Source organism: Sabethes cyaneus, chromosome 2, assembly GCF_943734655.1.
Source record: "Sabethes cyaneus chromosome 2, idSabCyanKW18_F2, whole genome shotgun sequence".
Taxonomy (NCBI): Eukaryota; Metazoa; Arthropoda; class Insecta; order Diptera; family Culicidae; genus Sabethes; species Sabethes cyaneus.
The window spans coordinates 1,067,797-1,172,248 of record NC_071354.1 but is presented as its reverse complement, the minus strand read 5'-3'; the positions used below and the strand labels follow the sequence as shown (position 1 = coordinate 1,172,248).

The following is a 104,452-nucleotide window of genomic DNA, read 5'->3' as shown; positions in this document are numbered from 1 at the left end:
GACGTCATGACGGGATCGACACACAAATGTATTACTTGAGCAGCACCTCAATAGCCGACCGCTCACCTGCAATTGTCAAGAACACACCGCTTTCGCGTCCACCCAGTCATTGATGGTTTAAAGTTCACCACTGCGTGAAATTTCTATTTATCCTTCCTTTATCCTAGTCTAGTATCAGTGAACCTATAGGAACGCTTCTTTCAACCATACTAAAAAATCCAAGGGAACCTTCAGCGGTGCTATTGCTGCTGCACGGTAGCATTTTGCCACCGACCAGAGCGCATGCAACCCGTTGGCAGCGTGCCTTGGAACAATAAAAACGGCAATAGGAAAGCACTTATTGCGCTATTATCCTGTTGGGTTTATTGCACTGCTCTTACTCCGCCGTAAAAACTGACGGTCGCGGCGATGGTCGCAATAGAATACCAGGAGCGGTTATAATAGAAAGTCAGCCTTTTTTCATGGCCAGATAACTGTTACAATCAAAACCTGAATCCCAACCTGCTTTAACGGAACTACAGAGATAGTTTCTAGACGGATGCTTAACTTGTCGCCTTAATAGTTCGACACAAAAGCTTTACCTGTTTGCACAAAGAACAAAGAGTATCTACTCGCCACATTGCTGCAATACACTTCATTTAGCCTGCTGCACTTCTTCAAGACGGGCCAAGTGGTTCCGCAGAAACTCGGAAATAAAGAGCAAATTTAAACTTAATTGTAAAAACAGTCTAGACGGAATTTATAACCACCGAAAGGAGGAACTTGCTTCCTGCATAGCTTCCTTGCTAGCAGCATAGCATTTCACAACTAGTAGACCAATTTGTTTTAACGATTTCATTCACAGGAAACTGAAGCGTAAAAGTGTTGCTTACAGGTCGGACTAGAGTTTTATGCTTGAACTAGCAAAAATTCTATAGCATCAGGGTACCTAATTTGATTTAATCAAAGGCCATGCCATGCATAAGCTACTCTTCACAGAACACTCAAAAGATAAGGCTTGATAGAATCTATCCACTATCATCTGCACCGGGTAGCTGTGGGCCCATCTAGATAAATAAATAAAGAACAACACGTTTCTAAAATATTAATTTCACATTGCTTGTCAATGTATCATATTTTATCTTAGCTCCCTTGTCTGCCTAGATATAATTTGCCATTTATAAAACACGCAACAAATACCTATTTCCGCTTATTTCAGAAATAATTCATAGCACATAAATAGAAACTGAATATTGAATTAATATTGAATATTGAATTAAACCTGAATTAATCCACCTAGCGGTGAGACCTGACCCTTGTTACTGCAATAATAGCAAAGCAAAGCCTAGGTACTAAATTCAGTTTTTGAAACTTGACTTTCTGTTTTTATACAATACACGGGTAGAAATCTTTTCTCCAAAATGAGCAAATGATTTCAGGTTTCTAGCTTATGTTTTATGAAAATACACCATGAATAATAATCATGATATCATGAACTTCTTGCAGTACAACACAACGCAAGATCTTGAACTATTTTTCATGATTTTGAGCTGCCCGATACGGTAGTTTAGTCATGATTTGACAGCAATTCAAACTTCATGATTTCATGATTTTATTCATGGTATCGGAAACGGATTTCTTTCTGTGTAGACTATTGCGGGGCTAGTGCTACACAGCATGATTTATAGTACGAAAACGAACGTTTCCTAACAAACATTTTTATTTAAGAGTAGCTTTTTCAACCCCTGTATAGCTAAGACCAATGGAACAAGCGCTTGATAAGCTGCTATACAACAAAAATGTTTCTAGGGTTGTTTTACGAATTCTGTTGTTGTTTTCTACCACGAAGTAAATTCATAAAATCAATACTGAATCCGTGTCTGAATCCGTGCGTATCCGTACGAATAATTGTATTTAAAAAAAATGCTTCGTGCATTATACGAGTGTTACAACAGTTCATGATAAAAATAGTATAATACCGACACCTACCGGATAATAGTGAAATCTTGTTTTTCTCCGAAAAAACTGACATGAACGGGAATCGAGTTGATCATTTGTCATATTACCGTAAGAACAACCGACGACGTCGCAAACTACAGAACCATAACAACTGCCATATAAATAGTTGCGCTAGTATATTTTCGCTTACATACAATCATCGCAGCTCGATCTTGCCGATAACGATGCCAGACAATAACCGTGCGTCAATATATTTGAATAATTAAAAATAAAGTTTACTCAATTATAGGATAAAGAACCGGTTTTAAGCAGTCTAAGCGGATCACTGATTATTTTACCTTATTACAAGCGATGGGTTGACTAAGTGGGGGATATTAGCATACCAATCTTTTTGCTACCTTTAGTTCTTCAAGCTGTTACCGCTGGAAGACACTATTGTTGAGCTAAACTTTTGATTTTTTTGCTTTAAAAATTGGAGCGATGGAACTAATTTTGATCAGACCGGATCAGAGATGAAAAAAATCGCTTCTAGCGATCAAGATTATAGGAACGAACAGATTCAGATTCATTGACATCACTACTTGTAAGCGACAAATACTCTGTCGCGATTCGTACAGATTATGACAAACCTCATGTCAGATCATGTTCATTGCATAATTGCGTTGAGAAATGTAACAGATACAGACGATTGGTTGTGTGCACCGTATGAATCGCAATACAAACAAAATATGTGACATTTTCTCTCGCAGCTACTAATCGGCATCTGCGTTAATAGATTTGAAATTTTTTGTCGGTAGATGCGTAAAATGCCATCTGTCTAAATTGTTAATCGGGGCATACACTCACCGCAACGTTCGGCAAACGTTATTCGTCGTCTCTTTTATTCTCTAGAGTTCTTATGGGAAACTGATAGTTTGACGTCTCACTCGCTGCGCATAAGGATGGTGGGAGAACAAAAGAGGCAAACATAGTAGCGCACACGGTCCGACTACAAAACAATGTTGTCAAAGCAAATAACTTTGAAACACATCGTTGCTTCATTAAATCACTGAAAAAATCGTCGAAAATTATTGAAAAAGCTGTCTTTTCTGTTGTTTTTAATAAAGAAAAATTATTAAGTACATACATTTCTCTTGAAAGTATTGAACCACGTTTTCACCATTAGAGGTTTCAGCAGTGGCGACTCGTGGTGGTTTAGCTTACCTGTTCAACCAGCGAAAAATACAAATTAATACGCAGCTTTTTTATTATCGAAATTCTATATTTTATTCATAAAACAAACATTAGGGGTATTCACGTACCGCTTGCTATGGTGCGTAAACGGTGTATTTCATGTATATGCTGCCGCAATTCGCATAGCAGTTCCGGTTTCTATGGAAGCGGCAGAGTAGCGGCAGTATAAATACGCAATACTCCGCATACGCAACATAACAAGCGCTACGTGAATACCCCTATTATTTAAATAACAACGGAAAACGGCGGTTTACTTTACCAGCAAACTCGTCTCTGAATTTTAACTACGAACCTAAGACTTTCCGTTCAATTTACCTATTGAACCAAATTCAAGAATAACCACTACACGCACCACAAGCAATATGCGTAAGTTGTTCAATGCTAAAGATGAACGAGTTAATGAGAAAATTTTGCGAATAATGCATGCCATCCCCTTCGTACCAATAGATTGTTCCTGGTGCTAATAAAGCAACGTTCAAGCGCCGTATTGAACGTTTTGCTCATTAGCTTCGTGACTAGATAAAATGGAATCAAAGCGCAGGCCATAGGGATATGTGGTAGTAAGTTGTTCAATGCTGAAGATGAACGAGTAATGAGACAATAATGCGCCCGCGCTTTCGAGTAAAAGCTGTTTCACATTCTCTTTTTATCTCCTTCGTACCCAGAATCAACACCAGGAATAATGTGTTGGTATATGCTTGTGCATTGAGATCAAAGCAACGTTCAAACGTCGTGTTGAACGGTTTGCTCAGCAGCTTCGTAAACTAATTTACCGAATTATTCGTATTGCATATGCGTCGGTTCAAACGAAATCATGAACTAGTGATGAAAAAATTTTTTGTCGGGTTGAATTTTGTTGCCTGTCCTATGAACAGGTTGAACATGCGGACGAGTCGCCACTGGGTTTCAGTTAATTTCAAACCTATAATTCTTATTTCCAGAATCGAATCAGTCTTTTGGCAACACGATAGTTTACAAATTTCACTGCCGTTGCTGCTCCTGCTGAACAGGTCCCATCGATTCAGAATATATTTTCAGTTTTGTTATAAAATAACAAGATTTTCGGCTAGTAACAACACTTTAGATTACAGAAAATCTGTATTGAATAATTTGGTATGTAAATGTTAAGTGCTTGACTTTTAGAATCACTGAAATTAGTGTTGAAAAATGTGATGAATTGCTTAGTAGCGTGGCGGTGATTGTTTTCAGCAGCTGAAAAATGTACGTTTTTGGACAACAATTTTTAATTCATCATATTTCCTGTCGGAAAGACAGTAAATTGTGTTTGTGAAAATTAAAACTATGGTTAAGTGATTCATGATGATGTCCTTATCAAAAGATTGTGTAAATAGGAATAAAAAAGTACATTGTTGGCTCATTTATTTTCAACTGATTAAAACAGGTGACACTGCTTAACTCGTTCCTTACCTTAGATATCCAAGCTGACCATTCAAAATAAACATAAAATGCGGTACCATTATTGGCGCTAAGCGGTTAATCCCAAATAAAAATTTCTAAAACATTTTGTTTTAAAAACATCCTCTTTTTTAGCAGGCTGACTGTGAAGTCTATAAAAACAGAAGGTCAAGTTCCGAATACGTATTGTAGCATCAAGGCTTTCCTTTGCTTTGCTATAGATTAAGAATAAATTGATATAACGATGATCAATTTGCGAGGATAATGTCAATTGAATAATATTTGCAATTGCAAGTCCTGAAAATTATAAAATACTATTTGTGAAGTACACATTTATCTTGTTTTTGTTCCAAAGAAAATCATACGGCTGCCGATGAAACTGCATAAATCTAGATATCAACTGTAAGCTTTTAATTCAGACATTCACAAAGAAAATCAAAATGAGAACTGTTCCATTTACATTTGTCACTTTACTTGAAAGTAAAAGGAGAAAAAGCAAAAACCAATCATAAAAGCGTTTCAAGTTCATCTATTCAAAACGAACCCATATCCCACTCCTATGCATACATGCCAACTACAAAGCAACAAAGAAGGAAGGATGCCGAAGATGGCATAAAGTAGAAATGCTAGTTCAGAATGGAGAAAATGCTTTCTCGCTTGCGTTTTAGGGAAAACTCTACATCACGTTACGCTGTTGAGGCTCGAATTGTATCAGGCGTTCAAAGAAAAAAGCAAAAATGTGGTGTCAATCTCAACATTTGCCTTACTCACTGACAGTTTGGTGAAACTTAATTCATTGTGAAAAATCGCTCTACTGACTCTACTTGGTAAAAGCGCATTGCACCCCTTCCCACCAAGTGACAGTATTTTCATAGATACGATCCAATTTCCTTTCTGAGCTTAAAACTAGGTTGAACGACAACCAAACACAATTATTTGGAAAACTTCATTCTGATCATCTGTATGAATGCGACAAATGGGAAATGGATTCTGAAAAGGATACGAACTCGGGAAATTTAAAAAGATTTATTGCCTCACATTTATCGTCAATCCACACAAGGGTTATAGAATTTGACTACGGTTGTCTCTGACTTGAATAACACGGCACATTGCTCGAAGAAACTGTAGATTTGCATTTTGTTTTGCAGATTGTTTGTGGCTTGATGATATATGTTGCGGTGTTAACGGATTTATTTACGACTGGAAAAGGTTAGGTAAACTTTTAAATCACTCGTGAGAATTCCCTGAAGGATCAATAGCTTCCGGAAAAAAATCCTGCAGTATCAGGTCAATCACATCCATATGCATGAATGGAGGCGGAACATCGTCAAAACACCCCAGTAAGTAGAAACATATTAGCAAGGAAAACTGAAAAATATGTACAAGTGGCAAGTAGAAAAATATTTGGCTTGTAAAGCATTAGCTTGAAAGGTTCTATAAATTTCATCTTTTTCCATTATAATTATTTCTTCGGTCGTATAATCGATTTGACGATATGAACTCTTGACTAGACATCACCCAAAGGCAATTAAGTATGACCAAAAGTATTAAGTAAAACCAGTATATCACGGTTAACGTTCAAAAAGAGCAAATTGATCTCCTCAGATCAGATAACTCCATCAGGTCCCGTTTGACACCACTTACCAGACACACAAAGAAAATTCAAAATTAAACTTTTTCCTACGAAAAGAATACGAACAGTGGAAAAGTTTTTGTTTCGTCTCTAACACATTTTAAGAGCAGAATGTTCTCGGAAGGGCAGCTGCGCTTTTGCTATAGCTTTTGTTTTCCTCCGCAATAGATTTCACAGAATATGCTGATATATACAATATTAGATACGTTGAACTGTGTGTGACTAAAAAAACAATTTTCTTTCTTGCTTTTCCCACTCATGAAAGTGATGATGGCCTTAAAACGAAATTTCCAATCGTTTCGGTTTTCAGACTGATCCTATTCGTGGGCAAACAATAATTCCACAATACTGATTGCTTTTTTATTGAATAGGTACGTTTTTGTTATACTTAGTTCAGTGAATCCCTCAAGGGTTTAGGAGTATGGTTTTAGAAATGATCTTCTTGAAACTTGTACAACACACACCCCATGTCTGAATATAAACCCTCCTGTAAGTTTGGCCTTCGCTATTGCCTTCAATCAAATATGTCTAAAGGTATTCAATTTTATATTTGATGAAGACATTTTCGAAAGTAGAAAATTTAAGTGGAAATGTAACTAGTTATCATGGCATATAAGACCACTGCTAAAATCTTATTTTCCAAGCCATTAAGAACGACAATCAATAAACGAAAGCCACTAAACTACCTTTAATTATACAGTTGCCGCCTCTCGGGAATTCGAATCATTCATATTGACATTTATAATCTTCTCCGAGGTATGACATTGTAGAAAACAAAACCCCACTGCATCATGCACCGACCGACAAGAGCGGCAATCATGTTTATCGGGTGTGAAATGAGAACTGATGATTTCTATCCTGTGCTTCCTGTGCTGTATAGCAAAGGAAAAGCCATTTCGCCGTCAGTGCAAGTTGCATAGTACTGCACAAACTCGCACACATATACGATTCCTAACAGTTGAAGATGTATTGAATGACATACAAATAGAAGGCAAGCGCATAAACGCACGCTACACGGCTTCCGATTCCCCGGTGCTTGTTTTATAGGACTCAACCATCTCTGAATGTCGTTGTAATGCTGCACTTCCCCCATGCTGAAGAATCACTAAACTAAACTTATTTTTCAGTTTATAGTTCCTTCCGGAACAAAGCGTGAACAATCTGGCTATACGACTTGGACTACAAGCTGTGAATAGTAGATTTTATTACGTCGATTTTGTTTTACGCTGCATTGCTTTCAGCATACAAATGTACACCAGAATATCATCTTGCAATATCTACGATGCAGTTACACAAACTTGAACATTTTATGCGTTTTGCGTAACCGTACAACCGGAGATGTATCGCGTCTAGAAAAGATTCTCAACGAATGGCATACTACTGACTGCAAAACTCACTTCATTAGGAGAAGTAATTGAGTCATTCTACTCAAATAAAAATCGGTTGTAGTGTTGTCAAGTTTTCAATTGATCTGTTGTTTTTGTGATTTGTCTCTTATGTTAGTCCATATTTTAGAGATAATTGAAGCCATAATCGAATTATTATTTCCGACTATTTGTATGTGGCAATATGCGATCATACCACAGTATAGAATCTGCCGGCCGCTAGTTGTCCATCCCACAGACGATAAAGAGCAGTTACCGATTCAGCTGGAAAGGATAACTCCTACGAAAGCATGAGTTGACATTTTCTGCAGACGATTTTGCGACAATCTTTCCATACAGCCAGCAGAAAAAGTGCTGATATTTTGCGCATCGATTCAACTGATGAGAAACAAATGTGTTTGCAAAGAATATTGTAATGCTGGGGTAATACATATATATTTACTAGTACAGAACAGAAAACATTGTACATGATTTTATTTCTGAATTGCTACTTAAAAATATTATCAATCAAAACTCTCGAAACAATCTAGATAACAGCTAAAATACCAGCGATTGTTGTGTTGTGATTGCGAATCGGAAAGTAAAAAAATGTTGAAGCTAAAACAACTGTGTAACTTTCACGAAAACGTGACCTAACAAATGTCTTGAAACGACACATCACGTGTTGAACGCTATCGAATGTGAAACTGCTGGAAGCACAAAAGAGCATTACTGTCGTACTTTCTTGTTCGCCGATGCTTGTATCGGGTGTGTACAAATAGAAGGGAAAATTATCCATTACACAAAAGTTTGACAGGACAATTGATCGATTTTTTCTTCGAGGCCTGCATAACGGAAACCTGTGACTACAATGACCATGAGGAAAATTAAAAGAATAAAGAAAATATTGTCACTTATCAATTACAACATCCATCAACATTGCTCCTTTGTACTTATGAAGATAAAACAAGAATTATGGCGAATGAAAAACTGTTGCTCTACTGTAAAGACAATTGTGTAAGCTTACAAGCAAAATGCAACCTTTCACCAACATGCGCAGCTGAAACTGATGAATTTCTTAAATTACTTATAGGGAACGATGCCTTTTCAGTCCCTTTGTTTTGTATCAAAATTCTTCAAAAGTCCAATACCTGCTCATTTTATGCATAAATGCTTAATTTACATTCACAAGTGAACTAAAAGTGACACTCAATTCTTCAATATGTTTGCAATTCTGGGATCATTTTTCGAACTGCAAATTATTTTTTAAAATAAATTTTTGATCATTCTTAAATACATCTTTCAAAAGCACAGTATGTGTAGAATATGCATGTACGTCATCTTTAGCAAAGTCATCATTGTCGTCTAAATCTAAAGAGAGTTCTCACATCTCTTAAGCTTTACCATTTAGGGAAATAATGTCTTCGGCAAAAATGTGTAGAAAAATTGTCTGCATAATCACTTTGCCACAGGTACTACAACGCAAACATAAAAAGTTTGATTTTCAGCGTGACCAGCATTTAAGCATCATCAGTCATTGCACTATTTAGTATACAAACATTCTTTCAGAGATTTTATATTATTATTAATTTACTATTTCATTACTCCATCTGGCTATGGTTTCTAAAAAGCATTGGTGCTTCTTAAACTCTGTACAAACTTCAAGGATGGCACGTCGAAATTAAACAACGCTTTTACTTTCGACAGTGTTCTAACACATGCGGTTACGGGTTCATTACATCTCAAGATGATGATGATAATGATGATGATGATGATGATGATGATGATGATGATGATGATGATGATGATGATGATGATGATGATGATGATGATGATGATGATGATGATGATGATGATGATGATGATGATGATGATGGTCCCGCCACATACCCCCACAAAGGTTTGAGCAAGACGATTTATCTATAAGATAATTAATATTATGACAATTGAACCAGTTATGTAAACATAAAAGACGAACTGATTCCATATTCAGATATAAATTTCTCCAAAATTATTTAATTATTATATCTGTAACGCGTGGCTCAAACTTTTGTAGACTACTCTTTTTTTTAATTTTGGTATGATGGAAAGGTATTTGCAGTAAATCAAACCCAATAGAGACAAAAGTCTGAGGGAATCGATTACACCTATGATGACTTTAGCCTCGAATACTGCCTGGCGAGTTTGTCGTCGGTAATCTAGCGAGTCAAGATCAAGTAGACAGCACCGATCCGAATATGGTGGGAGGCTCTCGGGATTACGCCATGGTTGATGTTGCAGTGCAAGTCGAATGAATTCTTTGTAGGTACTCGTGCAATGCGCAGGTTGCACGTTAAATGCTGGGGACACCATACAATGTGACAATTTTTAAGCAGCGGTCGAACCAAAGCACCATATAACGATTTCAGGCAATAGAGATTATTAAAGTTTCGCCAATTTAAAAAAAAATCGTGTTGGCGCATTGTTCTCGAGATTATCAACTCTCGACGTCGATCGATGTTAGTTTGGTGTCGACTAAAACACCAAGGTCACTAACTAGTCTACCCTACGCAGCTCAGTCCCATCGATCTGGTAGTTAAAAAGAATCGGACTCTTCATGCGGTAAAAACTTATAACCTCATATTTTACCACACTTAACCTTAACCAGTTTCGTTTACGCCAGTCGACAAATTTATCGAGTAAAGCTTTCAGGTGGCGACAGTCGTGCAGTTTTTCAACAACTTGAAACAATTTCAGATCATCAGCGTACAGAAGTCTGCAAGCGAAATCCAATATCTGAGTTACGTCGTTGAAGAATAGTGAAAACTGAGATAGTCCCATATGGCTTCTTTGAGGGACACCCGAGGTATTGAATAATTGTGACGAAATATAGGAACCAAGTTTCCCGCATAGTACCCTGCCTCGCCTTTAAATACGTGTAAATTACGTCAACTTGCTTTTTATTTTCTATTTGCAAAATACTGGTTGAAGCAAATTCTAATAAATTCGTATAAACGGAACAGCCATGCATGTTGAACTCAGCATTAGTATACTATGTATAAAGCTGTTGGTAGCAAACGAGCGCTCTTTTTGTTACTAACAGGGAAACAGCCTTGTTAAACCTTTGTTATAGTATAACAAAGATAAAATGCAATAAAATTATAATTTCATTTAGGTAGATACAGTTTTTAATTGAAAATGAACATCATGACTGAAGTGAAATAACCTAAACGTAGCAAACTGTACAAAAAAGAAAATTGTCCCATACCAACCATCCTAAGCAAACAATAACACAAAAATATCCTTGTTACGTTCATTTTCACTCAGACGGGATGGGACTAAATGAGGCAAAGACGAAATATTGACAAAAAAAAGTTTACTAACGTTGATTGTTCTTTAAATCGTTTCGATATTTGATTTTTTTCCAGCAGATCGATTTGGTACCTATTTTCAAAGTGTGCAGCTCTTGTGATAGACACAACATTTTTGGGACGGATAACTCCCTGTTCAGAAACTCAATTCGTTCCAACGGACTTTATTATTGTTATCCCTTTCATCAAACCACACTGTTTCTGCTTCATTAACTTTGTTCATTACGCACAGCATTTCACCGAAGCACCGAGAGCCCAGAACATTGACTTTTTTCGCCCTTCACCAATAAAACCAGTTCGCACCATAAAAATCTCATTGCAAGTATACTAGTATGCAAATGTTTAATAGTTTTCTTACATCATTGCAATGATGATGCATTGTGCGTTTTAGTGTTATTTTTGTTCTGCGTAGTTAACAAAAATTTGATGTGGAGAACTCGACTGCCGTTTAACACTTACTTATTTGAAAAAATAATGACAACTCAGAATCAACAGAAAAAACCATTGTTGGTTAGCTTAAGATGATAATGACTATATGACTATCTCACTAGCACATTGTCAAACTAAATGATCCGGCGGTTTCTAAATAATACTACACGAACCAAGCCTGTTTCTTTTCACATTATGTACATTAGTCTGATAGCAAGATTACTGTAGGTTATATATCGCAGAGCCAAGCAGAAAGATATTACAAGATTATGGCCTAACTTTCTCATTTATTTAACAGCAAATTTACGATTTAACGGTCTTTCGCAGGCGAAGTAGGATTTCCGAAAATACAATAAAAACGCTTTGACAATAAATTTCTATTAACATACGCTTTTCATCGTGGCCCGTCATAAACGGCCTTTTTGTGCGATTCTTTGTTGTCTGCCATTGTGGAACCATCTTTGGAAGAAAAATTTCGGAGACTTGTTTACACCGTAATGATTGCAAGTAACCTAGGTGCTTCGCATCTGTTGCTGTAACTGAGACAACGAATACCGCTTCACTCGACCGCCTTTGGAATGTAGGTATGTATAAAGAATGCTACACACTCTTCGTCGCAAAAAAGAGGGTCATTTCTAGGCATGATGAGCAATCCAGGCAGAAATTCCACGTGTACAATCTGGGTTCGTCTCAGTTGTGGTGCGATCCTGCACGTATAAGGCATCTGTTCCTCGACGATATGAAGTGTTTTTTGATTGCTCTCCGACCTGGCAGAAATAACACCAGACTCCCAATTCAATCTGACAGGCGCCAGCACACAAGAAAGTGCTTTCGCTCATATTTTCCAATTTCGTATCTTCGTTTGATTATCGCCCACGCGTGCAGATCGTGTCCTTGCCAGTCGTTGCACTTTGATGTTGTAAATAAACACGGTCCGTCGGCGATGGCTGAACGTTGAGAAGAAAACAATCGTAAGAAAAGTTGCACTTGAACGACTTTATCTTTGGTTGCATTTATCCCGTATTTCTTGAATTGCTATTGGATGGAATTGCTTGGTAGGAACTTTATTATCCGTACATCTGGCAAAGTGCGACACCCACAAGAAAATAATGTGCTGAATTTTATTTTTCCCTCGATACATATTTATGTTTCCGCTCGGAACAGAGCGCTTCGCTTTGGTCGCATTGGCTCTATTTGTTACATCCCTTTCTTCTCGTTTGCTTTCAATTACCCCAGAAAATGGGAGTCCATCATCGTCTCATGGTTCGAAGATGTTGAGGGTCGGTCGGGTAGGTGTGCCACATCTACTATACACGCCCAGTTATGGTACCTAGACGGCTACTCAGCGAAGCATCATCTTTATCGTTGTCGTTCATCACTTCCAATCTAGCACAATTTGATTTAATAGATCTGTTGTCGTTACGCTATGGACCTCCATCAGGAATTCAATATTAATGTTTATCGCTGCTAGTTCGAAAAGCTTAGCGATGGGTGCGAAAATTATGTCTTAGAGTGTTTATAACAACAGTTGCTCATTTTCCACCGTTCGAAATCGTTTTAAGTCGTGGTTCAAAAGTTGTACTATGCTAACGTTTATAACAATTATTTTAAAAAGATTTTAATTTTTGAGATGATGAACTCAAGAGGGCTTTGATTTCTTAACAAGTAAATCAACATTTTAATGCAAACAAAGAAAAAGATGTTTATTTTAAACTTCAACGTGCCAACAGTTTGACGTCCAATGACGTTAAACGGTTAAGTGAATTCATAATTCAGTACTATACTTCATTCCATGAATCAACCACTGCACCTTGATCGTCAGTAACCGTTGAAGGGATCTGAAATTTTTAGTAAATTTAAATAAAAAAGCGGAGCATAACAGTATTTCATTTTACCTTTAAGCAATTATTTGCTTTGAAAACTGGATTATAATAGATGTCAACTATATCCATTATGGCCAAAGAACTACAAGCATCAACTTTATCCCGCAAGCAATCTCTGGCTTTAACAAGTTCTCTGTAAAAAATTAAATAAACCGATGATTCTCTGATGAGATGCTTAGTCGTAGCGTTGAAGATAACTTACAAGCATTCTTCCTGACCATATTCAGTCCACAGTGTTGTGCTTGCAATTTTGGTTGATTTGCATTCCTTGATATGTTGCCGCACATCCTTAATACAGCTACGGAATTCCGGTTTTCGAGCTTCTACAAAAATCACATCTTTTTAGAATATACCTTATTCATCGAATCAATAAACGTCGCTTACCAAAAAATATTTCGCCATCATCCTTGCATATTAAATCGACTGCTCCGGAAACCATTTCATTTAGAATTGCTCTTGACGATTTCGTATTTTGAGCCAAGCAAGTGGCCACTGCTTGCATCATATCATCGAAACATACTTTCGATTCCGCAAACTTGGGACAATAACTGAAATAAAAATGCAATTGAAATTCCTCCACTCTTACTTTCCTCTGAGACATACGTTTCGAAAACCTCCTTCCGGTTACTCTGCGTCATCGTTTTCAAGTCGATCATCATTTGCGGCAAATCTATATGACTCTTCAAACATCTCATAGCTGGTGGCAGTGACGTTAAGAACTGCTGGAAACCTTCTTCGGATCTACTTCTATTCATGCACGCTTCACGCAGAGTGAGAAGGAATTGTTTCGCGTGGGATGCTGGATATCCGGCCACATCGTTGGAGTCAGCTGCCCCATCGAATGGTTTGGCAAATACCACTTTAAAAATAATCGATATATAATAAAAATAACCACCACCTCAATAGCGTGCGCTGAACTTACTTCCCAGAAATGCAACAGCAAATAGTGCTTGACAAAAAGGTACGGCCATACTTGCAATAATCTATTTTTACGACTAAATGCGCGACTATTCTAGTACAAAACTGATTGATCAATAGCTCTCTGATAGTTCACCGTAGGGAATTATATACGGTTCTGGGAGAGAGACTGATAATACCTATTGAGAAAAAATACTACTTTAAAATCAAAGAGTTGCGGCTGCTGACACAGGAAAAACCACGGCAAAAAAGTAATTTGTAGTCGATCAGACTTTGCTCATGATTTACGGCAAACCAATGTATAAATACAACAAATCAGAGCTAGAGGTAAAACGGTAAAATAATATTGTGAACTTTTTTTGAGACAAAGTATTATGGAGGTATTGTTTCTATTTTTGCAATGCAGCCTAAAAGTATATTCAAAATTTTTACTATACCATGTTTTATAATTATAGAATTTACGTCCCTGTTTGATGCACGAATTTTGCATAAAATAACTTTGCGAGCTTTTTATGAATAATTCGTATGGTAATTTCGAACGAGTCAAAATCGATCGAGTTAGTCACACAGTTTATTTGTGATGTAACTTTAATAATCAATTCCAGTCAGGGTCACAATAGGGTAAAAATGGATACGTCGTCCGCATTAATGATGCTTCAGTACTAAGCAGGTTATTCTTTTACTAACTGAATCTTTAGAATAACCGACAACAGCACGTGAATTAGAATTCTCTAAACTAACCGGTTTATAACTGTTTCAAAAGGGGATTTCCCGTATGACAGTCTCTCAACGTTTAAAATAATCCATCTAAACAACAGCAACCTTAAAACCGATCGCGATCGTTATCAACAGCTCTACAAAGCACAGCATTCATAATTTGCACATCTATGGAATCACAAATTCATTCATCGGTAGACTGCGCGGTTAGAATGTTGCACTTTTGTTTGTTCAGTATAATAAAAACACAAATATGAGTCAAAGGCTAAATCAATTATCTATCATCGTGATTCTCTTGGTTGGTAAGTACCGTGTTGTTTTTCATTTCACTTCAGTTTTAAACGATACTATAGCTGATATTTTTTATACAATAGTCACATCCACAGAATCATCCAAAACCACCAACTCTAGTAATATCGGCCGATATCCAGGGTCACCTGCCAAACAAATCATGCTTACGTTTCGTGAAACCTGCCTCGAATATAGTGGATCTGACGAAGGTTTTCAACAGTTTGTGCTGTCCATGCGACCGACCCATCGGTGCTTGAAGAAATACGTCGATCTTGCCCGGTTTGAGGAGGATGTTTCCAAGATGACTGAGGAGAATCGCCGAGAAATTTTTGAAAAGTATGAGCTTAATCATTTACTTAATCAAATATTCTGAAATAACTGTCTTTGTCAGTAACTGCCCTAAATTCAATGAATCTCAAGTATGCTTCGAAGGCATGATTGCAGCCGTCGCAGCCTGTATTGATCAAAACACCACCGAAACCAAGGCGTTATTGGCGCAAATGGTAGGCAATGCCATTGAGCTGATGTGCAAGGATAATGGTGAAATTTTCTTTGGTAAAATTCTAACATTATTGTTTGAAGAGTGTTGTTTACAAATTTCTATCCCCAAAGAGTCCCGTAAACCGGAATTTCGCAGCTGTCTTAAGAATATCAAGCAATACGTCAAAGAGTGCAAATCGTCGAACATTGCCGAAAGCACACCATTGACCGAGTACGGCTTGTATGAGTGCATGTAAGTGTTATCAAATCGGCCAATCAAAACATTATAATTTGCTAATGAATCAATTTTAGTGAGCTGAACAATTCGAGAAGTTGCATGAAAGATAAGGTAACTGACTGTAATGCTGAAGCATTGATGGATGTAGTGGACATTTACTATAATCCTATTTTGAAAGCAAACCATTGCGAGGATGCAATAGAATAATATTTGATAAATTTAATGCATTCCTTTTTGATTGCCTATGATGTGAATCATAAACTTGAATAAAGCGTCATAACGAGTACAATGCGATTTTTTTTCCAAATTACAAAAAAAAATCAAGTGAATCTTAGTCAGAATTTGGTATTATAGAAGTGTAATCATATTTTACTGTCAGATATTTGCCGTTGCCATAATTCTTACATGTGAACTCTTACATCGTTGCACGATATTTATGCTTATTTAACGAAAAAATTACAAATAATGGAAATAGGTATTAAATCAAAATACAGAGCGCCTCCATTCAATTTCAAATTATGGATTAGCATTATTGAACGGATTCTCGTGAATTCAGGTTGCTGAATGTTGATAAAAAAAACTCATGAGGTAAATTCTCGAGATTATAACGAATTTTTTTAGATATTTTCGAAAAAGACTTGTACTGCAATAGACATCTACAGTTGAGTTTTTTTCTAACTGAACCTATTGTTTGAAAATAATTTGATATAACAATATTTGTTAGCAGTCAAATCCAAAAATTTTAAGTCTAAGGAAGCATGTCAGCCTGTTCATATTATAACTTCCAATTGCCATCTAATTGTTACTGCTCCATAATTCCATCACAAAAATATCAAGAGCGGCTGAATTTAATTGCACCTTTCATTGATGTGATACAGATCAAAACTGGCACAAAGCTGTTCTGGATGGCAGTCGCTGCTACGCTTCTTTTATGGGCTGCTATGGTGGAATCAAAGCTAATAACTTTCACATGTCACCAACGTTCGGGGTTCGATAGTCGATAATGACTACCAACTGTTTGGTCGCATATTAACACATATTTGTTTACACATAAATACGTATACAGAAAAACACGCAATGAAGTGCAGAAGCTCCAGCGGAAACTGATTAAAGAAGTCAAATTTAAATTTTCGAACTTGTATATATTTTCTAGATACTTTTTGTTTCACTATTTTAAACGCTAAACTAAAAACAAACCATTGGTACAGATTTGAACTAGTAGATTGAAACCTTGCACAAGCGCATCGATTCGAATGGCGTAACAGCTGGCGCAAGAACCGGTTCAGTGCAATCAAGTCGTAAATAAGAACTGTAAATCGTTACTATCATCAGCTATTATCTGCATCATGGGCAACACCCTGAAGGTAGGTACCAATTTCCGATTAACGTAGCAACGTTTGTAGCACCATGGGGATATCCCGAGGTAGGACTAATCACTATACCGTAATTTTCTGAATGTATATTTTGTGCATCTGAATACTAGGTATTCATATAGAATACTCTTTACCCATAAAAGCTTTACAATAATTTTGAACGACAAGTATTTAATTAGAACAAAACAATTGATTATGAGCAGACTTGATTTGCTCTTTTAACTTTATTTTTGCTCTTTTGACTACAGCGTCCCAGTCTGACAAAATTCGAAACAGTGATGTGTAGGCCAATTGTAGAGTTGATTATTATCTACAATTTTGTTCAAGAAAGCATAGTTTTATCTTTTACATTTATGGCGCTATGGGGCTGATACCCCGCTGGTAGCCAAAAGAGCACTCTTTTTGCTACCAATGGCCTAGCAGGTCTGTAACGCTATAAATACAAAATATTAAACTATACTTTCTTCAATAATATTGTAGATAATAAGTAACTCTACACTTGTCCTAGAAATCACTTTTTCGAATTCTGTTTGGCTGAGGCGCTGTAGTCAAAAGAGCAAAAACGAAGTAAAAAGAGCAAATCAACCCTGATTACGAGCATAACTGAACACACATTATTGAGACAGCCAATTGCTATTGTGTCTAATTTGTATAAATAAAAACGAAAAGAGTTTTTAACCGTTCAGTGGCAGTTCCTAGCAAATTTATGCGTGATTTTGCGAAAAAATAAACAGTCGGAATTTGCAATCCCCTTTGGGCAGTACCTCATTAATCTATAAATAACAATTTTTTTCATTTTTCAGTCATTCTCATGCTTTCTCTCAAAATTTCTATTTTTCAGATATTGCTATTACAAATTTTGTGCTTAATTTATTGTATAGACAGTTATAATTGAAATTGTCATGTTATGTTATATTTATTATATTTTGACATTAAAAAAAGTTAAATGAAAGAAAAGCTGAAACTTTGGTCCCAATTAAATTCCACTGTTAATTTTATACCGACAAATACCGTGAACACAGATAATTCTGTTCAGCTCCTAATTCTGATCACGCCACTAAAGTAGTCGATTTTTAGTTCAGTCAATCAACTCAACGTAAACATCAACTCAACAACAATCAATTCAAGTCAATAGCTTCCTACGTGCGATTGATGCCTGCTATTTTCTGAATAACATGCATCATAAGCTAGCTGATTAGACAGATTTATTTGCAATTAATCGGCAGGTCAACAGTAGTGGTACAATGAACTAAATCAGTGCAACAAAATATAATGGAAATTCAATCATTCTAGCGCCATAATGTAATGAATAAATTGAGCTTATTTTTTTGACACTAACGCACGATAACACAGTGGTCCCATTGGTATCAGAACACGCGTTTTTTTAATTGCGCCGAAATGGTTGCTTATACTGGTTAAGTATGTTCAGAGAAATTTCTCAGCGTTAAAAGCTCTTTCATATGACTTGAACGATTATTTGATTAATCCCCCTAAAAGTAAGATACAAAATTTATTTTTTTAACAGTAAGAGATACAGCAAAAGAAAGTTCTACAAAATTTTTGAAAATTTTTGAAATTATTCTAAAAAACTTTGCCAAAGAAAGTAACCTTCTAGCTATTATAGTTTTAGAGATAAAGAACAATTTTTGTGGAGACTTTACGAAAATCAATTTTTTGACCACAGTTCTTTCTACAGTATTTAGGCGCATTTGATATGTTCGGCAAAGATTTTCTAACAGTTAAATTACATACTTTTCTAGAATATAGTAACTTGCTATCGTCAATATTTGCGGAGAAAATTAAAGTTTTCGTTTAAAAATTATACAATTTTCAACAGCAATAACTCCCAAACATGCAAATATATTCAAGCTATATTACCCATGTGAAAGTACAAGAAAAATACTACAAAATGCAAAACAAATTAGCTTGACCCTGGGTATCCCTCTACCAAAACACTCGCATTAAAAATTGTTACTCGGTTGAATTTAATATGGCGTAGTGTAAAAACCGTGTTAATCCGATCAAGTAAGTGTGCAAAATAAATAATGAAAATATGTAATCCAAGTAGCATGGATTATTTATAGAGATTCAGAAAACGATTTTCAAAATTCGTTTTCGGATGAAATTTAATTACTGCAGTTCAAGGTGTATTTGAAGATTCTTCATCTTCCTTATCGCTATTATTGTGCATATCATATGTACTGACCAACAGTTGCAGTACATCTTTGGAGTACATGGCGTTTTTGTTATTTGGTAGTCCCTCATGCTAGCAATTACCGGATCAGAAGATTCTAACAGACGGCAGAAGATCCGTATTTGTAGCCATTCTGGAGATCTTCCTTGTGTGATGAGTTCGGAACTGTTGTATGTCCTTGTCCACAATTGTCATCATCAGCTCGTAACCACTACCGTTCTACCTTCACATTCAATGGATGTAGGATGAATTTTTGCGATTTGCTGGTCTATGTAAATTTTTTCTTGCAACGTTAGTGCAGTCGTTTCCTTTGCAAACTGGAGATGCAACGGCCGGCAATACCTGGTCAAAGACGATCTAATTAGGCTAATTCAAAGAAACATATGTGATCGAAGATGGATGTGGATTTAGGAATATATTCTTTCCATTTGTTACTGCTTTCATGGGAACAATTGATGTGACACAAAGGCTTGAGTTGGACTTCGTGCCATCATCATCAATGAATGTTTGGTTATACTCGCTAAGATCTGCGGTTCCATCTCCCATCGCAACCGTACTTTACGAAAAAAGTTACTGTCTTCAGTCTTCATCAGAAAACGTGTTTAGTGATGCAGCTTTCGAGCTGATAATACTTGACGAGGTCTGATATGCACAGTAACAGCGATAGTGAGGGTGAAGTATCTTCAAATACACTTCAAAATTTGTACACCTAGAACTGCAGTAATTAAATTTCATGCAAAAACAAATTTTGAAAATCTTTTTCTGAATCTCTAGAAATAATCCGTGCTGCTTGGATTACACATTTTTATTATTTATTTTGCACACTTACTTGATCGGGATAACACGGTTTTTACACTACACCATATTAAATTCAACCGAGTAACAATTTTCAATGCGAGTGTTTTGGTAGAGGGATACCCAGGATCAAGCTAATTTGTTTTGCATTTTGTAGTATTTTTCTTGTACTTTCACATGGGTAATAAATGGCTTGAATATATTTGCATGTTTGGGAGTTATTGCAAATTGTATAATTTTTAAACGAAAACTTTAATTTTCTCAGCAAATATTGACGATAGCAAGTTACTATATTCTAGAAAAGTTTGTAATTTGACTGTTACCAAATCTTTGCCGAACATGTCAAATGCGTATAAATACTGTAGAAAGAACTGTGGTCAAAAAATTGATTTTCGTAAAGTCTCCACAAAAATTGTTCTTTATCTCTAAAACTATAATAGCTAGAAGGTTACTTTCTTTGGCAAAGTTTTTTAGAATAATCTTTTCAAAAATTTTGTAGAACTTTGTTTTGCTGTATCTCTTACTGTTAAAAAAATAAATTTTGTATCTTACTTTTAGGGGGATTAATCAAATAATCGTTCATGCCATATGAAAGAGCTTTTAACGCTAAGAAATTTCTCTGAACATACTTAACCAGTATAATCAACCATTTCGGCGCAATTTAAAAAACGCGTGTTCTGATACCAATGGGACCACTGTGGATAGGGGGAAGTCCCCCAGTACCGGACACCTAAGGAGTTTGACATATAGAAACTCAACACTTACCATTACTTCAGTTTTTATTAACCGGAAGAGTCATTTAGAAGACTGTTTTCCAATAAAAATAGGTTACACGTCACTAATCGCTAATGAACCATTTTAGAAGCCAAACGAGAAATCGATAAAAATCATTACTTAAAAATTGTGTCTCCCAGTACCGGACACTTAATAGAAATCATAAAATAAACCAATTCAGGGCTTTTAGTTCTGAAAAATACATGTCACAATGTTTAATCTCTTATTGCTTGCATACTTGTTGACAAATTTGTTTGAAAAATTACTTTGCTTAAAAATCAATAGCTTTTTACGTCCTTCGTCGAAGCCCTTCTGTTTTCTTCGAAAAATTGATCATCAACTGGTTTTCTTGTTTCTTTTTTTCATATTCGAGATAACCGGTTCAGTATAAGTGTTGTTTTCATTCTTCTCAGTCTCTTTTTTTGCAAAATCTTGACTTCATTCAAGAATTTTACTAAACCAAGCAAAGCATTTTGCTGTCCGGTATTGGGGGACGGCTCGGTGTCCGGTACTGGGTGACGGGAATCACTGAATACAACTTATATTTTTTAACAATTTATATAACTTTGTGGAACAATGAGCTATGGAGCTTGGGAAATATTTAATGAAAGATATTTTATACATGAAATTTTATGCGACCGAATAATGCTGTAATGCTGATCCGAAAATTAACCGAAACATAACAATTCGATCGGCGGTAGGTAAAAACAAACAAATCACTGTTTTCATGAATGATTCTGACCTATAAAATCACACATGCTAATTTTTTATTTTCTTTGATGATTTTATCATATCAGCTACTAAGGTGCACCATTTGAACTATGAAAGATAAAAGTGTCCGGTATTGGGAGCTGACCGGCGCTGGGGGACTTCCCCCTATAGATACAATATAGATACAATATGCACTTTTTGTTACTGTTATTCAGACACGGTTAAAGCACTCAAAAGCAACATATCTTTTTATTTATTTACTTCATCTACTATATACATTTCAACTGCCTGTGACATGCTACCCTTTTCTGTTGAAATGCATTTCAGTAATACATATGTCAGTCACAGCGAGCAGCAATAAATTCGCCTGTCTGACGTTGTAGTGAAAGTATAATGTTTTGCCATTAGGAAGCACAAAATCCACTGAGTAGATTCTCTCGGTTTGCAATCATCTAATCAGCTCAAACTCATTTGACATCGCATTATAACAGCAATCAAAATCAGCAAAAAATAAAGAAATACCTTATTTTCGCAACAACAACCATACGCCTGCATCAAAAAAATGAATGATCATCAGTTAAATGCCAATGTCTTTTTCGACCCCAGTACTCAGGCATAGAAGATGGCTTTAATTGAGATAAACACTTTGAGCAATTCTACCTATTCAACAGAGGTTCAATAAAATTAGTTTCCATATATCAAACTGATAATTTCTTTTATCGTCCAGATCAAGGAGTAAGAAAAACTTTCTTATTGTCCGCGCACTTTGTAATTTGTAAGTTTTATTTATAATTTTGCCTCTCAGTTGGCTTCGAGGTATGACGCTGGTCTAATAAGCCAGTCGTCGTATGTTCGAATCTCGACTGGGTGAGGCTGTTAGAGTCAATGGGATCATAGCAACTGGCCCTGCAAAATTGTCCTGCACTCTAACAGCTGGCTGCGAAGTCTGTCGTATAAAACAGAAGGTCAAGTTTCGATAACGGAATGTAGCACCTAGGCTTTGTTATTCATAATTCTAATGGAAACCTGTCAGTTAGCTACATAAAGCTTTTATTCAAGCACTCATCAGACCGTAACTGATTTCACATGAACTGCAAAAAATATTTTTCGGGTGGTTATTAATAATACTCCTTCGATACGATTGAGTAGTTTTCCGCTAGTGCAAATGAAATAGACGAAACGAATAAATGCATCCATCAACACTTTCGGACTCTGGGGTGCAATCACTTCTTACTTCATACTATCGTCTGACGACGCTGCCAAACACGTTACAAAAAAAAACCTTTTTGTGCTATTTTCATTCTCCTAAGCACTCTTTCGGGTACACTTATCTTTCGGTTGTACATGAAAATTCTATTTGAGATAGGGTACATGGACAAATCATTTCATGACATAACTCCCATAAATGTGTAATAAGTCTTGAAAAAGAAATTATATGATAACATACAAACTTTTGATGAAATAGAGAAAACAATGAATGAAATACTCAATCTATTCATTTTTTCTTGCTCTGTAGCACTCTTTGAGCAATACACATGAATTGGTACCACCCAACAGTGACACACAACAAAGCAATGAAGTCAGACGGGTCCTTTGCGACAGAAGCTTTATGACAATTACTTGACCTGTTACATCTAAAGTCAATGCTGGTCTTCCATGACAAACATCGCCCCAAACAGCTAAAAATCATCATATGATAAAAACCCTTCGCTACAATCCTACGTGAATATACGCAGATTACGCTGTGATAATATATTAGCACAGTAAGATCCACACAAAATGACGCATAGCAGAAAAGAAGAGCTTACACAGTAGAAAAGCTATTTATCATATCATTTACGCCATCGCACAACTTGCGTTTTTTACACCCAGTTTCAAGCAGTCCTCTATTTGACGTGAAACATTTGATAAATTTCCACGCTCCTTAACAAACAATGCACGCATTTGAGGCGTAACTTATTTTTCATTACGAGATTCCGTAAACAGATATTTACCATGCACACGCTGAAGGGCTGAAACAAGTTGTCCCTTACGAAAGCAGCGCTAAAAAAGGGTTACTAAATTGGACGTATTAAATCGTGGATGCAATGATACTTCAAATAAGAACAACACATACCCTTTTATACATAGGCTGAGTTAACTTATAATAAGGAAAATATAACTAACTTCTGGGTCATAGAGCAATTACTGCTTCTGCAATGAATTATTAAATTTAAAAATTTGGCACCAGTTCGTTGTGATTCTGAATGATAACATTTCAAGTCTTTGAAATACGGTATGTACCTATTTTTAAAATATATAATTATTTGATCTTTTGACTTGTAAGGCGCATCAATTTCTCTGCACTCATTTGAATAATATCATTCGTCGCATGTTTTCCTGACGGTGGCAGATGGCTAACAGAAGATAATTTAATGAGTTATAGAGCCCTAAGGACAGAGCTGAGAATGAAATAGCTGTAGTCCGTGAAGTGTGATTTAGTAATAGAAGCCTAATTACAGCGAGACGAAGAGGTTTATAATTCTCAGTTAAAGTAGTCAAATAAACGCCAAACATTATATTCCTGAAATTAAAGGAAAGAAGAAAACTTTTTCCAAATCAAATTCTAACTATTGTTATTTATTTTACGAACTATGTTCGAACTGAGTTCGAAAACAGACACTGAAGAAACCTGCAAGTCGTATGCGAAATACGTATCTGTTTGATAGTAGAATTTAAAATGGAAGAAGGTTTCTTCCTTGCCTTAATTCCAAAAACTACAGTCAAACATTTTTTTGGCGTTTTTTTACGTTTACGATAATATAACAAACATTATTCATTTCTTCAGTGCAATGTCCAGTTACAATTCAAAGGATATAATAAATCAGATAAGACTAAATCTTTCATGGATTCCAATAATAAAAAGCAATGAAAAAGCATATACGCAATAAGCAATAAGCATTTCAATAACTGTAAAAAACACAAAAGCTCCAACTGAACTTGAAGCTTAAAGACCGCGAACAGTAGAATCAAGCTATTAAGGTAAACATTTCAAGTTTTTTCCGATCAATCTTTTGCGATTTAGATAATAATATACAAGCTTATTCAACATTCACAAACAATTCTATGTAGCTGTTAACGAGAGCTTATCGAAAGCCAAAAAGGAGTGAAACAATAAATTCAAAAGACTGTGTTGTCGGATCAAATTGTTCTCTATATCAAGGTTGTAATCAATGTTGATGGAAATATCCAGTTGAAATTATTTTATACTTTTATGAATATTTATAGTTCAAATTTTATGAAATGGTCTTTTAATTCATTTTCTCAAGATTCGACATATTCCATCTATTTAGTCAATTTCCAACACTTTCATAACTCAAATAATGTAAGTATAATTAATTTTCAAAAACGACCATAATTATAAAAGTGGCTTAAGAGCAAGTCATATTTCTTTTTTCCATTTTGAGATATCAAGCCTAGCCTTTTAAGCGGAATTTTAAAATTGTTTGGTTGCCGTTTCATGTTACAATCGTTTAAATTGAGATACAAATTGTTGTTCAATTTGTTCAAATCTCTTTTTATATAAAATAATTTTTAATGATAAATTCATCAAAAATATATAAGTAATTTGACCGGTACGTGTTCGTTAATATTTCATAAATTATTTGTTAAACTCCGATGCCCGAAAGAATCCGTAAGGTACGTAAGGATAAATAAAGATAAAGACCAACACAAAACAGATTTTATTCTACCCAAGAAGCATGCACCCGGTCAGAGACGCAGAGTTACTAATGCCTGTAGCCACTCAGTCCTAAACCAAACACTGAATGCTCCCTTCGATGTGATGTAGTAGTAGAGCAAGAATCGTTTCAAATTTCAAGCACATGCGCATATTGAATCTCATCGCACAATCAACCGGCGAATAAACGCTGTTAAAGGCAACCGTAAACAACAGAAGCGAACTTACTTCGCCGTAAAACCCGGAGAGGTCCTACTGGCGGTCATGTACGGACGGAAACACGTTTCGTCCTATCGTCCTGCGCGACCTTCCACCAGAACATGTCTACCAGTTCATGCAGCGTCTTGGCAGGTGCGATTCTAGTCATGCTTTCTCCAGACAGACGACAACGAAAGCGGAATAAAAAAATATCATGTTTCCTGATGTTTTCTTTTTCCCGAGTCTGACGAAAATTCGTGACCACACCTAACACATTGAGGAAAGTATCCCTTTTGATTGCCCGGATGCTTTGTTTGCTTCACAGAATATTAGGTACGGTTTTCATTTCTGTTCTTCTGTTTATTGAATTAGCTTGGTTCTATGGAAATGCGCATTTTCCACAAATACTTGAATAGAATTCAATGGGCTTCTTTTTGTATGTTTTCCATAAAATACTGTTGCATTGAGTCAGCTAGGAAATAAACAATATGAGCTAGAAACCAAACCAAAATAAGCATTACTGAAATTTATTAATAAAGCAGACATTGTTTACTTGAAAGTACTATAGGGTAGATGTATCAGTAATAGTGGGTGTACCAGTTCAAGACAATTTCAATTTTCTATTGTTAAATATATATTGGTTAATAGTTTTATCTAAGGTACATGTAGTTAAAATTTGGGATGCTGGTACAGAAACTACAAATTCCTTTTGAACAGACCAATAAGGTGCAATTGGCTAAGAAATGCGTAACAATTCATAGCATTTTAACAAACCTATACGCTGTTATCCACCTGCTGCCATGCTCACTGCAAGCGTTACTAAGGGCGGTAAACAAAATTCCACTATTATAGGCAAATTTTCCACTATTAAAGGAGCCTTACCACTACTTTAGGAGCACAGACTAATGTCTGGAAAAGCAATATTTTAGATATATTAACCAACAGAATGGTATAATTTTAGTATGTATTTAAATTTAAATACTATCTCCTGACATAATCCCTCCATCACTGGAGCATCTACCCTATTTATAATATATTTTACAAATTCCTATCAACCCTTCTGTTTCAAATCGAAGCCGACATAAAATTTTTTAATATACCTACTATATTAATATTCGTACTCTTTCGCTTTCACTCGGATAATTTAGAAATTTATTATTTCTATAAATGCGTAAAATGTTGGTGAATGGTTTCATTTTTAATGTTAAACATTAAAAACATTAAAAATAAAAATAAAAAAAATGTGTAAAATGTCAAACAAAAAATGATGAATGTTCGATACTTTCAAAACTCTTTAAATCGATTAAATTCTTTACTTCAAATAACACAGCTCATTTCATATCTATCAATATCGGAGTAACTCTTTGTATGCTCATGACCCAATTCTTTTCAGTAATTAGTATTCTAATCCCGTCTTTGGTAGCAAACAGCAAAATGAAACGAAAAGATACTTCCTTCTTTGTCCGCTAACCAATGCAACAAAAACCACAACTGCATTTTGTATCGGACTGAATACCTTTCTTTCTTCTACTGACCAGGACAGTAGTCCTACTTGCCGCATCACGCCATTGCATCGAAAACTTGATGAGGACACTCTGTGTACACACCGTTGTCATTGATTATTGCAACCGAATGGTCCATCTCGGAATTATTGTTTTTTTCCATGTGGTACCCATATTTATTTCAACAAACGCAAGGGCTTTCCAGCAGGAGGCAAACTTTGAAAAGCTTCTTTCAGTCACCAACCGATGGGGACGCATGGTAAACGTGAGCATTGGGAGCCGGATATCAGTTGTCATGTTCTAATGCCCAGGCAGAAACAGTATTTCTCACTCAACTACGCTGAACCGTGTAGCCTGGTAAAACTCAGTAGGTGAACCGATTAGACAACACGGTACATGTCAGGAAAGCCAGCGGTGGTTCAGGGCAGGAGCAAAGGAATGTTGTAACGCTTTGCTTCAGTCGTGTCGACCGGTCCGGTAGTCCAGTGATAAAAAACAGGACACCGTCCCAGTTGTAACAAGCAGTTTCAATGGTGTGAAGGATGGTGTCGTACGGCAACTCTCTGTGATGGGCAAACAAAGGAAAAGAGCTCGGAAATTTGGGACGGCACGTGATTAAAACTTAATTTTCCATGCTGTCGAGTTATTGTCGTTGGTGACGGTTTCCAGAATTTCGGATCAAGGCGGCTGGAAGTAATTGGTACCTACGTTGGAACATAAATTTAAATTTTATTTTGAACAGCTGCACTATTACATTATTCAAGATATAACAAACAGTGAATTTGCTATTCGTTGATTCGAAATTCATATAATAAAATTTACTCTCTGTCCTCAAAATGAACAAAAAAGGACTTGAACGGTGTTCGCCACATTGCATGAATTAGTTAATTGAATCCTGCTTTTTCATAATCTGCTCTGCTGCATCCCTCATCGTGTTAAGCACAAGGGACAGATTAGCACATGGTATCTACAATTTATAGAATTAATTTAGCATAACATTCTAAGCTAATCGGCATATCGGACAGCACGGCCTCGAGTTAGATAGCTGTATGAAGTGAATTGGTGATAAATTCTGATCTAAATGTACCTGGAGTAATGATACGTACTTTTTCTTCTCATGACTCAAAATACAGAATTCACTAAACTACACTCGTGGATACAATCAGTTTCGTAATATCAATTTCTTCAAAAAATTATCTATGTCGATCTCACTTTTTTGGGCAAAACTCTTCTCTCTGCCATATTACTGCTAATTAATGATTGTCAAAAGACACTCTTCATGGGTAAAGAAGATCTAAAGATAAACAATTAGCCATTAGAATAGAATAGATAAAATTGATTAAATAATCATGAAGTAATATTTACATTTGTTTTACAATTATGACTTATTTGAATTGGTTCACTAAAAATAGTAAGAACCTCTATTTCAACTACTTGAAGTGTGCCATTGTAATACAGTAATACATACCTCGATATAAAGCAACTTTGTTTTTATATTCGCGTTATATCGAAGCAAAAATGAAATTTATTCCTATTCAAACGAAATTAATCGCATATGAATGGGGAACCTTTCAAACCGGTAACTTTTAAATTTTATGATCATTGGCCTTGCAGTTTAAAAGATACATTAATGATTTTGTTAATTGAAATTTGAAAACCTAAACAACGGAATTGTATCATAACCGTGATCATAACTCATAACATATAGAAAATAGAAATTATTTTCGCACAGTAACAATGCGAGGTCACGTCACAATAAAGGTTAATTCAGTTGTTTTAATAATTTTAAGAAATTACGTCACATCGAGGTAAAAGTTATGTTATATCGAGTTACGTTATATCGAAGTTACTTTGAGTCGAGGTTACTTTATATCCAGGTATTACTATATAACAATTTAAATAAACTTTAAATAAATAGGTATATAGAAAGTACGCATAAAAAATTGTTACAAAAAGAAGGGGTAGTAAAATGAACATGTGCTTAAATCTTACTGTGATTCTGTACACATTCTCTTCATTATGTAATTTCTGCTAGCGGTAAATTAGGTTTTTTGTGGAAAAGTTCGAATATCAATTGTTGACAATAGAATGCATTTTGTCTATTCAATTATTTCCTTCAGATCTGTCGATAAACGTATAGTTTTAAATAAGCAATTGAAAACAAGTCCTACTTTGGAATAAAATGGTAATTTGGTAAAATGAACTAGTTAACTATAAAGGCCGAACGATTACAGTAATATCTCGATATAAAGCAACCTCCTTTAAAAGTACTTTGATACAACGTAACTCAATATAAAGCAATATTTACCTCGATATAACGTAATTTTTTAGAAAGTCTAGAAATTAATAAAAAAAACTGATCTGCGCTGTGCCATGCCTATTAGTACTGTTTAAATTTTAAAGTATATGATATGATGGTATATAATTCTGTTATATGGATTTTCAAATTTCAACTACGAAAATCTTTACAAACTCTTCGTTTTCTCACATTCCTTAATGTATCTTCCAAACTACCAGCTCAATCATCGTAAAATTTGGAAGTTAACGGTTTGATAGGCTTCGCTTTCATTTGCAATTAATTTCAATCAAATATAATCAAATACAATATAATTTCAATCAAATATAATTATAACTACATTAAATTTCCTACAACTTATCCGAATCGATTCAACGTTTTTTTTTTGAGTTGCGGGCAGGCATGGGTAAAACACCGAACCGAGCTTACACGGTGGGCACCATTGCCTAAAACCACTCAACAAACTTAATTTCGTTTTGCACGCCGATCCCGTACATGCAAACAAACACGAAGTGTAAGAAGCATTACACCGGTGGCGTTAGGTTGAAAAAAATTTCAGCCTAAGTTTTCAATGGCCTCGGTTAGCACATTTCCGAGTGTTAACCGATATCGGAATCCACCGTAGGCGAGTATTTTCAAGCTTGCAAAAACACGCATGGAGGCGCTTCATACTTATTCCAATTGGCCGTGTGAGTGAAAGAAATAAAAAAGCAAAAAGACGCGAGTTCACGCTGATCGTCCAGCATATATCCGAGAAACTTTTACGAAGAAGAAATACACGCCATCCATCCCGAGTGTTTCCGAAGTGTTAAAACCCGGGTTGCAAAAAAACAACACTCAAAAGGCACGCGGTTGCTTTTTCACAGCGTACGGGTTGTTTTATCAGGCACGGTAACAGCGTACCGTCTCAAACAAACTTCGTGGCAGTTTTCAAATGCGGCACACAGTTTGGTTCAGTTTTTAGACATGCCTGGTTGCGGGAACATTTCGAAAAAACTGCAACTTTGCACTACGTGAGTAAAAATAACTAAAATTCTGAAACTAGTGGAGAGCAAAAAATGTAGGCACTCTCTTCGAAAATCCAAATGCTTCTCATCGATGGAGCGGTAAACAGCTCGAAATCGTACGTTGAAACGTATCCCAAGTGATCTCAACGTTCAAGAAACAGACTACCATGCAAATGGAAAGTAGTGACAGGAAACGCGGCACCACAGACCCGAAGAATGCCAGCACGATAGTTACCACTCAAGCCCAACCCACCATTTCTATTCGGGATGTGTCATGTTAAATTTTGAATTTATTTTGAACAAAAAAAAACAATGACACGTTCTGGACTACACGTGTACAAAGGTCGGAAGACCCCGAATCGAAGTGACAAACAAGACACTGCGAATTGAAAAACAAAACAAGAGAGAAATATTTTCAAAATTTTATACTTTTCGAAACATTGCTACATGTTGTACCATATGAATGAGATTCTCAATATATGCAATGCATTTTACGTTTTATTATGTTCAGAGAAATAAAATATGAAATTATCGTAGGGTATTCATTTTACCAAAAGTTGCTCTAATAACAAGAATAAATAAATTCGCATACACCCCATTGGTAGTAAACATTTAATCGAAGTATTTATCAAATGAACGAATAGTCTAACTTATAGTTACAGTTAAGGTAAAAGTTAAGTGAAAGTACAGCACTGATCTTGCAAACATGCCGTCGCATATTTGAACCTGGATTGAAAACATCTGTTACAGTCAACAAGATTGTAGAACTAGCATCACAGCCTTCCTGTACTTTAACAGCTGGCTGTGAAGTTTGTTGAATTAAAACAGAAGATCAAGTTTCGAATACGGAATGTCTGCCAGACGATTGACGGACATTCTTGCTAAGCACCTTATAAAAATTAAACATTACCTGTCCAATGCCTGTTTAGGGTAATTTACCACTTTGCCGTGATGTTGGTTGAGGAATAACGCAAACTATTGTGCAGTATGGGGCATACTACAGAACATAGGATAAGTATACCCACCATGATTTATAACCGCTTTTAGGAAAGTAAGGTATTAAATCAAGAGACTCAAACAACCTTTTTTTTGCTAAATAAATAGAATCGTTTCTTAGTATCAAAATGGAATTAGATTTAACCAGAAGTCAGTCGCGTCTCTTTTCAGTATTATCTCAACTTCAGTATAAGGAACAATACAAAGAACACAAACATCACAAACAAGAACATGTAACACATATAGTTCCGATGCCCTCCTTTCCCAAGGCGAACCACTCGCGAAATCGTATTTGACATAAATCCTCCCGTTCGGTCCATATCCTCATCGATTCCTCTCAACAGCTTGTCTTGGTATCGTACTTCATTGCCAATATCGATGGTTAGCGATTTCAGTGCTCCAATTTTACCCCGGAGCTCATCTGCCATTCGTTCATTTTCCTCTTCCAATGCATCATGACTGCCGTTTCCCAAACCACTCGGTCCAGGGTCCTGAGCTAGTGGCTGGTAAGCATAGCCCTGGGATCTTCGCATCCTATCACTGCTAAACTGCGCCACTTTGGAGAGTAGTTATCTCCGGAATGCACGGTATCTAAAACAATTCAGGAGATATTAGACGCGGAGCAAAATTGCTAGAGAAATATTATATGTACCTTGAAAATTATTGATATTATTTAACACGTAGGTGCCAGGAAAACCTAGTAAATATAAAAAAAATTTAATATTTTCGATTTTTCGAATCACTTTCCAGACTAATGTTTACAACTTGAAACGAAAAAGAGAAAACGTCATCATCTTATACGCGAATTGTTCTGCCCGTGCTGCCAGATTCGTGTTTCAAAATCAATCATGACGCAGACGTCAACAGCAAGGGGCTTCTGACACCCTCTGATTACAACGACAGCAGCAAAAAACTTCAATGATTCCCGAGTAACCATTTCTTTAAACTTCTCACAGTAAGAATCGATAGCGATCGTTACCATTTCGAAAACAAATATTCATAATTTCGAAAAGAATCTTTCATAACAATTTTTTCACCAAAATATGGTCATGAACCAATATCGGAAATCTTCGGACAAATAACACATTCTGTCGCAAAATCGTTTATTAATTTTTCTAGTTTTGGTTTTTTGCTGGGGCAAGTTTCAAACCCATCAAATATTTAAACTGTACACTAATAGTAGCGATGGCAGCGAAATCTAGAGTGATTATGTACACTAGCGACATCAAGATTTTAAGCAAAAACACTCCATCAAAAAGACGGGAAACTCTGTCAAAAGTCGAGAGATAGTAACAGCAATGCTATCTGCCGAGTTAAAGTTGAACCAATACATACTATTGTGTGTAAATTAGAATATGGATGTACACAAACACGTAAGCCATGTATTGCCATGCTCGCACACATTTTTTTTTACCAATACATATAAACACAGCTTCAACTTTTGTCGGGAGGAGGGCGTTGTTGCTTTTGTTACTCATAATTTTGTATGGACACGAGGAAGAGGAGCCAGTCTTCTTAATAGAATGTTTTTGGTTTTAACAGATTTAAGTTTGCTATCTTTTTGCTCAAAGGGTGTTTCATCGAAGGATAACTCAATGATTCATGAATATCTTTTCCATCATACTTCTTAACGATAAGGATTGCTGATGTGCGACTGTATTAATGGTATCTGGTATCTATTAAAAGTATCTGCCAGATGACGTCACCTTGATTTGGTTACACTCAAAAATCGATTACTTTCTTCGAGCCTGTTAATCTGTTCTCTGTGGTAATATCTTTAAAGATTTTTATCAAACAATATTGACAACGAAATCGGTGCGAGTCTCGATCTATTACGGTGTTCAAATATTCGAATCGATATTATTAAAAATTAAACGCAAAGATTTATTGTCACAAGGCTTTAGATGTTTTTGCACATAAAACTACAAGGGAATTACACGAATGGTTAACCCTTGGGTTGACTGGAATATTTTCTCTTCACCTTGGAATCAAGTCTCATTGGTTATGTCCGTAAAGGCAGAGGTAAACGAGGTAAACCAACCGTAGTTGCAGCTGTACCTGTACCTACATACCTGTACTGTCTGTAGTTGTACACAACAATAAAAAATAGAAAGTTGATCCGATGTGCACCTTTTACTGTGTTTTCTTAAATGTTCGGAAATAGTACTGTAGGCTTAAAATTTTTGTATAGTAGTATGTAAGTTAAGAGTAGCCCTACCGAAAATTATAGAATATTAAATTCTTACTTCCAAGATTATTACATTTTAACAAAAAATGAACGATAACACACTTTATAAATTTCTACCGGTTCTACTGTGTTGTCTTTCCCTTCCGTTGTCCATGTTTATGTGGATTGGAAATTTAGCCTATTCTAAACTAGCCAGCGATAACGAAGGTAGGTAACAAAAACAATAATTAAATAAACGCGTAATATGACCATATGATCTTTTTAGAAAGCGTAATCCCTCCAACGCGATGGCTTTTTTCGATTCTTATACCGATAATTCTGATGATGTACGGCTTAAAGCGGAAAGGCGTTAATAAATCCGGTGCTGCTTTGGGCCTGTTTTGTGCCATCATTCTATCTATTTCATCGCACGCCTTTCTCGCTTCCTTGGCGACTTTTTTCTTCACATCCAGTCGTGCCACCAGATTTCGTGCAAATCAAAAACGAAAATTTGAAGCTGACTTTAAGGATGGTGAAGGTAGACGAAATTGGGCGCAAGTCATCTGTAATGCCGGAATGCCCACTCAGCTGGCTTTATTGTATCTTTTGGACTGTGGGTATGGAGAACGTCCAATCGATTTTACGAACCTTTACCGTTCTAGCTGGCTCGGAGTAGGGATTATGGGTGCGTTTGCGTGCTGCAATGGAGATACTTGGGCTAGCGAGCTTGGAACAGTTATCGGACGAGGAGATCCATTTCTGATCACCACCTGGAAACGTGTGCCGCGTGGCACAAATGGAGCCATTTCGTTTGTTGGTTTATTAGTCAGTTTTCTAGGCGGTGCAGTTATAGGTCTTTCCTATTACCTCACCATTCGTTACACCATTGACGTCAAAATCCTGGCGCATAGTCCAAACCAATGGCCTGTTATTATCTTTGGCGGAATTGCTGGTTTATTGGGATCCATTGTCGATTCCTTACTAGGTGCAACATTACAATATTCGGGGCTCGATACAAGTGGAAAAATTGTAGAACGACCTGGAAAAAACGTGCAGCACATTTCTGGAACACGGATTCTTGACAACCATAGTGTCAATTTAATAAGCAGCATTATAACTGGTCTTCTGATGCCAAGCATAGCAATGCAATTTTGGAAGGTGTTTTAGTAGAAATAGATTTATACTCGGGGCATTATTTGGATACTAACTAGCAGTGACGAAATCTCTTTTTTTAAATTTCTTAAACAACTTAATTTTAGAAAGTTAGGGCCATGACTTCTTCAGTTTGTTCTATGGAAAAGGTAGAGCTCTAGATTGCGACTTATAATGATCAAGGATATTCTCTCAATAAAAATGCAATAAATATTATTATGAATTTTACTGAAATATTAACCGCTACTTAACACACAACATTTGTTATGTCAATATAAAGATTAGAAACAGTTTCACGCCGTACTTGTATCTATAGTAAGGTAGTCAGTTTCAATATATATATTTGATCATTCTATTGAGAAATAAGTGGTCATTTACTTACAATTTAAGCATTTAAATTAGCAAAGAAAATAAATCTCTGTCGAAAATTCTAAGTAAATCAATGGAAAACGCTTATATGATAAAACAAATTTATACACACCCGCTCTTATCCCCTAATAATTCATCTTTTTATGACACCATTATTCTACTATTTCGATCGACTAAATTGGTACAGCGTGAAAATATGTTCCTAGTTTCTTCTAGTTCAAGCACAAAATAATTACGCAGCATGAAAGCACTGAGTGAAGCTAAACCTACTGGTTGAATTTTCGATTCAATTTGTAACACCAAAGTTGACTGCTGATTTTCTTCGTTTCCCGCCGCATTTGAGTTAGTTATTGCACTTATGAATTAGTACAAATATGTAATGCTACTATTGAGAATCGAAAATTACCACGAATGGTTGCTACTCTCACATCATGACAAGTGTGTACATTTTTATATCTCAATTTGAATAATTCTGTATTGCTTACAGTTGTGTTAAACATTAAATCGTAAAACATTAAAATTATACGTTCGTCTAAAATTTCATACTTGATGCACGGATCATAAATGACTACTACTATCTGTACAAAAGCGCTTTCACCTAAACGAAACACAATCGGAAGAATTAGTACGCTTTACTGTGTGTAGTTTTATACAAATCTGCTTACATCATTGCCACATCTGATGCAGCTGCTATTATACTACAATATCTTAGATCTATACCTACATACCGACTCTAGGTTAGGTTAAAAATGAACTTACAATCTATCTCAACAATGGCGGCGTTCAGGTTTTTTCTCGCTTTTTAAAATTTCGTTTTGATGCACACCGCTGAATAATATCCGACACATGCGTTTTGTGATCAAAAATTTTCATAATTTGTGTTCGTGCTTCATTGATGCCATCGATTATAATTTTACTGCGTTGCATGTTGCCCTAAAAACCAATAAAAAAATATTAATATTTCAATGTTTTCAGCACTAGCATTGGAGTATCAAAGCTTACCTTCAACAATTCATTTATGCGTTCGATTTCGGCAGAAGGTTTTGGCGTTGCCTCCATGGTTTTTAGCATCTGATCCAACTTGTCATACGCTTGAGATTCTAGCTCACACTAAAAGAATAAACGAGTATTAGTATTACCAAACGCCTAAAGAATCATTTTCAGTCATCAGTAACTAGAAAGCACAAAACTATTACTAACCAAATCCTCAATCTGTGCACTAAGGTGATAAATTTTCCAACCATTGACCTTCTGCAGCACATGTGACTGGTTAGATATGTCGACTATGGTAGGCCTTCGTTCTTCTCGCTGTTTTACATCCGTGTAGCGTTGGAAATGATTGTTTGCCGCCTTCCAACTTTGTTTGTATGACTGAAATAAAAGCACAAAAGAAAATCACTCTCCGATCCGCAACGCTGAAGGAAAATATTGCATACCTCTAGCAGACTAACGTTACGAGGTTTTCGATTCGAGGAACCATCTTTTCCGGTTGAAGTACTTTCTTTGCCAGCCGGAGCCGAGTCCTGCGCCGCATCAAGTTTAGTGTTGTTACCACAGATGGCATTATTCGCAACAACAGCAGGGTTTTTAACATTTATTTTACCACTTTTCGATAGTGTGGACGTTTGTTGCAATTGGGTTTGTTGAAGTGGTATCGCTTGGCTGAAGCTGCTCTCACCAGAAGCTGTATTTGACGGTCCTGAAATGTCCATACGATAGCTAGTTTCAACGTCGTTGTTTGCAAAGAACTGTAAACTGTTGGCCACCGACTTAAGACCTTCGGCAACATTTTGCTTGCGAGGTTTTTTACGAGGTGACTGCTCATAGTTTCCGTTACTACCACTAGCAACAATGGGAACTACTGCATTTTGATGTTGAACAGAAGCATGAAGTGGAAAAGCATTGCAATTTCCTTGTTGCTTAGAAGACTCCAAAACAGATAAATGAGATTGGCCTGACTGTTGTTGGCCATCGTGAGAAAAAATCTCCTCATGAACCGATTTGAAAGACAAGTCACTACTAGCATTTCGGTTTGCAAATGCCAATGCTTTGATTTCTTCCTGTTCTTGCTGATCTGCACCGGGACTGGAAGTTGCGCTTACAGTAGTTGATCCATCAGTCGATGCTGGTCGAGACGGTGGTGACAGCTCGCGTTCACGTTCTCTTTCCCTTTGCTGTTCAATCTCCCTGGCACGCTCTTTTCCCATTGCGATCAAAGTTTGAGTCAAATCTTTCCCAGGTTTAATTGGAGAACCTTCTAAACCCCGTTTACGCAGAATACTCGATTGAGGTGATTCCAGTTTACCAGCGGCATTCACTGGAATCAGCATATGCTGCTGGTTTTGCCCACTAACACCGGCACTAGCCGAAGCACCTGTCACAATAATTTGTTGCGTTTGTCCGCCATCTACCAGTAACTGTGGATGGAAGCGAACCGGGACCGCTTGAATCGATGAGTTGGACGACTGCTGAGTTTGAGAAGGTTGAGCCGATATGGACTGATTGGATACCGCACCGGTTGATGATGTTACCAAACCATGAATAGGCCCGCTAGTACCACTACGTCCACTACCAGTTTGCACAATAGCGAACGACCCGGCAGTGGGTGCATATGGTGGCAACGAAGAAACGGTAGTCGTGAGAACACTGGATGAGTTCATCTGGCCACCAGTCACAATCGTTCCCGATATGCTGCTGCCAGCTCCTACTGAACTTGCGTTACTGCTCAATGAGCTGGATGAGATCGAGAAAACTGGACCGCTAATGGCGCTTGTAGTAGTAATAGTAGTCGATGTTAATGCTGAAATGCTTTGCGACAATCCGGGAGCAGAAGTTACGGTTTGCTGTGATGAAGAAGCTGGTGAGGCAGTTACTCGTTCGTAGTAAAATGTCGATGTCGGTAAGAACGTTGTTGCCGAACTACCGATTGAAGCCGATGAGCTCCCGGAAACAACATTCAGTGTACTAGATTTGCCAGCATTTGAACCGGTTGAGACAACCGCACTCGGTTGCTGAGGCCTCGTTTGAATGTATAGAGATGCACCCGTTCCGGATACCGAGTACGGCGAAGAACTGCTGACGGCTTCTATAGTGCTCAAGCTACTTAGTTGTGGAGTTACTTTCGCAATCGGCAGAATCGATGGCATAGTAGATGTGGATGTCCCTGAAACACTGCCAGCCCCTATTGTGGTTGTCCGAACAATTCCGGTAATAGTACTTCCGCCGGATCCAATGCTAATAAGATTTTGCCCACCTCCAGTTGACAAAGTAGCAACAGAAACTGGAATGCTAGCACTTCTACCCCCAGTTATTCCCGATGGAATTGGAATAACAGTTGTAGATCCTCCGCCACCCGCAGAATTTGACACTGAAATAGTTTGCGGTGTACCTATAACTTGTCCCTGACTGACAGTCACTATCTGCGGACCTTGACCGGATGCACCAATCGCACCAGGTGCTACGTTGACTATTTGTGTGATTTGTCCTTGGCCTTGCGTCTGTCCCACGCTGCCAGTTGACTGATTAGATTGGATCAAATTTCCAGTTATGATCGTTGCGGCGCCTGCACCCGCGTTTGAACCAACCTGGCTGGAGCTGACTACAATTTGTTGTCCTGAGGCAGTCTGGAGTGTCGTTGTACCTGACCCACCTCCACTACTCAGTGCTTCTTGACTACTCGTTCCAGTTCCAGCATTTCCAGACAGCTGAGCGGCCGCAACAGGAGTAAGTTTTCCAACTTGCGCGATTGTCAAACTAGGCTGAATGCTACTATGCGGAATGCGGTTATTAACAATCAACGGCTGAATGTTTAGCAGATTAGTTGGTAATCTACCGCTACTGATAACTTGTCCGCTCTGTGGATTCTGTACCTGAATTATTCGAGCCGGTATAGTATTGGAAATGTTCGCCGTAGAAACAGTCGCAGTTCGATTTTGAGCACCGCCAGAAGCTATCGTAGTAAGAACTGTTGTTGGAGCAAGTACAGATACGCTGGGTGGACGTATGCTAATACTGCCGGCGGACACGCGCACTCCAATATTGGTCGTTGGGAGACGTTGAATGGGACGAACACCAGTAGGTCGCTGCTGTGGAAGGGTAGTCGCCAGTGTTAGGCGCTGAGGATTCGTTCCACTATTGTACGGTTGTTGAGCGCTATTGTTCGTATAAACAAGTGTTGAAGTAATTTGGCGTTGCGGCGGAAGAACCGCTGTTGCCAAAGTGGCCACAAATGCCTGTGACTGATTCCCACCTCCACTGATGGATACGTTTTGCTGATTCGATTGCGTTGTTGCCTGGTGCGCCACGACGTTTGCCGTAATAGTGGCATTGTTGATTCCTCCCGATGATTGATTTGCAGGGATGGTTTGCGCAACAACCCTCGCACGTGGTGCTTGAGTAATGCTGTTGGCCCGAATCAGCTGAGTCGGAACTTGAACCTGCACATTTGGCATCCAGGTGGTCGTACCTTGCGATATTATTGTAGCCGACGGTGACGACGTTCGAGAAGGGACCGGTTGACGCACGTAAGTGTGAAGGTTAGCACTGATGGGGGGTGTTGGGATACGAATCGGTGTCGTAATAGTTGCCCGTGGTCCTTGAATGTTGGCAACTGTTTGTGGCACTCGCGCAGGCACGTGATAGGTGCTCGGCGTTTGAGCTCGCGACACTGTGATTGATGTTTGCGTAACTGTTCGTGCCGGAAGAGCCGTAATTTGTGTTCGATTGGTACCACCGTCTGTAAAATGTAAATGCATATCAGGATCAAGCAACATTTCTATCTTATCAATACAACGACTAGAATAAATTTTTATCAGCAAAACAAACTTATTCTTGAAACCTAATCGAATGACAACTAAAAAATATAACAGTTTGTTCTACTATTTGTATTATATAAAGAGCAGCTGACTGTCTTTGCAGACTCACCTTGCTTCAAATTAATCGCCTGGCGATAGAAAGCCTGTGGAGTAGCACTGCTCGGAATGACAACACGCATCTGATTGCCGGCCGAGTTATTGATTCTGTGACAGAAAAACACAATCTATTAGCAAAACAGGTAAAAGCAATACTCAGCAGCATACACAGAAAACATACATCGATAACGATAAGCACGACACACGCGACAACAGCGCTTTCTTTTTCTTGTCCTTTTTCTTCTTGGACGTGACCAAAACCATACATTCTGACGTATCATATTCACTATTTTTTACACCTTGTCGCTTCAACAGAAAAGTGAAGAATACTAATAAAAAGCAGTTTGCTAATTCATTCCACAGAAATGCATGGTTTGATCGGTGTAACATTTTTACTTTTCTTGTACATCACTCATACACATACTGACAAAGTATTTACAGTGTCGTCAATAATATTAATTTACGATGTATCACTTGTTTCAAATAAATATCTAGCAGAATACGCTATTTTTTTATAAAAAAAATATTTCACTTTTTGTACTGGTGTATCCTCTTGTTTGCGTCGTTTTCAACTTAGAAGTACGTTTTTCTTTCTATACTTTAGAAATACGAGAAATGAATATGTAACGAAAAGTGGTTAAGTTTGGACGCTTACAACGCAACCATTTTTCAATAGGTTTTAGAGATATTTGCATCACTCGATAAGAAATTTTTCTATGCATAAATGATGCAGATAATTTAAGTGGAATTTGTCAACTCACTATTGAAATAAGCATAAATATCAAGCACTGTCAATAATTAACAAATCAACGAATCACATGTATGTACGCTTTTGTTTTCCACGCCCGTAACGACAAGTTCATAAACTTGCGAGTTCAACTACCTCGTTTTTAGACAAGAGTAACAGCTTCCCCGTCCAATGAATTAGAGATTATTTGTTTGTTTGAACTTACAACTTAGCCCAAATTGATGTCCTGTACGTAACTAATTTGTAAAAGGATTAAAACCACCCTTTTTTTTCGATCGTTCATATTTAAATATAGTGTTTAAACATTGACCCGACGATTGTGATGTCCGGAACATAAAATGTGTTCGTGGTATAAAGCATCTTCCCCTCCCTCACCACCAATCATTTCGTGATATTGAACTTATTCGAAACTGAAGTCTTGTACGAAAACACGGTAAACGGAATTTTCGTGCGTATGACGTGACGCAGCAATTCTCAGAGTGAATGTCGCACTCAAAGATTAGCGATGGTGTTATCCAAAAATAGGTTACGGACGTTTGATTTGCTGCTTTGCATTAGTTGGTGAAAAGCAGAGAGCTAAGAAAACTTGCAAGGTATACTACAGAACTTTTACCGGCTATTATTATGGACTGGGTAGACACATTGTATATAAAGATAAATACACTTCAAGTCAATCACAATGCATGGTGCTCTCAACTATTTTCGAAAGCGAATCAATTTTGTAAAAGATAACCCAAATTAATTCTTTATTATTTTCTGTTTAACCGAAAGTTGTGCGTCCAAAGACAAATTTTTTATGTTTTGATTTTGAGCAGCTTTCTTAAGCACGTTAACGTATGTCGCTCATCACCTGGTAATTTAATCAGTTTTATCAGGTTTATACAAAGGTGCTACAAATCACGCAAAAATCTTCAAAATGCGATATAACCGCCAATCTCTAGAGGATGTGCAACTGTGATCTGGTGACTTAAATCTTAGTAGATCTATAATATTCTAAAAAAATATTTACAAATTGATAAAAATGATATTTCTGGCTATAGTTTTCAAAAGGTCATGCATTATGCATGTAAAAGGGTTGATTATGCGACCTTCTGAAAACTAAAGCCAGATTTCAAGGTATTCACTACAATGCTGTGAATCATAAAGTTGGGTAACGAACAGTTGAACGTTAGAAAAATGTCAAGCATAGCCGAACTGTATCTTTATTTGTAGTTCTATGTCAACCACCCGTTCGTGCCCTTAAGGGTCAAACAGAATGCTGTGTCAACGCGTCCGTCAGTGCTATTCTGACAAATTTCCCATGGGTTTACTGTCAAATGGACGGTGACGGATGCGTTGACGCAGCATTCTGTTTGGGTCTTTAGACACAGACTTTCATACTTTTTTTAGTTTGAAATAAAGCCTAACTTATGGCAGTTTGTAGACCCAAAACAGGGGTTCTGTTCTTGCCACACTGAATAATTCTTGTTTCAAACAAAAACTGCTTTTGAAATTTACAGAATCGTTGATGACTCATTTCTCCTTAGCGACTGCATTTATTTTTTCGGCCTAGGCCTAGTTTCGGCACCTGGTTTTGATGCTCTTTTAAAAACAATAGAATAGTTACATTTTTAAGAATTCATGCAATATTCGGTTTTATTCTAGTTATGTGTCGAAAGCGTCACACGCAATGAGGTATAAAGAGGTGTGAAAGAAAAAGGCCCCTGATAGTATTAGTAACAAAAAAAAAGGCGAGGAAGAAGAAGACGTTTGATGGGATTAGTAGCGAAAAATCAGAAAACGACATCAAACTACAAAAACAAACCGCGCCGAACAATGGGGCTTGTTTTTGGAGTTTGACGTCACGCTTGATCGTGATTGGTCGTATGACGATTTCACCCACACCATGATGAAATTTCTTCTTGGCACTAACATCGCCACACCTGTATATACCACATTGCACCTGTATGCAAAGCTGCTAACAAATTTTAAGGTGAAAGGCGTAGGGCTACAAGCCCAACATTCTCACAAGTGTATCACAAGAAAAAAAATATTAGACAGGTACTAAAAACTGCCATATTGTTATAGGTGATGCATGGAAATTCTATTTATCTAAGAAAACTACAATTTTCAGATCACGATGAGTACCATTAACTCGAGTATATAGTTTCTTTGCGTTTACCACGTGTATGGCAGGTTTTAAACAGAAACTGAATGATTTTATGCAAAAAATATATTTTGAAAACCAAATTCGATAATGGAAATTTATCATGCTGAAAAGATTATTGCCAACACTGTCCAATTTTAGGCGCATATTGACTTATGGTATATACTTCGCTTGCACAACTACATTCTCCAAATAAATCGCAATATTCTCCTCTTTGCAAAGAAGAAAACGAAGAAACTCACCTATAGGTTGTTGGCATATTTGTTTTTTCGGTCGGTCGGACCAAAACCTTTGAAGCTGATGCTAGGTCAATCGGATATGTGGTCGCGGCAGCCGTTGACGCAGAGACGGCCCCAGTTCCTGATCCTCCAACTCCGGCAGCACCAATCGACGAACCGGATACAGCAAAGCCTTCCGCACCTTGCATTTTAGGTCCACCTCCGGTGACTGATTTGTCCCCGTCAGAAGTACTCATTATGACTTTTTCGCTCTAAATGTTTGTATTTAACAATAATATTTAACGGCTTGTAATTTTTAATGGCAATGCCAATATAGCACTTCTTTCCACGCAATCACTTCAGGGAACCTCTAACCCTCAATACATATGCACAAGCGGGATTCTTTGATCTGATGGCCGCCTAAACCCGAACAGTTTTTCGAATTCTCATCCTTTGCAAGCCAATGACTCGACGTAACAAAACGGTGAAGCGGGCCATGGTCAGCTAAATCCAGCTGACAATGCTCTTTTATTGCTTGCGTCCTGTTTCAAGCTAATTTAATCTCTTTCGCCTAACCTCTTGTGATCAAAAAAATTAACCCAGCTTGTAGAAAACCTTAAAAAACAGGAAAATTCTCGACCACCAGCTGCTCTCAAGGCAATCTGGAAGCCAACGCGATGCCAGCAATTTGAGAAAAACGAGTTTTTCTTCCAAAAGTGGGTTGTAATGATTCCGGCGGAAATTTCACTTTTTCCACTGGGCTTTACAAAGGAACATCCTGTTTATAGCAAACTTGTAGAATATATCGATATATCTCAACTTTCGCACCACTTTTTCAATTTAACAACGAGCAAAATAGAACGATTTTTATCAGTTAATAAACAGTGCACAAAATCACCATGCAAATGTACGCGCTTTTCATTCGTTTTGCTGCGATACGAAATATTTTCAATAAGCTTTTTCTTCTGACTACACCACGACGCATACAAAAACTTCATTCGCTTCTTGTTGTTGATCTTATTCGAGAGTGATGGGAAAGGGAAATTTTTCAGCCAGGGCCGCATCTCGTTATGACGCACCGAGAAACGCAAAAACGGGAGAGAAAAGAGGGTTACTTTTCAATAGAACGAATCGCAGAAAATGCACTTCCCGAAAACTTCTGTTCCCAAGTAACCGCTAAGCACTGAATTAAGCACTGAACGCTAAGCTCTTTGAGAACAGTGAACGAATGTGTGATGATAAAAGGAAAAATGCTTCCCTCTTTCTAAAAATCTCACGTAAAATCCTGCACCGCTATTAGAATAAACATCAACAAGAATTGGCGATAGGCGAATAAACGCAAAACTAATGAAGCCCATGCGACTCCTACATTTGGCTGTCCGAACTAGGAAAATGATGATCAGTTACAAATTTTCGCTGGACGGACATACAAATCAAAACAGCTTTCATTTAAATCTCAGTAAAATGAATATTGCGAACATTAAATTTTCTGCAGCGGGTTAGAAATCTAATTTACCAGCTAGCGCACTGGTGCACTCAAAATAATCCACACGTCCTTTCCACGTGAAAAATCACGTAAATTTCTCTACAGGGATTTACGTGACTTTCAGGTGATTGTTATTGGAAAAAATAATAACATCTATCTGATTTTCACGTTAACGCATTAGTATGCATGCGAACTACCTGAAAATCACGTAAATAGTACAGGAAAAGCTGGGTGGAAAATATTCACATAACTTTTCAGGTAACTTCGACGTGAAATATATTTTGAGTGTGATTGCAAATGAAATGTGTACCGTGGACCCCCGTTCGTTTGACCATTTTTAATCTGAACACTTTTTAATTTGAACCCCGTTGGTTTGCACGACGTGCAAATTAAAAATGGTTCAAATGTCATTCTAAACATGACATCATTTGTTCGATTCGTTTGTACTGACCTAGCGTGTTTAATCGGTTTCACACGAGGGGAACGGCACTTATGATTTATCCCAAAATTCGAAGAAAAAGCTAACAAAACTGCTTAATCTTCAGTTAGCTATTCTATCAACGCATAAGAGGCATAAGAGTTAGTAATTCCAAAACCCGTACTAAACTTGTACAATCTGTACTACTTTTTAATAGTAACATACATTGTTGCCATCTTTATACAGATGATATTGAATATAAGTGCACATTCAACATTTGATTTACATTTATAGTTCTACGAATTATTGGAGTGCTATATTTGTCTAAAGAAATGTTTAAGATGTATTTATAAATAAATATGCAACTGAAAACTTTTCAACAGTTATATTTATTTAATTGATTTAATTCGCTTGGCAATAAAATACTTGTTTTTAATATGCATACGGAGGTCTGGCAACGCTGATTCAATCGAGATTTGGAGAAACAGCAAAACGTCAGCGGAGCAATGTCTGTTTTTTCGTATTCGAGCCATTTTGTCTTTGCTCACATTTGCAGGTTGCAGCTAAAAGTAGGTAATTTGTGTGTAAGCAGTGTAATAATTTACAACTTTATCTCAAAACTGATCAAGTTGTTACCTTAGCATTTTGTATTTTTATTGCCCAGCCTAGTTACGGTCTAGAAATCACTACAAATTGAGGCTTTTTGCATCGATTGATTATGGACGAATGGTTGGAATCCGGGTCTCAGAACGACGAACGACGCAGCCATGATTTGGAGTGTACAGGCTACAGGCACAGCACAGCCTCCGTGTGCTCTTCTCCACACCTGCAGACTGATTCGGAACGATCCAATATGCCGGTGTCCGCTAATTTCTGCAACTCATTTGGTTGGAGTTATAAAAAGCAGCAATTGAATCAGAAATGTTTAGCCTACTTCAATCCCACTTCCCGGTATGAAAAACGAATATTAACAGAAAAAACCTGCTTGGTCGTTACGATTGCTTATATATGAATTGCCCGTGATGTTATATACTTTCCTTGCCAGTGCTACGGTTATCCGATGTTATCGGTATGTACTGCTGATTGTATTGATGTATGAAACAATAACAATGCGAAAGTTATGGAAATTAGCAATAATTACAGTTTCGATAAAATATCTCGAAATCGAGTTCACAACGGGTGGGTATTTATAGGTAATAAATATATATTTTCTCAGTCAACACTATGTTATTAATTTTTTAGGATTGCCAGTGATATTCTCGGCGAAATAAAATTAACTGGACAGATGAATATGAGCAGAATAAAAAATAAAGTTTTCTGACGCCAAAGTTTATTAGTAGCAAATAGTAGCGCAACAATAATACCTGTTGGGATTCGGATTTGAATTAGTGATATCAGCTGGAATTTAGAAATGGGAGAAGTAGATAAATAGATAAAAAATATTATAACTGTTTCAAACCGATGGACGTTTGTTATTCAGAATTTTACAAGATGTAATCAAGAATGTTTTGTTACTTGTAATTTTATTGGTTACGATGATCCCAATTTAAAAAGAGTAAAAGCGTCTAGTTAGAGGTAAATACAAGTGTTTCAATGTAATTATGGAGTAAAGACAGAGATATGACGATACATACCACGTTGTATGTAAGTATATCGTGTGAGAGCTTAAGAATGATTCATTTATGCAATCCATGGTCCGAATGCTGACATATTTTAATAATTGGATTTACTTAATAAATTATAGAATGTTTATACTTGAGTAGCTAAAAACTCGCTGCAATTTATTTACCTATACCAAAATTAAAACAAGTGCAAAATAAAACAGCTGTTAGATAGAGTAGATATTGGGCGAGGTATAAACTAGAGAGAACTTTAAAGTAGGTTTTGTCCAAGGATTATAAAAATTTATATTAATAAGTTTTATAATAATGAATAAACATTTTTATTTCTTATCAAAACAGTTATATAAAGGTTTCATCTGAACGTATCTATATAATTGATAGTGCTCTGACTGTAGAAAAGTTCGGATGATTTTGTAAAAGGTTTTACCAAATGTGACTTGTAGCTTTGGATATCAACTGAGTGAATATTATCGACTAGCTCTAATGTGAAATCGCCATGGCGGTCGTTTACTATAAATAAGCTTCCCTGTAAGGCCACTCCTTTTGGACGAACGTTTCTGGGGACATGCACAGGCATGCTTTCCAATGAACAACTCTCGCCGTTAAGAAAATTAAAGCCATATACCTTACAAATCATCAATCGGCCATTCGTTTTTAACAGGATAAACTCTCCTATCATAATATCTGCAAATATTTCATTCGCGCTCCGTTTTTTTCGGTCATTTGTAGCAATTGCAGTATCCCGAAACCGATGTACTCTGTCAGTTGAACACTTTTGTTGTCCTGAAGTTAACATCCATATAAAGGTTTTCTTTTTTACGTATACTATTTTGTTTGACTGATTTCGAATTTTAAAAACATTTTTGAAATTGACAGAATTCTTTAGCTTTAGTTCATTACCAACATTTGGAAATAAGTCAACGGCATCGTAAATTTCTACGTTCATAGGAACTTCTGGTATGGATACAAATTCAAAACTACCACATTCGCAGCTTGGTTTGTCTTTGGGTTTTTTTAGAAAAATACTTTGTTCGAAGGATATTTCCGTGTCTTTAAGTCCTAATTTCCGCAAAGAAATAAAAGCATGATTTTTGGCCTTTTCTACAGTGCTTGATATGTTGAAGTTATCAGGTAAAATGTTATCTCTGGCTGGTTCTGATGAACGAAACCGGGGAAAGTGAATATGATTTTCCCTGTGCATAATGTCTCTCTTGGTTTGTATTTTGTTGAGCCTGGATTCAAAGCCTTGTATCGTAAAATTCACGACTGTGGATTCAGTTGACGTAAAAGCGCGAGCGTCCCTAAAAATTCCTTCACATGTCTGACTATGTAACTTCCTTATATCGAAATATACTCCAAAATCACGACAGAGGATTACATATAAAATCAGAGCATGGGCATTGACCTCTAATCCCCAGTATGTATTTGTCGTTATACATTGCTGAATGGTGTTGAAATTTTTAATACTCCAGTTACGCCAAGAACGAGTTATGAATAGAGCGTACCTGAAATTGTAATTATATCTTGACTACTTGAAATCTTTTCTAAAATTATCTAATAACGAAATATTATATGGCCTGCAAATTAAGTTCTAAATAGTAGACATTTTTTTTACCATAGAATTCATACAAAATTGTAGAAATATCAATATTTATTTAAGTGCTTTTAACGCGAAAAACACGTTCCGCGTAAATTCTGAAATTCGTGTAAAATACCAGTTTTGGAATTCAACTACGCGTGAAAATAGACTCTTGGAGCAAATCAAAGCAAAGCCTAGGTGCTACATTCCGTTATCGAAACTTGACCTGTTTTTATACAACAGACTTCGCAGCCAGCTGTTAGAGTGCAGGACAATTGCAGGGCCAGTTGCTACGATCCTATTGACTCTAACAGCCTCTCCCAGTCGAGATTCGAACATACGACGACTGGCTTACTAGGCCAGCGTCATACCTCGAAGCCAATTGGGAGGTAATCTTGGAGCACATCTGCGGAAAAAGCGACTTCTGTGTACAAATATGTAGCAACTAGTTGCCTTAATCGTACGTTCAAAGAACCTAATAAAAAATTAATTTCTACACATCTACAGAGACACTTGAATGGAAATTCTTACCATATTCTAAATATGCGTTCCTGTACAGTCAAAGACTCGTACATGAATGATGATATAACATAAGAAATAATTTTCAAAAACTCGACTGTTGCATCAGACCCGACAATATTTTGTCTCATGCATTCAATTGTTGCTGCTGAGGTAATTTTTTCTACAGGGCGGAACTTCATTTTATCTTTTTCGTTAATGTCACTGTAGTTTAACCCATGTTGGTCTTTTGAAACGTTGTTTATGAGTTCTTCAAGGTGTAATTTAGAAATACGGTAATTGCCTAAAATACATTTGTTGAATTTAATGTACCTTATTAATAAGTAACAGTTAGCCTACCCAATATCATTTGCTTATCCTGTTTCATAAGCCTGACACGAAATTTGTTTGCAAGGTGAGTTGGATCCTGTACGCATATCTCTTCTAAATCTAAAGCCGCAATAAACCAATTACCGAAGACGTTTTCCTTTGCTAAGGGTAATTTCATTTTTCTCAACATAGCCCCAATGAAGCGAGTATCTCCATCCGTGGCTTTGCACGCAATGCGTATACCAGCTTTACAAAATTCATCCTTAATGTATGTCCACTTTCGGTAAACATCGTTCGAGGAAAATTTATTGTCTGTACAAAAATATTGCACACAAAACGGAGCTGCATTTTCTGCCAGTGGCTGTACCATGCATAGTTGCACATTGCGGCCAATTGGATTATTTTTTAGATGACTTATCACCATCGATGGAGATGAACATTTAAATGCCTTAGTATGTGGCATACCATGTTCATCTAACGGTGCCACTAAACCTGTGAGCGTATCACTAATGGATTTATATTCAACACCACCAGATATTCTGGTGGCATCCTCGCTCCAGCATACATTCATTGGATATCCATTGCGTTGCAGGTACCGCTTCAGCTCACTAATCATTAAGCGCCCTTCTTCAGTATGTTCTGAATTAGCTTTTAGATATCGCTGAATAGTCCTGGGATGTGGAGCAGGAGCGTTTGCTCGATCAAACTGGTATAATTCCTTTCCTCCCTGTATGAATCTATCGCATTTAACGTGAAGGGTGAGATTTTATATGTTTGTTTATTTTCCCACAACCTACCTATAAGTAAAGAAATCTTTTTCAAGAGGAGTGTAGCGCATTCCTTTGCCTTCGGTATACATAGAGCGTTGTGAAAGAGATTGCAATAATTTTAAAGTGGGGCTTCGTTTTGTTGAATCTGTGAAAGTGGCCGATGACTCTGTGGCACTGTTTATGGCCCTTGGACAGTGCCCTACTGGTTTAAATACTCTGTGAGGTTTGTTGTGTCGATTGTGGTGTCATTAGTTGTTATATTGACTTTTGTATTTTCACCGCTTGTAGTATCTATAAAATTAAAATTTTTTGAGTTTCATTCTTAGTAAACATCGTGATCAGAAACTCACCCATAGTAATTTTTGACCAGTTTTCCTCGTATGGCTCGGTTTCAGCTTCATCGGAAGTATCATACTCTACATATTCGATAGAAACTTGATTGTCTGATACTTCTTGTTCATCGAGTCCACTTTTTGAGTTAATCGAAACCTCTAAAAGTTCGATATCACTCACCACAGAATCATTTTGATTTGTGGATAAAGAAGAATAACTTTGAAAATTCGGGCTTTTGCTTTCGATTGTATCTTCTTTGTTAACCGTGCGCACTGAACAGTCAAGCTCTAAATCCGAGATATAAGAAGCATGTGTTGTCTTTAACTTTTTATGAGAAATCGGGCAACCTTGTTTATTTTGATTAGGCATCGCTGCAGGATAATCTATTTGGTGAAGGTTTTTTAAATGGGATACAAAATTCGTAATTTTCCAGGATCCTGCTTTTTCCTGTTGACAGGTGATGTAATTTGGCACACTACAAAAGGAACATTTGATTTTCGCACGCTGTTTAAAGCCGGGAATACTGTCCACTTGTATTTCCAAATCGTTTAAACTTGAAATCAACTGATATTGCTCTTCTTCATGGAACCTGTTCGAATAATCATCATAAGAACAGAAATAATAATAAAAAATAATGTTAGTTTACCTTTTCCTATAAAACGAAACGATTTTTTGACGAATTGTTAACTTCGGATCAGCACCAAACTCTTTGTTTTGAAGGGAAACTTCATTTTTCTTCAAATAATATTTTATCCCTCGTTTTTTGACGGTTCCTGCAATCAATTTTATGATCGCTCTATCTCCCGACAGAAAATGGAAATCGGAAGGGGAATCGAATTTTTTCATGTTTTCTTGTATAGCAAAAGTCATTTTCTCGAGCGAAGCTGTTTTCACATCTTCCTCAATAGCCTTGATTTCCGCATCTGAAATATTGGCTAGTGCGCCGTTGATAAAACCGACATATTCTAAAACATCTCGTATGCCTTTTGGAATATATCCGACATCTTTCGATATAGCAGCCCAAAAATCGTCCTGCAAAAAATCAAATATACTTAAAAAGAAGCACTTTTGATTTACAAAGATTTATTAATTTACCATTTTCCTCGTCTTTTTAAGAAAGCGCAGTTCTATTCAAAATGGCGATTTGAAATGTCCAACTCCCTACACCCCTTCCACGCATGTGACGTTCAAAGCAGTTCAAAGGACTAATCAATAATACACGAAAACAAATGTATATATGGTATATTCTTAATACACTGATAAATAATCGTTCTAAGATTTTTTTTGCACCTATCTGTTTCAATCTTCTATCAGTTACTAAAATCCATTCAAAAACAAGGAAAGCAGTGGAATCTTTCAATCTCAGCTAATCTAGATCAATCTTCAACCTGTTTTACTTCTGTCGTTCCCCTCGGTTTCACATTTCGTTTTCCTAACGATTAAGAGAGAAATCCGATCGGAAAATGCAATATTCGCACTTGCAACTGCCAACTAAAACAAACCACCAAAACAATAACAAAGATCAGGGCGGCCAGTTCACACAGGTTTCAGCGTATTTCGGGTTACCAGTTGTTCAAATTAAAAAGTAACCCCGTTAGTTTGCATGAGGAATCGTTCAAACGAACGGGGGTCCACTGTACTTAGGACAAGTAAATTGAGATCCGCCCAAGTAACCACGAAGCTGTATATCAATTCAATTGTAATGCTTTATAGTGCGCTACAAAGCATATCATATAATGTATTATTTTCTTACATGTACAATAAATGCAGTAATAAAGTGGAAAAGGGCCCCACTATTGTCAAATTAAAGCTGCATTATAATAGCAATTGCTAAAGCACCATTACGGCATGAATTAAACATCACTTCGCCTGCATTATCGACATATCGTTATTTTTAGCCTGTTTGCGAAAAAAATATAAAAACATCAATTCGGCCGGCGTGTCAAAAGACAAAAATAAATATATTTCATATTTATTTTTTAAGTCCGCTGGTTCTAGCAGCTTCTCAAGCTATGCGTTACTTCATTATTTACGACGAATGGATTTTTTTTGCATTTCAAATGTTACCTTTAATGAGACTTGAACCTGATGGGTGCGTGTATCCCTGCATGGTTCATTTGCTGGCGCCTTTGATATCTTAACCACAGCTGTTATAGATGAGTGGGTTGGAATTAGTCGTACTTAAATCGTCGTTCGTAGTTGATTTTAGAATTCAATTGGTTGAAAAAAGACAGCAGCAGTTAGGTGAAACAGAGTATGGAGTAGTGGCCGTAAATAAGCAAAAACGAAGTCAGGTATAAGCATTTTATTAACATTTACGGTACGTTTTAAAGATTTGTCCTAAAGCTTGTAAGCAACATATTGTAACATTATATACGCAAATAGTGTTTTTAATAATGCTAATTTACGATAATGCTTAAACGCATTAGCAATGTTTATACAAAAGTTTTAACCATGCGAATTGCTGATATACCGCTGTCTGGTATTAGCGATGCCGAGCTACAGCCAATATGGGGTTATGCATTAATGCTTGTGGTTACTTGGGCGGATTTAGTTTAGGTGTGTGTGGTTATGTTTTTAGGTTCGGGGCCGAAAAATTTAGATCCAGATATATTCATGAAAGTGTTTATATATTGTTTAAGGTAATTTCAATGATTTTAAGCAAAATTATAACAATATTTCATCCAAGGCATGCTGAATCAATGTCCTTATTGTTTAGTATTTATTATGTAATAAAATTATAAATGGTTTTAAATAAAATGCAGGCAAATAAAAATTATAGTAAGTATATATGTTATTTTCTAACCCAACCATAACATTTGATTGATTCCAAAGCGCCCCAAGTAACCACGAAGCTTTATATCAATTCAATTGTAATGCTTTATAGTGCGCTACAAAGTATATCATATAATGTATTATTTACTTACATGCACAATAAATGCAGTAATAAAGTGGAAAAGGGCCCCACTATTGTCAAATTAAAGCTGCATTATAATAGCAATTGCTAAAGCACCATTACGGCTTGAATTAAACATCGCTTCGTCTGCATTATCGACATATCGTTATTTTTAGTTTGTTTGCGAAAAAAATATAAAAACATCAATTCGGCGAGCGTGTCAAAGGACAAAAATAAATATATATTTTCATATTTATTTTTTAAGTCCGCTGATTCTAGCAGCTTCTCAAGCTATTCGTTACTCCATTATTTACGACGAATGGATTTTTTTTGCATTTCAAATTCAAATATTACCTTTAATGAGACTTGAACCTGGGTGCGTGTATCCCTGCATGGTTCATTTGCTGGCGCCTTTGATATCTTAACAACAGCTGTTATAGATGAGTGGGTTGTAATTAGTCGTACTTAAATCGTCGTTCGTAGTTCATTTTAGAATTCAGTTGGTTGAAAAAAGACAGCAGCAGTTGGTGAAACAGAGCATGAGTAGTGGCCGTAAATAAGCAAAAACGAAGTCAGGTATAAGCATTTTATTAACATTTATGGTACGTTTTAAAGATTTGTCCTAAAGCTTGTAAGCAACATATTGTAACATTATATACGCAAATAGTGTTTTTAATAATGCTAATTTACGATAATGCTTAAGCGCATTAGCAATGTTTATACAAAAGTTTTAACCATGCGAATTGCTGATATACCGCTGTCTGGTATTAGCGATGCCGAGCTACAGCCAATATGGGGTTATGCGTTAATGCTTGTGGTTACTTGGGGCGTATTTAAAAAAAATTCAAATTCGCTTCTTATGATTTTAGTTTTCTATGTGTTTTGACAGCTCGAAATAAAAATATCATCATTTTTACCGCGGCGCCAACTACTTGTCGAATGAAGTTTTTGTTCACCTATACCAGCAGCGAAAGAGATTTCGTACACTCAAAATATATTTCACGTCGAAGTTACCTGAAAAGTTATGTGAATATTTTCCACCCAGCTTTTCCTGTACTATTTACGTGATTTTCAGGTAGTTCGCATGCATACTAATGCGTTAACGTGAAAATCAGATAGATGTTATTATTTTTTCCAATAACAATCACCTGAAAGTCACGTAAATCCCTGTAGAGAAATTTACGTGATTTTTCACGTGGAAAGGACGTGTGGATTATTTTGAGTGTAGGCTGCTCGCACGTTGCACTTACAGGAAATCTCGTGCCGAACTGTCAACGAGTGAGTGTTGACGAAAGCAAAAATACTTCCCTTTCTTTTATGCTCACGCAGACCCTGAACAACATCAGCAACGCTGGCTAGGCCAATATATATGGAATATGCAAGCGGATAACATGTAATCAACATTTCTGTATATGTATGCCACCACATAAAAACAAAATAAAAGGAAGGGAATTCCCTCAAAATTGGATCTATAGAAGAAATGGGAAAAATAGAATCTTTCCCTACATTCCACCTTGCTATGCAAATCAAACATCCGAGTGAAGAATTTCGGTAGTTTAAGTGGAGCTATTGGTAGCTGACTCTCAACTACTGTTTACAGTTCAACTGGTAAAGGCGTTGCACTATCCCTGTAAAGCCACATATGGGGGAGTGTAATTGACAGATTTGGCGGTTCAATTCTCACCAAAGAAAAAAAATCACAAAAAAGCAATCTTGAAACATCAACAGAAGATAAGGATAACAGAAGAAGGAAGATGATAACAAAGGACGATCATATATTTTTTCCATTTTTTATGCTTTGCGATTAATTGTTACGCAACAGGCGTTACGTTTTATGACATTTGTAAATCTCCAAGCTCTAATGCAGGTCTATTTCGCCAAAACCGGCTTTTTAATAGCGTTTTATAAGCATATAGATCAAGGCTGCACGATAAGGTGTGCACCACAGGCCAATAAAAAGCTAGATTTCTGCTTTTTTAAGTGCCCACTGGTTACTTGGGTTCGGACTTTTCTAAGATATCAGAAGAAGCGTAAGCAGCCCGAGTGAGAGTTGATTTTCCTATGCTGGCCCAGCAAAAAATAACTCTCACTCGTTTTGTTTACATTTGCCCTTTTGTTAATTCTATCTAGATTTATCTTTACGCACACTTCGCCGCGTATTCAGCTTTCCATGAGCGATAATGGCGGCTATTGAGCACAAGTGGGCACAATCTTTTGACAGCCGTTGCAGGAGCGTCGAGTTCGCCCTGATGGAGTTGCTATGGAAACATCCATGATTGTTTGTTGTTCGAGTGTAAAAAATGTAAACATTGTTTAATTTTGCAGATCAGATTAAGTGGAACGTGGCAGGTGTTGTGGGTTCAAATCCGGTTATAATCTCTGATTTTAGCTTGGTTCGACCCATGCACCTTCCAGCATTGGACAAAAGATAGGAGTCACAACGACAACTTGTTAAGCGTAGCTACCTATTACCCCCCCCCCCCCCTTCCTCTCCACTCTTTCCCCTCCTTCCCCAAAATCAATTCTCGCGTAACTTTTCAAAAGGACCTAAGTAACATTGAGAGACTCTCTTTGGTCTCCCTCTCTTTCGATTATTACGACGACAATAATGCATTTCAACAAAAGTTTTCTTGACGATTAGTTAGCTAGTAACACCAGAAACCGATTTATGCAAGGCAAATGTTTTAAAGTGCATTTGCATCGTCGTGGCAACCGAAAGAGAAGAGGCACAAAGAGAATCTCTCATTGTTACTTAGGTCCTTTTGAAAAGTTACGCGAGAATTGTAAAAACCATCGTTTCAAAAAATATTCAAATTGGACTATTTCTTACCTAGGGCACCTCCAGATAATTAGTTTTGAATGAAAATCAAAACTTGAGCTTTTTTTGTCTGTACTTTCATGAAAAATAGTCATTTGTTTGATCGCATCGTTTTTACGATGTTGCCCGTTAAAGGGTTAAGCTCAATCGATATCAATACATATCAATACGCATGGCAAAGATAGAGAGTTTGCATTCGGCAACGCTGCATTTTTGTTTATAGCAACCACCTGAGAAACCACGTGTAGTTTGACAGATAACTGCTTTTTAGTTGCACGATCGTGCAACTAGCAGACGTGCAATTAAAAGACGATGCGACTAGAAAACGTGCTATTAGCGCAGGAGTGCTGTATACGTCCAGATGGCGCAGCGTACCCCGCTTAAAACTAAAAGCCAGATTTGGTAAATTTATTTAAGAGTGTACACTCTTAAATGATTCTACCTGTAAATAGGTCGGATTTAGTTAAAGCTAGGTTGAAACTACTCAAAATGCCCTTAAAGTGTACAAACTCAAACTTTGGGTAGAAATTTTAACCAATTTTGACTACTTGCTACCGATAATTGAATTATTCTCTATGACAAATAACGCAATTTTAAGTTCCTACTACCAATTTTTTGGTTGAAAAACTACTCAAAATCTGAGTTTGTACACTTTAAGGGCATTTTGAGTAGTTTCAATCTAACTTTAACTAAATCCGACCAATTTACAGGTAGAATCATTTAAGAGTGTATATAATAAATACCCTGTTTTACCCTTTTGTTGGTTTACGGTTGAATTGATTCTGACATATTTTGGGATTTTATTCACGTCAGGTCAAAGTAAATTGATATATATCAGGTATGTGACCATCGAGGGTTGCATTAGTGTGTGTAGAAAGAAGAAGAAATAGTTCTGAAATATGGTGGAACTTGCATGAAAATTAAAACTAAATTAATTGTAATTAATGAATGCAGCTATATTATTCCAGAGAAATATTTGACCATTTACAATGAAATGTAAGGAATATATTTTTAAGTCATTTGCACTTGTAGCCTTCTTTAATTATGCGTAAAAAATTTGAGAACATGGGTGACTAACTATTTCGATGTACAATTGAAAAATGAATTAATGTTTCTAATACTTCACGATCAATACGGTATACGGTTGCTTAAATTAAAACACGTTCCGTCCAACATTTTGCTTGCATGATGCTCTTGAATATCTGCCTCTGATGTCTTCTTTTAAAAAATAGTTTTATTCGAATAGATGCTTGTGCTACTGCTTGAAAATCCTTAAGTTGAAGTCACTATTCCAAGATGATACCTTTTTATCATAAATTTGCCCGCTCACGTTGTTTGATATATATGCTCTTGTCTCAACACTACGTAGAAAACCATAAAAAGTAATCTTAGATTGCTACAAAACAGTCTTAGATGATAATTAACACTTTAAAAGCTAACCAGAAATCAGACGAAAAATATCGCGGGCGGATTACAATGTTGCTTATGCTGATTATTGAACAATCATGTCCGAGCATTTTAAAGAATTTCTTTTTTGTTTTACTACTTGTAGGAAAGCGATATAAGGACATTTCTTTGAGATATCTTGATACCGCTTTGACGAAAAAATTTCCGCTTGCAATTTGGAATGTTGTACTTCATTGTATTAATGAAAATACATACCAGAAATAATGTTCTAAGCATAAACATAAAAGCTGTAAGAAAAAAAAAGACAAATCTTGCGTATCCAACGATTTTTTTTAAAAAATAACTAATTTTCCATACAAAATGCTCGAAATCTCAGAACTAGTGTAGATGTGTTAGTGCAAAGTGTATATGACAGCTCGCATTGTCATATACCTGGTATATATCAATTTACTTTGACGTCAGGTAAGGTTTTTTTAACATACATCATGTCATTAGTGTGAGTGAGTTAGGTATAGATGTAGTTCTGGTGGTTTTGCTGGTATTTCTTGCCGTTTCGATCAAATTGATGCACAGTAGAACTCTGTATTATCGACCACCAATTGTAAAATGAAATTAAACCAAGAAGCTATTTCCACCAGAGGCCATTTCCGACTGTTTTGCGAAATAAAATAACTTTTTTGTTGGCGTAAACCAGCATTTTTGTGATTTGTTCGGTGTCACAGGAACAGGAAAACGTGCGAACTACGCAAAATCAATAGAGACAACAGTGAGGGCTATTATATATGAATATTCGTGTGTGGTTTTTTGGGTTTCTGCCTTTGACTCGCTTTTTTCCGTATTTAATCACTACGTTGGCACTACAATGTCGATAACATTTCATAGGCTGCTGTGAAAGTAACAACCCGAGTGCAAAGTAAAAAAAATGTGCTTTTGAAGAAATAGAAAATGTTTTTACATGATTGATAGATGTAATGCGAAGTACATTTTACAAAAGTAAGCTTGAGGATTACCAAACAGTTTTTCAATGGCTTATGCATTCAACAAATGAATTCGGCGTAGTAGCACGGTTTAGTTGCACAATCTTTCATAAAGTTAGTTTTTCGAGTAAAAGTGACCATGGAAACGTCAGCAGGTTCAGCTGGAATGAGTGCTTTATTTAGTATAAAAAAGGAGCAGGTAACCGGCGACGAGTCGGAACAAACCGAACATCTCTCACCTGACGCACGTATTGTTCGGAAGGTTACAGCTCTGGATCCGCTGAAGTTGAAACTGTTGAGCCAGGAAACCAAGAATCGACTGTTATCCGGGTTGCTTGCAGGTAATTGTTTTTTTTTTCTATCACCGGGAACGATCCTGTTTGGTATATGTCATATTTTCAAACAGATATTTTGTTGGCAAAATTATAATTTAATTGTTTAGTAGGTAGTAGGGTAAGAATTTTTTTGTGTCACAGGACTTAGAATTTGGTAATACAAAATTATTATAATTAATTGATTATCGGCGTGATTTTTGTCTTATTGTCTCCCCATTACCTTATGTACACATTTACGAACATATTTACGGTGTTACTAGTTAGATCAACGGTTATGCAGGGCTTTCTTTTACCCCACTGATAGTTTTTGAGGTTCGAATCTCGTAATATTTTGAACAAAATAAATTCGCTCCAAATATTTACCTAATGTAACCCATTCAGTTTCATATGTCCTCTTTGTTATTTATTTTTCATTTTTTGAGCTGTGCTTTAATCCACTGTGTGTTTAAACCTTTTATTTTATTTTGTTAAAGACGAACGTCCATAATTTATGCTAAACTTTTTATTTGTCAATTTTTATACTTTATTCTAACTTTGAGCAGTACAAAACGAGATGCGTGAGGGTACCTCACACCTGAGCGCATAAACACTACATATGCGTTGGGTGCATAATAGTCCTCCTTAACTCTTGAAATGTGGGTTTTTGAACAAAAGAAATTCTGAGTATGATTTGAATGCTGTAGATGTTACCCCATAAATAGTCCCAAAATCAATGCTGAAGAAAATATAACCGAACACTTTTATATTTTTAAATTCGGTCTTTGATAGTTCTGAGGGTAGCGGTATCGGTCGGTTAAACTTTTCTGAGAAAACACGATAGATGTGTGATATCGAGTTCTCAATTCCCGATTCATACACCCGTGAGGGAGGAGCGTATATTTGGGGGTTTCAATTGGTGTGTTCTCTTTCACGACTGGGGCGGGTTGAGCCACCAGGTGAGATGGGCTGGGCAGTTCGGGTGGGAGGAAAGGTGGTAGATAATAAGAATCATTAATTTATTTTTTATATGTCTCTCACCTAAAATGAGATAAAACGATTGTAGTCTTGAGAAAATTGTGGTTGGCGCGCGTAATAGTATACCACCCATTCCACCCCTTATTCAGAAAGCTGCTGTAATTGAATCAGTAACTTTTTTTTCTGAAACTATCTTGATTTTAAAATACAGAAGTTGTGTAAACTCGGCTTATTTGGATCGCACGTGGATGTGTGCGTAAAATAAATGTCAACAAACCAAATACTTATTACTTGTGCCAAGGCAATCGACTTTTATGTGACAATTGGGTTGTATTTAGAAAATAATGTATAGAGGATACAGACCATTTTACCAACTTTCAAGATTGCACATCTATTGCTAGCCAAAAGAAACTTTTCTAAATTCTGCTTGATTGAGGCGTTATAATTGAATCAATCGGAATCGGAGGTGATTATCTCATGCTTGGTTACGACGATTCACTATACACAGCCATGACTAGATGTGAAGTAAAATAACACATTATCCGATCTTCAAAATTATCCAACAATTTCGTATCAGCTGGAACGTACCACCTATAATATGGCTTCTTCGCATTGCAAGCAATGGCCCATATAAAAGATTAGGCTTGCTAAAAGCTGATATCTTCATGGTCTTAACATCTAGAGATGTGTTTTATTGTTTGTTCTTTTCGATTCTAGAAAAAGCAAAAGTGAAGCCTCCTGCTCCCACCACATCATCATCAATTTCGAACTCGACCAGTTCGACTATCGCACCGGCATCGTCCGCAATCTCTACCGATGAAACCGCAATAGTAACGTCTCTTAAAGTTACCACCCCCGAAACCGTTCCGAAAAACCAAGGCAAACCAATATCTGCTACACCGAGTTTATTTCGACGAAAAAAAGTAATACCTATCGCGATCGCAAAGAAAATCGCTCAAGAAGAAAAATCGCGAAGTTTATCTGTAGAACCGACATTTGTAAATAGTCAGTCATATGAAGGGGCTGAACAAACGGGAAAAGAGAAGACACCCCGTAGGTCAGAACCCAGTGAAACACCAGAAGGTATGGAGGATAATCGACCAGCACAACATGAAGAAAAGGCCGTTACTGTTGAACCGGAGCAACGACCAACAGCATTTCGTAGGATCAAGCCAAAGGTTTCTATAAACATTACACAAAGTCGACCGAAAAAGTCGATTCTGAAGAAAACAGGCTCAAGTGAAACGAAACAAACGGCTGTTACGTTGAATGAAAAGCCAGAAGAAGAAAATCGACGTATTGAAGAAGGACGAGACGCAGAATCCACAAACGTAGAAGTTCGGACTAGTATGGAAACTGCAGTTAACAAGGATCATCATTTCACGCCAGAAAATAATAACGTTTCAACGAGTAACGTACCTGGTAAAAGCTGTGAAAATGCAGTTGGGAGAGGAAACGTAGTGCATAAAGAAGAAGCTATCATCATTTCAACAAGCTCCAGGCTTCAATCACCGCTACAACGAATGGAGAACAATCCTAGCTGGATGCACAATCCAGTGGGAAATGTGATTACATCCGGAAAGGCTCAGGAGGGAGAAAAGGATATTGTCGAAAACTTCAAGTCTACATCGGATAAACCTGTTTCAGCTGCGAAGGAATCAGTTACTGTTATTATTCCTGAACCAGAAGCTGCGAAGGAATCAGTTACTGTTGTTATTCCTGAACCAGCAAACAGTTTGGCAATGAAGCCTCAAGGGCAGGCTGTATATAATCCTGCGCGAGAAATACGTAGGATATCGCGACTTCCACCAAATTTAGCGATGAAATTGGTAAAATGTGTTACTGCCAATTCGTCCAAACAAAGAAGGACGACAATAGAAAAAGAATCATTAGTTGACGGAACCAAAACGGAGGACCTACCAGTGCAAATCTCGTCTTCTCTAGTTGAAAATGCTCTTAAACTAAACGATACTGTAGACCAGATAGAAAAGATAGTAGATAGTAGTGGGCATGTTACTGTGGAACCAGTATTCATGACAGCTGAAACTAATAATGACCAATCTGTGATATCGGAACCTGCAAATGAAATTTGTAGTATACCACAGCCACCGAACAACATCGCTTCGAATTTGGAAAACTGTGTGACAACTGCTCAAAAAATTACATCTTTAGAATCGCCTATGCGCATGGAAACAGCTATTGCCTCAGAACCTGCAGTAAAGGATGTTACAAAAAGAGTTACAGAAGGATCTGTCGAAAAACCCGTCAAAGAAATTCGACGAATATCTCAACTTCCACTTGGTGTTGCTTTAAAACTAATGAATTCCTTAAAACAGCGAAACGTGACGTCGAATACGGAAAGCTCAGCAAATGAATTATGCAAGCCAAAGGTTGATTCAAAATTTGTAAACGAAGATTTCAAGACAGGTTTTGCTGATGTCTGCAAGACAGATGATTTAGCAACGGTTGTGGCTGGAAATACAGTAGCCACGTCTGTTTCTACTGCGACGTCGATTACGACAACCCAGAATCAATCTTCAGTTTCGGACGTACCAACCAATCCAAATCGAAAGGTGGAAATCCTGTCACAAGTCATACTTCCTTCGGCCTCGTACAATCTAAAGGAATTGCTGGCCGGAAAATCAGCAGAGAAAGTGCCACCAGGTCAAATGTCTTTCAAGCTTCCGATACCGGTACGCAATAGAAACAGCACCTTTACATTGCCAATGCCAATTATCGATACCTGCAAGCTTGAAAAGACGGAAAATGATTGTAAAAACTTTGAGGACACTACGGAAGAGAAATTAACAACGGTGACAACGGAAGAACTTCGAAAACCAGTCAAGATTGAAAAGAGTAAGACTGATGATTACATACCTGAGATTTCTAAGGAAGCAGTTTTGTATTCTGATCAAAAGAAAACGGAGCCAAGTTTCATACTGGTAAATAGAGATGTACAAAAATCTAGGGCTCAGTCATCGATAGAATCTGTAGCGCCTGCTCTAACAACTGTACCTGAACCCCCTACGATTTCTCAAGTCTCAACAATGCAGTCGCCCATCGTTTCTCTTAATGTAACGCATCCTCAGTCATTACAGTATCAACACCGCTTACAAGTGCCAGAAACGTCACAACATCGTCAGCAATTGCAAAACATTCAATCATCAACTCAGGCTCACTTCGTTCCTCTAGCGTATCATCAAACACCTGGTTACATGAATCGCAATCCACAAGCAATGTTGACGCAAAACATAGTACTGAACCCGGCTAGTTCACAAAAATTAGTTGGACAAAGGCAAACTTTTGCTCCCACACAGTTAGTTCTGATTCAGCCTTCCAATCCGCCAGGAACCAAACCGTCGTCGCACCAGTTAGTTGTGCCCCAACCAACCATAATTTATCGACAACAGTCGACAATTAAAAAAAATAGCCAAATTATAGTTCCTGCTCCACGATTGATCCTCACACCAGGAACTAGTCAACAGCCACACGCGCATCCACAGCAACAGCAGCACCAGTTTTTACAGCAACCTCCACAATCGCCAATACGTTGCATTATACCGGCAATCGTTTCCCAAAAGCATGCCTTCCAACCCGTCCACCGCACTAGTACTCTCCCCCAACATCAACAGCATATGGAGCAAACAACACGAGTTATTCCTAAAATAGTAATTGACAGTAGTTTCGTGGAAAATGATCGGCCGCATCCTACAGTTTCAAATTCTTCGTCACAAGTGTCCTTAGAAGGACCAACGTTGCAACATTTTTCGCCTTGTTCACAAGCTATAAAAACTAAGCTCCGTGAAAAGCTTCGGGCAAAAATTCTTCAAAAAGAATCGACGCCGACGCCATCTGCTCCGATTGTTGATACTCCCCAACGAAAAAGTTCATCGCAATCAGCACCATCCTCAAATCTGGAGCCGACACGAAATTTAGCTTGTCGTCAGCGCATTATCTATCATCCACATGATTTCGCACAGTCAACCGCTACGAAACCTAATCGTCCACAAATCGCTAAACCGTCCGGAATGGATGCACAATCCTCCTGTCCGATGAAACAATTCTCGTACGGTCAAGGCAAGAAAATTTACCTCACAAAGATAAGCGTGACTAAGCCCGCTCAGTCACACCCATCGACTGCAAAGCCGACTCTTAATCAAACCAGTAGCAGCTTGATAAATCTTCCAGTGCAGTTAAGAAGTCCGTCTAAAATGCATCAATTTTACGAGGATATATTTTATGGTTTCCCACAATCTACAATCAACAGCGAAATGCGAGAGTACGAACGATTCCGTCAAAAAATGGAACATTTTGAACGAAAACTGAGCCCTGAACCAGAGCCTGGAGCAACCTGCAGCGGGAACAATCAAGCGCAATCAGATGAAAGAATCACAGCAAACGAACCGACTGGAGAAACATTTATTATCACGGAATTAGAAGATACGGCTGCGACGAGCATTTGTCGAGAAATGAGGCAGACAGTGGTGAAGCATGAAAGCGGTATGCCTCCAAAAATTACTTACAGGCGACAGACTTTTGTGCTAGATGATTCTGACTGTGATATTGCACCGGAACAGTTACCCCGAATTGCCGATAGCCACAGTCCCCCAACGGAAAAGGAAATTAATGCTGAAAAGGTGAAAATTGAAATTAAAACTGAAGAACCACACGAGGCTAGTAGCTCGCGGCAATCTCTCACTTCGGACGTGGACCTGAAAGGCGAAAACTTGTCGGAAACAGAACCGGATGAGGATTTGGCAAGGCAAATTCTTGCTATTGTACAGAAGGAGCGTGAAGATTTAGGTATAGATTCACCTGAAGCGACAACCAGATCGAAGAAGTTTAAGAAAAGAAAAAAGAAGAAACATAAACGACGACGACGACGCAATAGGGATGCGAACGAAAAGCTAGTTGATCTGTTAATGAAGCATGTGGATCATAAATCATTGATTGCGGATATTGTGGCGGCACAACAGAAGCAAATATCGGTCTTCGAGCTGTCGTCAACGGATGATGAATCGCCTACATGGGCAGAACGAGTGTGCTCAGTTAAAGAGGAGAAACGTGACTCCGAACCCCGAATGGAACTATCAGATTTAGATTGCAGTAGCGAATCCATGATATCTGATTTCGAAAACGATGAATCGGACACAAACATATTTGGTGAGATTTTGAAACCGTTTACTCAGAAAAATTCCGATAATGAAAGCATATTGCGAACTAACTCTCCAAAGAGTCAAAACGAAACATCGCATATGGTCGAAAAAAGTGTAGAATATATTTCGGAAAATTCAAAAGACTACGATTTATCTGCGGGTAGCAGTTCTACGAAGCAACAAAGCTGTGATAACAGTGCCTTACCAATAACTGAACCACAAACTGTAACGGAACAACCGTTAGCAGCCCCAAGAGCACTTAAACGAAAGAGGCAACCTATTCTTGTTACTCGAACCAAGATTAGGAAATTAATTCCACACGGTGCTGCAGATGCAATTAAAGTAGCGAATAATGTTAGTGCAGTTGATGTTAATATAGATGAATCATTACCGGATAATGATGAGTCCGTTATCACCGAAAGAATGAATGTACAGCAACCCGATGCACACGTTTCCAGTGAACTATCTCTCGTGTCTCCTGTTGATGAAAGATATGACTCGTCTAAAGAACAACCGAAAAATATTGACAAAGTTTCTCCGTTTATCAGCGAAATTGTCAATGAATGGGATAGCTCGGAAGATATGATGGATGAAGCACATCAAACGAAAACTGAGACACCTGAAAAAAGTCTCAGGGACAAAGATGGAGATATTCCATTCCGAATTTCTAAAGAAAGCATTCAGCAACAAAGAAATCTAGAAAAAGAGGCTCCTACATTTTCATCAGAGTCGTCCATTGCAACCCAGTCTTCTGCGGAACTGTCCAAAGAATCTATTCCGTATACATCTGAACCCTCTTCATCCAGAGTGGCAACAACACATAAATCCATACTTAAACATAGAGTATCAGTGCGAGCTACAGATTTTGAAAATTATAACAAAAAGGAAACGGCTGTGCAAAATCCTCCAGAAACGTTACAAACAGCTCTATCTGTATCAGACGTATCTCTCAATGCTGGGCAACATTTGGATTCTCCACCTCGGGAAACAACAAATGCCAAAGAAGCTGACGATAGTGTTGAAAGTCTCTTGAAAGACTGGGATACCCCTTTGAAGAAATCGCAAGATGAACCGATGCAGCTGTTGTCGGAGAGAACCGATCCAGAAAAGAACGAGAAACCTACGGAAAGTGTAAAATCTAATCAGGAAAAAATTGAAATTTCCGTAGGAATTCAACCTACCAATCAGGGTAAACAGTCGAGTAAAAAACGCCTTGACGCGTTTTTTGAGAGTACAGCTTGTGTAAATGAATCTGAGAATCAACCATCCACCAACCGCGTTCTTCGTAATCGTCGAAAAGTTACAAGTGAAGCCGTTAAAAATTTCAAAAAGCTTTCTAGCACGTCTAACGATTGTAAACAAACTCCAAGTAAGGATTGCTCGGAAAATAAAGACTCCCAGATACCAAAACTTCATAAAAAATCTGTATCTATCAATCTGAATCAAGAAGATACGTGTCTGTCGCAATCACAAACACCTGCTGGCAGGGTTTTGCGAAGTCGATCTAAATCTGTTTTCGCGGACAAAAAAGCTTGTGCGGACGATTTAAGCGTTACACAGAAGTCAGAAATGCGGGAGAATACTAAAACCAATTCACCTGATGGACTTCAGCAGCAACAAGAAACTAAGCGTTTACAGTGCGAAGGTCACAAAAAAGTGGAGGAAGCAGGGGGGGATGTCGAAACAACAGAACACAAAGAAGAACAAAGCCAACAATCAATAAAACCTACCCCATTTATATCCAACCGTATTCCAATTCCGATCTCCTCCGAAGACGAAGACGATGCTCCGCTAGCCAAGCGACGCAAGGTACTTCGAAAAAAGCGATCCACCTTACGAACGAATGCCGCTCGAAGAGATCTAGAAGCCAATCGACGACTCTTTCAAAGTGTTCTCAATAAAACTTCCTCCACTGCAGATGAACCTGAGTCTACTTCTACATCGACGTATTTCATCAAAACTGAACCGGAGGATCTACAAGAGTATCCTGAACAATCCACGTTATATGAATCATTCGGACCGACATTGCAAGATCTTCAGCAACACGAATCTACACCGATAGAAGAGCCTTCAATTGTGGGGGCGGGCAATTTTCAAATCACAGACAATGCTAATTTGAGCACCTCGTTTGATCATCATCTCGGAACGCAAGCAGTACCTTCTTCAGATCACATATTCGCCACGCCACAACCAGTGAAAAAACGCAGACGTCGTACAAAAGACGAAATCGAAGCTGAAAGGCAGGTGAAACTGCTGCAAACATCGCAACCAAAAGAAGCAAAAGGAACAAGAAACAAGAAACAACAGAAAATACCAGAATCGTTTCCGCCGGTCGAAGAATTTTTGGAACAGGAAGTAATCTGTGCTAGTTGCAATCAAAAGATTCCAACGGTTGCATGGAACACTCACTACGCAACGCACAGCGGACTAACGTATCGCCAAGGCATTGATCCAGTGATAGACTTTAACGACGAAACTATTGCGGTGCAGATAGTAACTCGTTTTATGAAATCTCATCGGCAATTGACAGTCCAGTGCGACAAATGTGGTGTTTCAAAGAAATCAGCGGTGGGAATGGTATCGCACCGGATGATTTGCGGGTTAACGGCGGAGCAAATTGAGCAAAGTAAGGTAACTTGTGAACACTGCAAACGTAGAATGATGGCGGTCAGTATGTCGACACACTTGCTTGGTCATTGCCCGGTACTGAAGAAGATCAAACAAGAACAGGCACTAGCGGAGGCTAGAGAACGAGCAGCCGAAGAGCAAGCAAACAACGATGGAGCGGTGCTAAACCAACGAGGACGTGCCAAGCGAAAAGCGACGACCAGGTGAGTTGTTTGATTGTTTATGCCAAATCAATTTCATATAATAATGAGGCCAAAAATAAAGGAGAAAAGTACGTGGCAACATGTTTCAATTTGAATTGAATTGCATTGACACGTCTGAATTTATAGCTTGATGATTATATTAATTATACTCTCTTATTCCAGAGCCGAAAAGAAAATTCAGATACTTTCCTATGGCGATCTAATTCTTCCAGTAACGAGAAAATGTGTAACCGACGGATGCATTGCTGCGTGGAACACCCAGTTTCGTAAAGCCAACAAAGCCAAATGCGTTTATCAGGACTGCGAATTCACTGGTAGTGGGGAAGAAGATATGCGACAACATCATCTGACATGCCCTTCGCTTGGTGAACGGTTCGAGTGCAAAAACTGCAAGTATCAAGCGAATAAGACAGCGCCAGTAATGAAGCATATTAAGCTGAAACATGCCGATGCGCTAACGTCTCAGTTCGACAGCAGCGGCACAGATGCAAAAATTAGTTCAGAATCATCAGATGATGAAGGTACCTCCGGAGTGGATGAAAGTATGGTACTCGACAACTCAACGGAAGCAACAACTGGCGAGGATAGTGGTAACGATAAGAAAAAGAAGTCGAAAAAACGCCCGATGAAAATGGTACTTCCCGGCAGAGAATTATTCAATGAAGAATGTGATGTTTATCGTGAAAGTAAGTATTACGTCAATCTAAATTTTGGAAACTAAACACTCACATAATTGTTTTTTTTTTTTCAGTGGTGTTGGACGAGGTAATTGAGCTTCGTTCGCTGAGAAACGATTTAAGTTCAACGGCACGAGACTGGACCTTGAAATTCCGCCGCCTGTACTACTCTCGCCAAATGCTATTTTCTGAGCTGCAGCCCGATTTGGACGTTCGGTTGTTTTCATTCGACTTAATATATGACTACATTCCAAAGTGGGCCAAATCATTGCGATTTACAATGCGCAATACCAATCTCTACAATGCTCCAATCCAGGTTAATGATTATATGGAAAAGTGGCAACAGTTAGATACATTCAGCGGTCAAACCAGAGGCACTGACTCAATGTTTTACTGTGGCGGACCAATTGCTGCACTCGATTGGCTGCCTGTTCCCGAAGGACGCGACAAACACGAACATCAAATTCTAGCAGTGGTTTGTAAGAACGATTTTGACGAATATCATTTGGCAAATCGTACACAGCCGACTAAATGTCTAATCCAAATTTGGGATTTAGGATATCTGAATAACAACAGGTATAATATTTTACTTAAAATAAGCGAAGCAATCAATATTCCATTCTATTTTTATTTTTTATTTTTTGCAGTCTTTCCGGGAAAGCCGAAAACTCAATCCCGATCCTATTGTATGCGATCGCTTGTGATTTCGGTCCTATATGGTCATTAAAATTTTGCCCAAGTGGTTGCTACAATTCGACAGAAAACGGAGAGCCTTATGATCGTCTCGGCTTATTGGCTGCTACTGGATCAGATGGAGATGTATACATTTACTCTTTGAGTAGGAATTACGCAAACTTAATTACGAACAACTATCGAATAGTGAAACTATCGCCAGTGTATCGGTTGACTTTTTCCTTGGTTGACAGTTCCTGCAGCGAGTACGAAGGCCACAGTGCTGTAAGGTTGTCATGGTCTAGGGCACAAAAGCATTCAGTTATTGCAGCTGGATATTCCAATGGAGCAATAGCAGTATGGAATCTCGATTCCAAATCACCATTATTGAAAGGCACGAAAGAGGGGACCCCCGTATCGTTTCCGATTCATCGCATATACATCCCGGATTCCTGCATAACTGCTATAGATTTGCATTATACCGAAAACAGTCGCTACCTACTAGTTTGCAATGCTGACAGGAAAATACAGATTTATGATCTGCATACTGGTTACCTGCCCGTGGAAGTCTGCAGTCTGAATGCTCGTAGTAAAGTGACGGCAGCGTGCTGGAACACGCATTTTCCGGTAATTGTGTTAGCATTCGATGATGTCTACGCGATCGACCGATGTGCGCTCACCTTTCACCAGCCACGTGAAATCGGGGTGAGATTAATTCCACTGTATACAATCACGGCTGAAGCAACCGACATGAGTGGCAACGATTGGCTCTCGAATCATGTGATCGGTACCGACGGCGGTGATGTTCTGTGCCATCAACCAACGGCCTTCGTGCATCATATGGCGCAAAAGTACAATCAGCAAATGAAATATGTAAGTCAGAAATCTGTTTGGTTTAGAAGTTGCTCTATCCTTTTATCAAATTGCAGATTCTGTCGTCAACGATGTCGATTAAGATTACAGACGAATCAACGGACACTTCGTATACAATGTTCGAAAAAAATTTTGGGTTGCTTTTTTCGGATAATGATAAGGTGAGATTTTGTGTAGAATAATGAAGTCAAATTCAGATCAAATTAAAAGAAAAATGGCAATCGCAGACACTGCATTCGAATCTATTGCACTGTACATTGTTGGTACTATTCGTTTTACCGCGTCGGTAAAGAAGATTGACAAAAGTTGTACCAAAATTGGGTAGCTTTCCCTTGATGTGATGCTATAGGTTCATTCATGCTGCTCATTACAAATCCGTTCTGCAATAATTGCCTTATTACAAAAATCTAGATGTAAAACTAATTTTTCACATTCTCTCGTTTCCTCCTCGACAGAACCCTCAAAAAATGGATCTCAAATCGCTGCAGGTGAAATCGTACCGGCGTGCGTTACTTCACGAATATCCTGGAATCCGGATCAATAAGGTTTGCTGGAACCCGAATGAGCAATCACACCAATACTACGCAGTCGGATATCAGGCTGGTTTTGTACGGGTCCGCGGTTTTCGACAAAAGTGAGAAGTATGGGTTTTGTGGAATGTAGGATGTAGGATGACTGATTTTATTAAACATTGTCACAATTGTGATAATTATGCTTTTGGAGAGCTCGAATGCGTTCCATGGGACATTATTTTTACCAGATACTGTATGTAGTTTAAGCTGAGAACAGATTATCGCATCAATAAATCAAATTTAGTTCAAACGGAGATGCGCATTACGCATTGTTTTGAACTACCTGGCACGCGCACATATGATATCGTCAACTAGACATCTTTAATTTATTATAATCGAGCATGAAAATGTTACAAATGCATCATTTTGGCTGCAATATAATTGTTTTGTTTATGAATACCAAAATCATTGTAGTTTCCGAAAGCATCCATAATTCTGTTTTTTATGTCTTTTTTTCTTCTGCGGTTTCTTCCCCGGGCCCACCAGTTTTTTCAGGTGAATTATTGGATGAAGATGTTGTATCTCCTTCCTCACCAGTGGATCCTTCCCCAATCGTACCCAATTCACCATTTTCACCGTGTGCTTCGCCTGCTGCATCTGCCGTCGGTGTCGATGACGTTGTGGACTCCGAACCGATTGAAGTGTCACTTTTCTTGCCCCGACGTTTTTTCTTATGTTTCTTTTTAGATTCTTCAGCTCCGGTTTCCTCCTCAATGTTATTGTAATTTGGTGGAAAAAGAACTGCGCACTCTTCCTGGCCTTCTACTGCGTTCTGGCTAATGTAACATGGTCCAACTGCCGTCAAACCGAGCATGGCATGGCTAGTCGCTTTAGAAACTTTCATAATTAATTTGTCATTAACATTTGGTTTCAAACGGTTGTACCGCTCGGTAGTCTTTGCTATCAACTCCGCAGTTTTAGGATCACCAGTCGTGAAGTAGCCGTACGCCATAACGTCACGTTTGTATTTGTCGGCTACTTCGAAAACGTCACGTTTTTTGTATGCATCAAACACGATACATATGTGTGGGGGCTCTGGCACTGGATCAGGTGGTAAGAAGTGATCAGTTAACTGAAGAATACAGAATATTTTATTTAGAATCCATGTTTATGTAACTTTTACCATACTCACATGTCTGAATAGCAAATAGAAAAGCGCTGCTGTTGCTCGCCTATTGGTCGGACTCCACACGCCTGGAATGTACATTCTTGGACAGCTTTCCTCATCAACGGTTTCCTTGGATGATGTGCTCTTCGAATCTCTGGATGCTATTGAGCCCTTTTTCGATCCTCGTTTGTTTACAATAACCCAGCTTCCATCGTTGGGGTTATACAGCATTTCCAACGGTTCAATCATGGGTGGAATCGTTTTTTCTATGTTTCCATCGGCATCATGTATTTCGTTCGCTGTTGTTAAATAGTGCACAAAATCACCGATTACGTCCTCTGGGGTACGCGAGACATCCTCTTGTAGCTTCCATACGTATGCTTGGACATCTTTATAGAAAATCTGCTCAAATACTTCATCCTCAAGCTGGTTCTCACAGTCAAAGTGCAACACCTCTAACATTTTGGGGTTTAAGTGAACTAAACGTTTTTCTTTAAAATGCAGGTCATGTTTTTCGGCATGTTCATTTAGCTTCTTGTATATTTCTTTGTGCACGTGCGGCATAAACAGACAAATTCCCATATCTGGTATATTCGCCATAATTTCATCGGTGACATGAATTATATAGTCGCGGCGTTTTTTAATGGATGCCTCCCGTTCGATCCTCTCCGCTTCCTCTTCAATGGCCTGGCGGGCATCCTCGCGTTCCTGTTCTTCGGGTGTTAATTCGTGTAGGTCGTAATATTTACGTTCCACTTCGCCGGCCCGGGTTTTCAGCTCAACATCTAGTTCCTCTGTGATAAGGTTGATAAGTTTCGGCACGTTTGTGCCGAACATGAGGTTGACGATTTTACCATGCTGCAGTATGAGACAGGGCGCACGAGAAATGAAAGTAAATTTGAATCATTTTAGTTTAATAGAGTTTCATAGCCAGCGCTCACTTTTCGAGATTTATGTGACAAGCAGAAATACACACCAGCGAAGTAATAAAATTGTTTGGTCTGTTGCCAAAACTAGGACAGGTTCAAATAATGTAAGTTCGCTATTCCGAAAGACGCTCCAGTATATCACGAACCTTTTTCGAGTTTTTAACTGTGACTAATATCCTATTTGCGTTTTACAATATTTGCGAGGAACATGCTACTCGAGCAATGTAGGTACATTTCATCATAGATTATAATAGATTACAATGAAAACACACCGACGAGAAGAAATAAATTTCATTCAGAAAAATGCGACAATCATTTCTAAATTTATTATGGAACCACTAATTATGTGAAAGTTGCGCTTTTTCTAACGATAGGTGCAAATGGAGAAAAATATTGAAAGAAACAAAATGAAATATCAAATCATTTTTCCTGCCTGCGAAAGTGACGTTGCCCTAATTGAACTGTAATAGCTTTTGTTTCCTTTCGTGTGCAACCACCGAAAAACACATTTTCCTCGGCACAGTGGTAAAGCTTGGCAATAACATATAGCCAAACATTTATCTCTAATCAAATAAAGGTAAAATAAATATATTAGGTATATATGTACAATAGTATGTACAGAGAAATGTTGAGTTGAAAAATAGTGCACTGAATTTTTAAATCTCAGTTTCAATAATGTGCTTACCTTGTAATGTTTTAACCAGTGTGAGAAAAATAAAAAAAAGCCGGGCATGTCTAGGGAATGGTTGACGGGGAAAAAATTTCGATGCTGTTGTAAGTTTCGACATACCTCCGATATATCTAATTGTAAGTTTTCCATATGACAAAACTTAACGATGTAACCGGTTGGCTCACTGCACAAACGAGCATTTCGATTAGCGGTGGTTAAACCTGGTCAAGATCGCAATATTATTGTCATGCGATATGCATGTTGTCATTGCACAATTGCTAATGATTGTACTAAACGAATATTTTACGAAAATTCGGCATTACGTAATACCAAATTGCAATAGGATGTCTGTCTATCAACTGATTATATGAACCAAATTACTAATAAATGAAAGTTCATATTTTTAATCATTTTTAATCTTTATAACGATTCTACAACTTGTCCTACAATGAAATGGGTATGCATCGTTGCCAGTTATACAAGTAGCCATGCGTCCACATGGATTTCAAAGCATCGAGAAGACGGATTTCAACCGACTCATTTAAATCAACAAAAATAAAATTATCAATATATCGAATGTTTCAAGAGCATGAGTTGGATAATTAGTTCCCCATCCGAAATTTATTCTACACTGGACTGTAAAGTGTAATGCTACATAAGCAAATGCAAAATTCTAGATGTATACAAGCGATTTTAAAATTATAGCATTGTTACAAAACGCAAACGAAAAAAAGAGCAGCTATAAACGAAAAACGATGTCGCAATCGTAAAGAGTTTGTTTGATTAGCTTCAGGCCTCATTACGTTATCCTGTCTTTAGCAGATGTGCTTTTTTGCCTGAAAACACGCCATCCACCCTTCGCTCTGCTGCAGGTAGGTACGAACTAGCAACAGTTTTCTTTGCTGTTTATGTTGTTGACGTTACTTATTATGGCTATTCACTTTTTTTTGCAATACCTTTCGTGCGCTATTTGGAACAAAGTTTGACGTATTGTAAAGCAAAGGATAGCGATGTGCTCGTAAAATTTTTGATTTCATCGCTAGAGTAACAATCAAAAGCGATACCGACCTACAATTAAGCTACTTTGCTTTGTCTTTCATGTATTTTGACGTAGGTCGTTGTACCATTTTTATTGTTTATTTTCATGTTTATTATCAGGTATCGTTATTGCTGAATCAAGCGAACGGTTCAACCATTTTTTTCTGAATATTTTACTTTTTGTCTGCATTTTTTATCTTACATCTAGTTAATAATGTGTTTTATTATAAAGTTCAAAATAAAAAATAATTAATGTGACCTGAAAACATATCCTTTCTGATTATAATTAAGAAAAGATTAATTAAAGTATTGATCAATGATCAGGAATGATAAAGGTTGAATTTTTTTTCTCTGTGAAACCCATAAACGTTATGCCATTTAAAACGAATTTTCGACAGTTAATTGTTAATTATCGCTCTTCTTCCCTTTGGAATTGACTTTAAAAATTGTTGCACGAGTCAAATTTTTTTTATTAAAATCGACTATCTGTGGGCTTTTATTGCCCAACATCGGAGAGACATAAACTTTATAAAATATTTGTAATAGCCTCACTTGGCGCGATAAGTTGATGGGCTTGTTATTAAGATTATTTTTGCGTAACTTGGTATACAGATCTAAGCGTTTGTTGGTGTAGAAATATTAAGTGACTATTATTTGCAAGAATGTGCTGTAGAAATTGAAATAAAGTAAGTTTTGTTTATTAGTTTAAAAAAATCAAATTTGGTTTAACAATTGAGAAATAAACAAAAATTAATTCATATCTTACCGAAGCAAAAAGCCAAGTCGGCTCACTGTTGTTGCGAAATCTCTTTAAAGCCTCTATATCGTCAGACTTGCACTGTGAACATCAAATGTAACGAAACGATAATATAAGTGGGTATACCTAAACGAGGAACTTGACTATTCCTCACCACTGCCAGTTGAAGATTATCACCACCGAGTTCAAGTTTGATTTTTTTCAGACTGCCGACCATTCCAGTGCATGGTCCACACCAGTCAGTGTAAATGTCCATCACTAACATCGAAATGAACAAAAAAAGTTTCTCGGTTATAGTGTACGTTTACAAATTATTTGGAATTCGCACCCACCCAACAAACCATCACGTTCTAGAAACTTCTCGAACTCTTCATCCGTATTTATTTCTGCCTGCAATTGCTGAACTCCTCCCTTTTTTGCCATTTATCCCGACGTGCTAACACACGGCTAATTTGGGCATAGAAACAAGAATTTAAAAGTTATACCTAAAAGTTCGATCGCTCGATGTCAACTGAGAATTCAACCACAATAAATAAACAAGTTTTGTATCCCTGGAAACATCGATGTTTTTTCGCTTTGATTCATTAGCCCTTTAGCACTAGCCCATGATATGTATAGAGTTCCTTCCTATTCAACAAGGCACCAGCCCACTCAATGAGTGGTGCAGGTGAACGTTCTTCTTAAAACGTATTTAAAATCGTTCGTGTGACCTACAAAGTTCAAAAGTTGAGTTATGTTATTTAAAATGTTACACTTGGCATTCTAATAGTTCAATACGTTCTAGGGAAGGTAGTTGTTTTATAGGGACAGAAGATCTGATATGATCAGTTAGGCGAATAGGTTGGTAAACTAAAACAGAATACGTTTTTTAAAATGTATTCTAAATTAACAAGCTCTTAACTAGCTATCAACGTTAACTAACTACCAAGTTAACGACAATGTTTGTAAAAGTTAGTTTTCAATTTATCTTTTTAAAATATTCCATTTGCAATTGAATTTCATATGCAGTATATTTCCTGCTAGTTTATCATGGCAACATCTTGTAACCGCGTACCCCGCAGGATTCCAATTGAGTCAATAGAATTTATCACGCTACGTGAAGTCTAACGAACTGATACTAAATACGTACACATTTCCCTCTAGTATCTCCGAAGCGGCGAAGCTGTACGCCAGCAAACTGTATGGAAATGTATGGCAGCTTCACCCGTGCCAAAACATAGACTGTAGCGCATTTGGCATATATTTGTTGATTTATGTGGGTACAAACTGCAGGAACGGCAACAAGGTGATTCCTTTTTTCTGAATCGGATACCCGGATGTTGACGATCGCAACAGTGCCGTGCGCGTTAGGGGTTGTGCGCTCTCGGAGCAAAAGATTTATGTTATACAAATAGGTAACAACGTATTTATGTGCTTGGGGGTCTTATCGGGTCACGAGAAGAGAAGGTGGTTGTTCCGTAAGCAACAGGTGTGCTGTTTTGCCGGATGGTTGGTGATGATGTTAAAATCATACAGGCACTTTGAACTGCCAAGTTGATTTTTATGTGCCCTGCCAAAAGTGTATAGGCAGGCTTTTGTCCGTAATGGCAAGAAGGGTACTAGGGTTTATTGTGTGAGCTGCACTGCAGTGAATTTTCTCAGATCTATAAATTTTAAACATAAAATGATATTTAATTGCATTGTATAGAATAATAGAGTTTGAGTTGAAAATTTAAGAGAAAATACATCGAGCGCATTGCGGCTAATGATTTATACTTACGACCCATTTATAATGTTATCTGCATAACTGTTGGTTTATCCGTGATTTTATTTATTTTATTGGTTCATTGGTATTTCACCATAAAATTTATTTTAAACTGGGCTGAGCACATCGTATTTGCTAAAGCATTAGATGAATAATGTGTTCAAGCAAGTTTACTTGACATTTTGGCAAGTGTTCTATATCCATGGGAATTGTAAATGTCAGTCAAAACCCGCTATAAAATGATTGAGTATGGCGACTGGGTATGAAATATCGTGCTCTGACGCCATTTTGTGATCTACGATGGCGAATTTCGGTTTTCTGATTATGACCGCATATGCTAGGAGGTAATGCAAAATCTCCACAATATGGGTATTAGATGGAAGGGTTTAAAGAGCAGAAGTCAAATATTGTGTTTCAACTTAGTTTTAAAACCTAAAATGGTTGAATATCGATTGTTAACAAGTCCCATATACATATATCTCTCTTTCGCGGAACAAAATAGTCATTCCGTTCTAGACTAAAATTTCAAAACAAAAGATAGCAGGTTGGAAAGCTCATTTAGGCCATTACAAATATGTTATAAAGTTTTTGTCCTTCCGGTGTTGGCCTACTGAAGGGGGGGGGCAAACAAAAAACAAAGAGATTTTTTTAATTCAGCAAAAAAATATGGGTTTAATCATTTTTACTTGAAGTTTAAACGTGAAAACTGTTTCGTACTAGAGGCGTTAACTCAACCCGTATGCTCATTTTTTTAGTTTTTCAGGCTGTACAGTCTACAGAGGTATGAAATGAAGAGAGTTACCTGGAAGGAGCGTCAAATATGGCACTGGCTCTCTCAAGCTCCCACCTAGCGCCTCCACATAGATCTAAGTCAAATGATGATGGTCGATGGCCTTACCCGGAAATGCTTCATGTACTTACTGGAGCAGCTAAGCTAGGAGGTGCGCCTGTTCTCCAAGTGAGGGGCGGCTCACACAGCGTTTGTCTCGGAACGGGCGGCTGAATATGAAATGCTCTATCCCGCAAGCTATACCAAAGATGGTAGACCCATCAGCGGGAAGTAGGTATTGCGATCCCGGTGTGGTAGTTTACCGAAAAACTCAATTACCACGAATAACGAAGAAAGAAATTCAGGACGGAACAATCGGTATAGGACACGGCAAGAGACAAGGAAACGATTAAGAGATAATGATTGGAAACTTGGTACCTGGAATGTTCAAACTCTCCATGAACCAGCAAGGGCTGGCTTGCTTGCTCGAGAGCTGCATTAACTCGGAGTGGAGATCGCTGCTATTCAGGAAGTTCGGTGGCCAAATTCCGGAGAAAGGGAGTTCCGTGCAGTAGACCCTATTGCAGGCACTTCTTTTAAGTACCACATCTACTACAGTGGCGGTAAGAAAGCTGAACATGGAGTCGGTTTCGTAGTGTTGGGAAAACAAAAGCAACGAGTTATCCGGTGGAGGCCCGTAGATGACCGTATATGCGTGTTGAGGATTAAGGGCAAATTCTTCAACTATAGCCTAATCAACTTATACGCACCGACAAATGATAAATCCGATGATGCTAAGGACGAGTTTTACGACAGGCTGGATGAGAGGACCTATGGAGAGTGCCCAAAACACGACGTGAAAATCATCATCGGAGATGCAAATGCGCAGATCGGGAGGGAGGGAAAGCTATGTCTTCATCTGTCCACCAATGATAACGGTCTGAGGGTCATAAATTTTGCCGCGGCCAGAGGAATGGCCATCTGTAGCACATACTTTCTACGTTTGAATATTCGGAAACACACCTGGAGACATCCAAATGGAGACTCTAGCTCTCAGATCGATTATGTCTTGATTGACGGTCGACACCTTTCGGATGCTATCGATATACGGTCTTTTCGGAGATCAAATATCGACTCTGACCACTATCTCGTAGTGAGTAAGATTCGCGCAAGACTGTCGAACACGGCGAAAGCTCGCACTGAGAGGACGCTGCGTTTCAACCTCCAGCTGTTAACGGCAAACGGCGTAGCAGTAGAGTACGTCAGGAAGCTTGACAAACGAATCGCAGAACAGTAGGTAGAAGGAGAAGATATAAATGGGCTGTGGAGGAACATCCATGGTGCCATCGAAACAGCTGCGAGAGAGCTGGTAGGCTGGAAGGAGTACTTCCAGACACTGTTGAATGGAGAGGTAAATAGGGAGATCAGCAGGGACAGGATAGGAATTGGAAGCGACGGATCAGATGTTTACCCTGCGTCAGTTGCTAGACAAGTTCCGGGAGTACAACTTGCAGACACACCATCTGTTTGTGAACTTTAAAGCGGCGTACGATTCAGTTAAACTAAATGAGCTGTGAGAGATAATGCTAAAACATGGTTTTCCGACGAAACTAGTTACGCTGATTCGTGGGACGCCGAACGGATCCAAATCATGCGTTAGAATAGCGGGTGAGACCTCAGCTGCTTTCGTGACGTTGGATGGATTGAAGCAAGGGGATGCACTCTCTAACCTGCTATTCAACATCGCCTTGGAAGGTGCATTACGAAGGGCAAACGTGGAAAGGAATGGAACTATCATCACGAAATCTCACATGCTTCTTGGTTTTGCGGATGACGTCGATATCATCGGAATCAACCGTAGAGCAGTGGAAGAGGCCTTCCCTTTAAAAGGGAAGCTGCGAGATTGGGACTTACCATTAATACCGCCAAAACGAAGTACATGGTTGCTGGTAGGGAACGTGGGAGCTCAAGTGGTGTTGGTGCCGAGGTGGAGTTAGATGGGGAACGATATGAAGTAGTGGAGGAATTTTTATACCTTAGTACACTCGTGACATTTGACAACGATGTAAGCCGCGAGGTGAAACGATGAGTTGCAGCCGCGAATCGGGCTTTCTACGGATTACGCAGCCAGCTGAAGTCCTGCAGTTTTCAAATTCGCACAAAACTGGCGCTCTACAGAACACTAATCCTATCGGTGGCTCTTTACGGACACGAATCATGGACGCTAAAGGAAGCTGATCGACGAGTGCTTGGGGTTTGTGAGCGTAAAATTCTGCGATCTATACTTGGTGGCAAAATGAAAAATGGAGTGTGGCGCAGACGCATGAATCACGAGCTGTACCAAGTATACAAATATGCTGATACAATGAAGGTAGTGCAATGTGGCAAGCTGCGGTGGGCTGGACACGTGGCCAGAATGCCCGATAAAAGAGTAGCCAAAACTATTTTCAGTAGAGAACCAGGAATAGGCCGTAGACTCCGAGGCAGACCCCGCACCTGGTGGGTGTGCTGTCGAAGACGATGCACGTTCAGGTAGTGTTCGTGGGGATTGGAGAACGGCAGCCCTGGACCGACGGTACTGGAGGACTATAATTCGTTCGGTGCAGGATCGGTAACGGATCGTTGCCACTAAATAATCGATTTAATAAAAAAAATTTAATTCATATCCTTCAAATTACTTTTTTGCCCTCCGATTTTTCAAGCCAATTTCCAAGGCGGGGTTTGGGGGGGGTGGACAAAAACTTTAAAAATAATTTGCAATGGCCTTATTGAAATTTTGATTGTTTGCAGCGTATACATATCTATTACAAAGATTTTGTGCAATACGGTTTAAGCGAAAACGTTTGTGATACGGCTTTTATCGATTATTTTCGATAAAAATGGTCACTATGGCTAAATATGTGCTACTGTTATCAAAAGATAGCAATCTAGATTTTGCGTTTTACTTAAATTAAAGGTCAACTAGTATTTCTAACGGAAAATTTTCCCTAAAGACACCGGCACTTCGGAAAGGCTGCTGAAAATATGTTTCAATCAAATCAAAAGAGCATGTTAGAATTTTAACGTTATCAAGTTTTTAAACAGATTCTATTGCTTATCTGGGGAATACTATGCATCTCATGAAACCCTGAAACGACATACACACCGATAGATTTCACCAGCATGTCAGTAGCGGGACTACGGGAAACTATCTCAATATCCAATAGGAAAAATTTAATTCACATTGCATTTTAAACTTTATCGAATCATTAAGGCATAAACAACACAAAACAGTTTGTGAAGTTTGATAATTCCAAGAAGTAAAAAACTATATTTTGATTGATATCCACCTTCGTCCACCTAAAGCGTATATTATAGATAAGAACTGTGAGAACCGTTCGAACAAGTGTTCATATCACCAATATATCACCGTTTCTGTCTACTAGAGATGTGCCGATCAGATGGTTTGTCTTGGATGTCAAATACCCTATTGGCGTATTGCCCAAATGTAATGTCCGAGATTGATAAGCTATCACACGACAGTCCGTACTCGTATTTTCATGTTATCATTTTCTTTTGATTACAACGATTGACCAATTACTGGCCGACTGATGGGCCATTGTTATTTCGGCTAGAGCAGATCTATTTTTATAGTATTCAACTTTTGGGCCGAATTTTATCAATTCGGCGTGGTCTCGAACGTACCTTCTATGGATTTTTTCTGGTATTCGAGACTTCACGAGTTAATTCCCGTTTTTGTGTTTTATCTTTTTGGAAATTTTTATTACCTTGCTCTTATAGTCTACAGACTATCATCTTTTAGCGATCAGCAGTGACCACTGCATTATGATAGTAAGCATGCTGTAGCACTGCTAGTACTAGAATTCAATGCTAACTCAAACCAGTGCAGTTCCAATACTGATACCGCTTACTGCTTCTTTAGTTGCAATTTGCGAAATTAATGTACTTAGTTTGATAAGATAGTGCTTGGCAGAAGGCTCCAACTATAAATGCATTCCTGTCAGCGATCTTATCGCGTTTGTAATGGTCTCGCCAACTACGGCATTTGCAAATCTCGACGAAACTGCATATATGCAATTTATTCATTGTATAGCGCAGCAACTGGTAGTAGGTAGTTTCGAGACCACTGCAAACCATTGTCGGACTGCAAAAGATATGCAAATCATCAGCAATTTTTTTTACCGGTCAAGTATACAGTTTCGATCACATATTTGATTCCGAAAATAAAGTAAATGCTCTCAATTACCCAATTGCCAAGAATTGTAGTATTGTTTAGCATTCGAAGTGAGAAAGTTACGCAGATCTTGAACGTTTCGATTTCACTAGCTGTGAGCAGTTGCATTGATTGGTTATCAACGAGAGTCAATTGCTCTGCGACAATCGGTAGTAGAACTGATAACAGTGCTATTTTTAGATTTCTTTGCATTCGGACAGCAACTCTATATCGCAAGTATTTTTATTTTTAGAAATTCGAATAACTAGTCGCAGATTTTTATAAATCAAAATTGAAAATTCATAAATTAGATTCTTTAATTTCTTATTTCTACCATCAAATATGAATATATGAAATAATATTATTGCGCAAATCACGAGCCCTTATCTCTGCTGTTATAATTCTAGTACACCACATAAAATTGAAATACCTCATAGTAACCCGAATATTCGCGGTTCGAAACTCAAAAAAATACCAAAAAATAATAATTACTTCACAAAGTCTTCAAAATGCAGATTTTTGATTATTTGCAACTTATCCGTATCTATATCGGTTATATAGCTTGTTAGTATACACTTATGAGAAAGTTAGCGCTTATTAAAAAGTGTTCAATTTTCTGTTTGGTATCGTCGATTGTACAATAAAGATATTTTCTCACGTTGCTGATCATCGAATGCGCTGTCCAAAATAATTAAACTGAAAATTCGAATTCACTAGCAGTACACTCTCGCTGTGTCACGCTCTCCGAAAATCCTTACCATCGGCTAATGAAAGTGGCGAAGAGAATTTCATTCCAAAAGAAATATAAAATATGGCTGCCAGTGATTTACGATTCGCAATAAACCCACTTTTCCAGCGGGCGACGGTTCTCAGCAGAATACACTCACATGTGTGTACAATTTTTCCTCCTTTCGCAGTGAACCGTCGACAAGCGGGTGGAATGTTCAGTTTCCCCCTTTCACTTATGAGATCACTCATACTTCGGCCTATTCACTCAGAGCTGTTGGATATCATCTCGCACTAACATCGATGTCGTCAGGATACATACGGTTGTGCAAGTGCGACAAGGTGTGTTGTACTCGTAAAATCGATTACACTGTGTAGGTATGTATATGCCGCGAGAGGGAGGTGGGTTTCGATATGCTTTTGTGAGAGCGGTAGTTAATGATTAATGCATTTGCTCTTGATTTTGATTGTTCCTTTGTGAAAGTTTGCGTGAAACTTCATACGTTAGTCTGGTTCTGGTATCAAGTGTAATGGTTACAGCAAGGCTGCACCCAAAGTTTCATTCGTCGTCAAACTTTATGATTAATAATACAAACTGAACAAGTAATTTTTTGATAAGATTGCTATTAAAATACACAGAATAAACCGATTTTCAATAATTCTTCAGTAATAAAAATTAGTTCTAAGACTGCATATATTTGTGCTTCTTCTGCAGAAGATAAATTTTAGGTGTATAAATACTAGCCTACTAGTGAGGACAGTTCACACAATTTGATTGCATTTAGTTGAAAGGTTTCGCGGACAGCGGATCGAATAAGTATTCCTGCCTATTAGAAAAAGAATAACCATCTTACTCCACCCCGATGTGGTGATTTTGGTAAGTATACTTTTTGTTTTTTAAACGAGACTTTCGTTTTGCTAGGAATTTGCAATCAGAGTAAAAGTGCTCTAAGGCTAGTGAAATAAATTTTGCAGTTTCATTCAGATACTCATACAACAGTGCGATCACGAGCCGCAGTCATTCCAACCCACCCGGCGTCGCAATCAGATTGATGATACAAACCTATGTATAGGAAGGGTGAAAAGTTTAGGAGCATGCAGGAAACTCTCGCACACGCGTGTTTCATTTCCATTTGTTTCCAGCGGGGTGAGTTTGAGAGTGAGTTCCTCTGAGTGGCATTCAGCGCACCCCAATCGGTCTATGTAGGAGAGCTCTGCTCAGTTCTACGTTGGACGGAGCTGTTTCATAACCTTTTTCCGAGTCGAGTCGTAGTGAAGTGACTGTCTCCATCATCCCTTCTGACCTCAAAATCGAAAAAGGGAAAATGTTCTTAACAGCCTGATTCAAGTGAGTGGTGAAGAGTGTCAAAGAAAGTAGCATTTTCAGAAAGAATAAAATTGGCATTTAACCAATGAAAAACTACTATTTTCGCCCTATTAGGAGCTGAAGAAGCGAAAACATACAACATGATAAAAGTGTAGTGAAAAAGAAGATCCTGATACTAGAGGCACGTTACAAATGAAGAAAATGTTTGTGTACTAATTTATCGATTTTTCTTATGAATGTAACTCGAAGCTGCGAGTGAAGTTTCTGAAGAGAACTGGAAAATACTACTTATAAAGCGACTACCTGGATGTGTTACAAATCTATTACAATATCAATGCTCACTAAAGCAGATTTTTTCTTCGGTTTTGCTCCACGTAAATTAAAGGTGAGAAATTGTATTCTTCTGGCATCCACCGCTATCGTAGGCCACCCCCTTCGAACCAGAAGGAAATAACTGTATAATTAGATTACACTTTTCCATCCCCTATGCTAGAATGAAATGTTCTACAATTTTGTTCAATGAAAACCGCTTCGCTCGCCGCTCATGAGCAATGGGAGTGATTTTCTCTTCTATTGGTAAAGCTTTCAACTCACTTTCATCAGGATTCATTACAGTTCGCGGTAGCTCATGCAAAGCTCATCTCACGCACGACTCACTTTATTAAGTGCATGCAAATTTAGTTGAAAAATTGCATTTTTGTACAAAGTATACTAAAAAGTCTAAGAGAAATGAACATTATCTAGCTACCGATGATGTTTAGATCACTAAGCAGCATAACTAGATCTAGCTTTTACCACCATACTTGCTATTGCAAGAAACTAACATCCCGCCAGGCTTTGCTAGTTGCTAACTTTACTAAATACTTAGTGCAAAAGCGTACGGAATAAGTGTGTGTTTTGCTTGTTTAGTTTGGGTAATGTTGTCTTCGTCGTCGTGGTAGCCACGTCGGGTTCATTATCTACCATTCCATTCCGTAAAACAACCAATGAAAAGTTCAGTTTTTCGGAGGTAAAAACAATAATCCACCCAGTCTCAGTCACATACAGAGCTACGACTGAGCAGACAAACAGAAGCTAGTGGACACAGGACAAGGTACCTTATTTAAATTATAAGGGGGAAACTACGCTTTCGTATGTTGACTCTTGTGCGTACGACACGAACGTCACTGACGAGCAAAAAATGTTGATGGGTTTGTGATGGGCATGAGCATTAGGGGCTTCAAATTTCTGCGGGATTGGTGTGTTTCTCTTTTCAGCGAAATGCAAAGATGAGATAAAATTAATAAAGTATTGTAAAAATGGTTCTTAGAAATTATGGCTCAAGTTTTTGCTTTACGTGATTTTGTAGTAAAATTGTTCTGGACATAATTTTTTTTGAATAAATTTTGAATTTTGCTTTGAATCATAAAAATGGTAAGCTTTCATCTTGTTTCTAAGTAGATTAGGTAAAACTACACCTATCCCTTAAGTTCAGCAGCATTTGTGGCTCGAGTAGCACGTTCCTCACAATCGTGTGTAAGATTGGTACATCTTTAGTTAACTACCCTAGGACATTTAAACAATTATGCCAAATTTTTCCATTTAAGAGCTAATGACTGCATTTTTCGGACTTTTAGTTATAGATAAATTTGACTTTGCTAAACATGAAATACATTTAGGTACTTTGTGCTGTAAAAACATTATGCATTAGATTCTGGCTTGAATACACAAACTAAATTGTGAAAACCAAAGGGTGAATTTTGTATACGTTGAGTTGTTTTTCATATAAACTACATAAAACCATGATAAAGTCAGTACTATTCATTTTCTTCAGTACAATTTGAAATTCAAAAGTAATATTAAAGCATGACATTTTCACTGGCTCTTAAGAAGACAACTATATGGTCCAGCTTTTAGTCACTTTCTTGAGTATCGCCACGATAAAATGAACGACATTGATTTGATGGCATCAACATGATTAACAGTTGTTAAGTCACGAGTATAGTCACCATATATATAGTCTAGCGGATACAAAATCGGGAGCCAATTTAAACGTCAAAAGCGGAACCAATCGTTTTTCAAAATCCAAAATGTAGGAGCAAGCTTAAGATACACATTTTATTTCCATAGAACTATTTATTTTCAACACCCACCAGTGATAATTTTCCCTAAAAACCTGCACATTTCTTCATAATGTTAAATTTAATTCTAAAAATCATCTCATTTTCAATCAATCATTTTCTATCCGCTTAGCTATATATGTCGTAACTATAGTCACGCGATCTTGACAAACAAGTTGATAAATTTATTTCATGAAATTCTTTATTGCACATTTAAACTGCCGCAATTTTGCCACTAAAATATTGTTGGCAGCTAAACATTTCAATGGTAGAAGTCTGATGAATGGATCGTGGGTAATCTGCTTCTAATTATTATGAGAAATGGGTTGTTCGAGTTACAAAAACCGATTTTTTCTTCGCCGTTCTAATTCTAGTTAGCATTAGAAATACGCTGTCTGTACCGTAATTTTCTGTTATTGTTGTCGTATCTACTCTACCATATTACATTTATCAAATTACTAGCTGACCCGACAAACTTCGTATTGCCACAAATTAAACTCTGTTGTACATAAGTCGTGAATCTCGGATGACCTTTGTCCCAATCTCGAGTTTTGCAAGTTTTTGAGGAGTTCATGAGTGGTTTAATATACAAATTTTCCTCACAGTAAGGTAGAAAACAACTACCCCCATTGCTTAGCCTGATAAAATCGGTGGGTCGCCGGCATCACTCAAGGCCTGAGGCCGTCTCGCCCTGAATCATCTAGTGTAACTATTGATAATTTTTGATGGTCTTGTTATTGACTAATGTTTTATGGTAAAATGGAATCTAAAATTTCTCGAATTCGATTAGTTTCTGAGTTACGCAAAAATTTCTGTTTTATTTGTATGAGAGTCCGTATCCCCTTACCACAGGGTGAGGGGTCTCAACCCATCATAAAAAAAATCTTGCCTCCAAAACTCCCCACATGCCAATTTTGGTTCCATTTGCTTTATTAGTTCTCTAGTTATGAGGAAATTTGTATTTCATTTGTATGGGAGCCCCCCCTCCTAAAAAGGGAAGGGGTCCTTATCCATTTTAGAAAAAATTCTTACCTCGAAAACCCCCACTTGCCAAATTTGGTTACATTTGATTAATTAGTTTTCGCGTTAGGAGCAAATTTGTATTTCGTTTATATAGGAGTCCCACACCTCCTCTTGAAGGGGAGAGGGGTCATAATTCTCCTCCAAAAGAGGCTCCAAAAATACGTACAACGTACAACAAAAATGGACAAATACGTACAACGTACAACAAAAATGGAAACAACACCTTTGTTCAAGGACAAGTTGAACTCACCACTTTCAAGGCCGACCTTTAACTTCACGGATTCCATGTATCCCTTATTATATGTTCTACTTGTTTTTAAAAGATACCAAGGCCGTACCGTATATGTTCAAAATCGCTTCAGTCACGCATGGTACAAATAACTATAACTTTGTTAATTTTTGGAATTATGTATTCCAATTATTATGTATTCCACATAGGCTCAAAATAGACCAAACCTTGTATTTTTAGTCTTGACCTTGAAATGCGATCAGGCACATACAGTAGACTCTCGGAAAAGTTAATCGATTGGGGAATGGGTCGATTAACTTTTCCGAAATATTAACTTTTCTGAGTAGTCCTAAAAGTCATTTAAAATGATAAATACGAAAGCGAACAATGCATTCCGGGAGATAGGATAGGGGAATTGTGTATAACGTGCCCCCCCTGGCCAATGTGCCCCCCCTTCGTTTTTCGCTAAACAAGCGAAATCAAAATACAAACCCACCCAGAAACCATAGTATTTGATGGAACTAGCCTACTATGCAAGTATGACAGTTGTCACATGCTGTAAAAACAAAACAAAAATAAATTTGTTTTTGAGCAGCTTCCGATGTAACTTTTGGCGTCATTTCCATAAGCTATTTTCTTGTCAAAATCTGTAAATAACCGGTTGTTGCGATTCGATTGCGTAAAGTGAACTTCAAAAAGACATCCCTGCCAAAAATAACGGTATGAAACGCTTGATTTGCTTTAGCATTTAATATTTTTTCAAATAAGTAAAAGCAGGCCAATATGCCCCACTTGCCGTGGTGCAATTTGCCCCCCTTGTAAATGTGGCTATAAACAAAGGTAAACAGATCTAAGTTGAAGCCAATTGCCATTATTTAATTCAATTAGTATTGTAGAGCAACCGTGGTGGGAATAATTTATTACCAACGTCCAAATTCTAGGTAATTCAACTACCCGGTACAAAACGCCACACCTGCAGTATAATGTGCCCCATGCAGAAAAGAAAAAGTGCACCAGAAGGCCGAAACTAGGTTTATTTTACATAAAATAACGATATTTTGCAAAACAAAGGAAATAGTTTTACTTTCTACAAAATAGAGTTGGTCTGTCACTGGTAGAAATACTCAAATTACCGCATTGGGCATATTATACCGCAGGTGGGGCATTTTACCCCGCGCAGACGAGAAACACAACATTTAGGTGCTTTTATTAAATAATTCCTAGCATGTTTATTCCACAATACTAAATGAAATAAACAATTGCAATTGGTTGTCAGCTTAAACACCAACATATAATGGTAGTTGTAGCGTTAATTTGGGGAAGTATAACGGAGATATAACCATTTATTCTTAGGGGGGGCACATTATACACATTTCCCCTACATCTTATATATAAAAATGGAAGTGAAAAAGTTCGACCGCGCATCACTTGAGAACGGAGCGTCCGATTTGAGCCGTCTTTTCTTTATTGTGTTCGTTTCCACCACCGCTATGTTTTTACGGCGAGAAAAGTTGAAAAATTTACTCGGAAGATAGGAAAACTCGAAAAATTAGTTTTCCATATAAAACCCGCAACGCATTGTATGGGCCATGTCGCTGGCTGCTATGATCATCGTACGATTTTTTGCAGCACCGTTGTCGTATTCAAACAAACACGTGGTTACCTTCATTGGAATCGCCACATCTAACAATGCTATTAAACATTTTGGGGGTTTACAATTTCAGAAAATAATCAATCAATAGGTCCAACTTATTAATCAACCTAAACTCAAGCCTAAAGTGTCAGCAATAAAATTCGTTAATTTGATTCATTCGTTCATTCATTTATCAAATTTATGAAACAAACACGAATCATTTTTATTCCTTTTTACATCGGATGCGTAGCCAGAAGATGCAGGTTAACAAAAGGTTTAAGCACTAAATTCACTAAATTGCCACTTCCCTATCGTCAAATGAAGAATACATTTTGCATATGTTAACGGATTATGAGCATATTCGGTTTAACTGAATGTCAAGCTAATAAATCAACAGTAAGAGCATATGATTTAGAATTTAAAAAAAAAGTGAACGAAGCAACTATTATACATCGTATTTAAGGGATCAGTTCCGGCGTAGTGGTTAGCATTCACTCCTTTCACGCCGAGGACCCGGGTTCAAATCCCAACCCCGCAGAAGTCACGAATGACCCAAGCTGGTTAAAGTGACTATAATCAAAACAAAAAACAATCGTATTTAACTTTCAGTCGATTTCATTTCGTATTAGACTCTTTAGAAGTGTAAAAAGGTTTATAAAATGACGCTTTTATGTTAAATTGTTTTAGTGCGTGAATTACCAAAGGAACAATACAGCGATCAATTGATTTTGTGGAATAATAAAATTTAGTTTGTTTTGAGAATTGAGAATAACAGTTATCGAGATTCAGTGATGCAATTCCTTTGGGTAATTATTGTCAATAGATTTATGAAACAAAAAAAAAATAAAAATCTGATGACTATTGTTATTGAATACCTATCAGAATATAAAATTGGCCCTTAAATTATCGAGAAATTCCAAAGTTGCAGCAGAAGATATTAGCCGTCGTAAGGGTAAACGGGGTAACAACGCCCGCCGGGGTAAAACCGCCCACCATGGTTTTACAGGGCCTTGCTCAAATTGGTGTTAAATGTTGATGACAGTCATATTACTGAATGCGTACGCAATATTTTACAATACCTTGTACAGCAAAATCGTATAAACTATCGGAGAAATAAATAAAAATAGATTTTTCGTTATAATCGTCTCGTTTTTTATAACTTTGTTCCCGCAGAACTTAGGGTTTATTTTATTCAAAACGTTAAAACTTTCAGTAAATCCAACCCACATCGCTTCTCTGATCCTGTCTTCATCCGACAGTACCTAAATTAGGTAACTGTTCATGCAGTTTTGTTGAAATAAATAGTGAAATGTGTTAATGGGTCATTTGGGGGTAAAACCGCCCACAACGAACGGCGCAAGACCGTCGTGTATAATGCTAGTGCGATAAGGAGATTTTTAAAATAATTGCATAGTTTGGACCAAAGGATCTCAGATTTACATAAAACAATATAAATGTGCTTAGTTTATAGCTGGTGGACTGTTTGGAAAAATCTAAATCGCCAATTTTCCCTGCGGGCGCTATGGACATTTTCTTGTTTTCTCGGATATAGCTTTTTTTAAATAATTCCTCCCTCTTGGGACAAATAACATAGAATAAACATATTTTTTATGAAAATATAGCAAATTATCTTAGCAATGGAAAAGTAATATATATCTGCTTTATCAATCAGAACAATTTGAAATGTCAAAAAACGACCTACCGGATCAATTGCAGGAACTTTAATACCCATATTGTTATATTTTATCTTAGATCCTCTCTAGTCATTAAAGATTGACTCCAGGATGCCTAACCCGATCCATCTTGTTGTCTAAGGAAACTACACGGTATCAATTTCAAGACTGTCGGTACCTATATTACTGATATTCTTCCAATACGAGTGGTTGCCGGACACTCTTTCGAACTTGCGAATCTCGGGGAACTATGTATTGTTTGATAGCAAACTGATTCAATCTGTTTAAATTAGATAAATTCATGAATCCAATGCCACCAGTTTCATTCAAATCGGTTGAATATTGTTAAAGTTATATGCTATGGCGGTTTTACCCCGTTAGTGGGCGTGTTTCACCCCGCATGGAAAAAATACTCTATTTTTTGGACGTGTTTCCAAATCGCAATAAAAAATAGAAAATCATTACAGATATTTATGTTTTTATTTTTTATATGTAGGTAATAGATCAATTGTTCATTTAAAGCAGATAAATTAGAAATTGAGCTACAACTTTTTTTTATACAGGTGGTTTTGCTTAGGCGGGCGGTCTTGCCCCGCTTACCCTTACCAAATTTTACAACAAATATATTAATATCCAGTATTACTATTTTTAACCAGCAGAGTTTATAAAACAAGACTCAATGCAATTATCACAAACACGACTGTTGATATTGCGGGGATTGGCAAAACAACTTTTACACCGATATGCATTTCTTACTAATGACTTAATACAGTTGTTAAATTTAGACATTCTCTGAAATCCCAGCGTTTAATAAACCAAACGCATAACTCCTTAGACAACGGCAAAACTTGACTTATACCTAGAAAATATCCCTTTTTCTAAAACGCAGCAGGAGTTCATCTGAAGTTTACATATCGTATATTTAGCCCAATTTATGGCAGTACGAAGTTTGCCGGGTCTTCTAGTATTTTTATGTATCTGGAAGTTGTAATTGAAAGAAATAAATATCAATATCTTTATAAAATAATACTTAGTTTTGAAAAAGTTTTTTATAGTTTACTTTTGTTTTTTCGTAGTCTGCGACTATGTTTTGATTAAAAATAACCGTTCGCGCGTATTTTTAGTTCCTTGCTGTTCCTTCTTTTGCATATAAAATTCAATCTGAGTTTGCGCTTTTCCAGTAAATTTGCAAAAATCCTGAAGTAATTATATGCCCATATTGAACTATTGTTGTAACTGTCCGATACAAGAGTTTTATTTAATTCCAAAGAAACGTTTGGACAACCAATAAATTCAAACTCTTAGAAAAGTTAAGCCAAAAATTAACTTATTAGAGCGTTGCTTGAGAACTGATATACGCTTAACTTTTCTGAACAATTAACTTTTCAGAGAGTTAACTTTTCTGAGAGTCTACTGTATTAATATTTTTTTTTTAAACGGTGGTTCTACAATTGATGAAGGGGTAATGCAAATGAGGAAGAGGCACAATTTGTGTCTAATAAGGGGGGTTGCGCAGTCTCCTTTTGTCTAGCGCCTCTATGGTTCAAAGGTACAAGTACCCACATGCCCTGGCAGGGGTGTTGTGGGTTCAAATCCGGTTATAATCTCAGATTTATAGCTTGGTTCGACCCATGTACCTTCCAGCATTGGACAAAAGGGTAGGAATCACAACGACTACTTATTAAGCGTAGCTAGTAATAACCCCCCCCCCCCCCCCTCATCTTTCCACTCTTTCCCCTACCGTCCCTTGATCAATTGTACAACCACCGTTTCAAAAAAATGTAGGCGCAAACTGTTAATATTTCGAAATAATAATTGAAAAATCGATTTTTTAGAATGGAAAAAGTACTACACTCCCCTTCAGGGGCAAACATTTGATTTGATTATGTTTTGTTATCTTACTAAGAGGAGATATGCAGTGGTTTAAATTATGTTTAATCTAAATTACTGATTAGCTGCACCATGCCATACTAATATTTCGCAATATTTTAAACTACAATAAGGGTCTGATAAAATACTACGAATCGAACGAATGGCGGAAACATTATTTAATTATTATACTTTTCGAAATGTCTCGAAAGACACTCCATTGTTTCTATAAACTCATTTGATGTTCGTCGTTAATGTCTACTCTACCTTAGCTATTCTTCTATATATAGTACCATTTACTGACTATTTGTGCTTATCCGCTGTAGACTCTTATGATAAATATAAGCTATTGATTTTGGATAATGATAAATGGGGCTTGACCGTGGCTTTTCTTCTGACAAAATAATGGAACTTATGAAGAGAGGCTCGCACTGAAGTTGTGGCTTTGATATTCGAGTGTTCGGTACTTTTCGTTGTATACGTGCTTCACTTTTCGGGAAGAATTTTGGAATCTTTCCAACCGAAGCTGGCCAGTGCCAACCGTATGAGCAGATCCATTCTGACATTTGCTAACAACCACAAAATTCATGCAGGCTGCGGTTGGATGCAAGCAACAGCTGCAGTTTGATTATAACATGATGGATATCATGCACGCAATGTATCGTTTATTTAGCCAGTGCCAGTGGAAGCTAGAAAAAACAACACAGCATTTTTGATGCCGAACATGAATGGACTGAAAATATAAACCACGATTTTTGTAAACAATTAATAACGATAAAATGCCCGCCCAGTTGGCTCCGGGGTACGATGCTGGTCTAGCAAGCCAGTCGTCGTATGGTTCGAATCTCGACTGGGTGGTGCTGCTCTATAGAGTTAATAGGATCTTTGCACTACTAGCCCCGTAATTTTCCTGTACTCTAATAACCGGCTGCGTATTCTGTAGATATAGAAGGGTCAAGTTCTTAAGGACGTTTATACCCACAGCTTTGCTTTTTTTTAATAACGATAAAAATTCTCGATTCGAGTGTACCACTTTAGGTAGTCGTTGAATGCCGGAAGGTAATACCATTTAATGTATTGTAGCTGTGTCAATTGAATTGAAATTATTGAATTGAGATTCTGATAGATCGAAATTTACATCGATTGTTTTATTCGAATGGCACTTGGCACGGCTTCTTTTGATAGGAGGTTGTGAGACAGTATACGTTAATCTCAGACTTAACCCTGAATCTGATTTTTGGTAGTGGTGTACTTTAATTCGAAACAGGCACTGAAGAAACATGCAAATTATCTGTCACAATAATGAAATAACTAATCGAATTAGAAAGTTTAGTCAATTATGAGCACTACGATCCATGGCGCTTTTACCGCGTGAAAAATGGCCCCATTTACCCCTAGTTAACAATTTACCTTAGTACTTGAAGGCAGGCTTCATTCTCGGTTTTTTGCTCAGTAGATGCTCAATTGACTATAGCGCTTCAACTAAACAGAATTCGAAAAAGTAGTGTAAAGGGCGATTGTAGAGCTTATTATTATCTACATTATTCTTGAAAAAAGTATGGTTTTATCTTTTGTATTTACGGCGCTATGCGATTGCTACCCCGTTGGTAGCCAAATGAGCGCTCTTCATAGCGCCGTAAATACAGAATATAGAACTATACTTTTTTCAACAATAATGTAGATAACAATAAGCTCTACAATCGCCCTTTACACTACCTTGTTGCCATAGTTGCTTGGAAACATCGGGCAACAGCTTGGAACAAGTTGCATGCCACATGTTGCCAATCTAAACGGACCTTGACATACCTTTTTCAGCCCTTATACAACAAGAATCGTTTAATAAAAGTCAGTGATACGGATAAAAAGCATAGGGGAGAGTAGTCAACAGTGAGACAACAGGGACAGTGAGTCAACGTGAATAGCTACGTCATAAAATATTCAAGATCCATGATATTTTTATGGAAAGTGAAGGTTGTGAACCTACATCGCATAATGTAGTTTAAGAAAAATTTGCTAATTTTTTAATATATTTTTCAACAAAAATCAGTTTTGGGGGGTCAAAGTAATTTTTTTTGCAATCATTTTCAATTGATTTTTAACAACAAAATACTTATTAAATTTAAATTTAAATTACTGCAGGGCATCAAATAGTAATAAGAGTTAATATTTAAAAAATATGACAATTGAATTGCTTGCTAACTCCGCTAGTTCACTACTTTTCATAAAACATTCCTATTGGCAACGGTGAGACACAGAGACGTGGGTGATACTACATAGCTTTTGCCATACAAATTTTTATTGAATTTTTTTTTTCGGATTCAATTGCAAATTAATCCACAGGGATTGGATTTAAATGTATGCTGACGTGTAAGTTAAAAGTCAGATGTCCAGGATTTGTCCTTTATATGAGTATAAATTTATATGTGAAAACAACCGGAATTTTCAATTATACCCAACAATAATGCATGTTTTATAGACACAAAAAACAGCCCGACCTCTAAACTATTCTATTACCTGAAAATATGGTTTAAATTGATTTGAAATAGATGTCTCAGTATGCAATACTCGTTGTCTCACTCTTCCCACCTATTGGTTCACAGTGAGACAAAATTACACCTTCACATTTGTGGTTGTAACTAATTTAGCTTATAACCAAAGTGAATGAAACTTTTTTTCAAACAACTAGAAGGGTATACCTTTCAAATAGATTGGAGAGCTCGTTGGTAGCTATCATAAAAAAAAAATTAATTTTTTTGGAAAAAAAGTGTCTCACTGTAGACGTCTCTCACCTACCTAGTTATTTTACAGAAAATCTTTAAATTGGTTGCTGCTGAAATTAGATTGCATGCAGTCATAACGAACGGAAAAATTGTTTTGATTCTAATTTTGACGTTTCGTTTCGGCTGGGTACCACAGGTTGCGTCGAAAGTGTTTAGACAGGCTAATGAACAACATACTAGCATAAACATAAACAACATAAACAGCATACTAGCACATTTGTAAAATTTTTAAGGATTTCTTATTGAAATCGATGTAGTCTGTTTTACGCCGCCGGGCCTTCTTACCCCTTGTTCCCTCAACGTTTTACAATGGTAGCCTGGATATAGTTATAGTTTGGAATGAAATTTTCTGAACAATTTACTTACTTTAGTGGCTTGCCGTCTTAAGACAAAGCCTGTTGAACAAAGTTTCTCCAATTAACTCGGTTGTGGGCTACCGTTCTCTGATTCCTCGGACACCGACTACTCTCCGTCTAGTTTAACCATCTTGCTCGCTGCTCTGCTGGTCGTCTTATTCCTTCCGGATAAGAGGCGAACACCATCTTTGCAGGGTAGTTGGCCGGCATTCTTGCAACATGCCCCGCCCATCGTGTCCGTTCAGCTTTAGTCCCCGTTTGGATACTGGGTTCGCCATAGAACTGTGCTAGTTCATGGTTTATCCTCCGCCTCCATGTTCCGTTCTCCTGTACACCGCCGTAGATCGTTCTTAGCACTCGTTATTCGAAAACTCCGAACACTCGCAGGTCCTCCTCGAGCATTGTCCATGTTTCATGCCTACAGAGAACAACCGGTCTAACAAGCGTCTTGTACAGGGTGCACTTTGTACGGAGACTTAGTCTGCTCGACCGTAATTGCTTGTGAAGCCCATAGTAAGCACGACTTCCGCTAATAATACACCTCCGAATGTCACGGCTGGTATCATTGTCCGCCGTTACCAGTGAGCCAAGGTAGACAAATTCGTCGACTACTTATTTCAAACTCAAACTCATCGCCGTCGATCATTATACTACTGCCCAAGCAATCTCGGTTCTGCTGGCCAGCATGTACTTTGTTTTAGACGTATTTACCTTTAACCCAATGTTTTTTTTTTTTGAGTGGTTTTAACCCAAAGGGTCATTCACCAAACCCAATGTTTTCTGCTTCGCGCTTTAGTCTGGTGTACTGTTCAGCCACCGCCACATATGTTCTGCCGAGAATATCCATGTCATCGGCAAAGCAGACGAATTGACTAAATTTGTTGAAGATTGAAGAACATGCGGGGCACGGTGTTGGTATCCGCTCGGTTCATAACCAGGCTTCATTCTCGTTTTTTTGCTCAGTAGATGCTCATGTGACTACAGCGCCCAAACTAAACAGAATTCGAAAAAGTAGTGTAAAGGGCAATTGTAGAGCTAATTATTATCTACATTATTGTTGAAGAAAGTATAGTTCTATTTTTCGTATTTACGGCGCTATAGGGCTGCTAGCCCGTTGGTAGCCAAATGAGCGCTCTTTTTGCTACCAACGGATTAGCAGCCCCATAGCGCCGTAAATACGAAAGATAGAACTATACTTTCCTCTACAATAATGTAGATAGTAATTAGCTCTACAATTGCCCTTTACACTGCTTTTTCGAATTCTGTTTGGTTGAGGCGCTGTAGTCAAATGAGCATCTACTGAACAAAAAACCGAGAATGAAGCCTGTTCATAACACCTTGTAGCGCAATGTTAAACAGCAGGCATAAGGGAACCATCACCTTGAGGAAGCTCTCTGCGTGATTCGAATGAACTTGACAATTCACCCAAAATCCGAACACAGTACTGTGTACCATCCAACGTTGATTTAATCAGTTTGATGAGCTTCCTGGGGAAGCTGACCGCGTCCATGATTTTCCATAGCTCTTTCCGGTCGACGGTATCAAATGGGGCTTTGAATTCAACGAACAAATGGTCAGTGGGAACTCTGTATTTACGGTCCTTTTGAAGGATCTGCCGCAGTGTAAATATTTAATCCGTTGTAAGCCGACCTTCGACGAAACCAGCTTGATAAGTTCCCACGAATCTGTTCGCAACTGGTGATAGTCGGCAGAACATAATTTCGGACAGCACTTTGTAGGCGGCATTGTGAACGGTGATCCCTCGATAGTTCTCACATTCCAACTTGTCGCCTTTTTTGTAGATCGGGCAGATAACCCTATCTTTCCACTCCTCCGGTAGCTGTTCCGTATCCCAAATTCTAACAATTAGCCGGTGCAGCTCCGCCCGATGCCATCTTTCCCAGCTGCCTTGTTGTTCTTTTGCTGCATGATGACCTCCTTAACTTCGCCTATCGTTGGGGCTGGCACCTCTTCCCCGTTTGCTGCACCGTCGAAATCGCTTTCCCCGCCGCCAAGGTTCTCCGCCTGGGCGCCATTCAGGTGTTCGTCGAAGTGCTGCTCACCTCACGATCGTCCGTCAGAATACTGCCATTCTTATCCCGACACATTCCGGCTCGCGGCACAAAGCCTTTGCGGGATCCGGTCAGTTTCTGGTAGAACTTTCGCGTTTCCAGAGAACGAACGAAGATTTGGTTTCGTTGCATCTTCTTCTGTTTGTGTCCTTCCGCGTACTGACGTGTGGCACTGCGCAACTTGAATAATTTATTCTTCATCTTATTACACAATTTATTTTTTTCTTCTTTCTTTGTTGTGCAGACTCTATTGTGGTCATGACGTAAACTCTTTTTTAAAAGAAGTGTAATGATTAATTGGATGAACTGCAAAATTTCGATATACAGATTAAAAATATATAGGGTGCTACGGTAGGACGTATTTTTAGTCTATTACTGACATGTTTAATTAAGATAATAATCCGAAAGAGTATCCATCGATAGCTTTTTACCAGATTTTAGAACGTAATTTAAGCTTTCTTTAAAAAATATGACAAATTTGGGCAGCATGTTTTGAGAAAATTCACATTTTATGTTTTCATCAAGATTTCGTAAAGTTTTTTTCTTTCTGTGTAATTTCTTTCTAAAAATACTCTTAATTTTTGACAAATTTTGTAAAAATAAGGCCATTACAAATTATGTTTATGGTTATAATTAAATTAACCGACTAATACAGCGAGTTTCTGCGTGTAGTTAACCAACCTGTGAATTATATGCTCCTAAGACACGTCTATTTCTATCTTAAATGATAAATGTGTTAATATAACGAAAGTTCCTTTCACCATTAGGTGTATTAAATCTGTTTTCAATAGAAATTCAAAAATAGCTTGTTAATTTCCTAGCTCAATGAAATGATAATCTAGATTAAGTATGTAGTGGGTTTCATTCATAGCAGTAATCTTTTTCAACCCAATCATCACTTCTCTAAACAATCTTTCTGCTCTACCAACCATATGTTGGTCATCGTCTAGTTTAACCAACCCAAATAAACACCCAGTATTGTTAATAGCTGGAATTGCAGATTATCACTAACTTTACATGCCGGTTAGAATAACCCCTCCCAATAGAAAATAGAGGAAACATTATTTTTCAAACTCGCTCCAAAACATTCGTGACCAATTTCCAGCGAAGCTCTTTGCAAGATATTTCCCGGGCCCAGCAGCAGTGCAGTTTATTTTGGACCAATCGGCTTTGGTCGTGATAGTGTTTACTGGTTATTCTTGCATTTTTTTCTCCTTTTTTCATAAAAGCGCTTTTCTCCAATGAAACACTTTTTCACGCCAACAAGCTCAACGTAGTTTTCGTAACTTTCGCTATACGTGCGCACTTCACTTTAGTCGTGTAAGGGCAATGGTGTTTGAAAGCACTTACAGCAGGATTGAGTGTATACTAAACGAGGCACGGCCCTCTCTGGTGTGGCACAGTACGATATATATGTTCACATGTACAGTAAACCATCGTTGCCCCCGACCGTTCCCTGCCAGGCAGGGGAAATGACCATCCGGCGGAGCGCTTCCGGTACTTTATGATCTCGATTGGTGGCGGTGGATGCCGGCAGACGGTTGTAGTGTACAGAAAGGGAGAAAAGTTGGTGTTAAACGATGTGTAGAGACGGATAGGCGTTAAGAGCTCTATGTATATAGTATTGAGTGATCCAATTCTAGTGGATGGACGTGAAGAGCGGTATTTTTTGTTACGAATAATGGTTGTATTTTATATGGCCTGTTACTGTAGATATTTCAGCCTGATGGTTTCTGATTTATCAACTGTGTATACTGGAAGCACAGTTTCATGGCTTCGACAGATTTTCACGGCAAAAATGAATGTTTTTTATTGACGTGTTCGGCTTACTATACTGAATGAGCATGTTGCCGGCATGCTATATAAAAATGATGAATGATGAAGGTCGTGTAATATTTATTGTTACCGCTTACTAGCTTTTAAAGAGAATCTTTTTTATGTTTGTATATATTTCATATATTCAGGTTTGCATCAACTTGCAAATTTTTTCATGAAACATGGTTTAATTTTCAGAAACAACGTTGCAAATATCCTCATAGCGCTGGGTTGTCAAATATTCCACGAAAATTAAAATTCACATGAAAATTTTTTATTTTACTTTCAAATAAAGCTGGCATACATTTTGAGATAGTAACACTATTAAATTTGACATGAAATAGAGTTACTTTTTCAATTTCGCAAATCTTAATTATTTACAGCTGCTTTCTCAGAAGACCATTCTGAGAAGATTTGCTGTTTATCGCATTGTTACTGACGTTGGAAATGAGCTTTAAATAAAAATATATTACAGAATACACGATTATTCCTATCACCAATCACGAAGTGATTTGAATAGTCAGACTTCAACCATTTCTATTACATCGATCTGTTCCAAAATACGAATTGTATTGAATTAATCGAGCCTAACTCAATTGTAGCTTCATAAAAATAGTTGATTGAACAATTGTAAAAACTGGTAGAATGAATTAGCAAGATCCAAATTATCGTGAAAATTTTTTATGAAAAAATATTACATAGATAACACAACAATATATGTGCGAAATCTCTTGGTCCCAGTGCAGTTTCGTTCATGCAAAACAAATATAAACAATAACCAATGCAAAACAACAAACGAAATCCAATTCAAATTGAAACCGAGCACTATGCGTTTCGATATACATACAGAGCAAAAATGGTTCTTCCCTTTCCCTAGACGCAGAGTCTATTAGTAGCATAAATGCATTCAACTCCCGATGTTGCTGTAACGCTACGTTGAGTTGTACATTTGTAACCAGGATACCGACAGGATAGCAAATGAATCACTGAATTCAACATCCCGCATCGTACACAATAGCTTTTCCCACATACAGCCATAACATTTGTACTTTACTCACGAGTGCAATTTTAATTGCATTTAAATTTAATTTTCTCTCGTCGGTACCCTGCCGCACATATGGGACAGTGTGTATTTGCAGTACTTTAGAACACCCTCCACCGGTAGACAAAAACGTCCCATTTCACACCAGCAGCCTGTGAAAACTCCTACTTGCATGCAGTAACCAAAAACGGCTGGAGCCCTTTTCGTTGTCGTCGTTGGCCGTAAGATGAAAAAGCATTTTACAGCTTGTGCCGCTTTTTGTTGCTGCCGTCTTCGTGTGTAACAACATTTTATAAGTAAGAGAGAAAGCCCGAAGAGGGCGTACGTAGCAGAGTACACTTCACCCGCATTTGTCCCCTGGCGTTCTTACTGTCAGCACCCAACTCGCATATGAGCAGAACCACAGTATGCAAACGTTGCAAAAATCTAATAATAAGAGCATCAGCGCGTCACAATATGTGCACTTTTCTTCCAAACAAACCACCTCTTGCCGCTAGGATGGCACGTTTCCGTGAGCACGTGTTGCAGATGCTGAAGGCATAATACTGTTCCGCGGGCGCACGTAAACGCAACCTGGTAAATGATGATAACAATGTCACAGCAGAGTAGTAAACTTCATTTACAGGGAGTGGCCAGAACAGAACTAAGAATATTAGCTATTCAAATTAGTTCAAGAGAAAATCGCGGTGTAAAATCGCGCATCGTCTTTGCCGGAAAATTGTGCATAAAATTGAACTGCTTTCAAACCTAATTTACTCGCACTAAACAGAAGCAGCTTTAAAGACAGGCGTTAGATTGGTATTAGAGGGAAATCTGTCTTCAAACATAATTTTTCAACGTTTCTCTTTGGAGTTTTATAGGGTATGTTGCTACATCGTCGTAATTGCCTATTCCCGTCCTATCCAACAGAAATTATTAAAAATATCAGCATTTTTATGACACACAATGCAAAACTAGTTATTCCCTAATATTTTAGTTAGTTGTCTATCATACGCGATCAATCAAAGTGAGCTGAGATCCATTTAAATGCTTTTTATCATTAAAGAAGTCCTACCAGCCAAATTTCCTACGTTTTTTCGTGCGACGAAGAAGACAATGTCGACTAATCGTTTTAATTTCCGTCATTCATAAATGAAAATAACTCACGCAAGGCATTGTCGTTATTTTACAGCCAGGAAAACTTGCCTGGCCTGCAGAAATTTTGCAGAATAACCTTTTGTCATGCCGTCCTACACAAATACATGCGCGTTAGCTTCGTAAACGTTGTTGTGATTTTTAGTTCGGACGATGAAAAATTTTGATGGACGGATTTTAAAATGGTACGACGAATTTTAGAAATGAAGTCAGTTGCGTAATTTCAATAATATGCTTTAATAGTCGCTTTTCAGTGATTTCAAACTTCACGGATCGGAAGGTAAGTGTGTTTTAGTCAAATCAGCACAAGAACTTTTGGAGTATTCATTAAATCCATCCAACGAATGATGAAAATTAGAATGGCTTTACTTAGTACGACGAGAATTAGAAAAAAACCCTATTACCGCCGCAAAATTTGTGAAAGTCTTTTTTAAGGAAGGTATATTTTTCAAACACATATAATTATTGTCATCTAGAAAAACTCTTCAAATTTTTAATTGGCTGGTTCACTCCAAACAAATATTTTTGTCCTTTAACAGCTTATCAAGCGCTGTTGTAAGCAAAATTAGCTATACAACTGTTGAATAAGCTGCTAATGAACAAAAATGGTTGTTGGGCAGTTTGTTTTATTCAAATAAATCAAAGTAGTTTCATGCCCAATTGATACCACTCAATATGATAAACTTAAATGTAGTACACATCAAATGACAAAATAATACTCAAATTCAAAGCATCAAAGTTTATGACAGTGCCAATCGCATTAAATAAACTCTACTGAAAATTGAGTGAAAATCCGACCCAAAAAGTTTAAAAAGAATTTACAGCAGAAAGTGGCCTCGTTAGACCAAACGACTGTGTCTAGTATTACAGTTTATCTGACATTGAGCAGACATGGAACATCAGTAACTCTGATAATACGAACAAATAGTCTCAATGACTGTCGCTGTATTTCTTTTATTTTGCAACTCGATGACCGTCACTCGATATTTATTCCAAAGCTGTTGGAACCATCACTAATGTTTTATTTCGCTTTTAACGTTTTTCTGTCCAAAACTTATTCGGTTTCGACTAAAATTTCTACCTAACGGGAAAGGCGGAATTGGCTAAGAGGACACTTGAGAGGATTCTTTACCGGGGTTTTATACCTTCTTTGATTCCTAGTGGATTTTCTACTTCAGTGGCATTGTTTCTGCCCACTCCTTCATAGGTTTCTATTTTGTGTGCTTATAATAGGATTGAACATCCTTGCTTTGTTAGGGCATGGCCTCCGAAAATCTTTTGTACATATCGTTAGCCAAGGAGCCGAAACTATTTATAAATGAAGCTTTTGTTCTTGTCGAGAGAGAAGAGCTATTTCAGATGGTAGATGGGTAAGGAGATTCTCATTCTTTCGTAAAATAAAAATAGGACGTATTCTGTTTTCGGTAGACCGGCTGGATAGCATCAATAATATGGTTCAAACTGCATTTTCAGACCTCAGTAGGAGTCGATTTTATCCCATCAAATCAGAACACCATATTTCGTATTCTATTACAGTGAAGAAAGTATCTGGCACCCACAACTAATATGTTCACACAACTTGCACTACCGTTTCGGGTCCTTTCATCATCAGTGAGATACTGCTGACAATGATTTAAAACTATGTTAATTATTTGCTTCTCTAGAATTTGTTTACAAATAATTACGAAATGAAATATCTGAAAACATTATGCAGAGGATATCTGGCAGGGGTGGAACATTTTTGGGGTAAACTTTAACAGCTGCACGTTGCACTGGGACTGGTTTATACGTGTGAATCCATCTTTCTGCACTGTCCCCGGTTCCCCTCAAACGAAACTTCCGATTGAAACGCAAATGTTTGCCCGAAAGTTAGACGATTATTTGCATGTATATTTGCATGTTTAGCATATATCTGCATGTACGGGTTGATGCGCTGACAGCAGATACACACGGTCACACTATACAGTCGGCACTTGCTGTTATATGTGTGATAACGGAATGTACACGTATGTGACTGGTCATTACTTTTAAAACAATAAATACATATATACGGCTATTTCGTGAATAAGGTGCTATCACTATTCAAAAGTGTTTCGATTTAATAAAACCTTGCATACTTTTTCTCTTCCGGATAATTATAAATCCATACCGTTTTATATAGCATTTAGTGTGTTTCTCCTAAGTGATTCCCGAGATCGTTAGTTTTGCCTTGAGACTGTTTATGAAAAAATCATCATTTTGAAACCACTGGACTAATTTTAATTATCTATGCAAATAAGTTTTATAGAAAAAAAACTGGATCTAAACTCAATTGTTTTTTTTAGTATGTTAGAAAAATATTGGGTTGAATCTCATTTTTTTACCAGAAAAATTGAACTTTCATGTGAGGATAAAAAAGATCGCAGTTTTTAATATTTTTTATCGAAAGCTAAGGTTTTTTCGTGACAATCTGGATCTCATAAAATCTGGAAAAAATATCACAACAAACCGAGGATGGGGAGCATTATTTATATTATGTTGAGTGTTCGATATTCCTCTTTACTCAAAATGGTCAGTTGCTACGATTGTTATTCACTTTTCCGTCACCGATGTTGTATGCTTGCAAAAGTTATGCAGTTCTAAGACCAGCAAAAGCGGTATAAGGTCTGCTCATTTCCGGGCTGTACCTTATGACCATAATGGACAACAGCTAGCGAGTATCGAATCTCCTGCGAACGAAACAACCTCCTTGGGCTTCTTTAAAAAAAGTCTCTCAAAATTAAATTTGATTTATCGTGTATCAAATAAATTGCTATTTATCTTCCTTCCAAATTAGAACGTGTTTCGTTTACATTTCTTCGATCTATCTACATAATATATAAAACCACTAGCCTTCTCTTACTCAATTTAAGCCCTCCTATTAAAGAGCATTACTTCCTGATGCAGTATAATTTGTTACGCTGCGCAGTCTTGCCTAGGAAATGTTATACGATGCAGACGTTCCGTTTCTCTTGCGATTCGTTCTTTTATGCGCCTGACGTACAAAATCGACCGCTTTTGATGAAAGATGGAATACAGTAATCTTTCGATTTTATCAAA

At 37.6% G+C, this 104,452-nt stretch overlaps 7 protein-coding genes across 7 annotated transcripts; 2 read left to right on the top strand and 5 right to left on the bottom strand.

Annotated features, from left to right (window-relative positions):
- Positions 1-13,085: 13,085 nt before the first annotated feature.
- On the bottom strand, positions 13,086-14,267 carry LOC128738026 (uncharacterized). Its single transcript, XM_053832832.1, has 6 exons — positions 14,169-14,267; positions 13,850-14,105; positions 13,631-13,794; positions 13,449-13,569; positions 13,259-13,379; positions 13,086-13,201 (listed from the first exon to the last, which is right to left on the bottom strand). The coding sequence occupies exons 1-6, from the start codon at positions 14,215-14,217 to the stop codon at positions 13,142-13,144; spliced, it is 771 nt and encodes a 256-aa protein (XP_053688807.1). The 5' UTR covers positions 14,218-14,267; the 3' UTR covers positions 13,086-13,141.
- An 816-nt stretch (positions 14,268-15,083) lies between these two features.
- Positions 15,084-35,178, top strand: LOC128733607 (transmembrane protein 19). The gene is given in 7 exon segments (XM_053827324.1): positions 15,084-15,183; positions 15,256-15,508; positions 15,564-15,727; positions 15,785-15,905; positions 15,965-16,085; positions 33,708-33,849; positions 33,908-35,178. Coding segments are annotated over 7 exon segments (1,731 nt in total). The 5' UTR covers positions 15,084-15,134; the 3' UTR covers positions 34,789-35,178.
- Positions 31,536-32,222, bottom strand: LOC128733605 (BET1 homolog). Its single transcript, XM_053827323.1, has 2 exons — positions 32,107-32,222; positions 31,536-32,045 (listed from the first exon to the last, which is right to left on the bottom strand). Exon 2 carries the CDS (start codon positions 31,985-31,987, stop codon positions 31,628-31,630), a length of 360 nt encoding a protein of 119 aa, XP_053683298.1. The 5' UTR covers positions 31,988-32,045; positions 32,107-32,222; the 3' UTR covers positions 31,536-31,627.
- Positions 34,996-44,108, bottom strand: LOC128733604 (serine-rich adhesin for platelets). Its single transcript, XM_053827322.1, has 6 exons — positions 43,189-44,108; positions 40,066-40,160; positions 36,579-39,877; positions 36,343-36,513; positions 36,145-36,252; positions 34,996-36,075 (listed from the first exon to the last, which is right to left on the bottom strand). Exons 1-6 carry the CDS (start codon positions 43,419-43,421, stop codon positions 35,926-35,928), a joined length of 4,056 nt encoding a protein of 1,351 aa, XP_053683297.1. The 5' UTR covers positions 43,422-44,108; the 3' UTR covers positions 34,996-35,925.
- Positions 44,109-47,042: 2,934 nt separating this feature from the next.
- Positions 47,043-49,956, bottom strand: LOC128738681 (uncharacterized). Its single transcript, XM_053833998.1, has 4 exons — positions 49,895-49,956; positions 49,128-49,834; positions 48,801-49,071; positions 47,043-48,195 (listed from the first exon to the last, which is right to left on the bottom strand). Exons 1-4 carry the CDS (start codon positions 49,954-49,956, stop codon positions 47,043-47,045), a joined length of 2,193 nt encoding a protein of 730 aa, XP_053689973.1.
- A 7,995-nt stretch (positions 49,957-57,951) lies between these two features.
- LOC128733625 (uncharacterized) lies at positions 57,952-70,735 on the top strand. The gene is made up of 7 exons (XM_053827347.1): positions 57,952-58,639; positions 60,305-67,574; positions 67,737-68,260; positions 68,326-68,827; positions 68,899-69,796; positions 69,853-69,957; positions 70,252-70,735. Exons 1-7 carry the CDS (start codon positions 58,438-58,440, stop codon positions 70,432-70,434), a joined length of 9,684 nt encoding a protein of 3,227 aa, XP_053683322.1. The 5' UTR covers positions 57,952-58,437; the 3' UTR covers positions 70,435-70,735.
- A 75-nt stretch (positions 70,736-70,810) lies between these two features.
- On the bottom strand, positions 70,811-75,293 carry LOC128737821 (uncharacterized). Its single transcript, XM_053832558.1, has 5 exons — positions 75,203-75,293; positions 75,025-75,128; positions 74,880-74,951; positions 71,501-72,334; positions 70,811-71,440 (listed from the first exon to the last, which is right to left on the bottom strand). The coding sequence occupies exons 1-5, from the start codon at positions 75,291-75,293 to the stop codon at positions 70,811-70,813; spliced, it is 1,731 nt and encodes a 576-aa protein (XP_053688533.1).
- Between the last annotated feature and the right edge of the window lie 29,159 nt (positions 75,294-104,452).

Bases quoted from the DNA above. Each gene is read 5' to 3' on its own strand.
- LOC128738026 (XM_053832832.1), bottom strand. From the start codon at position 14,217: ATGGCCGTACCTTTTTGTCAAGCACTATTTGCTGTTGCATTTCTGGGA. The intron at 13,570-13,630 runs GTAAGCGACGTT...TGATTTTTGTAG, and splicing joins TGATGGCGAAATATTTTTTG to AAGCTCGAAAACCGGAATTC. The intron at 13,202-13,258 runs GTAAAATGAAAT...TAAAAATTTCAG, and splicing joins AAGCAAATAATTGCTTAAAG to ATCCCTTCAACGGTTACTGA.
- LOC128733605 (XM_053827323.1), bottom strand. From the start codon at position 31,987: ATGCGAAGATCCCAGGGCTATGCTTACCAGCCACTAGCTCAGGACCCT.
- LOC128733604 (XM_053827322.1), bottom strand. From the start codon at position 43,421: ATGAGTACTTCTGACGGGGACAAATCAGTCACCGGAGGTGGACCTAAA. The intron at 40,161-43,188 runs GTGAGTTTCTTC...TTTCTGTCACAG, and splicing joins AATATGCCAACAACCTATAG to AATCAATAACTCGGCCGGCA. The intron at 36,253-36,342 runs GTTAGTAATAGT...TTATTCTTTTAG, and splicing joins GTGCACAGATTGAGGATTTG to TGTGAGCTAGAATCTCAAGC.
- LOC128738681 (XM_053833998.1), bottom strand. From the start codon at position 49,956: ATGTATACCGAAGGCAAAGGAATGCGCTACACTCCTCTTGAAAAAGAT. The intron at 49,835-49,894 runs GTAGGTTGTGGG...TAAATGCGATAG, and splicing joins AAAGATTTCTTTACTTATAG to ATTCATACAGGGAGGAAAGG. The intron at 48,196-48,800 runs GTAAGAATTTCC...TTACAATTTCAG, and splicing joins GAACGCATATTTAGAATATG to GTACGCTCTATTCATAACTC.
- LOC128733625 (XM_053827347.1), top strand. From the start codon at position 58,438: ATGGAAACGTCAGCAGGTTCAGCTGGAATGAGTGCTTTATTTAGTATA. The intron at 68,261-68,325 runs GTAAGTATTACG...TTTTTTTTTCAG, and splicing joins ATGTGATGTTTATCGTGAAA to TGGTGTTGGACGAGGTAATT. The intron at 69,797-69,852 runs GTAAGTCAGAAA...ATCAAATTGCAG, and splicing joins ACAATCAGCAAATGAAATAT to ATTCTGTCGTCAACGATGTC.
- LOC128737821 (XM_053832558.1), bottom strand. From the start codon at position 75,293: ATGGCAAAAAAGGGAGGAGTTCAGCAATTGCAGGCAGAAATAAATACG. The intron at 74,952-75,024 runs GTGAGGAATAGT...TGATGTTCACAG, and splicing joins ATAATCTTCAACTGGCAGTG to TGCAAGTCTGACGATATAGA. The intron at 71,441-71,500 runs GTGAGTATGGTA...TGTATTCTTCAG, and splicing joins TCTATTTGCTATTCAGACAT to TTAACTGATCACTTCTTACC.